A 144,179-nucleotide genomic window follows, 5' to 3' on the forward strand; every position below is an offset into this window, starting at 1 on the left:
CTGAAAAACGGGAACAAATAAGTACCTCCCAACACCAAAAATTGTGACGCACTGCGATTACTCAGACTTCACACGCATATGTGGTCACAATTACATAATTACACTTATTGAGTCCTTTTCACAAACACCTTGTAGGCATTAGGCACTCACAACCCATTCAAAGCAATTTACAACATGAACCCACTACCAAATCTTCCAAAGGTCACAATTCAAGTAAAACAACACTCTACAATTCGCACCACCCACAAATACTACAATAATTATTACCAAATTTACTACTAACAAACAAATAAAAAAAATAACCATAAAAAAGAAAGCACACTTAAACACACAAAAATCTGCAAAATTATGTGAAAACAAACAAAGAAAATTGAAACAAGAGTAACATACATGTAGTGAGAGTGAGGAGTAGAGAAGAGGGTTAAAGGGGAATGTTGTTGGAGACTTAGAGAAACTTGAAAGAGATGAAAATTTTCTGGAATAGGGGAGCTAAAGAAGAAAAGAAATTGAATTGTGAGAGATTGGGGAGGGTTTTTGAAGTTTTTAGGGCGTGTGGTTTGGTGGGGGGAGGGTTTGTTAGATGTGGGTTATTAGATGGGGGGGGGGGAATTTAGACTAAAGAAAAAGAGGAAATTTAATCATAAAAAAAATTAGAACAAGTGAAAAATCATCAGTTATAAGGGCTTAAATAGCGCGTTCGTAGTGCGGCCAAATGCGCGATTGCGCTAGTCTAGCACGGCCAAAGCAGAAAGTTTTGCCAAATTAGCGCGGCCACTAGCACGATCTTGCTAGTAGCGCGGTCCATGCAGAATGTTTTGCCAAATTAGCGCGTTCAAGAGCGGGATCGCGCTAGTAGCGCGGCTAGTAGCGCGTTCATGAGCGCGGCCGCACTACTGGGCTTCGAATTCGTTTTTATACTTTTCACCTAATTTTTCCATTTTCGATTGCCTTATCACCCGCCCATTGTCACCTGCATTGGTTAACATTTTCAAAAACTCACAATTAACCACTACTACTACCGTCGGGTTGCCTCCCGACCAGCGCCTTAGTTAACGTCATGGCACGACGTAGATCAAGCGTATTTAAGGCTCGATCGACCTTTGTGGTTCAATGAGAAGTATAACAGACAACTCTTTCGTTTTATCCATCCCCACATACAATTTGAGTCATTGTCCATTAACCTTGAAGGTGTTAGTGCTATCTTTACTGGTTATCTCCACAGCCCCAGACGGGAACACTTCGGTCACCCTGAATGGCCCAGACCATCGGGACTTAAGCTTACCAGGAAACAATATCAACCTTGAATTGTACAATAATACCTTGTCTCCGGGTTTGAAATTTCTGTCCACAATGTGTTTGTCATGCAGCCTCTTCATTCTTTCCTTGTAGAGTCTCGTGCTTTCAAAGGCATGATATCTGAATTCCTCCAACTCATGCAACTTTGTCAGTCGATTTTCTCCAGCCTCATCAGGGTTCATGTTCAATTGCTTTAGTGCCCACCAAGCTCAATGTTCTATCTCCACAGGTAGGTGACAGGCCTACGGTGACATACCAATAGGTGTTTTGAATGCAGTCCTATAGGCCCAGAGTGCATCGTCAAGCTTTTTCGCCCAATCAGTTCTTGTGGAGTTTACAGTTTTAGTAAGCACACTCTTGATCTCATGTTTGAGACCTCTACCTTCCCGCTTGTTTGAGGGTGATACAGGGTCGCCACCTTGTGGTGCATGTCATATTTAGCCAGCAACTTCTCAAAGACACGATTGCAAAAGTGTGTTCCCCCGTCACTAATGATGGCTCTCGGAATCCCAAATCGGGTGAATATATTCTTCTTCAAGAACCCCACCACCACTCTCGAATCATTGGTGGGGAATGCTGCAGCTTCCACACATTTGGATACATAATCTACCGCAACAAGTATGTACTTATTGTCGTAAGAACTGACGAAGGGACCTAGGAAATCAATTCCCCAGACATCTAATACCTCAACTTGCTGAATTGGATTCATTGGCATCTCATGTCTACGGGATATGTTGCCCGTTCTTTGGCATTCGTTGCAACCCATTACCCATTGGTGAGCATCCTTAAAGATTGTTGGCTAGTAGAACCCGACCTCTAACACCTTCGCTGCTATCCGAACTCCTCCAAAATGTCCTTCATAAGGTGACGCGTGACAAGCCTACAAAACAAAACATTGTTCTATCTCGGGGATGCATCTCTGGATCATGTTATCAATGCAAATTCTAAACAAATGCGGTTCATCCTAGTAGTAGTTTTGGCAGTTACGATAAAATCATTTCTTTTGAACATAGGAGAGTTCATATGGTTCAATGCCACATGCCAAATAGTTTGCAATATCAGCATACCATGGCACATCTTCCATACTTGTGGCTAGCAGCTGCTCGTCTAGAAAGGTTTCCAGAATATCCTCAGACTCAGTTGCATTTTCAGCACCTTCAAGGCGTGACAAATGATCAGCGACTTGGTTCTCCATGCCCTTATGGTCACGAATCTCCAAGTCAAACTCTTCCAGAAGCAGCACCCAATGAATTAGGTGCGGCTTGGACTCTTTTTTATCAACTAAATACTGAATGGTTGCGTGATCTGTGTACACGATAACCTTCGACCCGATCAAGTAAGACCTGAACTTATCAAAGGCGAACACAACAGCCAACATTTCTTTTTCAGTTATCGTGTAATTCTGCTGAGCACCACTCAACGTCCTACTTGCATAGTAAATAGGGTGCATTACCTTATCCTTGCACTGTCCTAACACGGCTCCCACAGCGTAGTCACTAGCATCACACATGAGTTCAAACGGTTACTCCCAGTCGGGAGCAACTATAATCGGTGCTGTGACTAACCGCTTCTTTAGTTCCTCAAAATCCACCCTACAATCATCATAAACCATAAATAGGTTATATTTTTCGAGCAGCTTACAGAGGGGATTGGCGATCTTGGAAAAGTCCTTGATGAATCGCCGGTAGAATCCAACGTGTCCCAGGAAGCTATGAATAGCCTTGACTGATGTGGAAGGTGGAAGTTTTTCTATCACGTCGACTTTGGCTCTGTCCACCTCAATCCATTTACGCGACACTAAGTGCCCCAAGACGATTCCTTCTTGTACCATGAAATGGCACTTCTCCCAATTCAACACTAGATTCGTCTCGATGCACCTCTTCAGTACACAGGTTAAATTTGCTAGGCATTCATCGAACGAATTTCCCACCACTGAGAAGTCGTCCATGAAGACCTCCATAATGTCTTATACCATGTCTGTGAAAATGGCCATCATGCACCGTTGGAATGTTGTAGGCGCATTACAAAGTCCAAATGGCATTATCCTGAAGGCAAACACTCAGTAAGGGCAAGTAAATGAAGTCTTTTCCCTATCCTCCGGGGCAATAGAAATCTGGTTGTACCCTGAGTATCCATCTAGAAAATAGAAGTGTGGCATCCCTGTCAATCTATCTAACATCTGATCAATGAAAGGTTGTGGGAAGTGGTCCTTCCAGGTGGCTAGATTTAGCTTTCTATAATCCATGCAAATTCTCCAGCCTGTGACAGTTCTTGTAGAGATCAATTCGTTGTTATCATTCTTAACTACCATTATGCCACCCTTTTTAGGTACACATTGAACTGGGCTAACCCACCTACTGTCAGAAATTGGGAAAATGATTCCCGCATCTAACCACTTGATCACTTCTTTATTCACTACTTCCTTCATATTGGGGTTCAACCTTCTTTGGTGTTCCCCAGAAGGTTTGTGTCCCTCTTCCAGTAGAATTTTATGCATACAGTATGCGGGGTTGATCCCTTTTATGTTTGCCATGGTCCATCCAATGGCAGTTTTACACTCCTTGAGTACCTGTAGAAGTTGTTGAGCCTGCATATCTAACAAACTAGATGAGATAATAACAGGTAATGTGGAGTCAGGTCCAAAAAACTCATACTTGAGATGGGTTGGCAATGACTTTAACTCCAGCTTTGGTGGTTCTTCGATTGATGGCTTGGCTGGAGGAGTTTCTCTGTTTTCCAAGTGCAAGGGCTCAAATTCAAGATTTCTATCCCAGAACCCTCTACCCTTTAATGCCATCACCCATCCAGCCAGTTCTTCTCCCTTTACCTCATCTAAATTCATTATACACGCGGCGAGGGGGTCTTCAATAGTCAGCCGTTCATCATCGGTCTCTACGATTACATCCACGACATCAATAAGAGAGCAATTGGAGAATTCACTTGGTCACCTCATAGATTTCTGCACGTTGAATGTTATCTCTTCATTGTTCAACCTCATCTTTAACTCCCTAGTTTCACAATCAATTAAAGCTCTACCCGTGGACATGAATGGGTCTTCCCAAAAATATGAGAATCTCGTCATCCACTTTACAGTCTAAGATTTCAAAATCTACAGGGAACACAAATTTCCCTACCTGAATCAACACATCATCCAGAATACTAGAGAGTCGCTTTACCGTCCTGTCAGCCAGCGACAACAACATAGAGGTGGGTCTAGCTCTTCCAATATATAGCCTCTTATAAATTTCCATGGGCATAAGATTAATGCTGGCCCCTAGATCACACAATACTTTAGCAAAGGCAAAATCACCAATAGTGCATGAGATTGTAAAGCTCCCTGGGTCAGACAACTTTTTCGCAATTGGTCTAGTCACCACTGCACTACAGGTTTGAGTAAGAGTAACTGTGGCCAAATCTTGGAAATCAAATTTTCGGGACATTAAGTCCTTCATCATTTTTGCATACCCAGGCATCTCTTTCAAAGCATCAATTAAAGGAATATTTACCTGGATTTGTTTTAGCATCTCCAAGAACTTCTTGTATTGCTCCTCTTTTTGGTACTTAGCTAGCCTCTGAGGGAAGGGTGTAGGAGGTCTCTTCTTCCCAATCATTTGGGATCGATCTTTATCAGCTGCCACATCAACCACTGGTTCCTGTGCTATCTCAACTTCTTTCTCGGTCTCCATTTGAATGCTACTTTCTTCCTAGGTAGGCTGGACTGTCACATCTGTCAGTTTCGTTGATTCATCCAACTCAATGGGCACTGATATGAGTGTCTCAGCCTCTCTGGATTCTCGAGACCTTTCTTGCTCGACATCCAAATCTCTGCCATTACGTAGGCTCACCACCATCAGCTGCTTCGGGACTTGATCTTTTGGATTTACCTGGGTATCTGCAGGTAGTGTTCCATGAGGGCGATTGTTTAGAGACATCGAAATTTGGCCCATCTGCATTTCAATATTCTTGATCGCTGAATCATGTGCATCTACTCTCTCACTAATCTTTGCATTAGACCCAATAACCTGTTACATCATTGCTTCAAGTCTAGCAAACCCATCTTCTTGCCTTCCACTATACTGCTGCTGAGGAGGGTGATACCCCTGCTGTTGATTCTTATTATTGTATCCCTGTGGCCTTGGGTAAGGTGATATATTGTTGGGGGGTCTCATACCTCCCATATTCCCACTGTTGAATTGTGATGGGGATGGCCTGTACTACTGATTCTACTGACCCCAACTCTGACCACCCTGTCTCTAACCTCCATAATTAGACACATAATTCATATCTTCAGGGTAGTGCTGATAATCGTGTTCTGCATTCCACTGGTTACCAATTGGCTGACTAATGCAAGATGTGCACACGCCCCCATTAGTAGTATCTACAATATGTACCTGCTGTTTTTTCCCTGACTCTTCCACCTTTTTGGTGAGTATGCTCATCTGTGTCAATAAGATGGCCATATTTTCAGCCATTGAATTGGATGGATCTAGAGACACTGAGTGCACCACTAGAGTGATAGGTGCATTTCTGTTTATCCATCCCAAATTCTGCGCCATCTTGTCAAGCAGACCTTGACCTTCTCTCTATGTTTTACTCAAAAATGCTCCACCAGCTAAAGCATCAACAATGTTCTTCACGCTATCTGACAATCCTATGTAGAACCGCTGTCCCAACACCAAATCTGGAATGCCATGGTGCGGACATATGACCAGCATCCCTTTAAAACGCTCTCATGTTTCATGCAATATTTTCGTTGGTCTCTGTTTAAAACTCAAAATGTCATCAATCTGTTGCGCGGTTTTGTTGGGGGGTGGAACTTGTTCACGAATTGCCTGACTAACTCCTCCCAAGTTGTTATGGAATTTATGGAGAGTGAGTTTAACCATGTCTGAGCAGCTCCTATCACTGAAAATAGGAATAATAGCAATTTGATTGCTTCTAGAGTTACATTAGGCCGCCTTTGGGTTTTGCAGATTGACATAAAAAATTTCAAGTGTTGTTGAGGATCTTCGGCTTGTGTCCCCGAAAATAGTCCCTTGTTTTGCAACAAATGCAACATGTTATTCGTGATTTGGAATGATCCAGCTTGTATTTGCGGGACTAAAATTGAGGTGGCCAGATTTTCAGTTGTGGGTTGTGCCCAGTCATAGTGAGCCGCCTCGGGCACAACAGGTGCCATTGGAGCTATTGGTACAGCTGGGTGTTCTTCGTGATCTCCCATTGTTGTTTCTAATGGGTCATTTATTTGTTGTTGTCTGTTTTTTCGGTTGGCTCAGTTCAAGGCCTTGAAAACTTTCTCGGGATCTGATAATACTTCACCAGTTCTTGATGCGTTTCTAGGCATGCACCTGTGCAACCAAGTCGACAAACGTTAAAAATTTCGATGTAAAAATTGGGTATAGAGAAAACTAACTACATTAAGAATTTTTGTACTTCTTTCAATCGTAATTGATGATACTGTTAATTCCCTGGCAACGACGCCAAAATTTGATCACGCTCAACTGTGTCTATTAAAAGACAAAGCGGGCGTTGCAAATATAATCCGGGGTATTATGCCCCATGTCGAATCCCACAAGGAATTAACGTATCAAGAGAAGCCTTTAAAGTACTAAATTCTTATTAGTCAACCTTCTCAAACTTTGTGAATAACAAGCGGTGTTATGGTCACTACTACAACTAACAGAATTAATAAACGAAGATTAACTAACACGCAGTTATAGACAATTGGAATAAAAGTCTAAGGTAATGGTTTCCCCCATTGTTGAATTCCTTAGTTGTATGTTTCTTATAGCTTAAAAGTCTATCGATCGTGAATTCTCCATCTATCATAACACTCTCTCAAGTAATTATGATAATTTACTAAACGCACTCTCTCAAGCTACGCTAGCTAGATTCGCATTACAGCTCACTTAGATCGTACCCGAGGTATCGTTATCTCTACTCCAACCTCTAAACCCTCGGTTATGACTCTCGCCTATACTCCGGGAGTGATGTTGTTCAAACAATTACCTAAATATGCACTCTCTCTCAATCATATACATAATAAATAGGAACGGCTAATTAAGGATCCTTTTAACTAACCAAAATCAAAACGTAGTTGAACAAATAGAGATTAACAACCAACTCAAAACTATATTAATATAACAACAAGTTCATCCACAACGGGTTCACCCAAAACCTTAGATTAAAAGAGTTAGCTACTCATAACAATGATGTTCATCACAATAATCAAATTCATTACAAATCATAAAAACAAAAGGAAGAAGAGAAGAACTTGATGTAGAATACTCCTCCTTTCCTCTTGCCTTTCCTTTTCTTGCTCTCAGCTATCAAAAGCTGCACACACCCCCTTTGGGCAAGCTTGACCTTCTATAGGATAAGTGAATTTGCCCCCAGACTTCCAAATTTACCCCTGAGAATTATTTTCTGGAACTGGGTTAGCGCGACCGCGCACGTGGGCGCGCTAATGGCCGCGCTAGTAGCCTACCATTCTGCCTTGACCATCTGGGCTAGCGCGGTTGCGCTAGTGGGCGCGCTAGTCCAGTCCTTCATTTGGTCGATTCTTTTTCTCGTCTTCTCGCTTACTCAGCTCCTAGGGGTCTTTCTTGCTTCAATGTAGCTCCAATCACAGCTTTAAGGCCTCATACAAGCTCCTCATTCCTGCAACATAATTTAGAGCTCATTTTTCATCATTTAATTATATTAGAGCATTGAAACATAATCAAGTTTAGGCAAAACAATCGTCAAATGACATAAATCTAGCCTAATATCAAAGGGCCATTGCCAAAATGAAGAGTTCGACCTCGTTCGAACTATGACGGGTTAACATTTCGACCAGCTTTGTTAGTTTGTTTGATTTCACCAAACAGTAGAGTACCTGGTCCTCTATGAGATTATACTGAGAATTCTAGTAAAACTGTAAGTAGATAAGACACATGATTTTTATGTGAAAAAATCCTAACTCAAGGGGACAAAAACCATGACCTACACCTGTAGGCTTTCAACTTCACTAACTTGTAAACACCTATTACAAGCCACTTTGTAATAACTCTATTAAAAAGGATTCAACTCAACTAACTTATGGTACTCTCACCACAAGTTACTTTGTCACTCTCTAGTTACCAAGACTTTGACTAACTTGTGATACTCTCACCACAATCCACTTTGTCACTCTCTAGTAACAAAGACTTTAACTTATGACTAATCCTAGTCACAACATAAACTCAGAGAGTTTACTGATTTTACAAGAGTGTTCCTTATCTACGCTTTTGGCTAAGCAGTTTAGGAGATACAATAAGAACAATCACAAAGTTACAACTCAACTAAGGAAAACAAAATACTAACTTTAGGAACTGGTCCGTAGTAGCATTTAACTTTGTTCTTCAAGCTCGTGAGAATTGATTTCTCTTTTTTGCAAAATGCTTTAATGAGAACCAGAAATGTTCAAGTGATGTTTTGATATAAACTCATTGTTGGTACACCTTGATGACATCACTTGAAATGATGTAAGCACTTTAGTTGGTCAAGGAATAAGTGGACACTGGAAATAGTGCAGTGCAAGCAGTCACATCTTCCAGCTGTGTCCCATTGACCTCGTACTGTTATGAGGGAACAACAAGGGTATCAGGTCCTTATTTGGTTCTCTATCCCCTGGAGCTTTAGCAGTTCACATTGAGCTTGAATCTATTAACTTGCAGTGCAACCCAAGTACGTCAGGTTCCCTATTTGGTTCTTGACAATGTTTGTTAGATCATCAAAATACAAATCAAAGATATTGAAAACCTTATCAATTTCCCCCTTTTTGATGATGACAAACTTAAATAGATAACGTTGTTATTTAGGGTAAGATGAACCAGATTAAGTAACAAGGGAACACAAGTTCCACAAGTTCCCCCTGACTTTATGCCTTTCTTATTTCTCATTAGTTTCTCCTGATTTTATGAATTATTTATTCCCTTTTTTGGCATCATTAAAAATGCCCAAACAGATAAACAACATAAAGAAGTCTAGTCGAGCTAACTCATGCCACATATGTGCACACAACATGATAGAGAAGAGAAACATAGAATTTAAGCAATGAGATAATAAAAGGGGATATATTTAAAATTAATAAAACTTAATATGCCTTGGCTTAAAAAGCAAAGGCAACATTGGACTGTTAAAATGGAAGCAGTACTGTTTTATCCCAACCACATCAAAAAGAAAACAAAACATCTGCCAAGACAAACAAAAGAAAAACTTAAAGGATATTTCTAGAAACTGGTCACTGAAGGGGTACTTAGGGGGAACTAGGAGTAGAGGGCTTGGAAGCTGCAGCAAGTATTTGGAGAACAAGGTCTATTCGGGCATTGACCGACTTTTGCTTATTGAGCAGTTCTGCTTTCAGGTTCTCTACTTACGCCCTGAGATCAATATTCTCTTTTGTCAAATGAGCTACTTCATCATTTGACACCGGAACCCCTTGGGCTTTCTGACCTTCCAGGATAATATTCCTGGCCTTCAACCAACGAATCTCCTCTGCTGCATTATTCTGAGCATTAATAAGCTGTGAGACGGTTGATGTACTTCCTACCCCCTCCCCCATTCTTCTCTATGTACTCGCATTCTTCCAATGTTGTCTGTGAGAAAGTCTGCTTCTTAGTCCCCAACTTGCTTTACCCCAGTGGCATCTCAAAGAACTTAAACACTCGCGTAAGCAAAAACCCATAGGGAAGCCCATGATTACCATCTTTGAAGCTGGCTACCTTTTGCATGTGTTTAATCATAATAGCAGGCAGGCTTACAGGAGTAAAGCTATCCAGTTGCTCCATCAAAAAACAAGTCAGACTTAGAAGTCACGGACCTCCTCTCAGCACGAGGCAATAGAACTTTGTTTACCAATTCGAAAAGCAGCTGATACACAAGGAGTAACGCCTTCTTATGGATCTAGTCCCCCTTTTGGTTTGAATTACTTTTATCACGGCATTTCTGAAGTTAAACGGACACACATCCTTTACACTAGACACACCAACTGTAGGAACTTTAAGAATTTCTTCAAGCAACTTTACATCGAACACTATATCTACTCCATTCACCAAAGCACAAATGTGATCAGTCTCAATGGGAAAGAGGCTAGCAAAGAAGATTTGTGCCTCATCCTCATATGCTTTGGGTGCATCTATTTGGAATAGATGCCCCCATCGTTGAAACTCGACCATTTCAAGAATTTGGCGTATACCAACCATCTTAGAGATTGCTAGGTCAAACGTGCGACCTAGTAGAACCTTTTGGTGCCTCAGGTGTTCTGAGCCAAGGCTGACTTCACTTCGCATCCTCTTCACAAAACCAGTCTCCTGAACATTTTCAGACTTTCATTTGCCAGACTTCCCACCACTTGATTTCTCTTTGCTCTTGGATTTAACTAACACATCCTCATCAGACATCGAAAACTCACTCACAATATCCTTCAACTTGGAACTAGAGGTTGAGGCCTTCTCTATTGAAGCAGGCTGCTTCTTTTTCTGAGACTGTCTAACCAGTGAACCAGGTTCATCTGGTGTTTCCTCATCCACCTCCACCATAGGGATCGCCTTATCACTTACAGGCACATTATCTTTCACCAGTTTCCTCCTTTGATTCTTACTGCTTTTTTTGCTCTTTTGAAGGGTAGAGTCGTAGGCCACCTTAGCTTACAGCCTGGTAGTAGGTCATTTGGTGGAAGACTCAGGAGTGGACACAACCCTCCGCTTAGCGATGAACGCATCGAGAGCCAGGTTATCTAGATCCTCCTCATCACTTGACCTCATCTCAGGAGCTTGAATTTCCAGAGGCACAACATCAAATGCAGGAGTAGAACTGTCCTGGGAATGAGAGCCCTGACCTAGGTCCTCCTGAGAGGGATCAGTTTCCTTATGTGAGAGCCCAATAGCTTCTGCTAGTGCAGCGTCCTCAGCTGGCACTATAGCTCCTTTTCCCCTATACCCTGTACCGCATATTTTTGAGTGATTATCTCCTGAAGAACACCGTCAGCAAACACTACAAAGATGGTTAAAACATTGTCTTTCTCAATCACCACTAGTGCCACCACGGAATCTGTAGTAACAATGGCGGAACCCTCTATGACCTCATGCCTTTGACTTTGTTCTTCATTTGTTCGTTGATTAGTGGGTATCTGAGAATATAGAGAGGACGAATCAGTATTTTTAGGGTTTTCTGAAATAGAAGGAGGTAGAGAATTAGGGTGAGGTGTGATTTAGCAGGGAGAGTAGGGGTGGTTATAAAAGACTCTGAAGAGATGGAGGACTCCATAGGTTTTTCAGTAATAGGTATGACTGAGGCATGGAGGTCGAAGTTTGTGTCAGCCATGGAAAGATGGAGTGAAGGTGCTTTGGGAAGTTCTAATGGAGGACTTATGGTTTTTGGGAGAACAGAGGTTTTTTTTATTAAGAATGGATAATTATGAAGAGAGAGATAGGGACCGGTTCTGAAACGATAGTTAGACGTGGAGAAATGCAACGTTTCAAAGGGAGATGGAACAATTTGAAGTGAAGAGACGTGACAACAGATTCTAAAAAGTTGGATGACATGGCCGTTGTGTTTTGTACCCTTTTTAAGACGTGTATTAAAGAATGCACAAAACTACTAACCTTTTGTACAAGAACAAGGTTCTTGACTTGTTATTTGAAAGTATCAAATCCTCTTTTATCATCCATGCACTGCATCTACAGCTTTTATACTCATCATGTGTGTTTACCTGCAATGGTATTGAAGTGAGTTAGACATGGCCAGAAAACACTTTTATCTAGTTTTTCCTGAAGGTGATTTTTCATAGCCAAATAATGAGGAATCAGGTTCTTAATTGGGCTTTAAAAGCCCCAACTTCACTTTATTTCTTTCAAAGTGTTCCCTACTTAATGCCTTGGTAAAGATGTCTGCAATTTGGTCTTCTGTGCTACAAAAATTCATACATATCAACCCTTTCTCCACATTGTCCCTCAGAAAGTGATGTCTCACATCAATATTCTTGGTCCTTTTATGTTGAACTGGATTCTTGGCCATGTTGAGTGCACTGGTGTTATCACATAGAAGGGGCACACTCTCAGTGAGTACCCCAAAGTCCTCCAGTTGCTTCTTAATCCATAAAAGTTGAGCACAGCAGGATGTTGCGACTATATATTCTGCTTCAGCTGTTGAAAGAGACACTGAGTTTTGCTTCCTTGTTCTCCAAGAGATGAGACATGAACCTAGTAAGTGAGCCATTCTATAAGTCTTTTCCTATCCACAAGATATCCTGCATAGTATGCATCAGCATATCCAATGAGATTAAAACTGTCACTTGAGGGATAAAAAAGAACCATGTCCTGTGTTTCTTTAAGATATCTCAGAATTCTTTTGGCCGCTTCAAATGAGATTCCTTGGGATTTGATTGAAACCTTGCACATAGCCCCACACTGAAGACAATATCAGGTTTACTGGCAGTAAGATAGAGAAGAGACCCAATAATGCCTTTATACATGGTTTGATTCACAGGAGTCCCAGTTTCATCCATGTTAGTCGAGTGGCCGTAGCAAAGGGAAAGTCTATCACCTTTGATGCTTCTATGTCAAACCTCTTCAAGAGCTCCCTGATGTATTTTTGCTGACAAATAAATGTACCCTTTGGAGACTGTTTTACTTGAAGACCCAAGAAGAAGTTCAGTTCCCCCATCATACTCATTTCAAACTCACTTCCCATGGGTTTTGCAAAGTCATCACACAGAGAATCAGTTGTTGCCCTAAAAATGATATCATCAACATAGACCTGAACAATGAGTAAGTTCCTTCGCCATTTCTTTAGGAACATGGTGTTGTCAATCTTCCCTTTTTTAAAGCCATTTTCCAAGAGGAATTTTAACAGTCTTTCATACCAAGCTCGAGGAGCCGGCTTCAGCCCACATAATGCTTTGTCCAGTTTAAACACATATTCAGGGTGTTCATGACATTCAAACCCTTGAGGTTGCTTCACATAGACTTCTTCCTTTAGAAGTCCATTCAGAAATGCACTTTTGACATCCATTTGGAACAAGGTGAATTCCATATGAGATGCAAAAGTGATTAGAATTTTAATAGCTTCCATGCGAGCGACTGGAGCAAATGTTTCATCATAGTCAATCCCTTCCTCCTGAATGTAGCCTTAAACCACTAGTCTGGCCTTGTTCCTTGTGTTATTTCCATATTCATCAAGCTTGTACCTGAATATCCACCTGGTTCCTATAATGGTTTGATTTGAGGGTCTGGGTACTAGGTGCCAGACATTGTTCCTTTCAAACTGATGTAACTCATCTTGCATGGCCGTAATCCAATTCTCATCTGTCAAGGCTTCCTTGATATTCTTGGGTTCTATTTAGGAGAGAAATGCTGAAAAGGCAAGTGAATTTTTTGCTTTTGACCTGGTTTGTACTTCGGAATTTAGAGGGGTAATTATGTTGTCAAGAGAATGTGAGCTTTTGTGTCTCCAGTTAGAAGTCGGGGGTTCATTTATAGAGAGTGTGGGTACATTTGACTGGTTTTCCTGTGTTCTTCTATCAGGTGCTAGTGGAGTACCCTGAACTACATCAACCATTCTTTCTTCAGCTTCAGTGGTTGCAATTGAATTACCTGGTTCCATTGAAGATGAGTCATCATTGTCTTCACTCAGTTCTTTTACTTGGCTCATCATATTTGCCTTTCCATTTATCATGTCAATGACTTCACCAGGGACTAGTAAGGGTTCTCCATCTTGATCTTCGTCAGCACTCTTCTCACAGGATGGATAAGACTCATCAAAAATAACATAAACACTTTCCTCAACACATTGAGTCCGCTTATTGTATATTTTGTAAGCCTTGCTTTTAGAAGAGTAGCCCAGAAATATTCCTTCATCATTCTTGGCATCAAATTTACCAAGTTGATCCTTTCTATTATTGAGAACATAGCATTTGCATCCAGATGTTCTTAGGTGAGTCAGCTCGGGTTTCCTTCCGTTCAGCAGCTCATATGGGGTTTTGTTCAAGAGTGATCTGATCATGCACCTATTCACCAAGTAGCAGGCAGTGTTGACCGCTTCAGCCCAGAAGTTCTTTACAATTCCACTATCGATCAACATTGTTCTTGCCATCTCTTCCAAAGTTCTGTTCTTCCTTTCTACTACTTCATTTTGCTGGGGAGTTTTGGGAGTTGAAAAGTTGTGAGTGATGTCATTTTCATTGCAGAACTAATCAAACTTGACATTGTCAAATTCTGTTCCATGATCTGATCTAATGCACGCTACTCTAGACTCCATCTTCACCTGGATTTTCTTCACAAAGGCCATAAACACCTCAAAGGTTTCATCTTTAGTTCTAAGAAACAGAATCCATGTGAATCTGGAGTAGTCATCCACTATCACAAAAATGTATCTTTTTCCTCCCCAGCTTTGCACTCTCATAGGACCACATAGGTCCATATGCAGAAGCTCAAGTGGCTTTGAGGTGCTCATATCCTTCTTAGACTTAAAGAAGACTTTATGTGTTTTCCTCTAGCACAGGCATCACAAACCTTTTGCACCTTGAACTTTGACATGGGCAGACCATGGACCAGGTCCTTCTGAATTAGTTTGTTCAGAAGAGAAAAGCATGTGTGCCCTAGTCTTCTGTACCATAGTTCAGCATCATCATCAACAGCTTTCAGACAACTCAGATCACCACTTTGTAAGGACTCAAAATCAGCAACATAGATGTTCTTGTATCTCTTGGCCACAAGTACCACTTCACCAGTTACTTGATTCGTAACTGTACATATCTTGGACAAGAATTCCACCTTGTTTCCTTTATCACAGATCTGAGAGACGCTCAAGAGACTGTACTTAAGGCCATTGACATAGTACATATTTTCAATAGACTGAGTGAGTGACTTCCCGACTCTTCCAACTCCAAGAATGTACCCCTTTTTCCCATTGCCAAAGGATACACTCCCTCCCTGCAGGGCTTTTAGTGAAAGAAAGTCCATAATGTTCCCAGTCATGTGTTTTGAACACCCACTATCCATGAACTATTGTTGACCACTTTTTTTTACTGTTCCCTGCACAAGAAGATCAAGAGTTAGTTTTAGGAACTCAAGAAAGTTTGGGTCCCTTGTAGTAGACAAGAGGATGAATAAGAGCTCTCTTAGTCCATGCAGATAATGTGTGCTTTTTGTGAGTGGAACCTGGTCCCTCTTTTGTAGTCATTTTTTTAGCAAACACTTTGTTTTCTGAACAGATTGAACCCTAGCCTGGAAATTTTCTTTGAAGTGCCCATTGTCCCCACAGTGGGTACAAAGCCAGTTATCAGAAATAGTGATGTACCTGCTGTGAGAGTTGTAGGGAGTTTTCTCCCTTTGGGACTCTATTCCCTGCCTGTTAACACCATTATTAGTGTACATGGCAGTGATAGCTTTTGAGGACCAGGTCCACTTTAGGGACTTATCAAGATCATTTTTTACTCTTTCTAGATCAGTTAGGATGTGCTTGTTATTCGCAGTTTCAACACACATCCTAGTTCTCATAGCTTTCAACTCATTTTCAAGCCTAATGTGTTCCTCACTGGCTATCTCTTTTCCTTTTCTAGACTTTCCAGGTTTGGACTTAGTCCTTGGTCTCTCTATTGTTTCCCTTAGGTCTGTAATTTCTGCCAAGAGATCATTTCTTTCTTCTCTGAAGTTTTTAATGGTTTCCTTATGGTCAATAACTTCAGCCACTGAGTCATGTTTAGTTTGTTTAGTTTCTCCTAGTTCTAAGGTCAAGGAATCCCTATCCTCAACAAGACTATGATAGGCATCAATCAATATGCTAGCTAAATACACAAATTTCTTAGGAGGGTAGGATTTTAGATTTCTCTGAACATTCCTAAAATTTACCTCTTTGTTGTCCTCATATTCATCATCATCTGATTGGGCCATCAAAGCAAAAGTTGAGTCCTATTCATTTTCCTTGCCTTCAACCGCCATCATAGAGCTATCACCAACATCAGTTTCATCTTCAGACTCACTAGAGGAGTTTCCCCATGCTGCAAGATCCTATTTCACAACATTGTCAGCAGATCTCTTTCTTTTGAAGTCCTTAAAGGGAACCAAGTTCCCCGTTGTTGCTTTTCCAAGGTTGTTCTAGGACAAATCTTGCTTCAAGAGAGGACAGTCTTTGATGAAGTGTCCAGGCTTTCCACACTTATGATAGAGATCGTGGTTTTTTGGTTTGTTAGAGCTGCCCCTTTTTAGCATTTCTCTATTTCTTATGACCATATTCTAAAATATTTTGGTCAAGTAGGCCATGTCACTGTCTTCCTCACTTGAGGCATTACTATCAGTTTTGAGTACCAGGTTCTTTTCTTTCTTTGGTTCTCTTCTTTGACTGTCTATCTTCCTCTTCATCTCGTAGGTCTTAAGATTTCCAACCAGCTCTTCTATGGTCAGCTCCTACAAGTCCTTTGATTCAGTAATGGCATTCACCTTGCTTTCCCAAGGGCTAGGCATAATATTGAGGATTTTCCTCACTAGCTTGTTTGTAGGAATGGTTTCACCAAGTGAGTGTAACTCATTTATGATGGAAGTGAATCTTGTGTGCATATCTTGAATTGATTCATCGTCCTTCATCCTGAAGAGTTCATACTCAGTGGTGAACATATCAATCTTAGACTGTTTTACTTGGGTGGTTCCCTCATGAGCTGTTTGCAAAGATTCCCATATCTCCTTAGCAGTGTCGCAAGCGGAAATTATATTATATTCTTCAGGTCCTATTCCACATACCAGAATCTTCTTGGCATGAAAGTTTTTCTTCATAACTTTTTTGTCTGCGTCAGTGTAATCTTTATTGGTTTTTGGCATTGAAAATGGATGTTCCTCCAGTACCTTTGTTGGAACATAAGGATCGTCACATATGACATCCCATAACTCAGAATCCTCAGCCATGATAAAATCATGCATTCTTATTTTTCACCACCCATAGTATTGTCCATTGAACCTGGGTGGTCGGTATGTAGATTGACTTTCTTCAAAATTTGGTGGAGCAGCCATAAGGATCCTTCCTAGGTGTTAGCCTGATAGGAGAAACCTACTCTGATAATAATTGTTAGTTTGTATGAGTCCACCAAACAGTAGAGTACCTAGTCCTCGATGAGGTTATACTGAGAATTCTAGTAAAACTGTAAGTAGATGAGACACAGAATTTTTACGTGGAAAAATCTCAACTCAAGGGGACAAAAACCACGACCTACACCTGTAGCTTCACTAACTTGTAAACACCTATTACAAGCCACTTTGTAATAACTCTATTACAAAGGATTCAATTCAACTAACTTATGGTACTCTCACCGTAAGCCACTTTGTCATCTCTACTTACAAAGACTTTGACTAATTTGTGATACTCTCACCACAAGCCACTTTGTCACTATCTAGTAACAAAAACTTTAACTTATGACTAAACCTAGTCACAACATAAACTCAGAGAGTTTACAGATTTTACAAGATGGTTCTTAATCTACGCTTCTAGATAAGCAGTTTAGGAGATACAATAAGAACAATCACAAAGTTACAACTCAACTAAGGACAACAAAATACTAACTTTAGGAACTGGTCCGTAGTAGCATTTAACTTTGTTCTTCAAGCTCGTTAGAATTGATTTCTTTGTTTTTGCAAAATACTGAATGAGAACCAGAAATGTTCAAGTGATGTTTTGATATAAACTCATTGTTGGTACACCTTGATGACATCACTTGAAATGATGTAAGCACTTTAGTTGGTCAAGGAATAAGTGGACAGTGGAAACGATGCAGTGCAGGCAGTCACGTCTTCCAGTTGTGTCCCATTGACGTCGTACTACTATGAGGGAACAACAAGGGTATCAAGTCCTTGTTTAGTTCTCTATCCCCTGAAGCTTTAGCAGTTCACATTGAGCTTGAATCTATTAACTTGCAGTGCAGCCCTAGTACGTTAGGTTCCCAATTTATTTCTTGACAAAGTTTGTTAGATCATTAAAACATAAATCAAAGATATTGAAAACCCTATAGAGCTTGAAATAACACCCCTACGGCCAAGGGACATCGCTAAAATGATGAGTTCGACCTCGTTCGAACTATGACGGGTTAACATTTCGACTAACTCGAAATAATACACCTACGGTCAAGGGTTATCACCAAATGAAGAGTTCGACCTCGTTCAAACTATGATGGGTTAACATTTAACACCCCTACGGCTAAGGGTCATCGCCAAAATAAAGAGTTCGACCTCGTTCAAACTATGACGGGTTAACATTTCCACTATCTCGAAATAATACCCCTACGGCCAAGGGCCATTTTGACGAGTTAATATTTCGACTAGCTCAAAATAACACCCTTACGGCCAATGGCCATCGCCAAAATGAAGAGTTCAACCTCTTTTGAACTATGACGGGTTAACATTTCGACCAGCTCAAAATAACACCCCTACGGCCAAGGGCCATCGCCAAAATGAAGAGTTCGACCTCCTTTGAACTATGACGGGTTAACATTTTGACCAGCTCGAAATAACACCCCTACTGCCAAGGGCCATCGCCAAAAAGAAAAATAAGTCTGACTTTACTCGAACCACGACGGGATAACATCTCGACATTAGCTCAAAAATAACATCCATATGGCTAAGGCCGTAACTAAAGGAAAAAGTTTGACATAAGTTCGACATCGCTCGAAACACAATGGGGTTAAACATTTCGACAACTCAAATAAGTACGACTACGACAAAGATCATCGTCAAATAAACAAACACAACAAGAAAATGATTCAGAGATACACAATAAAAAATAACTGCTCCATTACAACTGTTATATTACAAAAGTTTTTACAAAGGGCTCAAGAGCGCCCCCACAAAAATGGCAACGCAAAATAAATACAACCAAGTCCTATGCCACATCACCCCCATGGCATACTCCTTATTTTACCAAGAATCGGAGGCGAGCTTGTTCGCATCGTCGAAATCGACATCGTCTCCACCAGGCGTGCTGGGGTCATAACCACATGCCTCTCAAGCGACACGTGCTTTAATACACACCTCTTGGAGTTCTGCCTCAGATACTTTCCTATCAGCATAAAGAGACTTATATACGTCAAGCTAGGCTTCGGCATAGACCCATATCTCATATAACTCTCGAGGTACGACAGGGTCGGCCGAAGCATGGGAAGTAGAGGGATGCGACTATCGTCGTACGTCCTCCGCCTTCAAAGCAGCAACTTGTTCATTTAATACGGACAACTCCGCCTCCAGATCTTGGATACGCCCCTTAAATCTTGCCTCCTTAAGCGCAGATGTCTCCACCTCCTTGTTCCGTTCTGATCTGCATACACGAAGGGCGTCCTCTAGAGCCGCTGCCTCAGAGATGGCCGTCGCCCTCTCCCTTTCAACATGAGCCAATCCATCAACATTCGCACTCAGCTCACCTTAAGGTCGATAACCTCCACCTCCTTCCTATCAAGCTCGGAAACTAAGTTGGCCACCTTCGCTTGGAGGTCAGCATTTTTGCCCATCACCCCCTACTCAGCTCGAGCTCATATTCCTTGGCCTTAAGGTCTGCCTCAAGTTCACTACAACGGGCAATGGCCTTCATCAGGTCCTCATCTCGCTCTCTCAGCTCTTCGACCTTTTGTGCCAATTGTTTCTCCTTTTGCTTAAGACCGTCACAAAACAACTGAAAGTCGTTGTCTTGAGTAAAGAGATCGGCCAACGCATAATGCTTGGTGCGGTATTCCTGATATTTGGTGGTCATCTTCCCATAAATGGTTGTCCTCCGCTTATCCCTACGTTCATGCTCAATCTCCATGATGAGGGTCTAGTATGAAAAGCAAAGTCAAAGCAAAGAATGGGCTAAGGATACAAAACATAACCAAAAACAAAAAGAAAAGAATGTGGCATTTACCCGTAAAGCCATGCCGGAAAGGCTCCATGATAACTCTGCTTCGCTCATCTCTTTAAGTGTCGCATTCTCAGAAGCAACGCAAAAGGGGGAAAACACCAACGCCACTTGCTCACTATTCGACAACAAGTCGTAGTCTCCAAGAATGACAACATGTCGATCAGAACCCTCCATCCTTATCTCTACATGAGTATGATGTTCCATGAACTCTCGTGCATCTTTTAGGTCGACGTCCGAATCCGATTCGTCGCCCTCAGCGTGTATGACGCCTCCAACGGCAGATGATATGCCACCCTTGATAGAGCATGCAAATCCATCTCCTTGGTATACTCTTTCGGTCCGTGGAGACCATCCTGCCAAAATGGCATCCGCCATAAAAACAAGCACCGGTGCCGTCTCCGACGTACCAGTTCTGCTCTTTCCAACATCAATGGAAACTTTCTTCCTGAGTTCTACCCTCCTCCCTTTTCTTGACGAAGATTCGTCCCCATTGGAGGGCTTGTCCACGAGATGATAGACTGGTCGGGAGAAGATCTCATCCTGAACATTCATGTCATGAGAAGAGTCTCTGGCCTATACGGGTTGCGCACGGCCACCTCGGGCAGACTCAACCAAGGTAAATTGCATCCCTGCTGATGCTATTGAATGGAGAAATGCAGGGGATTGGGGTTGTATTCTTGGAAGCCCTACGACCTGTCATCACAAAGAGTTGTATCAATAAATGGTGACTGTAAGCATGTGATTTTTGCTTCACGGAAATACTCCAAAAAGAAAAATAAGAAACTCAAAAATATATGCATAAGTGTTTTGTCATTGAGTGATTTTTATTTAATGTTAAAATTATGTGTTAACTACTATAGGTGATAACCAATATGGTGTAATTGTATTTAATTTTTGCAATTTAGGAGTTTTAGTTTAATCTTGTTAATTAAAGGAAAAAGGGGGATGTGGAAAATCAGATTGGGCCCCAAAATGAGGCCCAAAATCAAAACAGAGATCCAGTCCAAACCAGGCCTGCCCAGGCACGACCCCAAAACGATGTCGTATGAGCCATTTAATCTGAGCCATCCGTCCAGGCCAATCCAACGGCCCAGGATTCCTTTTCAGTAACCCGTTTCTAAACCCGACCCAATAACCAGTTCGAACCGACCCCCCAACCAAGGCCAAATGATGTCGTTCCATATTAAGTGAAAGATCCTGGCCATCAATCTCGATTCATCCAACGGCCAGGATCTAATTACCCGTTACATATATAAGCCTAACCCTTTACCCAGCCCCCCTATACGAACACCCCCCCTTCCGTCTTCCCCAAACACGAACCCAGACCTCCCCTTAGGAACCCTAGCCGCCCCATTTCCCCTCACCACTAATCCCGGCGGCATGGACGCCGGTGACCACCTCCTTAACACCCCTGATGCACCTCAACCCCCTGAATCCAAATCCATCAACAGCTTGGCTCGAATCCTCCTCCACCTTCTCGAATCTTCATTGGAAGATTCGAGACAAAACTCGATCTACACCGATCTACCCCATATTCACACTAGGTACTCCCCTAACATCCCTCGTGACCAAACCATGCTTGGTTTGGTCCGAATCCACCCACAAATCCCAAAAAACCAAATCCGGAAAAGTCAAATCCTAGAACATAAAGATTTCATGGGGTCTGTTTGAATTTAGACAAGTTTGTAGTCTAGTAAACCCTAATCGAAGTGTTCTTGGTCGAGAACACCTCGGTTAGGATTTGTTCGACTTTAAACGAGCAAATCAAGCCCGGGCCTGGGTTCAGTTATGTTTAAAGTTTTTCAGGTTTGTTCATTTGTCCCTTTTATCGTCCATTTTGTTATTCAAATTAATTTGTTAGCATGTTTAGTTGTTTGTCTAGTTATGGGATTTCTGTTATCAGTTTGTCTCCCCATCTATACAAGACCTTTTGTTTAGTTTATTATGTTATGTTAAGTTCATGTGGTAGTGTGTTTATTTCAATTCAGTTGGTATTCGTCAAACCAATAATGTCCGTTTGTTTTCCTGTATCGTTGCAAATTGCCAAGAGCGTTGTTACACTTTGTTTTGTGTTGTTTTGTTGGGGTGATTGCTTGTCATGTATCACAATTAATACAGTCGAGTCGATGTATGTCGTCAATTAGTTTCAGCCATTAAATGGTAACAATTTGATTCATGTTGTTTGTGTTCTGCTGTGATCGTATTTGAATTCATTAGGAACTGGAGTATGTTGCCTATTGATTTTGTTCAATTTGAATCAAAAAACATTTAGGGGTGCGTTATAATGGCAGTTCAGACTTTGGTCTTAAATGGATGGCATGTTTACTTGGTTCAGATTTTGGGCAGCATGTGCTTGGTCAGCTGATTAAGGAATTTAAATAATTGGACAGCATGTGCTGTCAGATTATATTCCTGCTGCCCATGCTTTACTAAATAAATAAGAGATTAGGCCACTTTAACAACCAAATAGAGAGGGGCTGTCAGGGAATCTCGTGGGAGTTTTGTTTATTTTAAATAGCTGAGTGGGAAAAACAGCAGGGAAGGGGAATTCTGAGTTGTCCAACAGACTGTAAAGTGCTGAGGTTAGGCTATAAAAGAGGCAGACCTTCCATTAGAAGGGGGGGATTTTTGAGCTGGAGTGAAGGTTTTCTTAGAAAAGCTGAAAGAAAAAAACAAAAAGAAATCTCAGAACATTGTAACAAAGACTGTCTGAAAACTGCATAAGAGTTTAAGTTGGCCAAGCTGTCTTGGCCAATTGTTGTTGGTTATTTGCCGAACTGTGTGTGATTGTTAAACTGCTGGTGTTGTTACATTCAATATTCTGGGCTTCCTGCTGTTGTTTTTCTACTCTGTTTCTGGGATTTGTCTGTTTGATGCTCAATCACCTGTGGGTTGCATAGTCGTTGCTGGTTGTTGTTGCTGTGTTGTTGCTAGTTGTTGTTGTTGTTAGTTGCCTGCTGCTGATACTCTTTCTCTTCCTCTTCTTATTGTCCTAACATCCAGGTACACATTCTAAATTCACTGATGTAATGATGAGTTTGGAGCTGAATAAGGGCATAAAGAGTTTTGTAGTCTAAACATCAATATGGTTACCTTTATTCTGCTGCTTGTAGTTTAGAATATTTGTGTGTTCAACATGTAAAGACTGGCTTTCAAACTATGTAATAAAACAGTTTTCAGTTCATAAGGAATTTAGTCTGGCAATCTATTGTTGTATATAAATCAGGAAGAAGCTAGTTGGATAGTAACGATTATCGGCCAACAATGGTTTCACATAGAGCCTGTTGAATTGAAATGCATTAAGCACGTTAGCTTCACCTTCACTCATCAATTGGTAATGCACAATTCGAATGCACTAGGCAATCTGGGTTAAAGCAAAAAGGAAAAATCGTGTAATCAAACATGTAGTAATATCACATTAAGTTAGATAGGTTCGTTTCAAATGCCTCGTTTTCAAGTATCAAGCATGTAAGGAGTAATTAACTGAACCTCGTCCATATGCCCGTCAATGAATAAGGTCGAATATGTCTAATCTCTTCGCCTAAAATAATCTGCTTCGATATCATTGTACGCTAATCTCATGTTTCAATTTTTCCTTGAATAAGTAGAATAGAGAACAAAAGCAATAAATATTTGTATGAATCAAGCAATTAGCGTGTCATGTTTTCTTAAATAATAATAATAAAAAAAACGTAATTAATTAGGATTTTCTTTATTCATTTTAGAGACTAATTTTAAATAGCAAAATGTAGTCGCTTTAAGATTTATCCATTTAGGAAAATAAATGAGATGAGCCTCGCTTAATAAAATGTATAGATTGCGGGGCCCTCAATAAATGTACATTTAATTGCTTAGAATTAAGGAGGAGTCGTTTTAGCAAATTTCACGGCCCTACCCCAAAGTAATAAATCGCTAATTGCTTTAGGCGCGATATAATAATAATACATTCTTAAACACGGGTATGCATTTATGCGACCCAAATCCAAATCCCAAAACATTGAATAAAAATACGTTCCGGATCGTGGATGCATTTTATGTGACCCAATCCAAAGACATGTTTTTAAACGATGTTCACATTCTTTAAAAAATATAATAATGAAAGCGGTAAAAAGATAAAACTTGCACATGAGTCCATATTTGTATAAAATCAGATAATCAAGCCAAATATAACAGTTGAGCGACCGTGCTAGAACCACGGAACTCGGGAATGCCTAACACCTTCTCCCGGGTTAACAGAATTCCTTATCCGGATTTCTGGTACGCAGACTGTAATATGGAGTCATCCTTTTCCTTGATTCAGGATTAAAATTAGTGACTTGGGACACCCTAAACCTGCCAAGTGGCGACTCTGAAATAAACAAACAAATCCCGTTTCGATTGTCCTTTAATTGGAAAAAACTCCCTTGTACCCTCGGGTATGTAAAAAGGAGGTGTGACAGCTATGGCGACTCTGCTGGGGACTTATGCAACCCAGAACCACTGGTTCAGGGTTAGAAATTCGAGCTTAAATAAATTGTTATATTCAGCTTTTTCTGATTTTTTACATGATCTATGCTCAATGTGCTAACTGACTGCTTTTACCGCTTTGATATTTTATGAACTGTATATAAATTGTGCCGAAACCCATATCCTCTCTGAGTCTTCTAAATCATGAAGAAGGGTGTACTTCGTACGACTTCTTTTCTGTATAGTGTCAAATCCCAATTTAGAACGAGGTTCGGACAAGTTGCTAAGCCGGTGAAACTTCTGTATTCCCGGTACGCTGCCCCCCTCGGCTCGAGCTGTCCGCTCGGGTAAGCCAGGTCTAGAACAAACACCCAGGTTCTGAACCTAGAATAACTCAACTACATGCCGGGTCCCTAGTAGGAACGCTTATTTGCATCACGTGCATTTTTTACTTAGGGGACTCAACACAGGGGTTGGGTCCGTCTAGGAATAGCAACCTGAAACAGAAAAGGTCATCCTGATGCATCCTGCTCACTGCTTGTGCATTTATTTACTTCGAACATGCATGATGACCGGTTTTGAATGTTGGGAAATTTTACAGAAAAAAAAAATAATAGTAATAATAAAAAAAATGACAAAATTCAAATAGAAGAGAAATGGGTATATTTATTCTTTTTTTTTAATAGTTTGTTTTACTAAAACAGGAAAAGAGAAAAAAACTAGCAAGCTGAGAATGAGGAATGAGTTTTAATAAATAAACTAGTTAGTTTATTGTCCGAACTACGTCGGTTTGATTCTCACCGGATGTGGGATACGTAGGCAACCCTCATCGGGTCCAACTCCCTTTTTTTTTCATTTTTACCAATAATGATACATAATAAAGTATATATATGTATATATATATATATATATATATATATATATATATATAGATATACGTGTATATACACATATATTGTTTTTTTCAAAGATTTTTTGTTTGGAATCAAAATAAAGATTTTTGCTTTCGCCTAAAAAACACCTTAATAAACGTGCAGGATGAGCACAGAGCAAAATGAACCATTCTCTGCCCTCAGCGAGGTCCCTCTACAACTCCACATGTGGTGGAATGACTTGGAAACCGATAGCAAAGGGATAGTGGGAAGAGTATTGGGAGGTTTTGTCAATTTGTTGAGTGTTAGGCCGAGGACAGATATTCTTGAAGCTCTAATACCATTTTGGGACCCAACCCGCAATGTATTCCGCTTTGTTGACTTTGAACTCTCACCAACACTTGAGGAAGTCGCCGGATATGCGGGATTGAACGAGAGGTTAAGAGGGCAATATTTACTTTCGCCGAGGCCAGTATCTCCGCATGCGTTTCTGGATCTACTAAGCATCAGTCGGAAGATACAACATGATGATTTATCGAGAGGATGTTGTGATCTCCATTTCTTGTATCAGCGGTACGGAGCTCCGCAAGGTTTCGAGGAACCAAACCTTGGACTAACTCATGGCGGGAACAGAAACAAATGGGAAGCAAGACGTACTTTGGCTTTCATCACAGCGTTCTTGGGAGTCATGGTCTGTCCTAGGAAGGATAAAAAGATAGAGATAGGCCTTGTAGGGATGGCCGACGTCGCAATCAAAAGAGCCGACAGTACTGTGGTTCCTTTGATTTTGTCCGAAATCTACCGAGCTTTGACTATATGCCGAGAAGGAGGCAAGTTCTTCCAGGGTTGCAATCTGTTACTTCAGTTATGGATCCAAGAACACCTCCATCACCGAGTAGGATACATGAACCACGGGTTGACCGAGAGGAATTGTATCAGCGGTTTCGAGAAGCACATGACAGGCGCCAGATTTCCTAAAGGTGTCGAAGCATGGTTTACACGGTTAAGGTCAACAACAACTGACCAAATTGAATGGGCATTCGGTTGGTTGATTGATACTGAGGTGATCTACATGTCGGCTGAAGAATGTCATGTTCTCTTAATGGGACTTCGCAACATCCAGCCATATGCTCCTCATCGGGTATTACGACAGTTGGGCAGGTTTCAAGTAATCCCTACTGACAAAGATCTGAGCAAGCATGCCTTGGAGCTGAGCCCGGGAGTCATATTTCCCGAGGGGAAGATTAGAAAGCTGTGGCACGAATGTAGATTCTTGGAACCCAAGACCATGGTGCGAGAACTAGCTAAAGGTGAGGTAGACCCAAAGTACGATGCTTGGTTCGAAAGAAGGTTTCAGATTCGGCAAAGACCTGCTAAAAGAGCCCACGTCCAACAATTCACAGATGATTCACAGGAGCAATGGGGATGGTTAAAAAGGGAGGAAGGTTACCGGGTTGAAATCGGGAAGCTAAAGCAACAAATTGAAAGGCTTGTATTTGAGAACAACGTGCAAGTCACCTCGGAGCAGGCTGAACGAAACAAGCTAGCCTAAGAGAACCAAACCCTGAAGGCCCGCCTTCGCCAAGCTAGTAAGAGTAACGTTGACCGATATAAGCGTCGCTCCGATGAAAGATTGATAGCAAGTTTGAGAAATCAGGTCGTCCAAAGCCAAGAAGGATTAGAACAATCAGAAGCTTGCATAGCAAGGATGAAGGTCAGATGGGCAAAATACACAATGGCCCGGAAGCAGCGTCTGCAATAGGTCATAAAGGATTATGAAATGAGCATCGGGATATTAAGTGAAACGAACTCCACTCTACATGATCGGATCGTCAAACAAGCACGAGACGCTCAGACCGACATGAGACATTGTTACGATGCAATGGCCTGCATGGAAAGGCAAATGGAGCTGTTCCAGGATCGACTTGCCAACAATGCTCAAGCACTGGGATTAAAGAACCGGCAAATAGAGCAATTACTCACTGAAAGGGACAACATTCGAGGAAGGATCGATGAGATTGGGCACTACATCTACATGAGATGCCTAGCATGCGAGCAAATGCCTCGGAAAACCCTTCTTGATTCCATCATGGGCTGCGTCCATCGGATCATGAATGAATTGAAAAGCTTGCAAAGAGACCTCACACCTAGAGCCGCGAAAAGGCCGAATGATGCCTCGCGGGCCCTTAAGTTGGAGAATTAATCTTTGGTCAAGTCCTGCTTATTTGGCTTTGTTTTCCCATATGTTGTTTTCTTTTCTTTTAGTCAAATCAAGTTAAAAACTGTGGGGTCTATACTGTTGCTACTTTTGTTTGAAGTAATGTGTAATAGGAAATTTTGATAATGAAATTAAGTGACTCCAGAAGAATTTTTGTGTCTTTACTTTGTGGCAGAACTACGCCTGGTCTGATTCACGCGGGGACGTGATACGTAGGCAATCCCCATAAGATTCGACCGCTTTTAATAAAGAAAGAAAAGAAAATACAAAAATAAAATAAAATAACAGAAAAGGGGACAAATGAGCAAACCGGGATGACGCATGTTGTTTGAAGCGAAGCATGTAGAAACGGTTAACTGCCTAGGAGCATTGCATCATCTATGTGTTGAGATCAAATCTGTTAAACTCTAACGCTAACAAAGTTTGTTGTTGTCTGATCCAGACAGTTAGTTGTTAAAGAATTCTGGCAACACACCCTTACCAAACCAGATCCAAAGGACCGGTAGCAATAAGTATGACTACTTCAGAGAATAGTAACGAGGAAGAAAGGCCGATGAGCCCGTTGTTAAAAGAAGCGATGGAAAAGATTGAAAGGATGGGACTAGAGATGAATGCAATGCAACTAGCTTTAGCCAAAGCACAAAAGAGCCCTGAGCCACTGGGGCGCATGCCGGAATACCCTCATTCCGGCCCTTCCACAAGCCTCCCAAATCCCTGTTATCATTAAGAAAGAAGCCCTCATGATTCCCAAGCTCCACCACCCCATCAACCTCTACCAACACCAAATATTCCCACTTTTGTGGGACCCACATCGGCCACTTTGCAAAGAACGACCAGTGAGCCATTGTTTCAGGCTCACGATACGCAATACTATCCCCCTGAGCCTACATTCCATGCCCCCGAACCACAGGCCTACAATCTGTACTTGGAGGTACCGGCAGAGATTGAAAAGCCAGTTAAAGCCCCTGAACAGGATGAGGTATTGAGAAAGTTCAAAAGCCTGGAGCAGTCCTTTAGGAACCTGCACGGATTGGGCAACCAAGTCAGCGTGGCTTACAAAGATCTATGCCCTTTCCCGGACGTCCAACTCCCGGCTGGGTTCAAGATGCCTAAGTTTGATTCATATGAAGGGCACGGTGATCCCATGGCACATTTGCGGGGATTCTGTAGCAAAATGAGAGGGGCAGGCGGCAAAGATGAGCTGCTAATAGCTTATTTCAGCCAAAGTCTGAGCGGATCTGCACTAGAATGGTATACCAGGCAGGATTCCAGTAGGTGGTACACTTGGGATGATCTGGCGCAGGCTTTCGCAGGTCATTTCCAATACAATCTCGAGATAGTCCCTGACCGTCTCACATTATTGAGAACTGGAAAGAAACCCGGGGAAAGTTTTTGCGAGTTCGGGTTCCGCTGGAGAGAGCAAGCGGCCAGAGTCGATCCTCCCATGAGAGAGAGAGATATGGTGGACTATTTCTTACAAACATTGGATCCAACCTACTTTGGTCACTTGGTGACGACGGTTGGAAAATCCTTCAACGAGGTGGTGAAGATAGGGGTCATGATAGAAGAGGGTCTGAGGTCTGACAAAATCCTGAACTACTCGGCACTCAAGGCCACGACCCAAGCTATTCAGAGCGGCACCGGAGGTGCGTTGGGAAGAAGAAAGAAAGAAGAAATTGCCACGATCGAGGCAGACAGTTGGTCCAGGGCTGGCAAGCCACACTACAACCAACCCAGACCTCACAGGCCAAACTACCCATACAACCCACCACAACATTGCTATCCGCCTCGAGAACCACATTGTTCCGTACACCAGGCCCAGACATGCCATACAGGATCTTATTGACACCAATAAGATCGAGGTCCAGACACCGGAGGCTCCTAACATCAACCAGAACCCACTGCCATCGCACCACGAGACTCACATGATTGAGTTGGTGTATGAGGGAGGAGAGTTGAGAAAACCCTCACAAACAGTGATGATGATCCAAGCCGCCCAGAAGGAAGGATCAACCAGTGGGGGAACGAGGGAACAGTCGCAGAGGGAAGGCGTCAAGCCAGTAGTGATATTGGGAAGGAGCCCGTCTGCCATAACAAGCAAACCCGATCCAAACAAGTTGGTAATATCAGGGACTCCACCCACGCCTGCAGTTGTGTTGAAAGGGGTGTACAGGGAACTGGTCACTATAAAGCCTGTAGTCCAGCTACCGATGATTGATAGCAAGGCTGTGCCTTGGAAATACGAGAGGGCAGTGGTGATGTACAAAGGAAAACAGGTGGAGGAAGTTAGTTGCGAAGTGCAAGGGCTGACTCGATCAGGTCGGTGTTTTGCTCCGGTGGAGTTAAGAAGAACCAACCCAACTGCAATCAAGAAACCTGTATCCAAAGAAGAGGCTGAGGAGTTCCTGAGAAAGATGAAGGTACAGGACTACTCTGTGGTCGAACAACTGAGGAAAACACCGGCCCAGATCTCGCTGCTGTCATTACTGATCCATTCTGAGGAGCATCGTCGGGCCTTGATGAAGATATTGAACGAAGCTCATGTGCCCAACGAGATTTCTGTAAACCACCTGGAAACCATTGCGAACAAGATTTTCGAGGTGAACAGGGTAACATTCTCAGATGATGACCTGCCGATGGAAGGTACAGAGCATAATAAAGCTCTCTACCTAACTGTCAAATGTGAAAACTCGGTAGTTACTCGGGTATTGGTGGATAACGGTTCAAGTGCCAATATCTGCCCATTATCCACTCTGAACCAGTTAAAGATCGACCACGGAAGAATCCACAAGAATAGCATCTGTGTCCGAGGATTTGACGGAAATGGAACAGCCACTGTAGGGGATGTTGTACTTGAATTGACCATCGGTCCAGTCCTGTTTACCATGGAGTTCCAGGTGTTAGATGCCACAGTATCTTATAGCCTTCTGTTAGGACGACCATGGATTCATGCAGCCAAAGCAGTCCCCTCCACCCTACATCAGATGGTAAAGTTCGAGTGGGAAAGACAAGAGGTCGTGCTACACGGCGAGGACACGGCGTGCACCATGGGTGGCGCCATTGTACCTTTCATAGAGACCGTTGATGACAAAGGTCCTTGGGTCTACCAGATTTTCGATACAGCGTCGGCAAACAAAATTTCTGAAGGAGAAATCATCCCGCACCCTAGGGTAGCCGCCGCGACAGTCATGATGGTCTCGGAAATGCTGGGTAATGGATTTGTGCCGGGAAAGGGCCTGGGAGTCGAGCTTCAGGGGATTGTCCAACCTGTCTCCCTGCCTAAAAATCTGGAAACTTTTGGATTGGGGTTCAAACCAACCGCAGCAGATAGGAAGCAAGCGCGAAAAATGAAGAAGAAGGTTTGGTTTATGCCCAAACCGGTACCACGTCTCTCAAGGTCTTTTGTCAGAGCAAGTGCCAAGGGGTCGCCAGTCCCGAAGATCCTAAGACCATTGATTGGTATGGATGGGGACCTGAATCAGAGTTTCGAGAAGCTATTCGCTGATATCAGTATGGTAGAAGCTGGAGAAGGTTCCAGCAGAGCAGAGATACAGTTTGTGGGGCCTGAGGCCAAAACCAACAATTGGACGGTTACTCCTCTTCCTGTCCAAGGGGAGTCTTGGTAGTAGGCTTTGATTTATGTTTTGTTTGTTTTGTTTTGTTAGGATTATTCCAGGGTGTAATCCAAATTTTACTTTTGTTTTGTAAAAGTGTGAACCCTTTTATCCCGCAAGTTTAATAAAGTTCTCTTCTTTTGTCCCATTTTAATTTTTGTTTTGTTTTTTTCTTTCTGAACAGTTCTCTTTTTACTGGTTCTAATGACATGGCATGCACAACGGATCTTCGACCTAGTCTAATAAATCAATCTGAATCCGACTCAATGATGCAAGAGGTCGTTTGTGACGATGAATCTGAATATGACGAAGATAAAGCCTTCGAAGAGATAAACCGAGAACTGTGCCAATTTGAAGAAAAACCCAAACCTAACCTAAATGACACTGAGGCTGTGAATCTAGGAGACGCTGATAATGTCCGAGAAACCAAAATCAGCATCCATATTGAGCCGAATGTCAGGGAAGAATTGATCAAAACCCTCGTGGAATTCAAAGATGTTTTTGCATGGTCATATGATGATATGCCGGGATTAAGCACCAATTTAGTGGTTCACAAATTGCCCACTGACCCGGCATACCCTCCGGTCAAGCAAAAGCTAAGGAAATTTAAAACAGAAATGAGTGTAAAGATCAAAGAAGAGGTGATTAAGCAGTTGCAGGCGAAGGTCATTTGGGTCACCCGATATCCCGAGTGGTTGGCCAATGTGGTACCAGTTCCAAAGAAGGATGGGAAAATCAGGGTGTGTGTCGACTAACGCAATCTCAACAAAGCAAGTCCCAAGGACAATTTTCCATTACCCAACATCCATATCTTGATCGATAATTGCGCTGGGCGCGAGATCGGATCATTTGTGGATTGCTATGCGGGTTATCATCAGATCCTAATGGACGAGGAAGATGCGGAAAAGACAGCATTTATCACGCCATGGGGAACTTACTGCTATCGGGTAATGCCGTTCGGACTGAAGAATGCCGGGGCAACGTACATGCGAGCAATGACTGCTGTGTTTCACGACATGATACACAAAGAAATTGAGGTGTACGTAGATGACGTGATCATAAAGTCTTGGCGTCAGGAGGACCATGTGGCAGACCTAAGGAGATTCTTCCAAAGACTCTGAAGGTATGATATCAAGCTTAACCCGGCCAAATGCGCATTTGGGGTTCCATCAGGAAAGCTGTTAGGATTCATCGTCAGTCGGCGGGGGATTGAGTTTGACCCATCCAAAATCGAATCCATCCGAGATTTGCCACCGCCAAAGAACAAAACATAGGTAATGAGTTTGCTGGGTATACTCAATTACATTAGCAGGTTCATCGCTCAACTGACAGCAACTTGTGAGCCCATATTTCGGCTGCTGAAAAAGGATGCTACGGTAAGTTGGATGGCAGAGTGTCAAGAGGCTTTCGACCAAATCAAAGGGTATCTGTCTAATCCACCCGTATTGGTCCCGCCTAAGCCAGGGAAGCCCTTAATTCTTTATCTGACAGTCCTGGAAAATTCATTTGGTTGTGTACTGGGGCAACATGATGACACAGGAAGGAAGGAGCAGGCCATCTACTATCTTAGCAAGAAATTCACAGTATATGAAGTCAAGTACACTCAACTCGAGAAAACATGTTGCGCCCTAACTTGGGTAGCTCAGAAGTTGAAACACTACCTGTCCTCGTATACTACTTATCTTATATCCCGTTTAGACCCATTGAAGTATATCTTTCAGAAACCTATGCCCACAGGGAGGTTGGCAAAATGGCAAATTCTGCTCACAGAGTTCGATATCATCTATGTGACAAGGACAGCCATGAAAGCCCAGGCGCTGGCCGACCATTTGGCAGAGAATCCCGTTGATGAAAAATACGAGCCTTTAAGGACGTATTTTCCCGACGAAGAGGTAATGAATACAAATGAGCTGGAGTTACCTGAGGAACCGGGTTGGACGATTTTCTTCGATGGAGCTGCAAACGCGAAAGGGGTTGGAATAGGAGCAGTACTCATTTCTGAAACAGGACGCCATTATCATGTTACAGCTCAACTACGCTTCTATTACACCAATAATATGGCCGAGTATGAAGCTTGTATTTTGGGTTTGCGATTGGCTGCGGACATGGATGTCCAAGACGTCTTGGTCTTGGGAGACTCGGACCTCTTGGTACATCAGATTCAGGGTGAATGGGAAACGCGGGATCTGAAACTCATACCATATTGACAATGCTTGCATGATCTGAGCAAGCGATTTCGATCAGTGAAGTTCAAACATATCCCGAGAGTTCATAACGAGGTTGCGGATGCATTGGCCACCTTAGCATCAATGTTGCACCACCCGGACAAAATGTATGTTGATCCTCTGTACATCCAGGTCTGTGATCAGCACGCTTATTGCAACACCGTAGAAAAGGAAGCAGATGGCGAGCCCTGGTTTCATGATATCAAAGAATACCTCAGAATGGGGATATATCCGGAATAGGCCACTGGAGACCAAAAAAGAGCCCTTCGGCGTTTGTCAAATGGTTTCTTCCTCAGTGCAGGAGTTTTGTACAAAAGAACCCCGGATTTGGGATTGTTGAGATGCATAGATGTCGGTCAAGCCACGACGGTTATGGCAGAGGTACATGCTGGAGTTTGCGGACCACATATGAGCGGATATGTATTGGCAAGGAAGACCTTAGGGCAGGGTATTATTGGCTCACCATGGAGCATGACTGTATCTCTTTCGTGAGAAAATGCCATCAGCGTCAGATACATGGAGATCTGATTCATTCTCCACCAACAGAGTTACATACGATGTCAGCACCCTAGCCGTTTGTGGCATGGGGCATGGACGTCATTGGACCTATCGAGCCAGCAGCATCCAACGGTCATAGTTTCATTCTAGTAACCATTGACTACTTTACCAAATGGGTTGAGGCTAAAACCTTCAAGTCAGTAACTAAAAAGGCAGTGGTGGATTTTGTGCACTCCCATATCATCTGCAGATTTGGGATCCCAAAAGTAATCATCACGGATAACGGTGCGAATCTTAACAACAGCCTGATGAGAGAGGTATGCCAACAATTCAAGATTACACACCGCAATTCCACCCCATATCGTCCCAAGGCGAATGGAGCGGTCGAAGCAGCCAATAAGAACATCAAGAAGATACTGCGAAAGATGGTGGAAGGATATAGACAATGGCACGAGAGATTACCCTTTGCTTTGTTGGGTTACCGCACTACCGTCTGGACTTCCGTAGGTGCAACTCCTTATTTGTTGGTATACGGAACTGAGGCCGTAATACCAGCGGAGGTCGAAATTCCGTCCCTCCGGATTGTCGCTGAAGCCGAGATTGATGATAATGAATGGGTCAAAGCTCGATTGGAACAGTTGAGTTTGATAGACGAGAAAAGTTTGGCAGCAGTGTGCCATGGTCAGCTGTATCAGAAGAGAATGGTGAGAACATATAATAAGAAGGTACGCCCCAGGAGGTTTGAAGTATGGCAGCAGGTATTAAAGAAGATCCTCCCGCATCAAGTCGAAGCAAAAGGCAAGTTCGCCCCAAATTGGCAAGGGCCTTATATCGTGACCAGAGTATTGTCCAATGGAGCTTTGTGTTTGACGGATATCGAGGGAAGATGTGTTGACATGGCTATCAATTCGGATGCAGTCAAGAGATATTACGCGTAATTTCTTTTGATTATGGCAATTAGTGGTTTGTTTGTTCGTACTTGGTACTTATTGGATAATGAAATGACGAAGGCAATTCTTTCTTCTATCCAAACACTTTTACCCTTGTTTCCCCCTTTTGAGCCTTAAGTTATTCTTTCATACCTCTCTTTTGGAATCACTAACGGAAAAGATATGAAAAGAGAAAGAAGAAGAAGAAAAATTTTTAAGAGAAAATGAAAAAAAAGAAAAAAAAAAGAAAAAAAAAAGAAAAAAGAGAAAAAGATAAAAATCACCAACTGTGGGAACTACGTTTGACCGGATTCCTCAAAGAGGATACGTAGGCGCCTCACGACTCGGTCATAGTGTGCATCATAGTATACATAGGGTGCATAGTGTACATAAACACACATAATAGGCACAGTGTACATAACGCACATAGCTCAACATAGGGTAAAAATAAAATCCCCTAAGCAAGAAAACTAGGGCAGGGGCTATATTTTAAAATTCCAACAAAGGTTTGATTCCAAAAGTTGTAGCAGATCACCCATCAAAGTTATTTCATTTTTTTGATAAGCCTTTCTTTTAGTTCCACACCAAAACCAACATCGACGTCCAAAAGACCTCCCGATCAATATCCAAGAGGTGCCAAGTCAGGCAAACGAAGCTGAGAATAATACATTGATCCCCATAAGACTGGAAATGAATTGATAGTCCAAAGGAATCTCCAAAGAGAGGGTCATATCAACAACACTCCAATTCCCCGTTGAAGAAATCAAATGAGAGAGTCTTATTGGTGAAAACCTTCACAGGCACCATAAGGCGACGAAAGATGAGAGATATAAAACGAGAGAATCTTATCGGTGAAAACCTTCACAGGCACTATAAGACGCCGGGAGCTGAGAGAAAAGAGAGAGTCTCATTAGTGAAAACCCCTCGAAGGGCACTATGAGGCAGCAAGGCAGATCAGCAAAAGGGTCCGCGTTCGCAAAGAAATGGACACTCATTTATCCCCAGCAAGTAAAACCACCAGGCAAGATGATTGATACAAATAGACTGGGTCGGGAATCTATGGTGCACGTCATGATCATAAGGACCAGTCATGTCATCCAGATAAGTTTGGTTCAGAAAGATTTTTCTCATTTTCTACATTTTTCATTTTTTTCTAAAACATTGGTTTTGAAAAGGATCTTTCAAAGTTTACTACCAGAGACTGAAGGGGTCCAAAAGCAAAATACGAAAAGGATAGGCCAAAAAACCAAGAATAAGACAAAAGGCGTCGAATTACATCGAAAGAAGGGGGACGCAAAAAGAGCGGAAAATGACGGGTGAAGGACTCTGGGACCAAGTTCCGAGAAGGTTTCCCCGCAGAACGTCGATAAATCACGGAACCAAGTCCGAAGTGGTCAAACTCCATAGGAAAGGGAAATTGATCCGATGAAAGATAACAGTCCCAAAGGTTATCCCCAGGCAGTAAAGTTCTATGCCCTGCCGGAGGAAGTAAACTCCTAAGGGAGTGGTTTCGGGAGGGAAGCAGACTCCCACGGTTGGTTCTATAAAGAGAAAAGCAAAAAGGGGGGATAAACGGAAGACCATACCCATCAGACGGGTCACCCCCAGCAAACAACTTAGTCCGCTAACCAGTTGTGCGGGCACAAAGCAAGAAAAGAGAAAGAGAAAAAAAAAATCATCTCCCAGCGGAAAGACGCCACTGCCCACCATGATTAAAACTAACTACATCCTTTTGTCTGCTGCAGGAAAATAAAGGTTGATGATGGCAACAAGACGCGATGCCAAGGAAGTCGCCAAAACGGGGGCAGAAAATTTTCTGCCGTTGTCAAAATTTTCTCGGAAGGACGAGGAAAAAATTCAATACTTTATGTTCTAGGTCGCCCACCAGTAAAATGCGGGAATACTTTATGTTCTAGGTCGCCCACCAGTAAAATGCGGGAATACTTTATGTTCTAGGTCGCCCACCAGTAAAATGCGGGAATACTTTATGTTCTAGGTCGCCCACCAGTAAAATGCGGGAATACTTTATGTTCTAGGTCGCCCACCAGTAAAATGCGGGAATACTTTATGTTCTAGGTCGCCCACCAGTAAAATGCGGGAATACTTTATGTTCTAGGTCGCCCACCAGTAAAATGCGGGAATACTTTATGTTCTAGGTCGCCCACCAGTAAAATGCGGGAATACTTTATGTTCTAGGTCGCCCACCAGTAAAATGCGGGAATACTTTATGTTCTAGGTCGCCCACCAGTAAAATGCGGGAATACTTTATGTTCTAGGTCGCCCACCAGTAAAATGCGGGAATACTTTATGTTCTAGGTCGCCCACCAGTAAAATGCGGGAATACTTTATGTTCTAGGTCGCCCACCAGTATAACGCGGGAATACTTTTTATATCGCAGATGTTGAAATCAGTAACCCCACCAGAAGGCAGAAGGTTACAACAGGAATCCCCAGCAGGAAACAATAAAACCCCTAGCACAGGGAAGCATAAGGTTGCAAACTCAAGTGCAGGCATCAAAAGGAAGAAAGGACGCGTTTTGAAAGAAGCGGCTTGTGAACATTAGACCATGCCCAGCATAACAAGTCTGATGAAGAGAGTCGTACCACCAAAGGAACCATTGAAAAGCTTAATGAAGAAGGCCATGTCCCCAGCGGACCAAGCAAAATGATGAAAACTGGTACTCAGAAGAGCAAAGGGCCAGTGCCATCCCCAAGATTACAGAATGAAAGCATCGGAGGAAAACGCAAGCCAACAAGAAAGCAAGGCGACAAGGACAAGTTGAAAATGGATGAGATCTTGTGATCCATAGTCTAGCCTAGTTTCTTGTTTTTCCTTTTAAGCACAATGTAATGAGGAAGTCGGTAAGCAGCACACAACAACAGCAAACACTACAGTCACACGGTAGTCCCAGCTACCAAAATTTCCCGAACTACATTGACTTGATTCCTGTTCAGCCCAGGATATGTAGGAAACCTCTGAAGCAAAGGTTCGGTCAAATATTTTTCAAAAAATGCTTCACACGGAGCACTCGAACGAGCAAAAATCGCCCGCTTTGTCTTTGCGCGAAAACCCTTCGTGACTTCGGGCAAAGAGGGGCAGCTGTAAGCATGTGATTTTTGCTTCACGGAAATACTCCAAAAAGAAAAGTAAGAAACTCAAAAATATATGCGTAAGTGTTTTGTCATTGAGTGATTTTTATTTAATGTTAAAATTATGTGTTAACTACTATAGGTGATAACCAATATGGTGTAATTGTATTTAATTTTTGCAATTTAGGAGTTTTAGTTTAATCTTGTTAATTAAAGGAAAAAGGGGGATGTGGAAAATCAGATTGGGCCCCAAAATGAGGCCCAAAATCAAAACAGAGATCCAGTCCAAACCAGGCCTGCCCAGGCACGACCCCAAAACGATGTCGTATGAGCCATTTAATCTGAGCCATCCGTCCAGGCCAATCCAACGGCCCAGGATTCCTTTTCAGTAACCCGTTTCTAAACCCGACCCAGTAACCAGTTCGAACCGACCCCCCAACCAAGGCCAAACGATGTCGTTCCGTATTAAGTGAAAGATCCTGGCCATCAATCTCGATTCATCCAACAGCCAGGATCTAATTACCCGTTACATATATAAGCTTAACCCTTTACCCAGCCCCCCTATACGAACACCCCCCCTTCCGTCTTCCCCAAACACGAACCCAGACCTCCCCTTAGGTACCCTAGCCGCCCCATTTCCCCTTACCACTAATCCCGGCGGCATGGATGCCGGTGACTACCCCCTTAACACCCCTGATGCACCTCAACCCCCTGAATTCAAATCCATCAACAGCTTGGCTCGAATCCTCCTCCACCTTCTCGAATCTTCATTGGAAGATTCGAGACAAAACTCGATCTACACCGATCTACCCCAGATTCACACTAGGTACTCCCCTAACATCCCTCGTGACCAAACCATGCTTGGTTTGGTCCGAATCCACCCACAAATCCCAAAAAACCAAATCTGGAAAAGTCAAATCCTAGAACATAAAGATTTCGTGGGGTCTGTTTGAATTTAGACAAGTTTGTAGTCTAGTAAACCCTAATCGAAGTGTTCTTGGTCGAGACACCTCGGTTAGGATTTGTTCGACTTTAAACGAGCAAATCAAGCCCGGGCCTGGGTTCAGCTATGTTTAAAGTTTTTCAGGTTTGTTCATTTGTCCCTTTTATCGTCCATTTTGTTATTCAGATTAATTTGTTAGCATGTTTAGTTGTTTGTCTAGTTCTGGGATTTCTGTTATCAGTTTGTCTCCCCATCTATACAAGACCTTTTGTTTAGTTTATTCTGTTATGTTAAGTTCATGTGGTAGTGTGTTTATTTCAATTCAGTTGGTATTCGTCAAACCAATAATGTCCGTTTGTTTTCCTGTATCGTTGCAAATTGCCAAGAGCGTTGTTACACTTTGTTTTGTGTTGTTTTGTTGGGGTGATTGCTTGTCATGTATCACAATTAATACAGTCGAGTCGATGTATGTCGTCAATTAGTTTCAGCCATTAAATGGTAACAATTTGATTCATGTTGTTTGTGTTCTGCTGTGATCGTATTTGAATTCCATTAGGAACTGAAGTATGTTGCCTATTGATTTTGTTCAATTTGAATCAAAAAACATTTGGGGTGCGTTATAATGGCAGTTCAGACTTTGGTCTTAAATGGATGGCATGTTTACTTGGTTCAGATTTTGGGCAGCATGTGCTTGATCAGCTGATTAAGGAATTTAAATAATTGGACAGCATGTGCTGTCAGATTATATTCCTGCTGCCCATGCTTTACTAAATAAATAAGAGATTAGGCCACTTTAACAACCAAATAGAAAGGGGCTGTCAGGGAATCTCGTGGGAGTTTTGTTTATTTTAAATAGCTGAGTGGGAAAAACAGCAGGGAGGGGGAATTCTGAGTTGTCCAACAGACTGTAAAGTGCTGAGGTTAGGCTATAAAAGAGGCAGACCTTCCATTAGAAGGGGGGATTTTTGAGCTGGAGAGAAGGTTTTCTTAGAAAAGCTGAAAGAAAAAAACAAAAAGAAATCTCAGAACATTGTAACAAAGACTGTCTGAAAACTGCATAAGAGTTTAAGCTGGCCAAGCTGTCTTGGCCAATTGTTGTTGGTTATTTGCCGAACTGTGTGTGATTGTTAAACTGCTGGTGCTGTTACATTCAATATTCTGGGCTTCCTGCTGTTGTTTTTCTACTCTGTTTCTGGGATTTGTCTGTTTGATGCTCAATCACCTGTGGGCTGCATAGTCATTGCTGGTTGTTGTTGCTAGTTGTTGTTGCTGTTAGTTGCCTGCTGCTGATACTCTTTCTCTTCCTTTTCTTATTGTCCTAACATCCAGGTACACATTCTAAATTCACTGATGTAATGATGAGTTTGGAGCTGAATAAAGGCATAAAGAGTTTTGTAGTCTAAACATCAATATGGTTACCTTTATTCTGCTGCTTGTAGTTTAGAATATTTGTGTGTTCAACATGTAAAGACTGGCTTTCAAACTATGTAATAAAACAGTTTTCAGTTCATAAGGAATTTAGTCTGGCAATCTATTGTTGTATATAAATCAGGAAGAAGCTAGTTGGATAGTAACGATTATCGGCCAACAATGGTTTCACATAGGGCCTGTTGAATTGAAATGCATTAAGCACGTTAGCTTCACCTTCACTCATCAATTGGTAATGCACAATTCGAATGCACTAGGCAATCTGGGTTAAAGCAAAAAGGAAAAATCGTGTAATCAAACATGTAGTAATATCACATTAAGTTAGATAGGTTCGTTTCAAATGCCTCGTTTTCAAGTATCAAGCATGTAAGGAGTAATTAACTGAACCTCGTCCATATGCCCGTCAATGAATAAGGCCGAATATGTCTAATCTCTTCGCCTAAAATAATCTGCTTCGATATCATTGTACGCTAATCTCATGTTTCAATTTTTCCTTGAATAAGTAGAATAGAGAACAAAAGCAATATTTCTTTGTACAAACTCCGTTGCGATTTTCCATTTGTATCAACCGTAAACTAACAATTAATAAGCTACGTTTTTCAGCATGTAAATAATTAAGAAAGTTTCTTTTATTTTAGAGACAAACCTAATAGAAGAAATGTAGTCACTGTAGGTTTATCCTTTTAAATAAAATGAGACGAGTCTCGCCAACTAAAATGCACAGATTGCGGGGCCCTCACAAAATGTATTCTTTAATTACTTAGAACTCGGGATCGGCCGTTTAGCAAAGTTCCACGACCTCATCTAGAAATAATAATCGCTAATCACTTTAGACGCGTATTTTAATAATCTTACCTTCTTAAACTCGGGTGTGCATTTCATGCGACCCAAATTCAAATCCTAAAACATTGAATAAAAATATGTTCCAGATCGCGGGTGCATTTCATGTGACGCAATCCAAAGACATGTTTTAAACGATGTTCACTTTCCTTTTAAAAATATGATAAAAGCGGTAAAAAGTTAAAATTTGCACATAAGTACATATTTGTATAAAATCAGATAATCAAGCCAAATATAACAGTTGAGCGACCGTGCTAGAACCACGGAACTTGGGAATGCCTAACACCTTCTCCCGGGTTAACAGAATTCCTTATCCGGATTTCTGGTACGCAGATTGTAATATGGAGTCATCCTTTTCCTTGATTCGGGATTAAAATTGGTGACTTGGGACACCCTAAACCTTCCAAGTGGCGACTCTGAAATAAACAAACAAATCCGGTTTCGATTGTCCTTTAATTGGAAAAAACTCCCTTGTACCCTCGGGTATGTAAAAAGGAGGTGTGACAGTGACAAACAACCAAAGGTCAGAACAGAAAAACATTTACCAGATGGAACCTTCGGCTCAAAGCGTTTCATGAAAGCGGGCCAATCTCGAGTCTCCATTTTGTGAGGTAGCAAACGGGCTACCCAGTCCTCGATACCAACGACGGGACAAGGTGCGCGCCTCGCAGCTGCACGAAAAGGTTACAAATAAGCACAAAATTGGAAAAAATGAAAGTAAACTACGAATACCAACACCTACGGTTGTGATTCCACCATTCTGGGAATCCAGCGGGGTCCGACACCAGATGCTCGGTTCTAACGAAGAAGTATCTATGCCAAAATTTGTGGCTTGCCCGGTCATCTGTCCCGACCACCAGCCCTTTGGTCCCGCAATGCCTTAAGTGTATCATAGTACCCTTGTGAAAATAGGGGAAAACAAGTGTAAAAGGTGATGAAGGCCGACTTTACACCCTGCCAACTCCGCGTATTTCGTCAATAACAAAAATATCTTGTATGTATACGGAGATAGTTGTGCTGAGCAGATTTCATAGAACTGACAAAATTCCTCCGCTAACGGAAGAAGAGGGAAGGAATGGCCGATCACAAAAGGGTACACATAAAAATCACAATACCCCGATCTGTGGACGTCCACGAAGTCCCTCCCAGGTGGAACTAACTCAATATAAGAGGGAACGTTATACGTAGAACGGAGGTCATCTATGTGAGCCTGTTCAGCCTCAGAAACCACCAGAGCAGGAGAAGGGATAAGTTCCTTAAGAAAATTATTCCGAGACATGGGGTTTCTCGGTAATATCTCCTCCATGGTGCGAAGACTGTCCCCTTCTTCTACTGCCATATCATCACCACAAGAGGGAGGTGCCATAGATAGCGGGGTGGCGTCGGAAATCTCTTCGTGTGACCGATGTGCTCTAGGCATCTCGATGAAAGAAGGTATATTGATAAAACACAGAGCAAAGAACGGTGAACAGAAGAAGGCGAGAAGAAAGATCACGAAAATAGAGCTGGAGATACGAAAAGAAATGGCTAAAGAAGACAACACATACACTAGAGAGGAAATGACCAAAAGTTCTTGAAAGAAGTCTATTTATAAGGTGGTGTGGCGCCAGAATCAAAGCAAAAAGCTGCCAGAAGGCGCCAAAACCAAAGCGACAAGCCAATTGGTCTCTGCCTCGGGAAGACACGCAATGATGACGCACGTGGGAGTGACATCATCTCCCGTTAAGCTACACTATCTAGAATACCGTGGAATGCACCACTCTTTCATTAGTAATCAAACCATTACAACCCAACCGCCAAATTTCTCCGCGGGTATGGACGACATCCGCTTATCAAGGACGTACTGGGCTGCGACCTCAACAAGTGGAAGGATTAACTGTATGGGTCCAAATTTGGCAACCATGACCATTACCAAGTAGGACAAGGAACGAGGTTGTCATGATGCACCGTCTGGTGGTCGTCGTGGTGAAAGGCAACGATTGAGGGCGGTTAGTCGACGCATGATATCCATGACAGTGTAAACTTAGTAGGAGACAACAAGAATATACCTTTTGAATATTCTCTATATTGTACTTTCTAGGGTTTTCTGGGAGATTGTCCCTTATAAATAGGAAGGGTGAGTAAAGAAAAAGAGGAGACGAGAAAAAAGATAAAAGAACACTTTGTAAAAGAATCCTCTAAAAGTGAATACAAAAGCAGTCTTATTCATCTGAAAAGAGAAAAGATTCCCCAATCATCTCATATTTATTCCCCATTTAATGCCGATTGTACTGTTCAAGCTTGATTGTGCATTTAAGTCTTCGTATTCGTGAGCATTCATTTGATTCCAATATATTTGTTACATCATTCATCTTGCTTACTCTCTTCATCACTTGATCTAGATTTTATTGTGTTTAACTAAGATTGACCTCATCTTTATCTTTAGTTATTTTAATCATAAAGGTTTTGATATATTTTGGTCAAACACTTACTAAGGAATTATGAATAAATCTAATAATAAATATTAATTGACAATATTATAAAAATGATAAGTAATATGTCATAAATAGGTTAAACTTTCTTGACATGTTAATGTATATAACTTAAATTTGGTCAAAAATATATTTGGGCTGACCCCTTTTCTCTGTAAAAATTGCACGGATCGTCCTATTTGGTCGCCCCTATTTAAGTAAAAATTGTGTGGGGTAGCCACTTTTTAAAGTGATATTTACTTTTTATCCAGCATTTTTAATGCTGAGCAAAAGTAGTCATTAGTCTATTAAAATTAATTTGAAAAAACGGTGTTACCCTTTTTTCTGTCTCTTTTCTGTCCATGTTCTCTTCCTTGCCAGTATACCTCCATGGCTTTGACCCCGCCGCACAGTAGTGAACAAATTTCACCTTCTCAAGTTCCACATTATCTGAGTGACGCCACAACATAGCTAATATCAAGTTGTACTTGTTTGGAATTAGCTTGTATACATCTCTGAAGAACATGTTCAACAAATCCTACAAAATAAATCCAACTCTATAAACATACAAAAAGTATTAAATATTTATACTGAATTCACAGGTAGTCCTGAACTTAGAGTTACAAGTTCAAAAGTTAAGGACAGGTAGTCCTAAACTTAGAGTTACAAGCTCAAAAACTAAGGACAGGTAGTCCTTAACTTAGACTTACAAGCTCATAAATTAAGAACAACTAGTCCTGAACTTACAATAACAAGCTCATAAGTTAAGGACACTTGGTCCTGAACTTAGAGTTGGAAGTTCAAAAATTAAGGACATTTGGTCTTTAAATTTGAGCGAAGTTCTCTGCAATCCGCGTAGGTTTCAGCAAATTATAGCAGAAGGTTATTTTCGTCCAGACGGGTAAAAGTTTATTAAAGCAGTGGCTAAAGACTAAAGACATTTAAACAATGGCTGAAAAGTAAATATATGTCTTATTACTGGCTAACTGTGTACTTCCCCCCCTCCATTTAACCTATACCCATATTCTTAAAATTATTTAACCTATACCCTAATTTTTACAACTTCAGGCGTCTTCTTCTTCCTGCTACTTGTGCGCTCCTTTCTTTTCATCATCATCATCATCATCATCATCATCATCATCTTCTTCTTCTTCTTCTTCTTCTTCTTCTTCTTCTTCTTCTTCTTCTTCTTCTTCTTCTTCTTCTTCTTCTTCTTCTTCTTCTTCTTCTTCTTCTTCTTCTTTCAATCTGAAATTCAGTCAAAACCAAGTCTAATCTTCATTGCTTCCGCACACACTATTAATGTGTGCACAAGGCGAACACCAGTTTCTTGTGAATCTACAAGTACAACTGGCCTTGTTGCATCTGCTGTTAGTGGAACACAAGATCTCTGTCTTTTATTACTCTCTGTTGCAAACACAGCTCCACCTGGAATTGCTCTCAAATTGTCATCGGGAATAATTTTGTTTTGCTCATTGATAGTAATACTACTAGAAGATGCACCACTGGGGATACACATAAATATTTTTCTCCAATACTACCAATCATGTCGAAATTAGAGGGAACTGAAGTGTTGTTGAGCTCAGATAACATGCTTTGTACCCAATCAGAAAGATCAGAAAGATTTTTATGAACTGTATCAATAGAAAGATGAGAAATTCCATCTTCAATACAAGACAAACTTCAGCCCTGAAGTTGCCCTGAAGTTCATCACAAACATAACAAAGTTTCAGCTAGAACATGCTAAAGTTCAGCAAATATAGAACAAAATTTCAGCTAAAACATGATGAAATTCAACAAATAGAGAACAAAACTTCAGCTAGTAGAATTCTTAAGTTAAGCAATTACAAACAAAAACTTCAGCCAACACTTGGTTCAATAATTTTTGCTACTTCAGACCCGTCTACTAGAATGCTGAAGTTTGCGTGATTGCCTTTGCTACTTCAGGCAAAAACCTCAGCTAAAATGCTGAAGAGAACAAAACTTCAGCTAGTAAAATGCTGAAGTTCAACAAATAGAGAACAAAACTTCAGCTAGTAAAATGCTTAAGTTTAGCAATTACAAACTGCTTCAGGCCCGTCTACTAGAATGCTGAAGTTTGTGTGATTGCCTTTGCTACTTCAGGCCTGTATGCCCGAAGTTTACGCGAAAAGTGGGTATGCTTGCAATTTTTTTGCAAAGCGGTTATAAGTTAAAACGTGACCCAAAAAGCGGGTGTAGATGCAAATCCCCACTTTTCTCTCTCACAATGTCCTCCGCCCCAAACAAGAAAGGGGTATTATCACTTTTAGCCCGCGCCAGAAACTATTTACATTCGATAGCCGGAAAAGAGTATCAAATTTGTATAATTTTTGTATATAACATACAGAATGTATATATATACAAAAAATATACAAATATTACACACTTTTTCGGCTATTATTTTGAGAGTGACTATATTTTCCAACCAGGAAAAGTCGTAGTGTGCTGCTTTAATATTAAGGATGCATACCATGCAATTTATTTTAGTTTGGCCATTTAACACTGTTGGATGGCAAAGGAAAAGTCTTCTATAAAGTTGACATTACTGAAATTTTAGCAGGTTTGTTCATTCTCCACTTTTGTGCAAATTGCACCTAGAGAAGAAGATAACAAGTCTCCAAAATGTAGCATCATCTCTCCAGACAAATGTTACACTATATAAGAAGCACTAGATGAGGCATAATTCCTTGCATCACTCACTTCTCTTCTCATCCTCTGCCTCAAACTAAAAGTATCAAAAATGAAACCATTTTTCTTTCAATTTGCAGCTATCCTTCTGTTATTGCTTAATACTATTATGATGATAGAAACTCAAGCAGCTTATGTTAAACCTCAGCGAGTCACGTGCTATAAACGTTACAGCAAATGCTATCTCAAGTACATAACTTGCCCCTCTGAATGCCCAGAAATTCGCCCAAAAGATCCCTATGCTAAAGAATGTTTTCTTGATTGTTACTCTCCAAAATGTGAAGCAGTATGTAGAAGTAAGAATTTTCAACTCATTCTTAAGAATTGTTACTAATGTCAAGCTAAATTTGAGAAGCTTAGCAATTTTTGGCCTTCTTTGGTTGCAGAAGTAGTAATATAATTACATTATAGTATAAGCTAATGAATGTTCATTTGTATTTACAGAACGAAGACCAAATTGTGATGGTCCTGGTGCAGCTTGTTACGATCCTCGTTTCATAGGTGGAGATGGGATTGTTTTCTATTTCCATGGCAAAAAAGATGAGCATTTCAGCCTAATTTCAGATGTCAATCTTCAAATAAATGCTCGTTTCATTGGCCTTCGTCCTGCTGGCAGAACACGAGATTTCACATGGATCCAAGCTTTAGGCCTCATATTTGGCTTCCATAACTTCACTCTAGAAGCCACAAAGGCAGAAAATTGGGATCAAGAAGCTGATCACTTAAAATTCACATATGATGGGATGAGTTTTAATGTTCCAATAGGCTATTCATCGGCATGGAATTCACCTGATGAAAATCTTGAACTTGAAAGGACCTCAGGAACAAATAGTGTAAGAGTTACAATTCAGGAAATAGTGGAAATCTCAGCCAATGTTGTTCCTGTTACAGAAAAAGACGACGCGATACATGGTTATCAAATTCCTAAAAATGATAGCTTTGCTCACTTAGAAGTGCAATTCAGGTTCTTTGGTTTGTCTCCAAATGTTGAAGGCATTCTTGGCAGGACTTACCAGCCAAGTTTCAAGAATCCAGCCAAGCCAGGGGTCGATATGGCGGTTGTTGGTGGTGATGACAAGTACAAGACTAGCTCACTTCTATCAACTGACTGCAACTCTTGTGTTTTCACTCCTGGAAAAATGTTTGCTGAGAGAGATTTGGCATTAATGGACTATGGCTCTCTGGATTGTACTGGTAGAGGTATTGATGGTGGAAAAGGAATTGTGTGCAAGAAATGATCTTTTTCTCTTATTAATCACATAGTAAAAGAAAGGAAGCCAGCCAATATGGCTATCCAATTAGTACAAGTTCAATTCTTATGTTTTATGCTAGTAATAAGTAATGTAACAGTTTGAACTCAGCTATGTTTGATCCCATCAATGCGTTGTTTATATGGTGAGTTACTTGTTTTAACTCAGTTTAATTTAATTGTATAAAAGTCCTCCAAATTTTCACAAACTAAGTAAATTCGAATAAATGTTGAATACTACTCAAAAGATTTAAGGGAGTTTGATAAAATAAAAATTAAAAAAGCATAATAAATTATCTTCGACAAAAGAAAAAAAGTTGTCGCTAAAAAAACAATTATAGAATCATGTTTAGTGTACTTAATCATATTTTCTTTTATATTCCTTTTGACAAGTAATAAAGCTTTGAATTTGATCATCGGTAGAACTTCCTTTTCACGTCTTAGAAAAATTAAAACTTCTTTTTCTTCCATTTAATATACTCCTAGTACTTAACACTAGTGATGAGAGTTCTCAAGAAAGGAAAATAAAAACAATTATAAAGTGTGGGGGCCAGAATGACACGTAGAGAGTATTGCAAAAACTCAATTATTGAATATGCTTTAGACAATTGGACAATCTTATCTTAAACTTGGTTTTCTGAAATTGATTACCCAATCAAATTATCTTACTATTATTTAAATATAAGTTTGAAACTACCGCGTTTCTTAACTCAACTTATTTTGTGAATATAGTACATCACTTAGTTCAACTACTCAGTTCAATACCATTCCTAGGGTTTACTCCACCTTAAAATCGTGTCATTCTTGATTCTTGAAGCTCCAATAACTCTCTCTAGCAACTGGTACTATCTTTTTTTCCTTTTATTTATTTGTTTTGTTCTTTTTAATCCTGTATATGTACTTTAAACTACACAGAAACATTTCCTTTTTTATTTTATTACAGATTGTGCAATTTGATCGGAAGAGATGGGTGGGTTTGAGTTAAGATGGGTTGTAAGAGTAACTGTTGTACTAATGATGGTTCCAAAGATTCTTGGTTGGGGAAAAGAAGGACACTATGTTATCTGCAAAATTGCTGAGGTAACTGAAGTTTTTTTCTTTTTAAACTTTTTTGCTGGCCATTTTTTTCTTTCTGTTATGTACTTTTTGAGCCAATTCTTGAAGAGATTTAGTGTTTGGATAAAAGGGGTGTTTAATTTTTGTTAATTTTTTATGGATTTATTCATAAAGGTTGAATCTTTATGTACTTACTTGCAGGATCTTGTGTTGACTAGTTATTTGATTTTGCATTTGGCATTTGCCTGAACAAGTTGAGTCTTTTGAGGGGTTTTATGGGTGTGCATCCATTGCTGCAGATAATAGTTTGTAAGGAAATGAAAGAGAAGGAAATAGGAAAATAGAGAGAAAAAGATCGTTTTTCATTCGTTCATCAATGCTTTATAATTGTGACTACTACTGAATATGAACAGTGTAGTAGTAATCTGGAACAGCAGAATATTATTGAAATTACCATCTTAACAAACTGAACTAGGGTGCTTAAGAAATAAAAATGGAAATTGGGACTATATTGTTAATGATAGAAACTCTGACGTACTATTTAGGAAGCTCATGGTACTGCTACATAGTTTTTGCTAGAATCATCTGATTTGGAGGTTACTTGATCTGGCAATTATCTAGTGACATAGAATGTAATTTCCCAGGTTACAATCAAATTTTCAACCCAGAAGGATCTTTTCTAATGTAGATCTCTTTTCAACATAATATTCCCATGTATCAGATGTGCTATTTCTAGGAAGTAGTGTCTATATCAGAGAATTCGGGGCTTCCATTTGGTTTTTGCCTTTTCATATTTACCCTCTTTTTAATTCAGTTTTGTTGATGTTCTAAAATAGATAGTCTTTGTGTGCTTCAAGTGATCAGGTACTGGATGAAGGTTCTTGTTAGACATTCATATAAACTTGCTTGGTTGAAGCATATATTATATTGACTTGATTTAATCGAAAATTTGACACTGCACTTCAAATAGAATAAAGTCTTTAGTATTTTTCTTTAAGTTTAGTGTTTAGATTGTCAAGGAAGAAAGCATATGGAAAAGGATCGCCAATTTTTTTTTTTTTTTTTTCCAAAAAGTTTGGTCGAGCAAGCTCTTTTATTGGGAGTTAATGTGAATCTTGGGCCTTTCAGGAATATCTTACAGAAGATGCTTTGGCTGCAGTCAGAGAGTTACTCCCAGATCAAACTGAAGGTGATCTTGCAGCTGTCTGCTCCTGGGCCGATGAGGTTAAGCACCACTACCCGTACTACCGCTGGAGTTCTCCATTACATTATGTAGATACCCCTGATTTCTTGTGCAATTACAAATATTGCCGTAAGTGACACTGCATATAATTGTACTATATAAATATTTGTTAATTTTTTGGTTATGTTTAGCTATTCATCTTTGGTATCAAGACTTTATCCCTAGAAATCAATTGAAAAGAGAGGTACAGTAAAAGTTTTATAAGTCGTGTCTGCATTTCCTATTATTATTTGGTGCACTGAAGTCAATGTACCTCAACTGGATCCAGCGTTTCGTTGTTGACATTTTTTCTGTTATAACGATGAACCCTGATATGACTTATGAAGATAAACTTTTAATGCCGCGCTTTTATATCTTAGCTTTGAGCTGTTAATAACCTTTGGTCTAGCAACTTATCTTTTACCTACTTTCTGATAGGAGACTGCCATGACGGGCATAGACATAAGGACAGGTGTGTTACAGGAGCAATATACAACTATTCAATGCAACTTTCACAGGGATACTATGATTTGAATTCAGAAAAATGTGAGGAAGACCCCCCCCCCCCCCCGCGGGTGTTACTGATGCATTTTGGACTGGAACTAATTGGTTTTTGTGACAGACAACTTGACTGAAGCGCTTATGTTCTTGTCTCATTTTGTTGGTGATGTACATCAGGTCAGCTCACTTTTCCTGGAACCTTGGTGTATGTTACTGTAAATAAACATAAATGTATGAGTCTGCATATAAACGTTTGGAACTACTTAGATAAGTTTCTTTTAGTTTTAAAAACTTGCTAAATGAAAGTTTCGTTTAGTCTTAAATAACAATGTCCATACTGCTATACCTCTGGTGTAGAAATATCCCGCATAACTGATGAAGAAGTTATCCACGGTACATGGAATTGAACCATTAGATATGCCATTATTATTTTTCTTTTCATAAACCAGTTGTTTGTTTACCTCCTATCGTGCTGATGTCTTGATTATGATCGAGAGACAGGATTACTGATTAAAAAGATTATGACCGTGAGGCAAATTTCACCAAATCCTAAGCTTGTACAGCATATATTTGATGTTTCTTTAACTTGCGTCCAAATTTGAGTGGTGATAAAAAAAAGTCCTGAAAGCTAAACTTAGTTTTGTCTTATTATCTTTTCTGTGTGCAGCCTCTACATGTTGGTTTCACTGGAGATGTTGGTGGAAACACTATAATAGTCCGTTGGTACAGGAGGAAGACTAATTTGCATCATGTAGGTCGTGAGTTTCTTTCGAGTATCAATTCATTCTGATCTCATTTTTTTGGGTCACTGAGTAAAATTGTTGAGGTGTAACATCTTCGAGCGGATTTCTTCACTTCGTGTTACTTCCCTTTTGTTTGAAATATATATAGATCGTACCTTCTTTCAACCTCTCGAATTACTTATTCACTTTTCTCTACTCTGAAAACAAAAGGCAAGTTCTGAGCATGTTTGCCTCTTCTTAGATTTTAACTGTCAAATGATACTAGATAAGTAGTATATGCATCTTAATCCGTATGAGCATAAGAGAAGAGGTGTATCTTGAAACTTAAACTATTTATGTGAACCGTGCACAAATTAGATATCTATTTTGAAACAGTCACTGTAACTTCTTGTTTACTTCATTCAGGTATGGGATACCATGATTATTGAATCTGCATTGAAGACATACTACAAATCTGACCTCACGTTAATGATACAAGCTCTTCTGAGAAACATCACTGTAAGTTTTTGTTGAGTCTTCATGCAAAGTATTAAATATCTGTTCGGTAGAGATATGACCATTACATTTCTAAAGGTGAAGTTGGGAATTGTTATATTGTGCATGAATTGTGGGAGGATTTCATCATCCCAGTGCCACAGTGCTCATTGAAAAGAGTCTCACACTCTGTTTTATTCTCTTAAAGAAAATATTACTATCCTTTCAGCATAAACCGAGTCTCTGAAGTCGTAGTCAAAATCTACTTCACATGGATTCCACTTTCTGATCCAGCAATATGTAAGATATTGTGTTCCCTAGCTTATCTGGAAAATCTTTCTGCAATATGTATGTAAATGGAGATAGTTTTCAAGAAATAAGATGAATGTTTACAAAATGGATGTTCAAAAGGTTATAAGGACGTTCAACCACTATCTCTAAGGAGAGTTGCTTCGGTGACTGGAAGTTCCTCAACAGCATGTAATTGAGATCTCTACCATGCCTATTCAAGTTCATGCAATATTCCTTTCGTTTTGAATGTATAGAAAACACTAACTCTCGAACTTGTTAAGCTCAAAATTTAGCAGTTTGAGTATGTCTCTTTTCACTAGCTTCTCAGGACCTGGAGAAGACATTGTGTTCTTGATGCTTGTCAAAAGAAAAGAGACGGTTTAATTTTTGATCCTGTCTTCTATTCTCTTTATTCCCGTCATCACTTGTAATTTATGTATTTGTAACTGGAAATAGGATGAATGGTCCGATGATGTTCCATCTTGGGAAAATTGCAAGAAGATGATCTGTCCTGACCCGTAAGTTTATTCTTTTTCTTTTCCTTTTGGTCCGTTAGAACCTGCATCCCATTCTCCCGCCCTCTTTTCTTTGTGGATTACGGTGTTCTGATCTTTGACTTTGCTCAATATATGGTCAGATCAGAGCTAGATGTTTTTTATTTTTTGCGTGGAGAATCTCATATGCGATGTAAAAGCTGTTAGTTAATGTAAGGCAAACATTATTAAAAAAGTGGCACCAAGTAGGTGTGTTGGTATGTGCATTACAAAAAGCAAAACCTCTAGACCTTACTCATGTAAGGCATTGAAGAATTCTATCAATATATCCACATCAATTACATTTGTCATCTTGCACCAGTATGCTAATGTGGAGATACAATTTTTTGTAAGTATTTATTTATGAGTTCTTGTCTTCAAGGATTATCGAGTCTCGCATTATAGGGGTGTGATCCTTGCATACATACGTACATGCATACATACGTACATGCATACATATATATAAAAACAGCGCACTACTTTGAGGAACATGCTTTTACAGGTATGCTTCTGAGAGTGTCCGTTTGGCCTGCAAATTTGCCTACAGAAATGCAACTCCAGGAAGCACTTTAGGAGGTAAAAACTGATTCTCTGTGGTCTTCTTTCACTTTCCAACGTTTATTTGAATGACATGCTTGACATTCATAAAGATCCAAAATTATATTGGAAAACCCTCTAAATCTTAATCGTCCAAGTAGATCAGTAAAAGGTTAAAGACGAAGTTGCTTTATGAACAAGTTTTGCTTCTTAATCTGACTGTCATCAGAGAAAGCCTTTTCTTTGTGGCTCTGACTATGGGAAAACCCAAGTAATAATTGAGCTCTTGATGCTGTAATGAAATTTAAATTGACAATTATCAACCAATTCTTGAACATGCTGTTACGTGATGTTGGGAAGTCCTTTTTGCCCTGGTTGATAATAATTAGACTGATGTGTATATTTTTAGTAGTTGTCGTACTTATCTCTTCACTATTATTAAATGATCTTGCTTTGCCTGTAGATAGGGCCATTTTCTTGATTCTCTACAAATCAACTACCTATAAATGTATTGATCCATATGTACATGGAATGATGGAAAGCCTAGCTATGTACAGTTACATTCTTTCCGTAACAGTAATTAGCTGACATTGACTATATTCAGTATAATGCCATGTCTGTTAGTTCACTAATCTTCAATTGTCTGTTTGTTGCCTAGACGATTACTTCCTCTCTCGGCTTCCTGTTGTGGAGAAGAGGTTAGCGCAAAGTGGGATCCGCTTGGCCGAAGTTCTCAACCGAATTTTCAGTAAGCAACCATTTGCTGCACAATGAAGATAACAGCGAAGTAATGAAGATAAACTGCAGAAGAAAGTCGCAAGTAGGGGACCACGCAAATGCAACTTCCTTCATAACTTGGAGTTTCCCTCACGTCAAGAAATGAAGCCTACCTAAAATGCCTTATAAGTCAACATTACTTAAAAAACTGTAATAAAATGTACCTTTAAATGTAAAACTAGTCACCACATGTGATAGATGCTGCAGGCAACATTAGAATATGCTCTATGTTGCTTTTATGAATAATCTACTTCTATTTACTTAAGATAGGAGGAACCGTTAGCTTGTACACAATAACAACAACATTTTGTATATATAGAACAAGCTCATCTTAGTGGAACATTTCTGTTTCTGGTACATGTCAAGTTATAAATCCATTTTAACTTCTTTGAGGATGTTGAGGTTAACATCATTATGCAGTATTTTCTTTTTCTGTCTTGCTTTTATCACCCAACCTGGTGTTAAAGCATGGAGCAAAGAGGGTCATATGATGACTTGTCAGATCGCCCAGGTATTCACGTATATAAAATTTCTTGATATTCATTAAGCAAGACAAAAAATTTAATTCTCCTAAGTCTCAAATGTAAATTTAATTCTATTAATGTGAATATTTTTTTTTTGAATAAGAAGAGTTATTTCATGTGAAAATAGGACCTGTTGAATGATGAGGCAGCTCATGCAGTTAAGATGTTGTTGCCGGAATATGTCAACGGCGACTTATCGGCACTCTGCGTGTGGCCGGACCAAGTCCGGCATTGGTATAAGTATAGGTGGTCAAGTCCTCTACACTTCATTGATACCCCTGATAAAGCTTGCAACTTTGACTATGATAGTAAGTTAAATGCTTATATAAAAAATGTGATGTCTTTTTCTCTTTTTTCACATTTTGATCCTGTAATATTATTACTTGGGCAATGAACTCATAGTATTATTTTGTATGGTGAAAAGGGGACTGTCACGATCAACATGGAGTGAAGGATATGTGTGTTGCTGGTGCAATCCAGAATTTTACCACTCAGCTCTCTCATTACCGAGAGGGAACTTCGGATCGCCGACGTAAGAATCAAAATAGTAAATTTTTTATATTGTCAGTAAATAAAACTGAAACTCGAGAGAACTTAAAATTAAATAATTTTACCTATAGAGATTGATGTTCAAGAGCTTGGTGACATTTTCTCGTATTGTATGAGGTGATTCAGTTATGATTCGTTTTAATTAAACTTTTGGGGTTTGATAATTACAGATAATATGACAGAGGCCTTGTTATTCTTGTCACATTTCATGGGAGATATTCATCAAGTATGCACCAACTCTTTTTTGCGTTGGAAGCTTCAATTTGAACATTACATAATTAATAGCAGCTTATGATTTTTTTTTAATTTTTTTTTACAAAAATAAACAAAATAACTTGTTCCCTTGTGGTTTTGGTGATTTCAGCCATTGCATGTTGGCTTTACAAGTGACGCAGGAGGAAATACTATTGATTTACGCTGGTTTAGGCACAAATCAAACTTGCACCACGTAAGTATGTATATGAGTAGAGTCAGATCCATGATTTAAAATTAGCGAGTTCAGGTTGTGGATACGATTTAATTTATACATAAATTTGTACATGTATAGATCTGTACGATCCAAAGTCATTATGTTAAGCTTAAATCCGGCTATGATAAAAGATAAGAAACAAATCTATATACTGTAATTATCAGAAAAAATATTAGTGGCTTGTATTATTTGTATATAAAAAAATAGAAATTGATGGTATAGGTATGGGATAGAGAGATCATTCTAACCGCTGCAAAAGACTACTACGCAAAGGATGTAGACCTCCTTGAAAAAGACATTGAAGGAAACTTCACTGACGTAAGACCTTTGTCAATTTTGTTTAGATTAAAATTGTCACATAGAATAATAATTTTATTTGTAAGATTGATGGGGTTAACGAACATACTCAGGGAATCTGGTCCGATGATCTTGCTTCCTGGAGGGAATGTGGCGATCTCTTTTCCTGTGTCAACAAGTGAGTTCTTCCTCCTTTTTGTTTTTCAGTTTATCGCTCAAATAACTTATTTTCTACTAATGGTAAGTTGTTTCGAATTCCTCCACCTTTAACTAAAGGTTTGAAATTCGTGCCCTAAAATAAGAATGGAAAACCTTTGGCAAGGGATTGATTAACTCTCTTTAGTAGGTTTATCCGTCGCAAATCCAAATTAATCGAGCCAATACGCTTCAGAAACTAGATGATAAACCAAAAAGAAGAAACTTACTTTCTTCTAGCATACCATGTCATTTTGTTTTAATAAAAAGGAGTCACCAAAATCTTGGTGTGATCCAATTTTATTTGGGTCAGTGTCTCAATGTAGTTACTTCATTTTAAGTCGTGCCCATGAGCCCTGATTGAATCTGTATGCTGGCAATCCAAAGGTATAGACAGCGCAGATATGAATCTTTAATTCTTAATTTAAAAATAGAATAATAAAAAGAAGTTTATTTAAAACGTTAAAAGATTTTATAACAATATTATGGTAAAAAAAATGGGGGAGTATTAATAAACACTGAATTTGTCATAGTGTAAATGAATATTTACACGATTAATGCGATTTAATCTAGTGTAGAAGGTTATTCGCTTTATTTTTTCAAGCTGTGATTCCATTTTTTATGGGTAGTACTTTTAATAACCTGATAATATAATATAAAATAAAATAGAAAATTTAGCTCTCGGGGTATAGAATTGAAACCTTATACACTTCACTGGTGGATTGAGATAATAAGAAGAGAGTAAGTTGGGCCATGTCAACTTGAATGGGCTTCTTGAGCTAGTCCACTTCTTATGAAGCCCAACTAGTGCAAGCTTTGTTGGGCTCGGACTTGGTAGGTTGGCCCAACGGGTTTGACATTGGAGCATGCTAAGGTTAGACTTAAGATGCCGTACTCTTGTCTGAACCTTGCCCAAAAAGCAAGACAAGTATGAGTGGTGGAATTTAGTACTATATGTTCTTAGAAATTCTCTCTTTTAAAGTTGAGCATTAAGAAGGTAAATTTCACATTCAAGTTAGGGAAACTTAGTTATAAGCAAATATTAATTTTCAAAACTTACCATTTTTTTGTTTACAAACATTCGGTAATAGAAGCCAGTAAGCTGCTGATTAATCCAAATTTGAGCCGATTAGGCTTATTAAGAGGGATAAATGTTCCTCACTAAAAGATTCTTCCATCTCATCACTCAAGACTTGAGACTTTTGAATTAGGGCGAAAAAATCTCAATCATCCCACCACACCTCTTGACGGTAAAACTTACCACCTCAATAATAACTGTACCTTTTCACTTGTCTTACTGAAGAAGATATTTCAGAAAGAACTTTAAAAAAAAACATGCATCCAGAAAAACTAAGAAAAAGGGAAAATAATATTTGATGTGATTTTCCAGGTTTGCTACGGAAAGCATTAATATAGCTTGCAAGTGGGGATACAAAGGTGTTGAAGCTGGTGAAACTTTATCAGGTATCAAAAAAATTGGAAAATAAATTATAGTAATATATATTAGCACAAAAAAAAAAAAAAAAGAGGCAATTTTATGTGACGTTTTTTGTCCTTTTTTTCTTCTTTCTTTCTTGTACAGATGATTACTTCAATTCAAGACTTCCAATAGTGATGAAACGAATAGCACAAGGTGGAGTGCGATTAGCCATGCTTCTAAACAAGGTTTTTGGAGAATCTCGAGAAGATTCAGTAGCAGCAACTTGATCACCCATCTTAATTGCTATTCTATTGAATAGCAAATAAATTTAATAAGAAAATGGAAAACCACAAAGTAGTTAATTTCTTATTAATACTTGACCGAAGAAATAAACCGATAAGTGCCGTTGTAGTCAATATCTTGTATTCTGATTAAACAGTCTTACAATTCTTTGTTGTATATAATTTCCTGTAATTACAGATGGGGATGTTACTAAAAGTGTAACTACATGTACTTAGCTTGTGTTATGTTATGCAAACAGTATTTAAAAAAGGCGAAATGGCTTCCTGACCACTCAAACTTGTAGGGCTTTTAAAAGCCGATACATAAACTTTTGTCTTTCCCATTTAAACACTCAAACTCCTGAAATTTATAACTAATAAATACAATTTGTCCTTGACCCTAGGCGCGTGTATTACACATTTGCTAACGTGTCCATCCAGTCAGCAAATGACCAATGAGACCGGTACACGTCAATGGCGTGAAATTAAACCCAACCGATTGGGGTCCCCCTCTTTTAATCAGTACACCGAAAAACCCTCCCCCACTTTTTGTCTCTTTTCCTCTCTCTAACCATCCCTCCCCTCTTAAATCTAGGTTAAGCAATGGCTGATTAACCTGGCCATCTCCTTCTAAACTAATCTTAATCACTCCAAAACCAAACGATTGGGATCCCTCCTCTTTTAATGAAAAGCTGATCGAGATTCGTCTGAGCTTTCGATTTCAGTCACGTTAGTCTCTGAAGGTTAATTTGTTTCTTTTGATGTCGTTTTCATCTTTGTCTTCTAATTTCTTGTGAAACAATGTGGGTAATGTTTGATGTGATTCAAATAATGTGAAAGCTATGTATGTCTGCATGCATAATATTTCATTTGATATAGTGGAAGTCATTTCGCATTTTGGGATTTTATATTTGGGGAAACACTCGAATATTCACTTTTTTATGTTTTTTTTTTGTCTTTTTCATGACTGATCTGGCATTTGGGGTTAAAAAATTAGGGCTTTTGTCTGCATGCACAAATTATGGGATTTTATATTAGGGTTTTGGGGAAAACAGTCGTACGTTCACTTTATTTTAGGGGTTTGTCTTTTTCATGAGTGATATGACATTTAGGGTAAAAAAATTAGGTCTTTTTTGAATATCAAAATATTCTTGTCTCCCATTGTGTTAAAGTTTATAGCTTTTTAGGGTTAAAGTGTATCTGACTTGTCCCCCTTTTTTTATAGGTTTCAATGGCTATCAATGTGAAATTACAGTTTCATCATCTAGGGTGGTTAGTGGCTGACCCAATTATGAGGTATGTAAATGGTTAAACTTGGTCAGTTGTTCTTCAAGCTGACATTGATGAATTACATATAATTCAATTTCATGATTGGGCTAAGGATATGGGGTACTTAACAGTAGATAAATATGCATGTAAAATTAACCAAAAAGGAGAATTTAGATTTCTGAAATATGATGCTGATGTGTTAGCTTTCTGTCAAGACCTTAAGGATGGAGATTTTATTGATGTGTATATATGTCACATAATTAATACACCATGTATTGATTTGGACCTAGATGAAATGTTAAGTAGTGGTGGTTTAAATGTGGATCCCACTAACATTCAGTCATTTGGCTTTAATGAAATGCCACATGGGCAAACAAGTGATGTTAATGCTAGGGCAACACACTCACCTAACAATGATATAAATAGGGGTGATAACACTCAAAGGAAGGGTAAAAAGAGGGTTGCTGAAAGTTCTTCTGAAACAGAAGAGTCTAGTGAAAATGAAGGTGACTTCTATACCTTTCATTTAGCAACTGATTTTGAGGGTGATGTTGAGGGTGATGCTGAGGGTGATGAGCTAAATACTAAGAGTGATAAAGAATATGAGGCTATTTCTGCAGATGATGATGATACAGATGAGTCATTATATGGTTCTGATGAGGATATTGTTGGAGAGACAAGTGACCTATAACCTGAAATTGTTGTTGCTAGACAGGCTAAAGTGAATAAGAGTAGTAAATTAAGATCTTCTGAAGTTAATACTGATGAGATACCTAGTGGACCTGTAGGTATAGACCCTAGTTTTGAAGACATGTATAAAGATAGGGGATCCAAATATGATGGAAAGTTGGGAGGGGATGAGCAATATCTGGACAGTTCAGATCCAGGTAGTGAGGATACAAATGATGAAGTAGATGAAGAAGATGGGGTGCATAACCCTCAACCAAGAAGATACAACAGTAGGGTATACTTTGATCCTGCTTGTAAGAAAATTTGTTTCCAGTTGGAAATGGTGTTTGAAAATGTGAAACAGTTCAGATCTGCTTTGCAAGATTATGCTGTACAAAGAAGAGTTCAAATTAAGTTGAGGCCTAATGAACAACATAGGGTTAGGGCAAAATGTGTGAACTCAACAAGATGTAGATGGAATATTTTGGGAAGTTTGGAGGGACACACATGGAATTTCATTGTCAAGAGCTACTATCCTGTTCATAAGTGTTTTAGAGCAACCAGAAACAAGTTGGCTAATACAGCATGGGTAGCTAAACATTTCAAGGACAAGATTATCAACCAACAGGATTTGATTAGGATAAAGTATGGTGTGTATATAGGAAAATCCATATGTTCTAGGGCTAAACATCAGTTCATGGGTCAGTATCTTGGTGATTACAAGAAGGAGTTTGCTAGAATATATGATTATGCTGACATGTTGAGGTCTACAAATCCTGGCAGCACTGTTGTTGTGAAGACCTCCAATGAGACAATATCTGGTAAGGAGGTGTTTGTGGGTATCTATATTTGTCTACATGCTTGCAAAGTTAGTTGGTTGGAAGGGTGTAGAAATGTTATTGGATTTGATGGAATTTTTATGAAGGGTGTGTGTAAGGGTGAGCTACTATCATGCATTGGTAAAGATGGTAACAACCAAATGTACCCTGTTGCCTGGGCAGTGGTGGAAAAGGAGACAAAGCACACATGGTCATGGTTTTTTAGGTGCCTGATGCATGATCTGCAGCTCACTGAATCCCAAGGTGAGGGGCTGACCATCATTTCTGATATGCAGAAGGTATATACTACACCCCTGTTCTTCCTTTAATTACTTGGATACTTTATATATGTTTCTGATATTCTAATTATTATTTTTTTGTTGCTTAAGGGACTTTTTGCATCTGTTTCTGAGTTGTTACCAAATGCTGAGCACAGAATGTGTGCAAGACACATATGGAGCAACTGGAAACAAAAGTGGAAAGGAGAGGAAAGAAGGAAGAAGTTTTGGGCCTATGCAAGGGCTTCATTTGAAGCATATTTGAAGGCTAAGATAGATGAGCTGGCAGAATTAGGTGATAATAAGATCATTGAGGACTTGCTGAGATACCCAAAACAATATTGGTGTAGAGCATTCTTCAAAGATTGGAGTAAATGTGATTCTGTGGAGAACAATATGTGTGAGACCTTTAATAGTTGGATCTTGTCTGCTAGGCACAAGTCTATCATAACCATGTTAGAAGAGATTAGAGTAAAGGTGATGGAGAGGATGACTACCATGAGAGAATTTTCAACAAGGTGGATTTCTGATGTATCTCCTATAGCAATGAGGTACATAGAGGAACAATCTCAATATGTTGTTAAGCATGAAGTTAAATAGAATGGGGATACTGGGTATGAGATACAACATGGGGTTACAAACATATTGTTGACTTCTCCAATAATACATGCACATGTAGATCATGACAGCTCAAGGGAATACCATGCTCCTATGCAATATGTGCAATGTTTTTTAAGAGATTTGAGTCTGCTGACTATGTAACCCACTGGTACAAGAAAGATACATACCTGAAGGCTTTTAGTTGTTACATACAACCAGTAACCAATATGGAGATGTGGCCATCAACATAGAATCTAACTATTGAGCCTCTTGTGATTACCAAGATGCCTGATAGACCTAAGAAAAATAGAAAAAGAGCTCAAGATGAACCTACGAAGAAGTTTGGTAAGAGATCAAGGAAACGGACACCAATGACATGCTCTAATTGTAAGACAATAGGCCATAACAAGAAGGGGTGTCCTATCCTGGTAATGTATTCTATTTGTGTTTGATTGTATCTTGTACTTTGGTTGTTTCTATATCTCATTTTTTATTTTGGAAATTTCAGAAAGGACAAGGATCTGGAACAACAGGAACCAGTAATGATGGTGCTACTCAATCATCACAGGCTGCTCAAACAACAACTCAACAATCAGGTCCTACAAGTGATTCTGGAACTGCCAGGGACAGAAATACTCAACCATCAGTTTTCCAAGTGCATCTGTAAGTATTCATTTTAGTTAATTTAGTTAATCTGTATTAGGACCAAAAATTTTAAATTACAAGAAAGTACTTTATCTTACATTAGGATACTGGAAGTATGAGATCAAGAATTTTTAAGGATATTATAGTTAGTGTTAGAGGAAGGCCAAGAGGTAGTGGACTCCGAGGAAGACCAAGAACTACTGGATTTGGTATATTATTTAGTGATATAGGAACAGTGATAGAAAGGGTAAGATCATTAAGGATTTGAATTTTTATTTATATATTGGTAGTTTGGGTACTAATTTGGCTTCCTATGCAGTGTGGAGAAAGAGATAGGGTACATTCTGCTCCTACAAAAGTAGTGGATGCTGGGAAGACCAATATCGATCTTGGATATAGTGCACCTAGACTAAGGTGGCAAGGAAGAAATGCTATATCACTAAGGCAACTTCAACAACAGTTGAGGAGAAGACAAACTCAAGCAAGCCTTAGCCAACCTCAAGTCCATTCTTCATCTCAGCCAAGCCAGTCTCCATGTCCAAACTTGAGCCAATCTCAGCAAAACATCAACCAATCTCAACTTTGAAGATGACTGAATGTTTGTTTTTGTGGTAATTTAAGTCTGTTAGTTGCAGAACATAATTTGTAGGTTAACTTAAGTCTGTTTAACTATGACTTTTCTTTTGGAACAATGTTTAAACTATTTCTGCTACTAGACAGCAGTTCAGTGCTAATTTTGTCAACTAAGAAGGCTGATCGAACTTGGTTGTTTATATATGTGTGCTTGTTTATGTTAAAATTGTTTTTCATTCCACAAAAAATACATCATTCATTATGTCATTATCATTGTACATAGGGTTATGAAGTTAGTGCTAACTACACTAAGAAGAAAATTACAATTATTAGTGCTACTACAACAACTAAAGTTACAATGATCTTCACCCTCTTCCTACACTGTAGTCGATCTCTCTCTTTAATTCTTGATAACAGCCCTGAAATCACCTGTTTATAGTGATCTGGAAGAGGTGGGTCAAACCACCTAAAAGAATTATAAGAATTGACTCGACCATAGTTTGAGCACCCATAAAACCTCCTTCCTGGATTTGTTGGCTTCCAAGTGATGCAAATATGAGTTTCAACTCCACAATGACAAAATACAGGACTTTGATTCATTATCACAATCTGAAAAAAGAAAAAAAATTATAGAAAGCTTCAGATTTTAAGAAATAGGCGAAATAAAGCTTCAAATGCATATAATAGAGGGATAATATGTATCCAATTGAAAGAATAAGACCCCACTTAAATATGCCCTATTTTTTACCGTTGGGCGTTGAGAAGGGGGTCTCTCACGCTCCTAAAAGTCGTGACATTCACAGAGGGGGTTGACTAGGACTAACTGACGCCACATGGGATGGGTCAACGGTCAATTGTATTTATTAGTTATAGGTTTCAGGAGTTTGAGTGTTTAAATGGGAAAGACAAAAGTTTATGTATCGACTTTTAAAAGCCTTACAAGTTTGAGTGGCTAGGAAACCATTTCGCCGATGTTATGCAAACGGTAAATGTTTTTCCTATAGTTCTGAATTATCGTGTATATATATATTGGAGCCAATTGCAATTCTAACTTGTGACACTATTGTAACATCTTAAACACTGGAGCACTGTACCTTAAGAATAAGTTTAATTATATGTTATAAATTTGGTTAGTCTAAATTAAAAAAAGTCATTTTGGAACATAATCAAACAATTCGTCCCAATCAATTCTCAGTTTTGATGGACATGAAAGTATAGATTGATTTTCTATCAGGTCAAGGCGAAATACATACTTTACCCATCGATTTTGTCTCCAAATTCCTCTTACACACCTGTTAAATAGGGGAATAATATTATACACCAAAACTTTTAAAAGTGTGTCAATTACACACCACTTCGGTGTTTGACCACATCTGCTTAAAAATTTCTGTTACACGCGCCAATCAGCATCCGACACATGTCAATAAATCGAGAGAGAAAAAAAAAAGAAAAACTGGGAGAAAAAAAACCTCTGCTCCCCCCCCCCTCCAACCCCCTCTCCTCATCTTCCCAAAGAAAACATTATAGAAAAGAAAAAACCCCGCCCCCTCCTCATCATCCCAACCCCATCATCTTCTCCACTACCACCAACCCTTCCACCATAAACACCTTCTTCCCTAATTATAGATTCAACTCTTTGCCGATTTTTAACAAGTTTTAACAATATTCATCACAAATCTTTATACAAATTTCAAATTCAAGCTCAAACCCAAAACTTCAAACTTGTTAATTGTGTTTTTTAAATTTTACCAAAATTAATCACCAAATTTTCAGCATATTTTTAGTAAATTTTTACTCAACAATAATCACGAATTCAAACTAATTTTCTAGGTCATGGAACACCAAAATCAAGAAGACCCGATTAAATGTTCAAGCTTTTTCAAAAGTTCAATAATGATGATTTTTACAAGACTCAATAGCTCCTCTTTTCTTCTTCTTTTTCTTTTTCTTCTTAGTCATGGGGGTTGGAGAAGCAAAACATGAGGGGTAGATAAAACAAGGATGGGGGTTGGGGAAAAAATTGGGGGGAAGGGGAGGAATCGCTGGGGTGTGGGTTGGGGAAGAAGACATGGGTTATATTTTTTTCTTTAATTTAAAAAGAAAATAGTTTAAAAAAAAGGGAAAATAGAAGAAAAAACTTAATTTCAAATGAAATTTTTAGTTTTCACGCGCCTATTTTATGTGTAATACACGCGTGTGACACATGGCAAAAAAGGTATTTAATTGACATACTTTTAAAAGTTTTGGTGTGTAATACTATTTCCGTGTTTAACAAGTGTGTAAGATGAATTTAAGTACAAGGTCGATGGATAAAATATGTATTTTCCCATTATAATATTCCATTTTCCAAATTCCAAAACATACTCGAGTAGAGATAGTCCTTTGGTTCTTAAATTAAACTCCTAGTTTGATTTTTCTAATGACTAAAGTAACAGGAAAAAGGGAATTATCCGAAACAACTTTCTTTTGTAAATTTCACCTAAAAATAATAAATTAGCTGGAAAAAATTAAACTCTAGCACAAAATAAATACTAACTATTGGAGTATATTGGATTTGAAAAGTAAACTGGGCAGATATTTATGGTCTGGTTAATGGTTATAGTAGCCAAGTAGACATTAATTATATTACACATTTCACAAGTGATTTAAGCAAGTAGGATTATTTTTTGACCAAGTAGCTCCAACAGTTAGCAAAATATCCTTAGGCTCAGGTAGGCACTTATGTTATGTCCCTATTTGACTATTAGAGATGGCGAGGAGGAAGCTATAAAATGCTTAAGCTTTTGGCAACGAATTATGTAACGAATGGACAAACTACCTACTATTTCAATACGAATTCTAGAGCTCAAATGCAAATTCGGATAACAATTCAACACTCAAACTACTGAAACTGAAACTACTGAAATTACAATGAGAATTGCTGGAATGTAGAAGTAGCTAAGCATAGAGATAAGAAGGAGAGATGAGAAGCTTAGACTCAGAGCAAGGAGATGAGAGGAACATACATTTTCTTCTTCAACATTCGGCATCATCCCTTCTTTCTAACTGATAGTCCTTTTTTAACCAATTGCTAAATGGGCTTGGATCCCAAATAAAACACTATAATATTTTACTCAGCTCAATAATTCCAAAGGCGGAGCTAGGATTTAAAGTGAAAACTTTTACCTCCTATAGCAAAGGTATACACCCTATTTATTATAAACTAAAATTATTTTAAAATATTATTTTCAACAACTACCTTTTATATCATATAGCAAAATAGGTATGTATCGTATATACTACCATTGAGGCGTGAAATACACTATTTATGTTTTTATTCTCTCTTTCTTTCAATTAACTCATGATTCTCTCGCAAAATTTTTCTTCCTTCTCTCTCTCTCTTCGAACAAAATACTTGCTTGTAATCGTGAATTCTCTCGTTGAATCTTCTAGGGTTACTGCAATTGAAAATACTTCTAAAGTGTTGGGAGAAAGAGGGGAAAGACGGACCTTTTCTTCAAAATCATATTCCTCCATAGCAAGGAGGGGTTCGTCGCTCTGAGACTAGGGCCACTACGCGGGGAGCAAAAACGATGTCGGAATAATCCGAGTAGAGCATGGTACTGTAACATGAATGACAAATACTGCAATATTTTCTACGCCGGAGAAGATTGAGAGCCAAGGTTTTTGTTCATCTCTATTTTTAGTTTTAATACAATGTATATAGTATTTTGCTTGGCCGGAAAACGCCATCTCCGACTAACTTTCTTCTCTCCTTTGTTATTTAGTCACATACCATGATACAAATACCATTGTATTTTGTACAAATTCACTCAAACACATTGTATTTTTGTATAAATATATTTTTTGCATGTATTTATGTATTTTGAAGGTTTGTATTTTTTAATACAGTTGAATACACTTGTATTCATGCATACTGTATGTACAGAATATAAACATTAAAATACACTGAATACAAATATTGAAATAGAACAGAACATAAACAGTGAATACACTTAATTTTAAAATACAGTGAAATTCAGTAAAATACACTGAATATAAATAAAACATAGTGAATACAACCAATGAAATATATTGAATACAGCAGCAATAATATGTATTAGGAATAACTAAAATATTGTTAATACAAATATATTTGAATGCACTACATAAAAAATAGTGAATACAGTAAATACAAATATTTAATCTAATGAATGTAACGGTAAAAAACAAATATTGAAACACATTAAATACAATAATTAAATATAACAGTTATATACAACTGATAAATCATTCTAATTAATTGGTTTGATAATGACGCGTGTTAAAATTGATTTTGTTGAGTTAAATTAGGACTGTATCACACTAATTGATCATACTTCCGTTATTAGACAGCTGGACAGACCTATTTTTAAAGTTATTGTCGTTATTGTATTCATGAATACATGGCGCGAATACATATGAATATAATCGCGTACAGCTGTAACCCCTATTTTTAGAGGGCTTTTGCTACTGTATTCATGAATACAATAACGCGAATAGAGCGAATACACTACCGTAACAACTGGATAGTAGATATAGGAAGTAATTATGTATATGGTAGCTATAGGAAGTTAATAGCCACTAAACAATAGTGGTTTCGGTGCTTTCAATGGGATTCGAACCCAAGCATTTTCCCTGGAACCCAAAACCTTTGCCGCTGAATCCAAAAACGTTTGGTTACTGGGTTTGGCGTGCTTTATCTATATACATAGATGATTTTTTTCAACACAAATATAGGGTCCGAGAAAAAGTCACTGGGTTCGTCCGAATCCGCACACTCTACTGTAGCTCCGCCCCTATTATAATCCCTACTGACTCAGTCTCATCCACCATTTCTAGCCGTTGGCCCTTATGGAGTGAGCTTGGTTCATAAAAATTTACTATATAACTTCTTTTCATATGATATACGTCTCTCTCCCTTATCTGACTTCTCCTCCCCCCCCCCCGACTTCTTTTTGTAACCCAACGGTTATCTTTTGACCGGACATTGTACAGCGCCGATGCCGGCGGACACCCAACCCACCAGTTAAGTTTTCGGTCATCTCTCCCCTTCCCTCTCCTTCTTCTACTGCTCCTCTCTGTCCTCTGTCTTCCCTCCTTCCCACCCCAAACCCTAACAGTGGCCGACGGGCAACTGCTGCTCTGCCAAAAAAAATTCTGGCGACTGTTGGCAGCTTCACTCTCCCTCTCTTTCTCTCCTACTTCTCTCATCTGCAAACCCTAAATCCGCCTTTTTATTTCTTTTTCTTGCGGCATATTTGGGGCTGGTCAGCGACTGCCTTCGTCGGTGCCTGCTCCAGCGTCGTAAAAGCGGGCAACCAAGGCTGTCAGACAGTGGGTCACCAAGTGCAGTGGTGATAACAGCCCCTCCCTCCCCGTTTGGTGTTCGTTTTTCTTTTCTAAATTTCAATTGGAAAGTCGCGACGTTTGGACAAGCAGCACGGGTCACCTCCGATTGGCATTAGCAAGGGACGGCGTGAATTTGGAAGTGAGCGCGGTACACTGATCCAGGTTCTGTTCTCTGGAGTTGGTACCTCCAGGTCTCTTGTTTCCCTTCATCTTGTGGTAGCGTGTTGTTGTCTTATTAGTTGATACTAGTCTAGGCACTTTCTTTAGTGGACCTGTAGTACTTCCCGTTTCTTTTGCGTTTGATCGTTGCTTGTTTTGGCTATGGTTTGTGATGGCAAAATAAGGTCATGTCCTCAGGAGGGGCGGGAGCCGAGCATATGATAGGGGGTGGGGCAGGGGGAAAGTGGGGTAAGGAGGCAAGGGTGCGTTTAGGTTGAGAACTGGGTCGTGGAACGTAGGGACGTTAACGGGTAAGTCTATCGAGTTGGCAAAGATTCTCTAGAAGAGGAATGTCAATATAACATGTGTTCAGGAAACTAAGTGGGTAGGATCGAAGGCGAGGAATGTAGGTGGGTTTAAACTGTGGTATTTTGGACGTTCGAAGGGTAAGAACGGAGTGGGTATTCTGGTGGACAGGGATCTTAGGGAGTCGGTGGTTGAGGTTAGGCGGGTGAGTGATAGATTAATGTTTATTAAGTTAGTGGTTGGAGGGCTCACTCTAAATGTCATTAGCGCATACGCGCCCCAAGCGGGTTTGGATGAAGAGGTTAAGAGGTGTTTTTGGGAGGGTTTGGATGAAATGGTGCGTGGTATTCTGCCCACGGAGAAGTTATTTATAGGAGGGGATTTCAACGGGCATATCAGCATGTCTGCCAGTAGTTATGACGAGGTGCATGGCGGTTGTGGCTTTGGGGTTAGGAACGGAGGTGGAACTTCTCTATTAGATTTCGCTAAGGCTTTTGAGTTGGTGATTGCAAACTCTATGTTCCCAAAGAGAGAGGAGCATTTGGTTACTTTTTAGAGTACGTTGGCTAAGACTCAGATTGATTATCTGCTCCTAAGGAAGTTTGATAGAGGGTTGTGCAAGGATTGCAAGGTTATCCCGAGTGAGTCACTCGCAACCCAACATCGGCTCTTGGTGGTGGACGTCAACATCCCGATAAGGAGGAAAAGGAGGGTGGTTCGGGGTAGTCCGAGGATTAGGTGAGGTGCCTTGATAAAGGAGAAAGCTCACGAGCTGGGGAGGAGGCTATTGGCTATGGGGGCCTGGAGAAGTAGTGGGGAAGCTATCGGTATGTGGACGATGACAGCGAACAGTATTAGGAAGGTGGAATAAGAGGCACTAGGGGTCTCAAAGGGTTACTCGGGCAGGCACAAGGGTGACTGGTGGTGGAACACCGAGGTCCAGGGTAAGGTGGAGGAAAAGAAAGCGGCGTATCGACGGTTAGTGGAGATTACGAACAAGGAGGAGAGGCAGAGGAACAGAATAAGTTATAAGGAAGCTAAGAAGGTGGCGAAGTTAGCGGTCATGGAAGCGAAGAGTGCAGCATTTGGTCGCATATACGAAGAATTGGGGGAAAAGGCGGAGATAAGAAGTTGTTTCGGTTGGCCAAGGCGAGGGAGAAGACGACTCAGGATCTAGACCAAGTGAGGTGCATCAAGGACGAGGAAGGCCAAGTGTTAATAAAGGATGCACAAATTAAGCGAAGGTGGCAGACGTACTTCCATAAGCTGCTAAATAATGAAGGGGAAAGAGACATTGTGCTAGGGGAATTGGAGCACTCCGAGTGTCACCAAGATTTTAGCTATTGTAGGCGCATTAGAGTTGAGGAGGTTTGTCGGGGCTATGCATAAGATGAGCAGGGACAGAGCGACATGGCCAGATGAAATTCCAGTAGAATTTTGGAAATATGTGGGTAGAGCAGGATTGGAGTGGCTAACTGGGTTGTTTAATGTTATTTTCAAGACAAAAGAGATGCCAGAGGAATGGAGGTGGAGTACGATGATTCCGCTATACAAGAAAAAAGGCGATATCCAGAACTGTAACAACTATAGGGGCATCAAGCTATTGAGTCATACCATGAAAGTGTGGGAGAGGGTAGTGGAAGCGAGGGTGGGGAGGATGTGGTCGATATCCGAGAATCAATTTGGGTTCATGCCTGGCCGTTCCACTACGGAAACGATCCATCTTATTCGGAGGTTGGTGAAACTGTACAGGGATATGAGGAGGGATTTGCACATGGTGTTTATTGACCTAGAGAAAGCTTATGATAAGGTACCTAGGGAAGTTCTTTGGAGATGTCTGGAGGTGAAAGTGTTCCGGTGGCTTATATTAGGGTGATTAAGGATATGTATGATGGAGCTAAGACTCGGGTTAGGACAGTGGGGGCGACTCAGAGCATTTTCCGGTTGTTATGGGTCTACACCAAGGATCTGCAATCAGCCCGTTCTTATTTGCCCTGACGATGGATACACTGACACACCATATACAAGGGGAGGTGCCATGGTGTATGTTATTCGTTGATGATATAGTACTGATTGATGAGGCGCAAGGTGGTGTTAACGAGAGGTTGGAGGTTTGGATACGGACCCTTGAGTCTAAAGGTTTCAAGCTGAGCAGGACTAAGACTGAATACGTGGAGTTCATGTTTAGCAGCATGCGGGGTGAAGCGGATGTGGACGTGAGGCTTGACTCACAAGTCATCCCCAAGAAAGGGAGCTTCAAGTACCCGGGGTTGATTATACAGGGGGATGGGGATATTGACGAGGATGTCACGCACCGTGTAGGAGTGGGGTGGATGAAATGGAGGCTAGCGTCTGGTGTTCTGTGTGACAGGAAGGTGCCTCCGGAACTTAAAGGAAAGTTCTATAGAACAGTGGTTAGGCCGGCCATATTGTATGGTGCAGAGTGCTGGCCAGTGAAGAATTCTCATATCCAGAAGATGAAAGTTGCAGAGATGAGGATGCTGAGATGGATGTGCGGACACACTAAGCTAGATAAGATTAGGAATGACGATCGGTTGAAGGTGGGCGTGGCTCCCGTGAAAGACAAGATGCAGGAAGCTAGGCTTAGATGGTTCGGGCACGTGAAGATGAGAAGCCTGGATACACCGGTGAGGAGGTGTGAACGGCTGGCCTTGACAGGTATGAGGAGAGGTAGATGGAGGCATAAGAAATATTGGGGAGAGGTGATCAGGCAGGACATGGTGCAGATGTAGATTTCCGAGGACATGGCCCTTGATAGGAAGTTGTGGAGGTCGAGCACTAGGGTTGTAGGTTAGGAGACAGGAGGCTAGTGTGATAGTGTCTTGTTTTAGGCTGTTAGGGGCTCCAGTTGTGTTCTTAATACTTCTTTAAGGTCGAAAGTTAGGCTATAGTATATTTAGCGGCCCTGTATGTACATATTATTCCCTTGTGTATGTAGTATTGTGCCTTTGTTGATACTTAGTGTTAATACTTTGCTCTCTATTTTCTGGTTATTGCGTTGCTAGTGTTATCTGTTAGGATTCCTTTACTGCTACTGATACATTGTCTCTTTCCTTCTTGTGCTGAGGGTCTACCGGAAACAACATCTCTACTCCTCCGGAGTAGGGGTAAGATCTGCGTACACACTATCCTTCCTAGACCCCACACATGGGATCTCACTAGGTTGTAGTTGTTGTTGTAACTTCTTTTCATATAGTGGAATGGCAGTTAAGAGAATAAATCTAAAACTTGACTGATGATTTTAATGCTAGTGGATGCCTTAGATAAAATCAACTTGGTAGATCAAATGAACTCCTTATTCCCGAATCTACTTGCCGTGAAGAAGAACCTGCTGAAAATGAAAGGAGCAAGGGGCTACAGAACTAAGGTCAAAAGGAAGTGTGGCTTTAATTGAAGCAAGGGTAGGCCTCCTCATAAAAAGTTAAGAAGCGAAGTTCTCCAAATTGGATACCATTTGAAAAATCAAAAGGAAAAAAAGGCAAAATTTCTCATAACAAAATTTAGGCCGATGATCGAGGTAGCTAGGGGCAGCCTCAATTCAAGCCCACCCTACAAGTGTTCTTTTTTCCTTCTTTTTTTTCTTTTGGACATAATAGACTAGAAAATCGTCCTACGGAAAGATAAAAGCTAGTAATTATTTGTATATCAAAATCACCGAGAACATCGACTAAAGGTATTGAAAAGTACAGGTTTTGGAAATACTTAAGAAGGGTAAGAAATGCAAAATATTATGTTTGATTAGTACTTTCTTCAAACTAATCCCAAGTTGAAGATACAAGAAAATTATAAGGAAATTTGTATCGGTCAAAATCTTACCACCATCACCAGGTTGCCCACGATCCCCTTATCAGCAATCAGGTAGTGAAAGTCAACAGAGTCCACTCCATTTCTCCTCCGATATACCCGACAAATCGAAAAGAGCAACGCCTAAAGCTACGACCAGAATGCACCATTGACCAAAACACATCAAATCACATTGAGGGTAAAGGGATTTCGACTATATATAGCCAAGGAAGGCTTTCGATAGGGGGATTCCCGGAGAAGGGAAATCAAAAGAAAAGCTCCACTCCTATATCATAAGAGAGAAAAAATTTTGTAATTCACTTTTCTCATTGAGTGATGATAAATTTTAATAAGATTATCGATATTTCCATTGTCACTAATGCAATCATCATTACCAAAGTTTTCAATCTGGAATTAACTAAGTTTGACTTGAATTTACCCCTTCATCTTTGATTGATTTGTTCAAAAAGATTTCAATATCTTTTGAGTCAAATAAAATTGTCATGGATTAAGTCATGGCAAGAATATAAAAGAAACTAAATCGTCCATATTCTTTTACGTCATTACGTGCGAGATACATTTCATTAGCCATAAAGAAGGGAAAATACAAGTCAAAGAGAGGAGTAGCTAGAAGAAAAACGATGGTAAAGTCGGCTCCTAACGTCTTGGGAATGAAGTAAATTAAACGTGAAGAAACATTTGGACCGTTGAGACATTCATATCATGAATGTGGAATTGGTGACAAACCCCTTTGACACGAAAGCGCCAACCAAACAACTAATAACGTACGTCCATACTTCACATGTCACAGTTTTAAATCTTGCTTTGATTTAAGTTCTTCTGTATACAGTATAATAAATTGTTTCAGGTTAACTATACGATAATTTCAAGTAAAATATTGTATTAAGTGCTTATTTGTAATATGATATAAAAATAATAATCAACTTACTATAACATGCTAAATTATGCGATAATAGCATATTTTTTTTTATTATTATTGATAACTCTGTATATGGTGAAATCGGAGTGTCCAACTCCTCGCCATCGAAACACCTCAAAGGATCATCTCGGAGGCTCTAGGCTACAAGGCTACCGTCGAGTTTCCTCTTTCAAAGTTCGTCGACGCTCGACCTGGGGACAATATTGACCACGGCTGTGATAGAAATAGAGAGTTCCCAAGATACACGGCTAGGGCTGACAAAGTCTAGTATGCTACTCTAAACCTGAATCAGGGCGCCATCTAGCTGTCCCATCTCCATATTTGTATAATTAATGCATCTTGTACTATGTTGGAATTCCCCTCATATATAAAGGGGATCCTTATCATTTTAGAGGCTTATGTTGCTTCAATAGCTCCACACGAAATATACAAGAACATTCTCTCTGCTCTCTAACACATTCTTTTGATATTATTGCTTCAATTTATTATCTTCATTATTGTTCATTATTTATTGCTTATCATTAGCCATAAAGAGCCTTCATTGATTTTATTATAACTGTTAATCATACTCTGATCATCTTTGATAGCTCACAGTCGAGCTCAGGAATCGACCTCGAGACCCCCAAATCGACAAGCTCGAGGCCCCAATTGTTAACCTATCGATTTGGTTATCACCTTACTCCTTACTCTTATCTCGTTTCTAAATCTCACACATAGCATCATCTGCTTAACAACTAGCATAAAAATATATCACGAATTTTTAGAGTCCCGTAATCAAATTTAATTGTTATTACCATTTTTACGGTAAACAGTTTGGCGCCCACCGTGGGGCTAAAAATAATAGTGATTATTTTCTTGTTGGTTTTATTACACAACGCAAGTTATCTTTCACACCTATTCTTGTCCAAGATCTTCAAAGTTTAGGTCCAAATGCCTAACTCAGTAAATAGAGATGAAAACAACTACCTCGAGAACCGAGAAAAGAATGGTATGGTTGTTCCAGGTGTTGGTATACCACCACAGAACCCTGTGAATGCACCGGAGTCGACCTCCAAGGGTACGACCTCACGTGACGCCCAATGTGTTAGCACCGCTCCTCACACTCACCAGAAAACTCCTAGCATGGTAGCACCGGGGACAACTCCCCCAGTCGAACATGTACCAGAGAGATCGAGCAATAACAGATCGATAACCGATCCCGTCATCATAAAAATGCTCGAGGACCTCACCAGAAGGATCGAATCAGGCGAGAAAATGATAGAAGCTAATGATAAGAAAGTCGAAACTTACAACTCGAAGGTCGACCAAATTCCAGGAGCGCCCTCGATCATGAAAGGTGTGGACTCGAAGAAGTTCGTACAGAAGTCGTTCCCATAGGAAGCGGCCCCGAAACCCATTCCAAAGAAGTTCAGAATGTCAGATCTCCCGAAATATAACGGTACCTCGGACTCTAATGAGCACGTTACCGCTTACACCTGTATAGTAAAGGGCAACGACCTGAGGGACGACGAGATCGAGTCTGTCCTGCTGAAGAAGTTCGGAGAAACACTTTCTAAAGGGGCAATGATGTAATATCATAACCTGGTGATCGCGACCTACTCCGCACTACTAATTATGTAGCGAGAGAGGGTCGGAGCAGCTTTTACCCGATTTTGGGTCGGGATCGATATCCACAGAGAGCTAGAAATGGAGTCGAGTATCTATCTAGTTTAGGATTGCGTATATGTTCCAAATTACACTTCTAATCATTTTTGGGAGTTTTCTTTATAATTCTACTTTTAGCAAACTACAGATTGTAAATTAAGCTAAGAGTTAAATGCTACGGGTTGTTCAAATAGTTTAAAGGGCACTAGGATAGTGACATCCGCCTAGGTGGTCAATTGACGGGTACTTGAGTCTAAGGCACAATTGACATGATTGGGGAGTATGATATAACTATTGCACTACTTTACCCACTCTACACCCCTCGGTGGTTCAAGTGATTTTGCCCAATTGACTTTTTCAAGACCAACTGGGTATGCAAATTTGCACAAGCAACTTAGGGTTCAAGTCGGGTATTACTCTCTCGAGGTTTAACCCTTTAATTGGGGCTATCAATATCTTGAGTATGACCCAATTCCTTGTTGGATCAATTTCGGAGACTTAGACTCTCTTTCTCAAGAAGAGCCCTAGTCAACTAAACACAAACTAGTGTTTGCAACCACTAATTCAGCAATTAACCATGAAATTGACCCAAATATCAAACACTCATAATCAATTTAGCCATAAAATACAAGACCCATCAATTACTCACACTAGGGTTGAGCCACAACCCTAGCTATGAGGTTTATCTACTCATATTCAAAGAAGAAAAACAAGAAATAGATGAAGATAAACACATATTAATTAATTGCTAAGCTAAATATAGTGATTCAATGATGAAATGTAGTTAAAGTTGCCCAAAATGACCAAGAAAATCGACTCACGAGCGCAGCTATGCTATACCAATATCTGATGACCTAAAAATGGAAAAGGGACTATTTACACTAAGCTGAAAAATCTGGACAAAAATACCCCTACGGGGTTAATGCGGACCGCACAGAATGGAATGCGGCCGCACTAGGACTCTTCTCTCCAAAATCTAGCCCTCTGAACTCAGGCTCCACGGACCGCACAGAATGGAATGCGGCCGCGGTGACTTCTAGTGTGGTCCACACAAAATGGACTGCAGACCGCATTGGCTTCAAAGCTCCAAATTGCAACTTCTCTGAATCTTGGCTCTGCGGACCGCACAGAATGGCAGTGTGGCCGCATGGACTCCAGTGCGGACCGCACTAAATCTAGTGTGGCCGTATTGCCTTTTAGCTTGAATACCTGCTCTCTGAACCTCCTATGCAAACCGCACAAAGTGGTGTGCGGCCGCACTGGACCTATTTTGCCTAAGCTTGTCTTGTCTTTGGTACTTGTGCAAGTTTCACTCCTTTTGAGCTGATCTTTGACATATTGTCACTTTGTTGATCAAATCTGCAATCAAGCACAACTTATGAGCCTTTTAGGACTATTTTGTATGAGTTTCTAATCAAAGCATGAGCAAGAAGGAGTATAAAATGCATCAAAATACTTAGTTATCACCTGGCCCCAAACTTTATAGACTTATTTGTTATGCTAGTGGATTCCTTCATTAAAGCACATGACGGGGCCATCAAGGTGGCCACAAGGAAATCTGGCGTCTTCAAAATCAAGCAAAGTGAGAACGAAATGCTGCGAAAGTTCGTATCTCGCTTCCAAATGGAACTAACACCGGTCTCCGATGACTGGGCAGTGCAGGCCTTCACTCTAGGTCTGAATGAAAGAAGCTCGGTGGCTTCAAAGTAGTTGAAAAGGAATTTGGTTGAGTATCCCGCTCTGACCTAGTCGAACGTTCACAACCAATACCAGTCGAAGATTAGGGTCGAAGACGACCAACTAGCAGCCCCCTCGGGCTCAGTATACCCAAGTAAGCTTTTGGCGAAGGAGCTAAAGCCAAACAAAGAAAGCTATCAGCCATACACCGAAGACAGAAGGAACGCCCCGAGACGCAACCCACCTCACAACGATCGAAGGATAGACCGACGACAGAATCCTCGGGGACTCATCAACAGAGTCGGATTCGATAGGAATGCAGGGCCAACAGAGGTACCTCGCTTATCAGAATACAACTTCAACGTCGATGTATCGGACACCGTGTTCACCTTTAGTAAAATCAGAGACGCCAAGTGGCCCAGGCTTGTACAATCAGATCCTTCACAAAGGAATCATAACTTAGAGTGTAAATTTCACAACAAGCACGGCCACAGGACCGAGGATTGACACCAGCTCCGAAAAGAGGTAGCCCGACTACTTAACAAAGGCACCTCCGGGAATTCCTCAGTGACCAAGCAAAAAATCAGTTCCGAGAAAGAGAGGCGGCCAAGAAGAACGAAACAAATGAGCCACAACATGTCATCCACATGATCTTGGGAGGCATCAATGCCCCACAGGAACCCGTGATGAGATGGACAAAAATATCTATCACTAGAGAAAAGCGAACCCGGGGGTATATACTCGAGGATGCCCTCACATTTAGCGAAGAGGACACCGAGACCTTGTCTCAACCCCACAATGATGCACATGTAATCTCTTTCCTTGTAAATACATTTCAAATAAAATGTGTACTCGTGGATCTAGGTAGCTCGGCCAATATTATCAGGTCAAGGGTAATAGAGCAGTTCGGACTGCTTGACCAAATCATGCCCGCCACTCGAGTCCTCAACGGATTCAACATGGCGAGTGAAACAACAAAAGGAGAAATCACCCTCCCAGTCAACGTGGCCGGCACAACCCAGAATGTCAAATTCCATGTCATCGAAGGAGACATGAGGTACAACGCCTTGTTCGGGAGGACATGAATACACTACATGAGAGCAGTACCATCCACCCTCCACCAAATGATGAAATTCCCGACAAAGGATGGAATTAAAACCGTCTACGGGGAACAACATGCGGCAAGAGAAATGTTTGTGGTGCACGATGTGGCGCCAGCACCAATACCTCCACTCGCAAAGGGGCCAAAGGGTAATCAAACTACATCTTTGGTTAAGCCCTATTAAACAAAGAAGAGGACCGTACCACATCCTCATCACAAGCGAGTAGAACATATCGGACCTCGAAATGTCACCGGCACATCCCACACTAAGTTATAACCTTCTCCCTTTTCATTTTATATTTCACACTAACTCTTATACAGGCGCCTGACCGAAGTAGTCAAAGCGCTAACCCAGCCCGAAGACCTTAAGGTTTTAAATCATCCGTTGCACTCTTTTCCTTCGACCGAGTTTTTGTCCCGAAAAGGGTTCTACCAGCAAGGTTTTTAATGAGGAAACATCTGCATACTACCTAAGGAAGACTCGACAAGTATTCAAGACTTCTTTTGCAAACAACCACGAACACTGATGAGCATCCCCCCGAAAGGTCATCCACTCAGAAAATCCAAGAAACGCCAAATGGGGTTCCAATAGGAAAATGATGTACCGGGCCAAATGGTCGAACGAACCGTGCCCGTATAGCCGGACCCCTGACAGCAAAAACATGTATACTTGTACCAAGTAATCAAAGAATATCTTTTATCAAAGCATCTCACGCTCCAAAAGAAACTCGACATCTTTGCGAAAATGACTTCTTTGACAAAAACATCTCGAGCACTCGGGGACTGGCGTTAACAATTCAACATCTGAACGACCCCCGGGTCGGGACTCCAAACTCATAAGCCCTCAAGTGAGGCAACATGAAAAACACGAAACATCTCCAAGGCTGAAAGTGTCCCGAACAGTCGGGGACTGGCATCAAAATCTCAAAAATCGCACGACCTCGGGGTCGGAATCTCCGAAATCGTAAGCCCTCAATGAGGCAATACCAAGTTTACGAGTAATGACTCGGGGACTATCGCCAATCACCATCCATTAAAAAAACCGAGGCCATAAGACCCCAAGCGGGTAGACTCGGTCTCGTAAGACCTACATAAGGCAGCAACAGTATCTATAAGACCTCAAGCAAGGCATGAACCATACTTGTACCAAGTATCTAAAAATTGTAAGACCTCAAAGGCATGAAAATTTTCTAAGACCTTACTAAAGGCATAAACCTGATCTCATAGTTAAGGCTATATATCGAACTTGTAAGACCCCCAAAAGGCATACCCTTGATATAGATGTTGAAACTACTCCACTCGGGATCAAAAATGGCTCCGGCCAAGCATAAATGACTACGATCATACAGTTGTACCAGCCATACTAACGCGACTCGGGGACGCCCGACCGTCTCTACAAAATCACATGCCTTCAATTACTTCGAAGCTACTTCGAAAAGAACCGGTTAAATAGACTACCCACGATATAGGCAAAAGAGCTTCGACCATGTCAGCTCCAAATCACAAGTTTTGAGATACTCAGCCTCCGAGCCAAACCTCCCGAAGTGCTCGATTATCTCCACATATTGACTTGTAATCAAGGTTTTTATCGAACCGTCGAAGAGTCAGGCAAAAATTATTTCAAAAAGTCCTTAACGAGGAAAAATAAAGCCAATAAAAGGTGGCTTTGACCCAAGGCGTAAGAGCCATTGTCGCCAGCCCGCATAAAAGGCCGCATCGGCCCAAGGCGTAAGAGCCATTGTCGCCAGCCCACACAAATCTGAAAACTTGAGGGTCGAATGAGCTCAAGTCGAAACCCGACTTGGAGACTGAACCCAAAATAGTTAACTAAATATGCCTAAGGGCAAGGCATAAGAGCCCTTGTCGCCAGCCCACACAAATTCGAAAATTTGAGGGTCGAATGAGCTCAAGTCGAAACATGACTTGGAGACTGAACCCAAAATAGTTAACTAAATATGCCTAAGGGCAAGGCATTGTCGCCAGGCCACATAAGAGGTCGATTCGACCCAAGGCGTAAAAGGTCGAATTGGCCAAGTACATAAAAGGCTATGAGCCAGCCCAATGAGCCTCAGGGCCACACGTAAAAGGTCGAATTGGCCAAGTACATAAAAGGCTATGGGCCAGCCTAATGAGCCTCAGGGCCCTATCACAAATCTAAGGATTCCCATCGACCCAAAGACCAGTTCACATGGCCAAATTCAAGACAAAGAGAGATACGAAAGAAGTAAAGCTGCAAGGTTTTCTTTTATACACATATACAAAAGAACAAAATCTCCATCTGCAAACATACTTTGAAAATGATGTATACAGACGGCAAAATCTACGCCCTCTTGGGGGGGTACGGCCTAACAGACTCATCTTCTCTTTCTTCGGTGTCAGACAGAAGTAACCGAGCATCAAGCTCGTTCGACCTCGTTCGCGCCAACTCTTCCGAGAGGACAAAACCCCTAACACGAATCTCCTCGAGAATCTTTCTTCGAGACTTGCAATGAGCATATTCTCTAATCCTCTCTTCGCGATCGAGGATCCTTCTCAGCTCAGCTTGAGCATCGGTAGCGTCCTTTAAATAGATCGCCATATTCTGGTTAGCATTAGTTTGGCTCAGTACGGCTTCAACCCGGGCATCAATGATCTCAGCCCTGACCTTCGAAAGCTCGGACTCAAGCTTCGTAATCATATCTATTTGAACCGAAACGTTATCGCAAGCTAAGCGAAGTTGAGCCTCAAAAGTGGGAACTTTAGCCAGAGCACCCTTCCCCTCTAAAGCCTGAGCCTCCGCCTGAGCTTTTAGCTCATCATGCTCATACTTGGCTCGGCCAGCTTCATCCCGAAGGTGCTCTAGGGCCTCCATCTTTTTCTGCAACTGCAATAAACGAAGCATTAGCCTCAGAAGCTAGAAGGCAGAATGCACGCTCACCCAGGACAGAAAATTACCTGCTCCTTTAAGTAGCTCTCATAATTCAAGCTCTGACTCACCTCATACCGCAAGTGTACCAACTCATCTTCCTTTTCATCGCAAAGGAGCCTAAGGGATCTCACCTCATCTAGAGCTTTCCGCAGCCTAGCTTCGCGACGAAGCAACCCGGACTTAAGCTTGTCGAAGGCCTGCAAAAGAAAACCCAATAATGAAGGGAAGGCGCGAAGCTCGAAAGGCATGTGCAGAAACTAACCACGAAGTGAAGCCATTGGGTTTTCTCGAAGGACGAGCACACATCTTCCAACCTAGCTCCCTCAGCTCTGAAAGGGTCGACTCCGGTCGAGGCACGGTCGCTCGGTGTATGTGACCCCAGGTTTTGAGTATCCCTCAAAGTACTTTCAACGGAAAAAGAAGACGACAACAACAGAAAAACCACCTTTCCAAAGTCAAGAACCACAAGCACGGTAGGCCCCGACAATGATTCCACTCTGAAGCCCCGGTCCGGCTTCGCCTTGCCTCGAGCGCCATCGCCCTGTAGAGGCATCTCTCGCTTATTGTTGTCGTTCTTTAGCCTAGAAGCTAGCAATCCTTCCCCATCTCCAAAGGGGCGCGGCCTCGCCTCGGAATGCTCTTCGTTGCCTAAAACAACAAGATTAATACGTAGAAAGGGAAAAATTGAAGGAAGGGAAAGGAAAAAATAACACAACATGCACCATGATGTTTTGCTTCCCATATGCCCCAGGACAAAGCTCGCCACTTGCGCTCATCACAAGTCGAGTAGGTCGCCAACCTCCGAACCCAATCCGGTAGATCAAGAACCTCGCCCGACGCCCATGAAGCCGCTGCAGAAAAAGAAAAGAAGGCGCAGTTACGAAACCAGCATTCACCATAAACAGAACTGAGAAGGCACAGAATGTACCACTTACGTGTATAGATCCATTCCTCAGGGAATGGCATAAGCTCCATGGGTATAATGTCAGCGGTCCGGATTCGGACGAATCGACTCATCCACTTCCGATCTCCATCTTCCTCATCATCAACAACGAGGGGCGTGGTGGACCGGCATCGCAAGGTTAGCAGACCTCGATGGTGAAAGGGCCGGTACAACCTAATAAGTAGGGGTGTTCATGGTTCGGTTTGGATCGGTTTTTTCCTAAAAAGAAACCAAACCAAGTAAGTCGATTTTTCAAATATTAGAACCAAACCAAACCAATTAAGTCGGTTTTTCTCGATTTGGTTTATGTCAGTTTTTTGGTTTTTTCGGTTATTTGTCAGTTTTTCTTAAATATAAGACATACACTACCAAATACCTATTTCGGCGACCACATTTTTAATGTAACACTATCAAATCAATTGCCCTTTAAGAAATCTATTATTTACCAAAATATATTGATGATAATTGAATCAAATAGTGATGAATAATTTAAGGACTCAATTAAAAATATGTTATTTTTAACACGAAATGGATTCTTACACTAAACAAAAGAAAACTACCAATCAAACTAGAATGTAAAGGTAAAGAACTATATTAAAAGTGCAAACTATTAACATTTACCATAAATTTTTTGAAACTTTTTATAACAATATACATATATATAGGTGTAATAATAAATTTGAAATAGTTATTCCTATAGTCGGTTTGGTTCGGTTTTTTTCTGATTAAAACCAAAACCAAACCAAATTTGATTGGTTTTTAAAATTCAAAACCAAAACCAAACCAAACCAAAAAGTATCGGTTTTTTTGGTCGGTTGGTTCAGTTTTTCGGATTTTTATGAACACCCCTACTAATAAGATGACTGAGTGTCAGTTCAAGCCCCGCTTTCTCCGCAAAAATCTCATCATCAACAATATTCGCCAAAATGATGGGTGGATCTGCACCAGGTAACCCGATACTTTAAACAAAAGTCGAATACAACCCTATCAAGGGGGCCCAGTGTGAAAGGATACGTGTACACATTCAAGAATCCATCGGCACGAGCCGTGATGCCCTCATCCGGGGAAAGTATCTGTAACACTACTTCCTCCCCCCATCTGCAGTCTTTTCTCACCAACCCAAGATGATCTTCTCCTATCAAATAAGTTATCTTCAAGGTATACTCTCGCTGGTCCTAAATTTCGGAGGCAGAGTTCTCCCCTCTCTGCCGGACAGACACCAATGCGGCAATCATGTCTATGGCAAAATTAGAGAACTAAAGTAGGAATTTGTGCAAGTACGTACGTACTAAAGTAATGAAAGGCTTAACGCAGAAAAAGAAGGGTAATTACTTAAAATAGTGGTATCTCTAAAAGAGCAGAAACAACCCTATATATGGAAAAAACGGCGACGATCCGCCTGCCTCAAAAGCTGATTAAAAACACTGACTGATATCACCAAATCGCCTCAATAACTTTGCAGTCATATCGTACATTAGGCGACGCCATGTAATGTATTAGGAAAGGAAATTCCCGTATCACCGCAAGTCCCGAGGTGGTACCCGACCTCGAGGACCTCCATCAAAAGGGAAGTTAGGCTCTAAGAAGCCAACGGTATCACCGCATGTCCCAAGGTGGTACCCGACCTCGAGGACCTGCATCAAAGAGAGGTTGGGCTCCAAGAAGCCAACGACATCATCGCAAGTCCCGAGGTGGTACCCGACCTCGAGGACCTCCAACAAGGAGAAGTTAAGCTCTAAGAAACCAACGGCATCACCACAAGTCCTGAGGTGGTACCCGACCTCGAGGACCTTCATTAGAGAGAGGTTGGGCTCCAAGAAGCCAACGACATCATCGCAAGTCCCAAGGTGGTACCCGACCTCGAAGACCTCCAGCAAGGAGAAGTTAAGCTCTAAGAAGCCAATGGCATCATCGCCAGTCCCGAGGTGGTACCCGACCTCAAAGATCTCCATCAAAAAAAAGTTAGGCTCCAGGAAGCCAATAACATGATTACAAGTCTCGAGGTGGTACCCGACCTCGAGGACCTCCGTTAAAAAGGAGTTAGGCTCCAAAGAAATAAGCATTTAAACTCCACCCAGATGGGCTTGATCACGGGGTACCATCTAAATTCGAGTAAAACCTCGTTCGAGATCTATCTACAACGCCTTAAGGCTATCTACGCTAAGTCCAAAGCAGGTTTCCACGTGGCCTGGGTTTGAACGAACCCTCACTCGGGGACTGCTCTCCAAAGCTTAAAGGTAGTCCTTATCCTCAGACCTCCGAGCAAATCTCCCCTCAAAGATTATCGCTGGATATAAATGGTAAATCCCGATCTCAAGGCTCGAAGCATTACTTTCAGTCAACTCGAAGTAAGGGTCCCGATGACCCAAGTTTATCGGCCCAATCCAGGCTTGGTCCAAGGAATGGCAAAAAGGTTCCACGGGGAGCCGTATTAATCAATCGAAGGTTAGGAAAAATGCTCACACCTGGGCTCGATATTGGCAACAGCCGATAGAATTGTGCATTCAGAGTCTCCGTAAACATAAATAAAAGGGAATATAGCAAGCATCGAAGACAAAATTGAAGAAATATCTTTGTATTCATAAAAATTTGATTACAGAAGCCCATGAGGTCCTTACACAGAAACAAAGAAGAGAAAAGGTATACATATAGTAAAAGCCTAGAGCCTAGCCTACTCTTAAAGGTGTATCCTCGGCAGCAACATCTTCGAGCACCATTTCCTCGGGCATGCATCCTCGGGCGCAATATCTTCTACCGCCACCTCCTCTGGGGTTTCATCTCGGTCCTTTAGAATAATATCTTCGAGAGCGAAGATGAAGAAGAGTAAAGTGGGAAGATGAAGAAGAGGAAAGTGATGCAGAAGAAGCAGAAAAAAGAGACATAGCCTGCCAAAGCCAGAGGTAGAGGATTTGGAGAGCATCAACCCTACATGCACGGCTGCTCCAAGTCCGCCTTATGGGACATTGTACCATGCAAGTTTAGCGGCCAGTTGTGCCATTTTATCCCTTGGAAAACCAAGGGAATGAAGTGCCACACCAGGCCAGGGTAGGAGAGTGAGCAGCGGTATATAGTCTGAACACTCTCCCGAGTAGCGGTGTAGAGTCCAAATGTCCTCCTAAGTTGGAAGAAGTCGGCCCCCTATCTCATTACCTCGAACCATTGATGACAGCAGTAACAACCGTAACAACAACAACAAGACAGTATAATCTCGCTCAGCAAGGGAAAGCCCAGGAAAAAGGCCATAGCGTGGCTGATGAGAATGCCGTCATGTAACCTTAAGGCCATAGACCCCAAATATGGTGGGAAGCAATGGAGGAGGATAGTGAGAAGAAAGGGATGGAAAGATGTTAAAAGGCACTTGGATAAAAAGATAGTACCGGAAGGCCCCCATTTATAGAGGGTGATAGTATGGCCGACAACGCCATCAATGCCTTTGAAAGACGGATCGGCATGCGCAATCAATACGTTATTGAAAACTGAATCGATGGCAATACTGTCGCTTTGAAGAATGGGGATCGGCAGCGCATTGAATAACACTGAAAAGACAAGTCCATGGGATGTCTCGGTTATCGTGAAGGCTTACGTCATAAGTATGATATCATCAATATGACATCATCAGGGGAAGTCCGAAGAGTTGGATGTCAAAATCGTTTCTTATCGCCCCTCTCTAAGAAATGCGGGGATTATCTGTATACGGTGAAATCGGAGGGTCCAATTCCTCGCCATCGAAACACCTTAGAGGATCATCTCGGAGGCTCGAGTCTACAAGGCTACGGTCGAGTTTCCTCTCTCGAGGTTCGTCGATGCTCGACCTGGGGACAATGTTGACCATGACTATGATAGAAATGGGGAGTTCCCAAGGCACACGGCTAGGGCTGACAAAGTCTAGTAAGTTACTCTATACCTGAATCAGGGCGCCATCTAGCTGTCCCATCTCCATATCTGTATAATTAATGCATCTTGTACTATGTTGGGATTCCCCTCATATATAAAGGGGATCCTTATCATTTTAGAGACCTTTGTTGCTTCAATTGCTCCACACGAAATATACAAGAACATTCTCTCTGCTCTCTAACACATTCTCTTGATATTATTGCTTCCATTTATTATCTTCATTATTGTTCATCATTTATTGCTTATCATTGGCCATAAAGAGCCTTCATTGATTTTATTATAATTGTTAGTCATACTCCGATCACCTTCGATAGCTCACAGTCGAGCTCCGGAATCGACCTCGAGACCCTCGAATCGACAAGCTCGAGGCCTCGATTGTTAACCTATCGGTTTGGTTATCACCTTACTTTTTACTAGCTCTTATCTCGTTTCTAAGTCTCACACATAGCTTCATCTACTTAACAACTAGCATAAAAATAGATCACGTATTTTTAGAGTTTCATAATCAAATTTAATTGTTATTACCATTTTCACAGTAAACAAACTCTTAAATTCTTATTATTATATCCTTCACACATTCTCTCCAACTTTTATCTTTGTTTCGTGTGTTCCACATTTCCAGTTTTTCAAGATCCTTGGGAATATTCTGAAATTTTAAGGCCAGATTCATATAGGTGTTCGAACGTGAACTTTTTCTTTCAATTAGATCTAGAAAAAAATACTTCCCACGTCCATAAGTGACTTTTTTATCATTGACATACCCCTTAAGAAAGTAGTAACTCTTAGAGGAAAAAAAGATATATTTACTAAAAAATATTTAATTAAAATTTGCATATTATTCCGTTGACACATTAGAATATATAAATAAGGACAAGTTTTGAAGAAAAAAAATTAATTTCTTTTTAATTAGGTAAAAGAATATTTATTTTGGACAAAAATAAAAAGGCTAAAAGGATTATGTACAGGAGGGAGTAAGAAATATGCATTTAGAATCCCTTGGGAAGAAAAGTTTACCCATTTACATTATCGTTCTCTAGGGTTTAATTTTCTTCTTATTAATTAAATCAATTAATAATATCATATTTTAATACGAGAGGTCCTCCCTATAATTGGTCCTTAAATATAGTAAGCCAATTATTTACATGTATTTCTTTATCTGGCATTATTTACTTATTAGTCATATAAAAAAAGAATATTTTTTTACATTTAAAAATAAATTTAACTTCACTTTTAATTTTACCCTTAATATCCTCCTTTTACGTTACACTTTAAGATCATAATTTTTCTAAAAAAATACTTCTTCTAGCAGGAAGTAGTCTAGAAGCATAATTTGTTATATTTATTTATGGAAAAATGACATTATATATCCGTTGAAAATATATATATATTCTGTATGTTATATGTAAAAATTATATAAATTTTATATACTTTTTCGACTATCAAATATAAATAGTTTCTAGCATGGACTAAAAGTGATAATACCGTTCTAGTTATTAGGAGTGTTTTGGAAAACCAAATAATGAAGGCAAGCGCGGCTGCTTGTTTGACCTAAGACAAAGAAGGAAGCAAAACGTGGTCGTTTTGGTAGAAGTGATGTAAGATGGCCGAATATTCCCATATTGTTACCGAAATGGCTGAGTCAAAGAAACCGCCTCTTTCCTTTTGCCTTCCGCGTATCCAGCATGCTTTATATTATTACTAGAAACTATTACTCCCTTCATATAAATTTGCAGCAGAATTAGAATATTATTTTATAGCAGCAAAACACTTGCTTTTATGATCTCTCAGACCCCATCTTCTTACATTAAAAAAGATTTTGCATGTGGAGGTGTGAGAACTGTGACCAGACTTTCTTGCTGCTCAAGGTTTTGTGTATAAAAATATAGAATAAAAGGGTGGCTCTTTTTATTCTTTGTTTCAAAAGCTTACTGTTAAACTCCAGATATCCTGGACAGCTGCTCAACAAATCTGTGCTTTCTTCTTCATCATTAAACTCCCAAAGGTAATTTTTTTTTTCCCCTTCTTCTGATTTTCAGGTATTTCTCTGTATTTTTATGCTGGATTTTGATTGTATCATGTGTTAGCAGTAGTACTTTCATTAGTTTTGAACCATATGTTGTACCACTCTGAGTTTTCTGAACACATTTAATTAATATTTAGTCCAGTCAGTTATATTATGAAAATGATAGCCACAATAACAAAAATGGGATTTCTTTCCTTTGTTTTCCTTGGTGTCCAGATTTCTTTCCTTTTTCTTCTTCTTTTGGTTTAGTTTGATATTTTGGCTTGTGTATGTACCAAATAGCCCGGCCCCCAATCACCCTCCACCAAAAGAAAGACAAGTGGCGGCAGGGTTTAGGCCTTAGGGTTCATGCTGAGCACAGATCAGGAGATTCTTGATCTATATATAGCTCAAAATGTGCTTTGGCATATGCCATTAGGCCCTTTACTAAGCCAAAATATTTCAGTTTGGTCATGAAGCCAGATTTTTCCAAGGCTATATAAGAAAACAATCAACTCATTTCCTTGTATGATACTTAACTCCCACATGTCCTGCTCGTCCTATACAATTTAAAAAATAAATCTCGAGTCTAACTCAATGTGCTAGTGATTACATTTTCTTCTATTGCTAGACATTTTCTGTCATTCCAAATTCAACTTAAGTATGTAATGTCCAGAAATTTAGTCCAATGGGATTTTGCTGATAGTTTGGAACATTGTGTCAGCAAATAGCTTACTCTGAGGTCTGTCTGTACTAAGGAATTGCAAAACCTTATGGCATTTTTAACGTATACAACATTTATTCTTAATTTATATTTACACACACATACACACACACACACATATATATATATATATATATATATATATATATATATATATATATATATATATATATATATATATAGTGGCGAAGCCAGGAAATTCAATAAGGGTGTTCAAATTTTGAACACCCTTTGCTAGTGGGCTATCCAAGGGCGTTCAAAGTCTGTTTTTAATCAATAACAAGTAATATTTTACCTTATATGTAGGATAATTTTTCGGCGACCCTTCAACCAAAGTAGCTTCGCCCCTGTATATATATATATATTAAATTTTATGCTAAATTATGTGTAGCACCGCCTGATAGGCTGGTGTTGTCAATCTTTCTTTTTTCTGTGATGCAGCCAATCTTTTCTTCAGTCTGATTTTGTCAATCTATGTCTTGAAATTTCTTTTCTTTGTTTGTGTATAATAACTGAAACCATCTTTTCGATGATGCAAGCTATTTTTATGTAGAACTATATATTTTATGGAAAACAAGATTGGACTTAGTATCATATGAGAGATTAATGTTGTTTACCTTACTTTATAGATTCTTGCATTGTTAGTGATTACATTTCTTCCATTGCTAGACATGTTCTGTCATTCCAATTCAAATTAAGTATGTAATATTCAGAAATTTAATCCAATGAGGTTTTGCTGATAGTTTGGAACATTGTGTCAGCAAATAGTTTACTCTGAGGTCTGTACTAAGGAATTGCAAAACCTGTAATGGCATCAGACTTTATACCTGACATCAAGTTGTTTTCTACTTGTAAGTAGCATTAGTTTTGGATTTCACAACACACATTAAGAATGGTGAATTCATATGCAATTTGTTACATGTAAATATAAGTAAAGCTATTGAGAAAATGAAGTTCAAATTGGCAGAGCTGAAAAGTCTGGTTCCACTCTTCATTTTCTTGTCTTTTCCTCCATCTTAAAGCAAGCAGAAGCGACCAGATTCTTGTAAAATATGCTACCAATTTTAGAGTTTGGCACTTACTAACCATGTTTTTCTAGAGAACTGAGATTGTAGTAAATGCCATTAAGAATCATGGCATATTCTATTTGTAGATACAGGTATTTTATATCTGGATTCCTTCTAAGAATTTTACAGAACTGTTCGCATTGAAACTGCCACCAGAAACAAGTGCAATGTTGTCCTGTCTGTTTCTGCTCTGGTAATCCTAAGAATCATATTTCTCTAGCTTTTGTCATGCCCTTGACTGATATTCATAACTTCAAAGTTCATAGTCTTTAATTCTTCACACTTCTGGGGTTTTCTTCTATATAAGTGTCTTCGAGCTTTCAATTGAGAGCTCAAAAAACTCACATATACCTTCTTCCCTTTTCCAGTGTGATTCTTAAAGGTTGCATACCAAAGAATATCAGCTGTGGTAAGTCGTGCACTGGACATGGCATTGGTAAGGGCTGCAAGGAGTAGCTTAAGGCGCTCCGGAGGTGCAGTTGGAATCTATGCTAGTGAAAGAAATAAATTCTGTGAAGGCATTTCATCATTGAATCATCCCGCGCCTATTTCTGAAAATGCTGTAGCAGGTTTCAATTCATCATGCATTCTAAGCATACAGAGGATAAATGAAATAAGGCTTGGGAAAAGAGGAGTGAAGTTTACCCCTCAATATCAGTTTTCACATGCACAAGCTCAAGTGGTTGAGGATTCTGATTCAGAGCATGAAAGCTCAAAGTATCCTAGCCTTGAAGCAACAAAACCGGGCGAAAAGCCTAGAGTAGTTGTTCTTGGTTCTGGTTGGGCTGCTTGCAGGTTCCTTAAAGGGCTAGACACTAAGTTATATGATGTGGTTTGTATATCACCAAGAAATCACATGGTCTTTACCCCTTTGCTTGCATCTACTTGTGTTGGAACATTGGAATTTCGATCAGTTGCTGAACCAGTTAGTCAGATACAGAAAGCATTGGCTAAGGATCCAAATTCATATTTCTTCTTAGCATCCTGCTCTGGTGTTGACACTGATAAACATGAAGTGAGTGACAAGCTCTTCTTTTCCTCACTTCCATGATATAAGTCTCAGTTTTATAATATAAATCCTCCGTTTGCTCCAATCAAATATTATGGGAAAATATAACGGTTTTGTAAATTTTATCAGGTGTACTGTGAGACTGTTGGCGATGAAGGAGTCTCTCATGAGCCTTATCGATTTAAAGTTGCATATGACAAGCTTGTAATTGCTTCTGGAGCTGATCCCTTGACCTTTGGAATAAAGGGGGTAAGGGAAAATGCCTTTTTCCTTCGTGAAGTATATCATGCCCAAGAAATCAGGAAGAAGCTTCTTTTGAACTTGATGCTCTCAGAAAATCCAGGTGATTTGATTCCCCAATGTTCCATATTCGTATACTCTTGCCGTGCCATACTTCTTTGGAAGCTCTCTAGGATAATATATGACATCAAGGTTTGAAGAAAATGCAGTATAATTTTTTACGTGTAAAATTACAGGCATTTCAGAAGAAGAGAAAGAGCGCTTGTTGCACTGTGTTGTTGTTGGAGGTGGCCCTACAGGGGTTGAATTCAGTGGGGAACTAAGTGATTTTATCATGAGAGATGTACGTCAACGTTATGCTCATGTCAAAAACTACATTCGTGTAACCCTCATTGAGGTAAATATATCAATCCAGCTGTGTAGGGTAACCTAAATCGGATAGGAAATGGAATTATGCTGAGTATGGTTTACTAACACCTTTCCTTGGACAGGCTAATGAGATCTTGTCTTCATTTGATGTTGGATTGCGCCAATATGCCACAAAGCATTTGACTAAGGTATTGAATCACTCAATTGCTTTCCTTGAGTCAAGAAATAAGTTACTTCAGTGTATTTCGAATTATGAATGATTGCAAAACTTCATATATATCAGGTTGGTGTCCGCCTTGTTCGAGGTGTTGTCAAAGAAGTACATCCAAATAAAATAGTTCTCAGTGATGGAAGTGATGTCCCATATGGCCTTCTCGTTTGGTCTACTGGAGTTGGTCCTTCTGAATTTGTTAGATCACTAAATGTTCCTAAATCTCCTGGTGGAAGGTAAAGAATCTTAATATTTCTCCAACAACTTGGCAAATTGGTTCCCTTTCGTGTACCCAACCAACTAATCTTAAGACATGTTACAGGGTTGGAGTCGATGAATGGTTGCGGGTTCCTTCTGTAGAAGATGTGTTTGCACTGGGAGATTGTGCTGGTTTTCTTGAACACACTGGAAAGCCGGTGCTTCCGGCCCTTGCTCAGGTCAGTAAAGTTTCCTGATACGTCATTGACTTCTCCGGGCACATTGTTTATGCATCTGCCCGCATTTTTCCTGCCTCATTCCTTTCTCCTATAGCGAATTACATGTTTCTTCCATCTTGGTGCTACTTAAATTTACATGAATGAGTGCAAGAATTAAGTGATCTTGGTAAAGCACTATGTTTTCTTGAACTTTGGCTTTGGAGTATAAAACTTTTCTGAATGCAATAATATTTTATAGGTTGCTGAAAGGCAAGGGAAGTACCTTGTTGGATTGTTCAACAACATTGGGAAACAAAATGGAGGCAAAGCTCTCTCTGCCAAAGAAATCTCTCTAGGAGATCCATTTGTCTACAGGCATCTTGGAAGCATGGCATCCGTGGGGCGTTACAAAGCTCTCGTTGATCTCCGCCAATCTAAGGTACACTTATCATCTCCATTACTCTTCCCTCAAGCCTAAAGTGTATTTGCTGGTAGGTTATGACACATAGTCGTCAGAGGCATCTACGACGAATTCTATGGATTCAACTAAACCCTTTGTACTTATAGCTTGAACTAAATTTCCATATGCCCAAAAAGAAGTTAATGCGTGCATATAAGATATCACTCATTTTGGACTTACTGATAATAAATCCTGGATTTACCTCAATGTCTGTATCAATCAAGAAAGAGCTTGTTTACCTTTGCTTCTTGTAGATTAGACTATATATGTTCTCATCTTCGTTTTTGTTTGTCAGGATGAAAAAGGCATCTCATTAGCAGGCTTTGTGAGCTGGTTTATTTGGCGCTCTGCATATCTGACTCGAGTTATCAGCTGGAGGAACAGGATATATGTGGCTATGAACTGGGCAACAACGTTAGTCTTTGGCAGAGACAATACTAGGATTGGATAAAACTAGCACTTGTTGCAGGATTCATGTTTCCAATCCACTTTTTGAACACTTGATAACCTACCTAAGTGTGTCAAGTGTGAGCATCTTTGAAGCTCCAAAATGCTAAATACAGATAGAAGAGATCAAATACGGGAATAAGAAGCAAGATCGCCTTTGTTTCTTTAATCATTTTGTGTATACACTTTACTGCTGATTCATGGGATATCGAATTACTAATCCTAATGTATACTTTATAAGCATAAGCCCCTTAAGTTTTACTCATTTCCCTTACATTAAGCATAATTAGTACTATGTGATTTTACAAAAGATTAAGTGAACAACATCTCAAGTTACTATTTTATTCCCAAAGTATGAGCTTGTGTGTTGTGCCCGAATAAACACTTCGATGTAGTATTAGTTATCGCCGTCTGATTCATTTACAAGATCCTTTTAGAGGATAAAAAGTTTTTAAAAAAATTATGACGAAGTATCAGCAACTTTATTCTCTCCTTGTAATGATACATTGATCTCGTGAATAGTGGAGGTGGAGAACAAAGGTGGAAGGTGTTATGATAAAAATCAAAATACGGTGGATGTCTACTCTTCCTTCATGATGTTTCTCTCAAATGGTTAATGACATATTCAATGACATATTTTCTATGTTCAATGACATATTTTCTTCATTTTTCATGCTTATATAAAGGCTTTGTAATATATAGGAAAATACACACAATTGAAGAAGAAAATCTCTTCCTTCTCTCTATCTCTATTTCTTGTTCATGTTTTACTAAATTGCTTTTATTTCATAACACGTTATCAGCACGAGTCTCTAACTAATTGTATATATATATCTACAAAAAAATTCTACATCCGGAAAGATTACAATTAGAAGCCATACATATCATCACATGGTTAAATGTAAAGAGAAACTACATATGGTAAGTAACGAAATGTAAGAAGGTATGATTATCTTATACTTGTCATTCCTTTAAAATCTCATATGCACACAACTTCGTACTACACCTGTATTGCATAAGCACATATTAATATTACATCTTTTATATCACATGAATGGAATAAAATTTTCGAAGTTCTATATGTGAAAATCATAGTAGCAGTTAATTGTTGATATGATGCATGTCATGGTAACCAAGGATATTTTATATAAATTGTCCTATGCATATTTATGTGTTAACTATCTTCAATCTGTCCTGCCGCTTTAAACATTTTCTTTTACTTGGATGAATATTTTTTTCCTTTTGGATTTTTACACTTGCATATAGTACCAAAAAAAGGAATAAAAAATAAAATAAAATTGGTCATACTGATTAAAAGCATAAATCATCTTGAAGAAAACAAGAAATACTTCACATCTTTATCTAGGTTGATTAATTACTTCTTTGAAGTTTGGAAAACAAACCAGCTATTGAGAAAGTATACTTCATAATTTATGGTCGTATCATTTGAAAGCAAACAATGATTAGTATGACTACTAGAAGAGGTATTTTTGAGTATCCATGACCTACTTGATGCTTGCTACTGACTTACCATTTTTAAGTATTTTATATGAATGATGCACAAGCTACAACTGGTAAGTTGTTACCTATAATGTCACTTTTCAGGTAATATAAATGCTGAATTTATGTATTAGTACTATATATGTGTTAGGTGTACTTTTGATAAATTTATTCACTAATTGCTTGGTTGAATTGAGTGAAGGAAAGTCATGGCGTTAAATTAAATCCAATAAGTAGGGTATACCCCGAAAACAACAATATTTTTGAGAGAGACTCAATAAATATTATGACAATGATTTTATGATCCTTTTAAACTCTTATAGAATTTAGAAGATATATTCTGATTACAAACGGTTGTATTTCATATAGATGCTACAAATAATTAATAAAGATTTACACTAATTTGAGATTTGTACACTTATTTAAGAAAGCAAATTTGATTTGCTAAGTTGCAAATTAGTTTTGTATAACTTTCTTGGCATGTGATTGAAATTAAGGCTTGAGAATCAATCTCAATATTGTTTAGCCTATTATGCCATTGATTGAGGGTAAGACATGGGGATCAAGTCCTGATGCTCCATAATGATAAGAGTTGGGTTTGAGTCCCAATTTATTATGGCCTAACATGCCTTTATATTGGTAAGACATTGGGTTTGAGTCCCAATGTACCATATTGATGATATAATGATGACTAAAGAAAAATAATATATTTTTCATGAAAAGGCATGAAAATTGTTCCACTTGATTTGTTCCATTCTTGAAGTGAATGTGATAACAATGCATAATAAGTTTCAATGAAGACAATTGGTTGAACAATGAACGTGGGCGTTCCAAATATCAAAATAATAATAATCATCACTATGATTATAAAAGTAGAACAATAAGGGTTCTCAAAATAGTCCTTCAAAATGTGAAGGCGATGTTTACCATCAAATTGGTATGAAAATAATAAAGCACGTCGCTGATTATGATCCATTCCTTGAACAGAATGTGACTTATGATAAGCATTGAGAATGCAAACCCATTCCTAAAGTTGAATGTGGCAATATGTGATAAAAGCAATGAATAAAGACATGCAATTCATGATTATATGAATACCACACAACTCACCTCTAAGGGAGGTTTGAGTAAAATAAAGAGAATAAATATTATTGTGTGGTTACATGAATATGTCATTGGTCGCGTACATGTGATATGCCAAATATTATTTTGTCATGCCTTATAAAAGTTATTAAAGGCAAAATTAAAGCAAGAAATGATTTTGCTTATGATGATTTTGACCATGACAATTTATTATGATATAATATTCTCCGTGAAGGAGACATTTACCATATGAATGGTATGATAAAAGATCTTGTAGTACAAAAGTTGTTAAGAACTCCGGAAAAACTAATTTGTTACTACCCCGGATGAATAAACTTATTCATGACATTGATATTGTAAAGTCTCAAAAGAAACTTTTTGAGTTTCAAATATATAAGTCAAAGTGATTGGCATATTGAGTCTATAAATGAAAGGAAGATTGAATATCTTCATATTTCTATAATCATACCGGGTAAATATGAAAGGTTACCCGATCTTCTTTCTATTTGTACTATACAAATATAAGCATGATGCTGGAATCATATGCTACAAGTAAACTAGAGATTTACTAAAATAAATATTAATTGGCATGACCGATTGACCATATCGGTTCAATTATGATGCGAAAAATTAATTAAGAATTACATTGACACATATTGAAGAATAGAAGATTCTTCAAGAATTCTCTTGTACTGCTTATTCTCATGATATACCAGTTAAAGGTTGGGATTGAATCCTTTGATTTCTTGAAGGAATAAAAGGTGATATATATATATATATATATATATATATATAAAGGTGATATATATATATATATATATATGGGCCCAGTCACCTGCCATGTGGACCGTTTACTATTATATGATTTTAATAGATGCATCTATTTTATGGTCACATGTGCATTTGTTATCAACTTGCAGTTTGGTTTTTGCAAGATTGCTTGCTCAAATTATTAGAGCACAATTCCAGAATATAAATTATGATGATTTATCTTAATAATACTGGTTTAAATCCAAGTTGGTTTAGCAGAAATTGTATGCCTCCAATTATAGCTAAATCATTGGTTATGAGAACAAAACTCCCAAAAATAAAATTTGGTATGAGATTTATTATTTAATATACAGCAGCACTTGTACGCATCTAGCCAAGTTATAAAAATTTCTCCCTATCACAATCGGTTCAGGGTCAGGAACCAAATAATTTCTATATAGAAATATGGATGTGCTATATGATTTAATTATGCCACCAAAATGCACAAAGATGAGTTCCCAAAGATAGTTGGGAAATGTGTTGGTGATCCCAATATTAGGGGGAGAAAATGGACAGCTGAGAAAGTGATACGTGAAATGAATTATTATGAATACATATAGATCCTCGTACAAGAAAATATAAACTTGAAGTTCAAGTGATAATTCATTTACAAATTATTGCCAGATGCATTTGTTGACCCAAAGCTAAATATCATATTTCAGCTGCTAATGCTCCAAATAGAATAAAGTCCATGAGGGACAGAGTCTATGGCACGCATGAAGTGTAACAGACCAATCGGTTCCAAAGATAAAACTCCTTGAAGAAGGAGAGGGGCAAATATTCAAAATGGTCATAATAAGGAGGCAAGTGCCCTAGAAGAGCACCACGACATAACACTTCATAAGACCTCATGGGAGAGGCTCAGGTACCTGAAAATAATGAAATAAAGAGATCTCAATAAGTTATGTCTTTATTGGGTAATAATGGAACCGACATAAAATGATTGTCGACGATATTGTTAATATAATGTAGCGCTCAATATGATTAATATTGACGAGGATCTTGAGATCAAATCTGTCATGAAATTTGGACGGATAAAAGATTGGCCAAATAAAAAATACGCAATGAAATTGACTTCACTTGAAAAATGTGAAGTTGGACGGATAGTCCAACACCTGAAAGTATAAAGTCAATTGAGGTATAAATGTGTTCTTGTGCGAAAGGTTCAAGTCGATAGACATAAAGACGACTTGTGGCACAAGAAAATTAGTAAATATCCTCACATTGATTATATGGAGACATGTTCTCTTATAGTGGATATAGTCACTTCAGGTTTTAATCTGGCAATATATGAAAAACTTGATATGCGTATAGTTGATATCATTGAAAGATTTAAATTGTCTTGGAGCATATTAAGGTTTCCAAGAAATTTATTAAATAAAGCTTCAAAAATCCTTATACGGATTGAAACAATCAGGGCCCATGTGGTATAATCGCCCGAGAGAATACTTGTTGAAAGAAGGGTATAAGAATAATTCAATTTGTCCTTGTGTCCTTATAAAAGGATATGGATTTGAATTTGTTATAATCGCCATGTATGTTGATGATTCAAATATCATTAGAACTCCTGGAGAGCTTCCTAAAGCAGTAGACTGTTTAAAGAATTTGAAATGAAAGATCTTGGAAAGACAAAATTTTGTCTTGGTCTACAAATTGAATATATGAAAGATGGAATTTTTGTCCTTCAATCAGCATACACTAAAAAGATTTTAAAGAGCTTCTATGTGGATAAAACACATCCATTAAGTACCCCGATGGTTGTGAGATTACTCGATATAAATAAAGATCCACTCTGACCTCATGAAAATAATGAAGAGCTTCTTGGTCCTAAAGTACCATATCTTAATGCAATTGGTGCGCTAATATATCTTGCTAACACTACAAGGCATGACATAACTTTTTCAGTTAATGTCTTAGCAAGATATAACTCCGCTCAAGGAGAAATTGGAATGAAATCAAGCACATATTGCGTTATCTAAGGGGGATTACCGGTGTGGGCTTATTTTATGGCAATGATTGCAATACCGATCTTATTGGTTATGTCGATGTGGGGTATTTATCTGACACACACAAGGCTTGATCTCAAACATGTTATGTGTTTACATGTGTGGCACTGTCATATCTTGGCGATCGACTAAGCAATCAATCGTGGCTACTTCTTTTAATCATGCTGAGATAATTGTTATTCATGAAGCAAGTCGAGAATGTGTATGGTTGAGGTCTACTATACATCTTATTCGAGACAAATGTGGTTTGAAGTGTGATAAACTACCCAAAGTTTTGTATGAAGAAAATACAACATGCATAGCTCAATTAAAGGGAGGATTCATAAAGGAGTTAGGACAAAGCACATTTCACCTAAATTATTGTTCACACATGATCTTCAAAAGAATGGTGATATTAATGTGCAACGGATCCGTTCAAGTGATAATATGGCTGATTTGTTCACCAAATATCTACCAGCGTCAACCTTCAAGAAACTAGTGTACAAGATTGGGATACGAAGGCTCAACGATGTGAATTGATATCATCAGGGGGAGTTAATACGCGTTGTACTCTTATTTCCTTACAAGGTTTTGTCCCATTGGGTTTTCCTTGCAAGGTTTTTAACGAGGCAACCAAAAGGCGTATTTCTAAATATGTGTACTCTTTTTCCTTCATTAGGATTTTTTTCTCATAGGGTTTTTTCCTAATAACATTATTTATAGACATCCAAGGGGGGAGTATTATGATAAAAATCAAAATATGGTGGATGTCTACTCTTCCTCCATGATCTTTCTCTCAAATGGTTAATGACATATTCAATGACATATTATCTATGTTCAATGACATATTTTCTTCACTTTTCATGCCTATATAAAGGCCTTGTAATAGATAGGAAAATACACACAATTGAAGAAGAAAATCTCTTCCTTCTCTCTATCTCTATTTCTTGTTCATATTTTACTAAATTGTTTTTATTTCTTGTTCATGTTTTACTAAATTGCTTTTATTTCATAACAGAAGGAACTTTGTTGAGATTTAGAATCACACACTTAAATGTTTAAGTCATATTACTTACTAGTGCTAGTGTCGAACAATTTGAGCAATTCTATTACTTCATTTTATGTGACACTCTTTCTTTTATAATCAATCCCAAACGAAATGATATATTTTTATATTTTAATATTAATTTAACTTTAAAATTTTCATTGTGCCCTTATTGAAATAATTATAGCCACACAAATAATTATAGCTTATTCTAAACCACAAGGTTCAAAGTCTTTAAACTTAATGCCTAATCAAACACTATCAAGACGGAGGGAGTAACTTTTTCTTTTTATCGTTTGAGGAAAAAAAATTGTTTCCTTTCTTGGAGGTATTTTGAAAAATTTAAATAAAGGGGTCATGGGATGTATTACGAAAAAGTTAACAAAGATTTTATCTTATTTAAAAGAATCTTATTGGTTTATTTTATCCCCACTGATGACGTGGAACTACCAATTAAAATGGAACTCCAAAAACGTATGGGCACTACTTGCAGTAATTCCTTCCAAGGTAGTTTTGTTCCCTTTAATTTTATCTCTTGTTATAAGTCCAAAACTCTGCTTGCTATAGAATTCTCATGATTTCTGAAGAAATCAGCCCTATTTATAGTTTAGAGATTCTTGGAAAACCTAAAATGTATTATTCATCTTTTGTTTCATATGGGAGGAGAGACTCAATTCTTTAAGTTATAGGTGAGGCTAATAGCAACTTGGATATGTATTCTTCATCTTTTGTTTTACTGAATTTAAATTCTTCAATGTCAAGTACATATATGCGAAGCATCATCAGTTGCAGAGCTTTTGACTTAGTAAAAACTAAATACCTACTAAAATATACCATGTTTAGGAGAAAAATAAAATAAAATTAAAAATCTCACGTTGATATCATAAAACATCAATTCCTACTAGTGTAGCCAAAGAGGGAAATAATGTGATTTAGATAAGTAATACTAGGGGTGTACAAAGGAAACCGACAAACCGTATCAACCCAATAATTCGAGTCAAATTGAGAAAAAAAATTCGACTATGGTTTAGTTTGATTTGGTTTGGTGTTGGAAAAAAAAACTCAACCATAATTGGGTTGGTTTGGTTTTAACTAAAGAAAGACAAACCGAAACCAAACCAACCCGGCATTATATATATAGAAATTTTGGATATATTTAATATATAAATATATTTATTATGATGTAATTTATAAATATTTCATAAAAAAAATCATAATTTTATCGTTTAAGGTATTATTTTAAGAAAGGTATTACTTTAAAGTTGGACTAAGAACTTTTGACTGTTCCAATAAGTTTTATAAACATTAATATTAGTGAATTAAATAATGCTAACAAAAGCCCAAACCAAAATCAAATCAATACTAATACTATCAAAAGACATTCAATTCAATAGTCAATACTACGAACGAGAATGTATTGAATATCTATTTTTTGTTTTGTAATAATTTAGATAAAAATGCATAACCTATTTTTATCTTTTCTTTAGCGTTTAGTCATGTAATTAATATTCCCTTATTAATCTACTAATTACTTTAGCATGACTTAGTACTTTTAGATTATGTTTATTTTTATTATAGTTTTTTAATTAGCAATATTTATATTACATAATTTTATTGTCTTTATTGTTGAATATTTTAGGATAATGTCATGACACATCTCATATTTTGTATTATTTTCTTGAAAAATAATTTATATTGTTGTATCTTACTAGGATTAAAGAAATATTTTGAGCACAAGTTATATGTTTTGTTCTACGAAGATTTTATCGGAAAAAAACCCGAATAACCCGAAAATCTGAGAAAAACCAAGATTTAAAAATCCTAGTTTTATTGACTTGGTTTGGTCTTTAGATTTAATAACCCGACACAATTGGTTTGGTTTGATAATCATAAAATTCGAACCTCGACCTATGTACCCCTAAGTAACATCTCATTTTAGTGGGTGTTTGGACATAAGAACGGTAAAATTCCGGAAAAAAGTAGAAAAAATGTAAGTGAGAATGTTATTTGGTTATTAGAGTTGTGTTTAGGATATTGAATACAATTTCGAGATTTTTTTAATTTTTTTTTAGTGATTTGAAGCGAAAAATTTTGAAAAATATCTTTTCAGAGTTTTTCAAAAATTCCGAAAAATTCTGAAAGTCATTTCAAAGTGAAATATGAAATTTTCTGGGCAAACACTAATTTCCGAAAAAAAAAAAGTCGACAAAAAGTACCCCTCATTTCAATATATGTACCCCTTTTGAGGAGAAGGCAACTCTTGGTTTTCAGGCAGGTGCTGATTTGTGGTCGTTCAAATGAAGATGATATTTGACTAAACTCTACGACAGAAAAGATGGAATCTGTTCCCACTGTTGGTTGAGATGGTTTGAGTGTTTGATGTTAGTTCAAGCAATTGAAAGACATAAATGTGGTACTTGTCAAGGAGTTGTTGGTAGGTTAGGTTTGTTGTTATTCGTATAGTTTCGCTTTGTAATTCCTTTCTGGTCTCTCTTATGTACAAAATTAGTTGCAAAAAAGTATGCAAAGTTGATGGAATAATGAATCATCAAATCAATGGAGAATGGATTTTAAAACAAAATGAATCTCTGGAAGATGATTGAAAACTTTAACTTCCAAAATTATACTACAAGACAGAACTAGGAAAAATCAGAAAAATATGTACAGAACAAACTAAAGAACAAGCTCAAGATTCTCAAGAAGGACAACTATACCCTCCAACACTCTCTAAATTTACCAAAACTGGGTATTCTCTCTTCACTCGCTCAGGGGAGATGGGTTGTTCTCCGTCAAGACAGAACGGCCACCGACGGAGAAAATAGAAGACAAAGAGTGAGCTAATCCCAACACTATGGTCACCTTCACTTGCCCTCTCTTTGGTATTGGTCGCCCATATTCTACCCTTCTTGACATCATGTTTCCTCCGTTCATCATCATCTCTGTCTTTGCTCCGGCCATAATTGAAATTCTCCGGTGTATTTTTACTGGTAGTGATGTACTGACTACTGGGTCGCCGGCGGTTTTTTCAGGTGATGTTGGCGGCGGAGGGACTGAGTTGCCGGGTGTTGCTTAATAGCTTGTGTTTGCTTTGCTCAGAGGATGTATATGGCCTGTATTTATATAAGTAAGAGGTTAATAATGGCCCTGGTTTTGAAAAGAATTTACACTATATGCCATTGCTTATCTTTATCCTCCATTATTAGAGACATCAAGTACTTTTGACGTTTTCTTGACCATATTGACCTTGTAGTCACGCAGTTTTCACTCTCTTTTGTACTTTATTTTTTTCCCTTCTATTAAAGGAAATGGAAATGATGTAGGGGTAGTTATGTCTTTAAACAAACCTAAATTATTCAAGTGCAAGATGTATATAGTGGAGGGCACAATGCCAATTAAGCATAAAGATTATGTTAAGTGGAAGCAAAAGAAACTAAAAGACGCCACTAAAGTTATCTGAAAAGCAATATTTTTATATAGTCATGTAGCATAAAAATCACGTGGGGATCAATAATATTGGCTCCAATTCCATTTAGCAAAAGCACATATTATTTGTTTAAAAGATCAATTTGGGCCACGACGGCTTTCTTTCATTGTCTTATCTTTTATTTTCATAACCAACACTATGACCTCGTGCATTGAATTCAGATTAGAGATTTTTACATGCTTTCCCTTTTTAACTATTATTTAAATAAATAATAGCATTTCTCGTTTATTCCATAAAAAGCACTTTTTTTTTACATTTGTTGCAAATTACAAAAATTAGTCTTAATATTTAATAAATTAATGGATTGCACTAATCAAGGAAGTACCTTTTTTTCTTACTTTCTCTCTCTCTATTTTTTAGTTCTGTATCTCCATCAACGTATCTCGCTGATGGAGCCTTCATATACTCTCGATATTTCTTCTTCTCCTATTTATCATTCACTAATTCACGCTTCTGATAATTTTCACGCGGATATGCAGGAATTACAATCAATTTTCTTTATGGCGGCGATAATTTTGATATGGAATCGTGCCATAATATCATACAAATTAACTCTGAAATCTCTTATTGATTCATATAAATATTCGATTACTTCTTCGTTTTCTCTATTGCTTATGTAGGTTTTTGAACTTTAAGGTAAGAAAACCCTGGAATCTGTATATTTATTCATTTTTTACATCAGTTTGTCAATAATTTAATCTTAGGCTTTCATTTTTTTTGCAGAATTTGCAACAATGGAGAAGTCAAATCAACCACAAAAAAATATTTTGAACAACTATTTGGGCAGAGGATTGAAATTGGATGTCTCGGCTATCAAGGCTATCAGGAATACCTATTGTGATTCTCCTTCAAGAAGTAGTGAAAATGTTTTACCACTTTCTCGTCCCAGCTTTGAGTTGTTGTATGAAACTCCTGAAAGGTCTGCAAACCAAAGGCGTTTGCAGATGGGTAGTTCAATTAGGGAGATTAGGGAGCAAAGGATCGAGGGTCTGACAATTGTTTCTCAAGTACCTTCACACTCTACTCCCAAAAGTTATAATCAAGTTGCAAAACCAAACATGGATGAATTAGGTATAAGTAACCATAAACCGACAAGAAAGTTAGATGTGAAGAAACTAGCAAAAGGGGTTGGAGATGAATTTCAGGATATACAATTTCAGTTTGTGAAACACAACAAAAGAAGAAAGATTGATGGGGCCAGCGGGCAGATAGCAAATTTGAAGGTATTTTATGTTTGTATTTAAGATTATCGCAACATCAGTTATACTTGTAAATTTTATCAGTTGTAGTTTCTTTTTTAATTTATCCGTATAAGGTATAAATATCGTTGGTATCGGTGAATTTGCGCTTGTTACGGGTCTGAAATGTACTGGTATGGCGTATAAACGTTATGATACTAATCAAAGTTGTAGTCTGATTGATAGGTGTTTTGGAGGAATTAAGAAGCTTAATAGCCAGGCTATAATCGATTGTTTTGAAGGGGAGAGATGATCATCAGATCAAGATGCAGTGAAGATGTTGTGATGTACTTCATTAACATCTTTTTATTTTCATCACTTCCTGATAGTCCTGTCTCAGTTGGTCACTTTAAGCTAGTTGAGTCTGGTGAATTTGAAAATTATCCACGGGGTAAATTGATTTTTAACGAAACATATATCTCATTGAAAAAAGCTTTTCAAGGGAAGAAAGCAAAAAAATATTCCAGGCTATATGGATTTTCATTAGCATTCCAAATTTGGTTTTATGAATGTTGTCCTCGAGCAAAAGATCAACTTGTTGTGTTTGTTGAGCATAGAGTCCCTCGCATACCGTATTGGTCAAAATCTGACCACCACGATCAGGTTGCCCACGACCTCCTTTTCAGCAATTGGGTAGTGAAAGTCAACAGAATCCACTCCATTTCTCCTCAGAAATACCCGATAAATCGAAAAGAGCAATGCCTAAAGCTACGATCAGAATGCACCATTGACCAAAACGCATCAAGTCACATTGAGGAACGGGATTTCGACTATATATAGCCAAGGAAGGCTTTCGATAGGGGGCTGGGGGATTCCCTCAGAAGGGAAATCAAAAGAAAAGCTTCACTCCTATATCCTAAGAGGAAAAAAAACAATTATAATTCTCTCTTCTCATCGAGTGATGTTAAATCTTAATAAGGTTATCGATATTTCCTTCTTCACTTTTGCAATCATCATTATTAAACCTTTCGATCTGGAATTAACTAAGTTTGACTAGGATTTACCCCTTCATCTTTGATTGATTTGTTCAAAAAGATTTTAATATCTTTTGAGTCAAACACATACTTAACTGGAAAGTGATCAGTAATCCTACTGTATTTGTATTATACCGTATTTTTCTCGAAAATTTTGGAAGAACCACTCCCACGATGCATCATTCTCCGAATTAACCATAGCATATGCGAGCGGAAATATTTTACCTGATTGAACATCACAAAAAATAACTTTACTTAAGCTTATATTGTACAACACATTAAATGAAAAAATGAATTTTACGTAAGAGTATAAGGATATTATTAATAATACAAGCTTTATACAATAAATAAAATATACTACATGTAATTTCTATTTACCACATTATATTCAATAATAGTATACTTGAACTAACCTGCCGCATCTTGCGTGCAAGCCGTTAGTAAGGTCCCTCTGTGCGTTGATTTTAAAAAGCTCTCATCAACAACTATATTAGGCATGTAATACTCCCGCTCTTTAATTGATGCGTAGAGTGACACATATACATATAAGAAGCAGCCGTCATCTGACTTTTCCAACCTTGTCACAGATCCAGGATTTGTATGCATTAACATATATAGAAACCTCGGCACCTTATTGTACGAATCGATTGGTTTACCTCTCAGTAGCTCGAAAACTTTTTCCCTAGACCTCCATGCTTTCATATAGTTCAAATCAACTCCATATTCCCTTTTGATGTCACGTTGTATTTCTACCGGTGTATACTCTAGCTTAGGATCATCTAACTTGTTCATTATCAAACTTCCAACGAGATTTGAGGTAGCCTGCCGTTGTAAAAATAATCTGAAATTATTTCCACATATGTGAACTTTTTCAAACTTTCTCACCTTAAATATATTCGAGGTGTTTAGGCTTGATGACTTAAGATTCCATGAGCATTGATCATCCACACATACGAGATAATACCTGCAATATGATTGTGTGATTTTTGCCCTATGAGAACTACTCCCAAAAATTCAAAATAAAATGGTTTTGTGTTGTTTGTGATTTATTTGTATTTTGTCTGTGCATGTTTATTTCTACTCTAATTAAGAAAAATACAAAAATATGTGTTGCATGTGCATTTAGGATTTAATTTTACAATTTAGGAATTAATTAAACAATCAAGTTTGTTTTACAAAATGGAAAAATCACAAAAATATGAATTTTTGGTAGCTTTGTCATTTTATTGTTTAATTGTGTGATTTTTATTTTAATCAATATTTGATCTTGTGCGTTAATTGTTGTTAAGGGTTAATTAATATCTTTTTAAAATAATCTTGGTTTTACAATTTAATTTAGGAATTTTGGGTTTTTAGGAATTAAAGAAAGTAAAAGGGAAAAGAAGAAACAAGAGAAAAAAGGGTAAAAATTCGGACTGGGCCAGTTTAAAAGGGAAAAGTTCAGGCCCAAATATCACCCCCAAGTCAGCCCATACCCGCCCCAAATCCAGTCCACCTGTGACCAGTCCAAAACGACATCGTTTGGGCATTGTGAATCTGGACCGTCAATCTCATACGATCAAACGGTCCAGTCCGTCTCCAGATATATCCAAACGGCGTCGTATCTGGCCAATAAATCCAAGCCATTGATTTGTTTTGATCTAATGGTCCCAGGCTTCCCCCATAACCTGGTCCATTTCAATCTGGATCGACCCCGCCCCAGTACTACTCCAAACGACACCGTTTTCTTTAAATGAATTGATCCAGGCCATTGATCGTGGTTGATCTAACGGCCAGGGTTAAACTACCCCCTTCGTATATAAGCCCAACCACTCACCTCACATCCCCCAAGCCATACCCCTGTTCATCGTCTCCTTCAGAGACAAACCAAACGACCCTCGAAACCCTAGCCGCCCTGAAACCCCTTCGCCTGAAATCCGGCGGCAACAACGTCGATGACCATGAAACCAACACCCCTAGAGCACCTAACCACCCTCTCCACGAATCCCTTACCCGTTTTGCTCGAATCAGACTGTAGCTTCTCGAATCTTCAATCGAAGATTCGAGCAAAACTTGAAACCCACCCCAACCAGTCCCAAACTCACACCAAGGCACCCCCTGACCACCCTCGTTACGGATCTATTAACCGTTTGCCTCAAATCAACCTCCAGTTTCTCGAATCTTCAATCGAAGATTCGAGCAGAACCTAAACCTACCCCAACCAGTCCCAAGCTCATACCAGACATCTCCCTGAACTCCCTCGTCACCAAACTACCGTTGGTTTGGTTCAAATCAGACCAGAACCGTTCGAACCCCAAATCGAACCCCCCAAGAACCGTTCTCGGTTGAGAACACTCGATTAAGGTCCGTTCGACCTCAAAAAAAGGTCCGAGTCAGAGTCCAAGTCAGGATCGTCTAGTGTCCGAGTTCTTGAGGTATTTTTCCTGTTCTGTTGGTTCCATTTTGTATGTGTTTATATCTATTTATTTGTGTAGTTTAGTTTATTGACTTTTCATTTCTTTTGTCGATTGATTCTGTCCTTCTTCAATGACCCTTTATTTGGTTGAACTTTTTCTGGTCATGGTCAATGAATATGATAAAACTATATAATCGATTTGAATGAGTGCCGCCGATTAGTTAAGTTTTATTATGAATCCATGTTTCTATCAATACAATTCGAATCACCTATGTGCCTGTTCGATTCTTATTTGCTATTGATTGTATGTGTTGTAATTCGTGTAGTCGATTGAATAAGTGTCGTCGATTAGTTTTACATGCTTCAATTCTAATTGAATAACCTGCTAATAATTTGATTCGTACTGCTTCAATTCTGATTGAATCATTGTTTGAATTTGATTGTGAATTGGTTATAGATGGAGTACTTTAGTGATCAGTTAAAAATCAGTTATTAGGTTTGTAACTTAGAAAACAGATCGATGAAGCTTAGGGCATGGCAGTAAATCACAGGAGTTTTCAGGGGTATTTTGGGGTTTTAAAAGGCTTGAAATGTTTAGTGTTAGTGGTCTGACCGTAAGGGTACTTAATTGACCATTACACTAATACTTTGTCTAGTAGTAGTGGCTTAGAAAACATAATAGCATGGGGGATTAATTGAATATTATAAGCTGCCCATGCCTTTGGACACAAGACACTTGATAATGGGCTGTAAGAGAATATCATGGGCAAAAGATGGTGGTGGTATTAGTTTAAGTGTTTCAAGAGGGCCGTGAAGGGGGTCAGTTTTTGGTGATATAAATAAAAGCATTGAGGACAGATTATGGAGGTTTTTTTTTCTGGACAGAGTATAGGGGGCTGGTTTTGGGAGCCGAAAATCAGTTCTCTTTAGGCTTTTTGAGTCTAGTCTGGCTGTTTCTTTTGGGCAGACCTTAAGAGGAGAACATTCTGAAAATCTTGAGGGTATTGAACATTCTGAAAAACTAGAAGAGTCTTAAGAGTAAGTCTAGTTTAACTAGTACTATTCCATTGAGACTGAAAAGAGCTTCAGCTTGATTGTGGAGTTGTATTTTCAAGTTTTCTCTTGATTACTGAATTCTAGGGGGTATTTCTGCTTGTGTTTTGACTGATATTTGGTTGTTGTCAAGTTGTTTGGAGTCAGTTACTAGTTGTTTGTGTTGTTGTTGGTATTGCTTGGAATTTTAACTGGTTTTTTCTAAGTCGCTGCTGATTATTTTTTGGTGCATTGCTGTTGTGAACTGCTGTTGTATTGTTGCTAGCATTTCTGCTGCTGCTGATCCTCATCTTCCTCTTCTTGTACTGTCAATACCAGGTACACTTTGAGACTTTGATGTAGCATCTCTTATCGGATGTGAAATAGAAATGAAGTAAGTTCCCTGCTGCGGAATTATAGTGAAAAACTTCTGTTACATATATGGATAATTTGCTTATGATGCGTGTAAATGTCCATTGTAGTTAAGTATGCTGAACTCCAATGGACTGTGATGGACTGTTTGTTTTAACCCGTGGACTGTGTTGAACTGTTATAATAGATTCTAGAATTTAGAACATCAATGTGATTTAGTTAAACCAATTAGATGTGTATTCCTAGAAGCATAAGAGTTCTATAGCTAACAATCTGATTTAACTTGTGCTGATTAATGGAATCTCAGTTTGCTTTCATATATATTCCACTAATGTTTTTCTAGGACATAGTTGATTTTGAAATCAGTATGACGGCCACTTTAAGTTTGATGGCCCGGAATTCATTGTTATAGTATAAGTGTTGGTAATTCTGGATTAATAGTTCATAGCAGTAGTTAATCGAATTGAACATGCCTTATTAATAAGACTGCTTTGAATCCGTTCGTGGATGTTAGTAAAATCAAATAATTGAGTTGTTTAGTCCAAAACTTGATCCCTCATTAGGAATCACCATTAGTTAAACAGGTGGAGTAAGCTGAATTTTAATATGAGATTCAAATGATCAATTGTTCCTTAGTTTGAGTAGATAAACGTGATTCTCCCTTCTCATGATTTGTTGAGTGCACGTTAAATAACTTGAAGTTGTTCCAGTGATTCTGCGTTCAACTAGAATTGAAGCTGAGGTCAGTGGTCCACTTTGGAAATTTTGGGCTTCAGTACTGTCACAAACGGCCCAGGTCCAGCTCTGACTGCATGTTCATTTGGACCTGGGCCCGATCTATAGTTGATTTGCTCTTTGTACACACTTAGATAAGGGTCTATTTATACGGACTGCATTCAGAACCTAAAGTGAATAAAATTTGGTTTCGCATGAGTTCAACAGACCCAGGTCTTCTAATTCTTAAATAATGCAAAACTAATTAGGATCTTCTTCTTTGTTTTAGAGGCAAATAAAATAGAAAATTATAGATTGCCTTAGGATTGAGCCTTTAAATAAAAATGATGAGACGAGCCTCGCCGAGTAAAAAATGCAAGTTGCGGGGCCCTCAATGAATGGTTAAAATAAAACATTTAGAATTTGGGACGGGCTATTTAGCGAATTTCATGGCCTTCCCCAAAATAAAAACGCGTTAGTCTCTTTAGGCGCGTATTTTAATAACAATACCTCCCTAAACTCGGGTGCACATTTATGTGACCCAAATCCAAATCTCAACGAAAGTCGAAACGTGTCGCTGATCACGGGTACATTGATTGTGACGTGATTCGAGATGCATTACCACGACGTTGCAAATTCCTTAAAAAATAATGAATGAGACGAGCCTCGACAAACCAAAAATACAAGCTGTGGGGCCCTCCATACGTGTTGGTAAAATTACTTAGACTTCGGGATGGGTCGTTTAGCAAAATTTCACAGCCTTATCCAAAATAATGATACGCTAGTCGCTTTAGGTGCGCCTTTAATAATTTACTTTCTTAAACTCGGGTGCACATTTATGTGACCCAGATCCAAATCTCAATGGAGTCGAAATGTGTCGATAACCACGGGTACATTGATGTGACGTGGTTCGAGATACGTTTTCACAATGTTGCAATTCTCTGTTAAAATAATAATGATAATAATAAAAGCGGTTAAAAGTTAAAATTTGAACATAGGTTCATAATTGTATAAAATCAGATAATTAAGCCGAATATGACAGTTGAGCGACCGTGCTAGAATCACGGAACTCGGGAATGCCTAACACCTTCTCCTGAGTTAACAGAATTCATTACTCGGATTTCTGATTCGCGAACTGTAATACAGAGTCAATCTTTTCCTCGATTCGGGATTCAACCGGTGACTTGGGACACCATAAATCTCCTAAGTGGCGACTCCGAATTAAATAATAAATTCCGTTTCGATTGTCCTTTAATTGAAAAAACTCCCTCCTGCGCCCCTGCGGGCGCGGGTGAAAAGAGAAGTGTGACAATGATTATGCTACATATGTTAATAACTGTTTTGATTTCAATTATAAAATAACAATGTAACTTAGCTAAAAACTAGTTTGAAACCTACTGATATAGATGTACAACAACCATAATTCCAAGTATAATTCGTGCATATACAAACCGAAAACACCAACATTACTGTTAGTCTCTCAATGATACTAGCTGAAAAATATACATGTGTAATTTAAGTTTATTTCAGATAATACGTTGCATATTTTTAGCCCTTCTGCATCCTTTTATGAAACTGTTATATATTAAATTTTATATAACATGATATTAATTTCATGTTTACCTGGTCTTATTTGAACGCTCAACCTTAAACTGGAACTTCTCTCGGATTGCAAGATGTTTCATAACATTTTACAGTACATCCTTGTTTTTGTATAACTGGCCTTCAATAACCTCTGGATGTTTACTGTTGTCAATAATATCATATTCATCGATCTGCATAACATCATAGTCCTCCTCATTTTTAGAACTAAAAAATTTAGTGGTTTCCAGATTGTCAACCATTGTCAAATTCGGAAAAACATTGAAGTTCGATTCGTTTACAACCGAATTCGAGCATGTACCATCATTAACCAACTCCTTCTTACTTATACACAAAGGATAATTAGTGAATGACCAATTTTTTCTTTTCAACTCCATGTACAAGCCCAAACTCCTGTCGTCGTATATTTTTATTGGTGAAAAATTCTCTTTCACAGAAAATTCAATATCCGTCGTATCACTGTTTGCATCAACTCTAAGGATCTTTGATATTTCCGAACGAAAAGATTTAAAAGCCCAATCTATATTGATCAACAACCCATCAACGCTAAAAATTTTAAACATGTGTTGCATATCCCATTCCCCGCTATGTTGAACCAAAATAGTGATTCTGTTATCCATGGCAGAACAAATAAACCAAATATTTAGTCGTTTTCTTTCTGCTAGCTTGCTTCTCGTATAATATATGCAATATATAGAATGGGAGAGATTATTGCCGTTACGTATAACCCAATTGTCAGACTCTAACTTAGGAATCATATTAATTGTGGAGCAGAATCCAAGTGAAACTGAAACTATAAAGGAAACGAAAGATTTTGATGCTTGATTTTAGGGGTATCTTTTTAAGATTTCTTGCTAGAAATATAAATATTTAGTGGTCTAATGTGTAAAATACATTCAGCTGCTACCCAAGTGGAATATTTCCTGAAATTTTGCCTACTTATATTTTTTGCTAAATGTTCTTCGTATCAGATGCTATGTCTCTTATAACTATCAATTTATCTCCTTTTTTTAAATGTAAAATGCCTTAGGGTCTCAGTTATTATTTTAATTCACACTATGTATAACTTGTTGAAGGGGAAAGCGTTTCCTATCAAAAATTCTGTGTTCCTAGAACTCAAATTTGAGATATCTGATTAAAGGCATATGCTTTTTTTTTTCATTATTGCATATTTTAATCTTTCATTCTCAGTTATCTTCTTCAAATTTACACATATTTCATTTTCACTTGACTAATAAGTGGCGATCTGGAATGCTAATAATAACATGTAATTTACTTAATTTCTTATAAGGTAACCTTAAGCAGATACAGTGGGCCCATAATAGCTAAAGTGCAAAAATATAACAAAACAAGTAATACTACTTTATAAATTTCAGTATAATGAAGTTGTTGTTTTTGTATGTGGGTTTCAGTCTGTTTATTGTACTAAGAATCTGCAGAAATTTGGAGCATTAGCATGACTAGATCTTGACTTGCTAAGCTTTCACACGTCTATTTTCGTTTGAAAAAGTTGTGTCCACACCTAGACCATTTCTATTATTTAAACGTTGCGTTAAAAGAGGAAGGGGCAATAAGAATTGAGGCACACGTGAGAATCTTTTTACTGATACTCCTATACTTTAGTAAATTCTTATTGTATCTCGCCTGTTAATTTATTTACACACGCGTATTTGGATTCCATGGCACATGCTGCACGTGCTCTAAATGGACCGAGAAAAAGTTAGTATCTCTCTTTTATGAAATAGTACAGGCTAGACCTCCGTTAAAAGTTGGTCTCTATTCTGCTCTTGCCGTCAACAAATGGGCTCATATATGCCCTTCATCACTAATGGGAGACTTATAAAGCCATGTGGAATATATGTGAGGGCAAGTTAGACCTAGTTCGAATTGTACATGGGCATATATGAGTCAGTTATAATAGCCATTTCTCAAACACTTCACAACTCCATATCAGTTTACTTAGACACCTATTTGACAAAACCAAACTAATTATCATAGCAAATAAACTCAGTTATAGATACAACTGTAGACAATAAATTTGTGTCGAGAAAATAAAATCAAGACCGAAAAATATCGCAACAATCGTAGTGTTTTATTTCGAATATTTGAGTGTACAATCTCTATGAATCCTTTGATTCTTCCTTTCAATGGTAAATAAATTCAAGGGCCTTTGAGCTTGATCTTGAATCTATGTTTGTTGCCACCACGAACGATGATCTTGTTCTTGAGCTTTAGCTTGATTGCTTGAACTTGACCTTGATTCGTTCTTCGTTCTTGAGCTTGAACTTGATTTGTTCTTCCTCCTTGAGCTTGAACTTGATTACCTGAATCTTGAAACTTGTGGAGGAATTTGCAGTGTTTGATTCACGAGCTGTTTCTTGGTTCTTTTTGTAACTTCTGGTCCCTTTTCTGGATTATGAAGACCCCTATTTATAGTTGTGGAAGGGATGAGTTGTGATAAGAACAACCTCTTTCCGACCAATCAAATTGAAGTGTGACATGGCTGCATTTGATTGGTCAAAACATGTCACTTGCATACGTGGCGCGATTTCATTGGCATTTTAATGTGACTTGGCATGCCTTGTCATTTTGACACGTGGCATGATCCTATTGGCTCTTCTGTTTGACTTGGCGCGCCACGTCATTTGACATGTGGTACCAAACTGGGCTTCTAGGAAGATGACATTTTGGGCCTAATGAAGTGGGCTCGTCACTTTAGTCCAATTAAATACGCTAGCCTAATGGATTAAGACTTATTTATTTAATCCATATATGTTGGACCTATATAATTAATTCATTTATATATTAGCCCATAATATTTGTTTGGACCAATATATCTTGAATTTTAAAATATAGTCCAAATTATTTTATGGATTTAATTTAAGTAAAATTTATATGCCTAACAACAAATGAACGACAATGCCTTATTAAATCCTTGTACAAAAATATAAAGCTTCATTACATAGTAAAAGACAATAATTAAGCCACAATAACACTAACATTACATATTATTTCCCACTTATCCAAAGAAAATAACAAAACATCCCAATATCACAAATATGAAAATCCATATCTTCTTCCGAAATTTAGCATCAAGCACAACTGAGTACTCTAAATCGGTCAATTTCTTCATTAGAACATTTCTTTCCAATTTCAAGACTTCTATTCCTCCATGATTGACGAGCATCATAACATTCTCAAGATCAAATTTCCTTTGGAGAGTATTTCTTTCACGGATTAGAACTTCATTTTCCTTCTTTAAACTGCATATGAGATTTGAAACTCTAGGAGGAAGCTCTTCATCTTGCCATTCCCAATAGGAATATTTTTGATCCTAAAAACTAAAAATAATAAAACAAATTAACAAGCAAATCAGAATAATTAAAAGAACCCATCAAAAAATTTACTTACCTCATGCTTCGGGCACTTGAAAAACCTTCTTCTGGTATTTAAAGGTGTCCATGCCAGGAAATAATTGGCAGTAAGTCCGCAATGACACCTCTTATTCGACCCTTTTGAGCTACTAGAACATTCTGACATTATTTTTTGTTGTCTTTTGTTATGATTCGACCCCTTTGAGCTACTAGGATTTAATGAAGTCATTGTCGTTCATTTGAATATTTGTGTCTATGACTTAGTTTATTTGCTGTGACAATTAATTGGGTGTTGCCAAAGATGTGTGTAAGTAAATTGATATGGAGTTGTGAAGTGTTTAAGAAATGACTATTATAACTGACTCATATATGCCCTTGTACAATTCGAATTAGGTCTAACTTGCTCTCGCATATATTCCATGTGGCTTTACGAGTCTCCCGTTAGTGATGGAGGGCATACACGAGCCCATTTGTTGACGGCAAAGACAAAATAGAGACCAACTTTTAACGGAGGGCTAGCCTATCCTATTTCATATAGCAAAGGGGCATTTTAGGCCCTTTTCTATAAATGGTTACTGAAATATATATTGGCTAGTCTTTCCTCTTTAATTTTTCGACACACTTTGTATATATAGAATTTAAACGGCAGAAGTTCCAAAAACATGGTTGTTGTAGCTGATGGAGACCACAGCCCATTATCCTTTTATTCTCAACTAGAGCTGTATTACATATAACTTCGGCAGCAAAAATCATGTCACTAAGGGGTGACATAGGAAATTTGGTCTTGTCAAATTAATGGCATATATGGGAAGACTGTGGCAGAAGTTTGATTATCCGACAAATACATGGCTTATTATTGGTGCGAGGATTGGAATTATTAAAAGAAGGAACGTACTCCATAGGCTGACTGAAAATGGTGACTCAATCGTATTGAGCAGCAAGAAAAGGCCTTGAAACAGGGCAAGTTATACTTCAATTTTAGTTTAAGGTATTTATTTATTCCAAATGTATGTGTAACTTTAGTTATACTGCAACTTGACATAGTAACACATTACTCATAATGTCTTTCGTAAGCGTAACATTTCTATACTCATTTATCCATACATAGCTCTGGCTTTTAATATTGTCGAAACCTGGTGATACTAATTGTCCAGGCGGTAATGATAGTATCTTGTACCTGAACCGGTGGCTCACTTTTTCTAAGTAATGGGGAAGAGAACCGAAACGTGCCACTGAAAGACTCTACTGAGACAAAGATGGGCTGTCAAGAACGTAGAGGAGGTAGGATGGGCAGTTGGTCAGATCTAGTATGGATCGTACATGGACGGTAGTTGGAGTCGGCGGCTCTCCCAGGGTTCCCTCATCTGAGATCTCTGGGGAAGAGGATCAAGTTGGCCCTTGCGAACAGCTTGATGCACTATCTCCCTTCAACCCTTTGAGCGAAATGCGGCAAAAGAAAAGGAAGGAAAATCCATGGACCGACCCCATCATCTCCACCCCGTAGGAACTACGAGATCACCCCAAGGACGCCTTCGGCATCCAGGGGTCACGGACCGACCATAGAACCCTGTTCAATAAGTGGAACGCATTAGCTGTCCGCTCTCAGGTTGGGCAGTCAGGGTCGGAGAAGGGCAATGACTCATTCTTAGTTAGAATGGGATTCCAACTCAGCACCTTTTGAGTGAGATTTTGAGAAGAGTTGCTCTTTGGAGAGCACAGTACGATGAAAGTTGTAAGCTGTGTTCGGGGGGGAGTTATTGTCTATCGTTGGCCTCTATGGTAGAATCAGTCGGGGGACCTGAGAGGCGGTGGTTTACCCTGCGGCGGATGTCAGCGGTTCGAGTCCGCTTATCTCCAACTCGTGAACTTAGCCGAGGCCATTCAAGGATGTAAAATATCACAGTGTGATAAAAAAATCAATTAAAAAAGATCCCCTAATTCCAATTAGGAATTCATTGGGCCCTTTAGGAACATCCCTTCCAATTGAGAATTTTTATTCATCTTACCATTTAATAACTCATAATCAGATCTTAGTAACTAACTATTTGCAACTTGACAATTTAAAACAGACTTTTCAAGTGATTAAATTTAAATATTATTTAATGGATTTCAAAAAGAATGACTCATTTCTAAATTTAGAAACAATTTAGCTTAAAACTTCCAATTTCACCCTCTATGAGAAGCTTTTATAACCACACAAATATTTTGAATTCATTTTTAACTTGTTTAAGACCACAAATTCTAAAAGTGTTCATTTTTTTTAAAATTTGTTTCAGTCAAATAAGTTCACATAAATTGGAACGGAGGAAATATACCAGTGGCTATTAGGGGTTTATGACAAAAATGCTTACAGATGTAAAACTGCCTGCAGTGCGGCAACAAAGTAAGTTTTGTCAGATTACTAATTATGTAAAACTGCCTTCATATATCATCTAATTCAGCTAGTCGAAAATGATCAAGTCGGTGAATTAATGCGTCCGATTACTTGGAGAAATCTTATTGTGTGCGTCACACAATTGACATTAGTTGTGTAATACTCTTTTTTGTCTCATAAATTAATAGACCCCAATCTTATACTTCTGGGTCTACAAAACTGTGAAACAAAAAAGATCCTCATTAGTTTTATGAGACACAAAATAAAATTTTCCAATTACTTGTACAATTTTTAATATTGCTAGTAAAAATAAAATCATCTTTGTTGAGTTAGTTTGCGCACAATTCAACTAGTTCACGAGTATCTGCTACTTATAAATTCTTTGGGAACAATTTTGGTTTGGTAATGACTCATAACGGGTGGGTTTAAACGTACTGAGTCAGAATTTATTTTATAAGTTTTATGATTTGATGATACAAAAATAAAATAAGTGAATTTACTAAAGAATTTTACTAAGTTAGAGTAACGGATATGAGGAATTTGCTCAATTTTTGGGGAATTGGCGTCTTTGAGAAGTTTCGATATTTCAGAAATTCAATACTGGCAATTGGGAAATCAGTGAGAACAGAAATTAGCATAGTTTAGCGCAGGAAGAGGATTGAAAATTAACTTCCAATTTCCAGAACTATATGTACAAAATACAGAAAAGACAACGCTCAAGATCCTAATGAAGAAAGGACAATAATACCCTCCAACACTCTCTAAATTTACCAAAACTGGGTATTCTCTCTTCACTCGCTCAGGGGAGATGGGTTGTTCTCCGGCTAAGAACGGCCACCGGTGGAGAAAATAGAAGACAAAGAGTGAGCTAATCCCAACACTATGGTCACCTTCACTTGCCCTCTCTTTGGTATTGGTCTCCCATATTCTACCCTTCTTGACATCATGTTTCCTCCGTTCATCATTATCTCTTTTCTTGCTCCGGCCATCTTGGAAATTTCCGGTGTGTTTTTACTGGTATTGATCACTGGATCGCCGGCGGTTTCTCTGGCAGCGTTGGCGTTAACTGACTACTGCAGTTGCTAGGCACTCTTTGTTTGCTTTTGATTGTTGGGACTTGGGAGTGAAACGATCGAATGGTCCCGTGAGTATATATAGTTGAATGATTGGTAATGGCCCCTAGTTTTTGAGAAATTTACCATGTTATGCCATTGCTTACCTTTATCTCCATTATTAGAGTTACTGTATGAAGTACTGTTAGACATATTCGTTGTGATATCGACCTTATTGTGTTCACATTGTCTTTTTACTTACATTTTTGTTTAAACCCAAAAGAAAAGATTTTTCTTGGTAGATAGAAATATTTAAATATTGTTGGGCCCCTTTATCGAAAATAGTCCATTTTGGCAAGAGTACGGATAAAATTGTATACATCCTAATCTTCCCATATCCCATTTATAGAATTATACTAGTTGCTGTTGTGCCTAAATGATGTTTTAATGCAGCTATTCTTAATCTTCATGAATGGAACAAATAACCAAACATAGGACCAATACCACAAAATAATGGAATGCTCAAACTAGCAGGTGTTTGGATTAACTTATTTTAAGTGCTTATTGATTTTTAAATATTTTTTAAATTTTTGGGATGTTTGACAATAAAAGTAAGTGTTTAAAACACTTACTTTTAGATATAAAAAGTACAAAAATAAGGGAAAAGTTGAATATTACTCAACTTACGACTGACTTACCCGTTTTTTAAAAGTCAGTCACCCTCTAGACTTGAGATTTATGCGATGTCACTTCAAGTGACAAATAGTAGCAACTGTGACATCCTATTAGTTCTGTCACTTTCTTTATTTCTTTTTCTTTGTTTTTCCATCCATATAAAAGAGAGGTAGGGTAAGTTATGTTATGTTTCGGAACGATAATGATTATAACAATTTTTAATCGCAAGTTGATAAGTGGTGGGCACATTTGCCAATTAAGCATGTACCGATATGTTTGGTGGAAGCAAAAGAAAAAGCCATTACAATAATCTGAAAGCAATATTTTAGTTCCCATGTTGCATAAACATCACGTGGGAATTTATATTATTGATACCAAATCCATTTAGCTCAAGTAAAGTTATCACTGAAAAGGAAAACTGGGCCAGATGGCTTTCTGTCATTTTCTTATCTTTAATTTGTTTTCAACACCAAAATTATTATGGACTCGTGCATTGAATTAAGACTCGCTTTTCGTTTAATTATCCCGATTAATTTGTTCATATATCAGATGCTTTGCCAATAATGACTATCAATTTTGATATTGTTATAAAATAAATATTATAATTATAAACTAAAGCACCAAAAGAGAAAAGACAAGAATAGATAAGAAATGTAGAGAGGAGAGAATTATTCTTCTTATTTCAAGTATATAATTCATGAGCCAAAAGTGCTCTATTTATAGTTACAAAGGTCTCCTCAAGTTACAATAATTAATGGGTTCATTGATGTGGTACATAAATTACTAAAGAAGTTACTGAAGGACATCCACATTCACTGGATTTATACAAATATTTCGTTTTTTAATTAAATGTTCCTTTAGGGTCTCTGTCATTCTTCGTCATCATATTAATTACATCGAAACTGACATGGTTTTTAATCTATAGACTATGTTTAGGATTGGTGAAAGATTGAATCGATCTAAGTTTCCAACTGTTGCAATTCAAGTTAACTTACTAATTGACTCAGATTTATATTCTCTTTGGATTTGATAAGGATTTTGACAATATTAGCAGTACATGTTTGACTCTTTGATCCACACACATTAATACATTAGTAGTTATCCTTTCCTTTGAAGCTATGATAGAATATTATTTTAATTTCAATTTAAAATACTCCATTATTTTTGGCGATCTGGAATGCTAATCATAAAAAATGTAAATCTGTGTGTTTCATATATAAAAAAAAAGCTCAAGTACATTCTACCGATGGCCATCATTCTTATGTATAACCTGCATAAATTTGGACTGTTAGCTTTGACTAAATCTTGACTTGTCGGTTTCACATGTATGTTTCCCTTGGACTTTGAAAAAGATGCGTCCACACTCCGCCCCGATGCCATATATTATATTTTTAAATATTAAGTTTTCACTGACGATCAACTGTTACACGACTTGCTGTGTACAACGTTCAAACGTCAAACTTGACCTTATTTGTTTTCGCCCCATAAAATATAAAAACTAAATTAAAAGAAAATGGCATATGGAAGTTTGTATTGCGTAAATCTAGGTTTGCATAAGTAGTATACATACGTATTTTTATTTAAAAAAACTATTATTTCTTCATTAGTTTGTTCCCTTTCCGATGATGTGTTCTTTGTAACATTCGCTTGCTTAGTTGCTTTTGAAACTACTGATATAAGTTTTTCTGTTCCTTGTTAAAAATAATTACAGAAAATGGTCAAAACTGTTCTTATACTATTCGATATTGAACAACTATATCCTTCAATGGTATCAAAACTACCCATGTCGGGAGCAATTTGGCTAACTTATACCCTTTTTGACTAACAGACTTAATTTTTGGACTTTAAATTTTTAGAACTTTTTTACCCTAATAAAATGTCACATGTCTCAATTAATAACCTGTCCCCTCTCTTTTTTCAATAGATCCCCTCCCCTCCCTTATTGTTACACTCGACCCCTAGCCCCTAATTTAAATTTTACATTTTCTTGACTAGTACAAGAACAGTTTTAACTGGTCTACATCTTGACTTGGCTGGTTTCACATTTTTATTTTTATTTGAATTAAGGTTTCTCCACATCGATGTGTCAAATACTCATAATCCTTCACTTGCAAAACTAGAAAGTATCTTTTTCTATTTTCGTATATAAATTTCTAGGAGGCAAATATGACCTAGAGAAAGTTCCACTGCCCAGAAGCTTCCAAACACATGTCTTGTCAAACTAAAAAAGGTAGAGGTATTTTAATCAAGCATTTTTTTAAAATGTCAATTAAAATATAGCAGACAAACCAGATTTGATATCTTGGAACTTCTACTTGTTGTTGTCTTTTTATTACTACATTATGTTTTTTTCCCCTTCTAAAATAGACAAATTTGACTAAAATAAGTTACAAAGAATGGCAGACAAGATTCGATTCCTGCATCATTGTAGTAGTAACAGCTTATTTAGGAAGTTCAATGAATAAAGACTTTGTTGCAATCATTTTTTTTTCTTTTTATTAAAGAAAATAATAGTTTGTATTGGATGAGGCTTCCATGAAAAAGACTGTTTCCTTTTAATTTATTTCATCTTGGACCCACAGTGTAGTGGAATTAGATTGTGATCTAGCTAGGTACTTTAATTTATAGTTCCTTTGTATACGTATTTTGGACAAAATTTATCATGAAGATTGAACAAATGCATTTTTGAGTCAATTATAGCGTTTACTTATAAGTAGGGTGACAAAGGTACGGGTCGGGTTGGTCCAGGTCGGATATGGACGGGTTAAAAATTGGGTAATGCAAAAAAAGATAAATTATTTGATTTGACTTATATTTAATACGGATAAAAAATAAATTAACCGACGGATAATATAAAGAATTTCCATGCCTATTATATGGTGGGAATCTCAATTCTATGTAATGAGTGTGTAAAGTATATTTACCTAATCAGGTGGTCACAACTTATAAGGTATTACAGGAAAATCTTAATGATAAGTATCTATTTGATCTGCTTTTGCAAGTTAACTTTTTTAAATGTCCTGAGCTTTTGTGTTTTGTGAAAATTCTGTAAAATTGAGGAAAGTGGAACGAAACATTAACTCCCTTTAAGATATCGTATTGGTGAGTGAATTAAGATTGTACTAGTTATATATGGGGCAAGGCTCAAGAAGAAATCTCAAATTTGGCTGATTTTCACTATTGATTTTTTAACCTCGCTTATTTATGGACAGAACTTGAAGTTTAACAAGTGTTGCCCTTCGCTTTCTCCATGAGAAACACTTATGAATTTTAACCTTAAAGATTTGCCTAATGAGACTAGCGAGAGTTAAAAAATCAAGATCATTTCGTTGTAATTTTCCTTTCTAAATTTGGGCAGCTAAAGCCCATATTAGTTGTCAGAGGACTGGGCTTTAGGTGATTACTGCTGGGCTGTCAAATGTGTGCGGGCTGCTTCATACAATTTGTTCCGCCAAGATGCATCTTTTTCCCGTAAAAATTGCATCTATATTCACTTTTAAAAAAAGTTATAACTTATACTCACTTTTAAAAAACTTCAGGCCTCCTTCTCCTCCTTCGTTTTCTAAATGCTGAAGTTTGAGATATTGTTATGCGTTGCCTGATGATTCATATACATCTGTTTGTCCCATTATGTTCAGTTTGGTCTTATTCACAATAATTTAACCTCTTAGATATTTTAGCTTTACAAGCACATTGGTTTTTGGTTCTAATTTATCTGTAGTAACTTGTTTTCATGTTGAAAATAACTTTTATTCTTTAATCTTTGAAATGAACAGCATCAACCGTTGTTAATCATGATCTATTAAATTCATTGTTGTTTAGAACTTCAGCTCTAAGAGTGCTGAAGTTCAGCAAATATAAACAAAAACTTCAGCTCCTAAAGTCCAACAAGTACAAAACAAACTTCAGCCCTAGAATGCTGAAGTTCAGCAATTACAAAACAAACTTCAGCTCTTAGAATGCTGAAGTTCAACAATTACAAAACAAACTTCAGCTCCTGGAATGCTGAAGTTCAGCAATTACAAAATAAAAATTTCAGCCAAAACATGTTGTAGTTTTATTGAACTGATGTTTTCCATTGCACTATGAACTGAAGTTTGGGTGATTGCCTTTGCAAGTCAGGCCAAACTTCAGGCAAAAATATCTGAAGTTTTGCTATTCTTCAGGCAAAACATTTTGAAATTCAAACTTCAAACATAAATTTTTACTACTTAAGGCCCGTATGTCTGAAGTTACGTGAAAAGTGGGTACGCTTATAATTTTTTTTTGCAAAGCGGGTATAGGCTAAAAGGTGACCCAGAAACTGGGTATAGATGCAAATGCGCTTGCAATTTTTTTTGCAAGCGGGTATAGGTTAAAAGGTGACCCAGAAACTGGGTATAGATGCAAATGCCCCCTACTTCATTTTTCTTTAGGGATTTTTTCCTTCCTATACAATATTTGAAACTTATTTACTAAAATTATCCTAATTTTGTATATTACTCGCCCTAAACAAGGATTACTTACAAATTATATACAATCTATTATTGCCTTAGGGGATTTAGTTACACTGTCACGATCCGGATTTTCCACCCTCGGGAGTCGTGATGGCGCCTACTAATGTGAGTTAGGCAAGCCAATTATTGAACGAATAACCTTTTTACCCTTTTATACCCTTTAACGATTATAAAGCAATAATGTGTAAACAACGAAAATTTTAAAATAAGCGGAAGAAAAGCAATAAAATATCTGAACATGTATCTAATGCAACCGTTTAAGCCTTAACTACCTAGAACTGATGTCACAGTACCACAGACGATCTAAGATTTACTACATACAAAGTTCAAAAAAAAATAAACGATACACTGTTTCTGAATTAAGGAAATGAAACAGGGATAAAAGGATAGATGGAAGGTGACGCCAAGGCCCGCAGACGCCAAAGAGTACAGAGTGTGGTATCAGCACAACTGACCCCATGTGCTGGTAAGTGTCTAGCCTAACCTCGGCGAAGTAGTAACGGGGCTAGGACCAGACTACCAAATAAACCTGTGCAGTTATATCATAAATAACAAAAATAGAAGCAGATAATTACAATTAAAATTGGGCATGGGAAACATGCTTCGGGGAATAACAGATAACAACAAAATATCAAGAGAATATAAAGACACCAAAATCCAATTACTAACACCGATAGGGTAAACAAATGCAAAGTTCACTTTCATTTCACATTTCGTTGCAGGCGTGCAACCCGATCCCATTTCATAAATCTCGTTGCAGGCGTGCAACCTGATCCCATTTCATATATCTCGTTGCAGGCGTGCAACCCGATCCCATTTCACATATCTCATCCCATTTCATATATCTCGTTGCAGACGTGCAACCCGATCCCATTTCACATATCTCGTTGCAGGCGTGCAACCCGCTCCCATTTCACATATCTCATTGCAGGCGTGCAACCCGCTTCCATTTTATATATCTCGTTGCAGGCGCGCAACCCGCTCCCATTTCATAAATTTCCGTGGCGGCGTGTCACCCGATCCCATTTACAAATCAACAACAATCACAAAAGAATTTCGGTAAGGGAACAATTATATTTCAACAACATTCCGGCAAGGGAACAATAATATCAAGACAACATCCCGACAAGAGAACAATATTGATAATAACATCCCGGCAAGGGAACAATAATGATAATAACATGTAAAGCGCAATAAACCACAACGGGGTCATAACAACTACAATACAAGACTCACGGGCATGCTTGACACCAACGTATAGATACTCGTCACCATGCCTATACGTTGTACTCCACAATTAACACGTAGCAAATGAGATACAACTCCTAATCCCTCAAGATAAGGTTAAACCAAATACTTACCTCGATGCCACGGACAAAATTCAAGTCTCTACTATCGCTTTACCTCGTGATTCCACCACCAATTCGCTCGTATCTAGCCACAAGTTACTTAATTACATCAATAAATGCTAAATAAATCAATCCTATTGCATGAAAATGAGTTTTCTAAAGTTTTTCCCAAAAGGTCAAAAATTGCCCCCGGGCCCACATGGTCAAAACCCGAGGTTCGAACCAAAACTAGATTACTCATTCCCCCACGAACCCGAATATATAATTTATTTTGAAATCATACCTCAAATCGAGGTCCAAATCCCCATTTTTTGAAAAACCTAGGTTCTACCCAAAACACCCAATTTCCCCCATGAAAATCATGTTAAAAGATGTTAATGATTGAAGAAAACGAGTTAAAATTGACTTACAATCGATTTAGAAGAAGAGTTATCTTTAAAAAATCGCCCAAGGATGTTTTGGTTTTGAAAGAGTGTGAAAAATGGGAGATTTTCTGCTAAGTATAAAATTTGCAGGTCGCAGATATGGGAATTGCGAACAGGGTTCACAGCTATGTTGGGAATTGCGAACAACCCCTCGCATTTGCGAGGATCGCGTCGCATTTGCAATTACTGGCTAGGAGGGGAGGCATCGCATTTGCGAACCATTGCATCATATTAAGCCCAAAGCTCTTTCAGCTTTGTGAAATAAACAGAGACTGAGCTAGTAGCTTATGATAGAGTAGCAATTTGGCGGTGAACTTGAAAAATCCTCATGCGATTAACTTTGTCAAAGCGCTCCTTCAGATCCTTTCACACAGTGTGAGAATCTGATGCATAAACGATTCCACTAAGGAGATCTTCCGACACTGTATTTATCATCCATGAGAGATTTGTGGCATTGCATGTGTCCCATTTTTCATGCAATTCAGTCTCATAGGACTCCCTCTTACAAGTTCCCAACACAAACCCTAGCTTCCTCTTCGCTTGCATAGCGATACGCATTGACCGGCTCCATAAGCCGTAATTCTCAGATCCAGTAAATTTGACTGGAATCAGCACAGCTCCAGGAGTATTGGAGGGATTCATGAACAAAGGATGAGTATATGTGAGCTTATCTGCCGCCATAGCTTGTAATTGATGAATTTGTAGAAACAGAACTTCATACCACAAATTGAGATCGAAATGTTACACAGAGATTATGATTTCTCACAGAGAATTGAAAACATATAAAATTGCGTTTGTATCCAGACTCGAACGCTCTGATGCCATGCTAAAATATGGGGGAAGCCAGGGAGGGTTTGAGCTTCAGCTCTTCGAGAACCTTCTATGTGAGAGAGAAGAGGAGTTTGAAATGAAAGGTTCAACTGTTTCATTAACTGATGGTCCCTATATACACATACACTGTTTTGGACTCTAACTAACTCACTAATCCACAACTAACAGCTATTAACTTATGCCAGCTGTCACTATCCTGGCTACAACTTTACACGTGTACTACTCCACCTACAACTACTATATTCAGCTTCTCATTATATATATATATATATATATATATATATATATATATATATTAGAAAAAATAATAATTGAAAATGAAATTGAATAAGGTTTGAGGCGTGAGAACGACTTTTCTTAAAGAACATATTGCCCGTATACAAATTGGAGAAATACAAACAATCTTCTTCAGAATACAACAAGCCAAGAATATATTTGAATTTTTTTTTCTCTCCACTTTGTTGGAAGAACTTCTATTTATAGAGCAACCGCTGAACCTTTTCAAAAAGATATGTTCTTTCACAAACATACACATTTATTTATTCAAATATATTTAAAATTTAAATTTCAAATAAAACAGATTTTAATTGTAAAAATATATGTGTTTTAAATTAAACATATAAAAGGACAAGGACTTGAAAGACACCAAAAGTGGCCTTTCACCACCGAACTTTCCAACTTGTATAACAAACTATCCTTCAATATATATACACACAATGACGAAAAGGTTCGAAATGTGTATATACAAAAATCCTCCATTACTAATATCGACCATTTAAAGGAGTTATGTCGAACCCTACAAAAAGACAGCCACCTCGAGCTTTCTAAATTAGGAGTAGTGAGCTCGGACAAAGCACTAGGACTTAATTAAGCTTGTACCTTCCAATGATCTATATCATCAACTTTTGAATCTTTAGTGATATACTCTTATTGATCTTTTGATATAAAGCGCTTAAGTTATATACATTGATGGAGTAATTTTTTTTGTGTAACTACGTCACTTATTAGGTATTTACAAAAAAAAAATTCTATAACTTTTTCTGGAACCATGTAATTCACTACTAGAAATTTGGCAAAAACCGACCAAGAAAACCGACCAACTTTGGTCAGTTTTTCAAAATATTTTAATTTTTAATTTTTTTTACGAAACCGACCAACTTTGGTCGGTTTTTGCAATTAAAATAAATAAATATTAATATTAAAAAAACCGACCAACATTGATCGGTAAATTCGGCCGATCATTTTAAAAAACCGACCAACTTTGGTTGATAATTTTATTTTTTAATAAAATCGACCAACTTTGGTCGGTTATTTTCGCGCGATATACAATTAAAGAGTATAAATAAATAAAAAAAAGACAATCTTAAAACAAAATGCACCAATGGTCTAGTGGTAGAATAGTATCCTGCCACAGTACACACCCCGGTTTGATTCCCAGATGGTGAATCTATCTTTTGATTACATAATTAAAATACTGACCAACTTTGGTCGGTTTTTTTTGCAAATTTTTTTTTTGAATTTAATTGACCGACCAATGTTGGTCGGTAATTTCCGACCAATTTTGGTCGATATATTAAAACAACCATCAAAATACCGTCCAAGCGTATTTGGCCGTGTTTTGATCGGTAATTGGCCATAATCGACCAAAGTTGATCGGTATTTACCGTATTTCTAGTAGTGTAAGGCTCTGCAACATTTGAGCACATCATCCTGAGCTAATTTACAAGTCATATTCCTTTCTTATATGTTCGATCTTGAGATCAGAAGCCAGCCAGCCACATTTTTCTATGTTAGATTGGTCTCAGCCGTCTCTGAGTCTGACCCACTTAACCAGATCACTTTTTTTCTTTCTTTTTTGAATGGTTAAGAACAAATGGTTAGAATGACGCTATGTTTAACAAAGCAATGTATCATGCAGCATTTTTACTAGTTACTTTCTCATATAATTAGAGTAACTTTGGACAATTATGTGCACAATCATCTATATTTATGCTCCAGGACAAAAGCTGATAATCAATATTCAAAAAACGGAAAGGTCATTGGATAAGTGCAAAGATATTATTCCATATGTTTATGATTAATGTTTGGATCGGATTTACTCCTAGCAACAGTTAACCTATTTATGGAAAAACGATATTTGGATTTGAAATAACTGAGGAAATTAGGTAATACTGACCACAACTTCCAGAATAAAGCCTTTTAGAATTTTAAGAAATTACTCCCTCCATTTTATTTTTAATATTACTTTAAAACATTAATTAAGTGAGTATTTTACTGAAAGATTCTTTATCTCTCCTTAAAATTCGTTCAACCATTTACTATACAAGGGTAATTGTGGAAAAAATTTAATACTTTGTTAATTTCTTAAAAAATTATTTATTTTTAGAACATGTTAAAAAGGTTATAAATAATTTAAAATGAATGTAGGAAGTACGTGATAACTCTTAAATTTAATTAGATAACATTCAGAAGAATGAAGGAGCATAAATATAAGTGATAGACCAAATTATAAGCTCATGAATTCTTCACCTTCGAGCAGCAATGTGTCATTTTGAAATCAGCAATAAGTCATTTCCTATGTACATAAATTTTAACGTTACTCTCAATGTGCAAGGGGTTACGTTAAAACGAATAAGGATCAAGATATTGGTGAATTCTTGAGGTTGAATTAATTTTCATTGTTATCCTGAATAGGGTAAGGATTATACTCCAGCTTCCTTATTAGTAGCCCGTGTCTCTCCTTTAGCTTTCATAAACAATATAATTGAATCAATCATTATATTGGTTCTCCTAGTAGATAAACCACTCCATCATATCAATATATTTGTCTACTTCTTATCATCTCCTTTCCCCCACGCACACACTCTTGTTTAGGTCGTTGGTTTGGTATGCGCCTAATTATAGTGAAAAAGACGTCCATGATCTCATAGTTAATATGACCTTAGCATCCTTATATAACAATCATTTACTATAAAAGTCAAATTATTTTTAAAATCAATTTTTAAGTTATATTTTACTTTTATAATAGCTTTTTATCTATAACGGCAACATTCATATTTATAGCAGAAAGAACATTTTTTGTAAACTTATCCTTGTATAACATCTATATAGAATCTTTAAGATTACTAATAATAATTCTAAAAATATGCACACAATCTTTTTCATTGAATAAAGCTTCTATCTTGCATAAAACATACTATTTGAAGATATGCACATGATATATGTTCCATTGAATATCTTTTTACTAAAAATTTAGACACGAATCTTCGCTAATTCAAGTGTTATATCGGTAGTAAGAAAATAAAATCTATGAAACAACTACAATTATAAAGTTATTCCACCAATCTTCAAAGGATATATTTTTCTAATAGTTTTAAAATATGTGCCTTAGCGTTTAAATATGTGTATATTTAGTTATGAATTTATTAATAATGTATTAACTTTCTTCAATATATACCTAGTGAAATATGCATATCTTCTGAGATTTTAAATTTGAAGATTTTTTTTTATCTTTTATGCGTAACATTAAAAAAAGAAAAATAATTGATTTTTGAATAAGTTTTATATATAACAGCCAAAAAATATTTAAACATCAAATGTTGTTATAGGTGTATAACAAACATTCACTATAAAAATTAAAATATATCGGAACAAATGAAGCTATTATACAGATGTTTGATTATAAAAAAAATTGAGTATCCAACTCCAAATTAGCGGCCGGATATTTTCTAGAAATGAAAAAAAGAAGATATTCTGATTTAAAATAAGAATATTTAACACCGTGTTTCTTCTCAAAATCCAAAATATTGGTTCCAGAGGGAAAAAATTAAACTCAATTCAATTCAAACGGCATAATGTTTGGAATTCAAGATCCAGTTTTTAGTTCCAAGAGACAATACTAAACTAGAATGGTTATTTGGAGCAATGGAGAGTACACGAGTCTACAATAAATAATCATAATATCAGACAAGACATCACTTTGTTTCTATAAGCTAAGTCGTAAAAATTCAGGCTAACCGAAATACTTTCCAATTTAAGAATGTTTTGTTTTTAACATTGAGATTTGTTAGTACTGTGATGTAACGTATTGTTAGTAATCTGTATTCGAAAATATATTCAAAAACCAGTAGCAATGTAAAAATAAAAAATGTAGAAGAACATAAATTAATTTGAGTCCACTGAATTCACAGTGTTTCCTTAAAGAACTTAATTCCCTCCTAGTACCCGAGGTTTAGGATTATGTTCTCCCATAATAGAATGGATTACCCTCACTGGTGCAACGGTACTTCAAACTCCAGTGACCAACGAACTCAAAGATCGATAGCAAATCACACTCTATTAAAACAACGCAGAAGGAAGGAGGAGAAATCAGAATTTTCGCAAGGAAAATCTGAGGGAAAAATCATGTATTTATAGCCAAAACATTGGATAATACTAACGAGTTGCAACTATTCAAGTAAGGCTGCAACTCAAAATGATTGTTTTATTTAAGACATCCCGCCAAATTTAAATTCTAACGGGAAATTCTAAACTTTGGAAAAGCAATTTACTGTTACAAAAAAGGCAATTTGAATTAAATTAATATTACGTTAATCTTAATATTAACAAATAAATAACCGAAGCCGAGCCGACAGAGCGACGACGACGACGACGACGACGACGACGCTAGGCTTGCCTTCTTCCCAACTCTTTAAGAGCTAGAAGAAGTGCAATTGTATATATACCCATCAAAACTCTTTTCCTCCTCCAATATGGGAGTCACTTTGTCAAAGAGAGGAAATTTAAATTTTCATTTTCCCTTTCCCATTCACTCTATTTTAAGCTCTAACAAACTTAAACCCAACAATCCCCACATGAATGGGGAATGGTTATATCACTGAAATATGCATGTAAAACTATGTGATTTACAAACGAGGATTAATCGCAGCTGGACAAGTAGATTTCGCTTTGAACTTGTTGGGTTTTAAGCTTGGTAGAGCTTAAAAATAGAATGAATGGGAAATGGAAGGAAACATGAAAATTTTAAATTTTCCTCTTTGACAAAGGGACATTGTCCCATATTAGAGGAGGAAAAGAGTTTTAATGGGTATATATACAATTGCACTTCTTCTAGCTCTTAAAGAGCTGAGAAGAAGGCAAGCATCGCGTCGTCGTCATCGTCGCTCGTTTCGGCTTGGGCTTGATTTGGATTTGGTCAAATGATTTGATTTATTTATTTTTTGGACCAAATTTATTTGTTAATATTAACATAATATTATTTAATCCAAATTAGACCGTTTCTGCAACGGTAATTTAATTTTTTCTCCATTTTTATTTTTCCCGTTATAATTTGAATTTGGCGGTTTGCATAAATAGCTTTTTTATAAAAAAAAAATCATTTTGAGTTGCAGCCTTACATGAAGAGTTGCAACTCAAAATGTATTACCCAACGTACTCTCCCTCAGATTTTCCTTACGAAAATTCTGATTTCTCCTTCTTCCATCTGTATTTTTGTTAACAGAAAGAAAGCAGTAAATGTGATTTACTACTGTTCTTTGAGTTCTTTGGTCACTGGGGTTTGAAGTACCGCTACACTAGTGAAGGTAACCCATTCTATCATAGGAGGAAATAATCCTAAACCTCGAGTACTAGGAAGGGATTAAGTTTCTTAAGAAAACATTGTGAATTCAGTGGGCTCAGATTAATTCTGTTCTTCTACATTTCTAATTTTTTCATTGCTACTGATTTTTGAATATATTTTTGAAATACAGAATACTAACAGAACTTTCCGCAGTGAACTTATGTCGGATATACTCGATTAATCAGTAGATTTGATACAATCGAACTTTGGTGTATATCTAGACAACCATAAGTCACACAATAAACCCTTAACCGTATTTGGTTCTCATTGTTGTGTTCTTTTCAGCCATGAACATCGCCTGGTTTCATAAGTGCATAGAAAACTGCCTTGCAATATTCTCCTTGAAGCGGCTAATACTTCACACTTATATAGGTTATTCCTAAACGTGTCATCCCATAGATACACTACTTGATATACCACAATATCGAATTTAGAAACTATTAAAAAACTTTAATGATATATCCTTGATACTAAACATTGTCTCATCGTGAGAAATGGACCAAAATTTTAGTTGACTATGTTTAACTGTCATTAATGACTTTGTTTGATTTCCTTGAACCTAGATCTTGGATCTCCAGTCTTCTAGGTAGAGTTACCGCCACAATGACTTGTCCTCGGCCATAATCCCATTCCCCTTGATGATCTTTTAACTACCTCTCTAGTTAGGCCTTTTGTGAGCAGATCCAACACATTATTGCTTGACTTTACATAGTTAATTGTGATAATCCTCCTATAGAGTAGCTGCCTAACGGTTTTATGTCTTCGTCATATATGACGAGATTAACTGTGATATATAACGCTCCCAGCCCTTTCAATTGCATCTTGACTATCGCAATGTATGTATATTGGTGCCAACGATTTGGGCCAAAATGGAATATCTTCCAAGAAATTTCGGAGTTGTTCAGCTTCTTCACCGGCTTTATCTAAGGCTGTGAACTCAGCCTCCATTGTAGAGCGAGTAATACATGTTTGTTTGGATGACTTCCAAGATACCACTCCTCCACCAATAATAAATACATATCCACTTGTGGATTTAGAATTCGTTGAACCGGTGATCCAATTCGCATCGCAATATCCCTCAATCACCACAGGATAATTACTATAGTACAAAGTAAAGTCTTAGGTATGTTTTAAATATCCCAAAACTCGTTTCATTGCCATCCAATGAGATTGACCTGGATTACACGTGTATCGATTCAATTTACGTATAGAATAAACAATATCTGGTCAAGTACAATTCATGATATACATTAAATATCCCAACACACGAGCATAATCCAATTGTGATATGCTTTGGCCTTTAGTCTTTGCAAATGCAAGATTCACGTCAATTGGAGTCGTTGCAACTTTAAAATCTAAGTTCTTGAATTTATCAAGTACTTTTTTAATGTAGTGAGATTGCGATAATGCCAGACAGTGAGGAGTTTTATGGATCTTAATACCCAGAATTAAACCGGCAACTCCCAAGTCTTTCATATCAAACTTGCTAGTTAACATACGTTTAGTCTCATTTATGTTGGCAATGTCATTATTTATTATCAACATATCATCCACATATAAGCAAAATGACTATGTGATTTGAAACATCTTTAATGTACACATATTTATGACATTCATTTATCTTAAAACTATTTGACAACATTGTTTGGTCAAATTTAGCATGCCATTATTTAGGTGCTTGTTTTGGTTCGTAAAGCGACTTAATAAGTCTACATACCTACTTTTCTTTACCTGGAACCACAAACCCTTCATGTTATTCCACATAAATTTATTCCTCTAAATCTTCATTTAAGAAGGCCGTTTTAATGTCCATTTGATGATTTTCAAGACTGTATATCACAGCTAATGTTACTAACGTTCGTATGGACGTAGTTTCTTGTAACTGGAGAGTATTATCATAATAGTCAAGACCTTCTCGTTGTCTATACTTTTTGACCACAAATCTTGCCTTATATTTGTCAGTAGTACTATTATTTTTCGTTTTCTCTTAAAATCCATTAAGAACCCAATGGTTTATTGCCTAGAGAAAGAACAACCAATTCTCATGTATGATTGTTCAGTGTGGATTTATTTTCACTATTGACTGCTTTTTTCAAAATAATGACTCGTAAGAAGACATATATTCTTTAAATGTTCAAGGCTCATTTTTTAATAAGAAAGTCACAAAATCTACTCCCAATGAAGTCTACGTTCTTTGACTTTAACTACGTCTTAGATTCTCCTGATTATACGTACTTTATTTTGTTTCTTCATGAGGTCGTTTAGATCCTTCACCAATCGACTCACATTCTTTTTTATACGGATATATATTTTCGAAGCATTCACCATTATCTGATTTTAACTGTATTATTATGACTGTTAGTATTTTCTCATTTATGAACCAGAAATCGATATGCTTTACTATTGGTTGCATATCCTATGAAAACACAATCAACAGTTTTTGGTCCTATCTTTGCCCTTTTGGGTTTAGGAACTTCCACTTTTACCAAACACCCCCACACTTAAAATAATTTAAGTTGGGTTTTCTTCCTTTCCATTTTTTATATGGAATGGATTGCGTTTTTCTATAGGGTACTCGGTTTAGTATCCGGTTAGCAGTAAGAATGGCCTCCCCCCACAAGTTCTGTGGCAAACCAGAACTTATCAACAAAAGGGTCATCATCTCCTTTAATGATCGATTCTTTCTTTCTGCAATCCCATTAAATTCGGGCGTATAAAGGGTCGGTGTTTGATGAATAATTCCATATTCTAAACATATTTATTAAAAAGGAGATTCGTATTCACCACCACCTATCACTTCTTATCATTTTGATTTTCTTGTTAAGTTGCGTTTTAACTTCATTTTTGTATTGCTTGAATGAATGATTGCTTCTTCTTTACTATTAAGTACGTAAACATAGCAATATCGAGTACTATTGTCAATAAAATTTATGAAATACTTCTTTCCACCGAAAGATAGTATTGACTTCATGTCATAAATATCTGTGTGAATTAAATCTAAAGGATTTGAATTCTTTTCAACTGACTTATAAGGATGTTTAAAATACTTAAATTCCACACATATTTGAAATTTTGATTTGTAGCATTCAAACTTAGCCAATACTTCCAAATTAATCATTTTTCGCAATGTTTTATAATTGACATGTCCCAAACGTAAATGCCATAAATCAGTTGACTCAAGTAAGTAAGAAGAAGCTGAAATTTTATTATTGTCAACAACCATTACACTCAATTTGAAAAGGCCCTCGATACGGTAACATTTTCCAAGTACATCTTGTTCTTACTTATTACAACTTTGTTTGAAACAAAAACACACTTAAACCCATTTTTGACGAGAAGTGAAAAAGAAACTAAATTCTTCCTTATTTCAGGAACATGACAAACAGAGGCGGATCTAAAATTTTTATAACATGGGTGCACCACTAAAAAAAGGAAAAAAAAGAAGTATGAAGTGGAATTTGATCTCTGCTCCTCTAGGTAAATAACTCAAAATTCAACAAAGTGTACCATTTAGTTTCTTTGATGGGTGCTAGCAGATAATATATACTAGTTTTAAAAAATATATACATAAAATACGTAATTTGATGGAGAGACCATGAGTTCACGTGCCCCATAAATTTACCTATAAATCCGCCCCTGATGACAAACGTTATTCAGAGTCACCACATTGCTAGTGGTCATCTTTAGAAATATCTTTCTATAACCTTCAATTTTGGCTGTTGTAGAATTTCCCATAAAAGTGGTCTCGTCGGGTCCAGCGGGAGCATATGAAGCAAATATTTCTTTAACAACACAAACATGGCTGGTGGCTCCAGATCAATCCACCACTCCTTAGGATTTTCTACTAAGTTGCATTCATACAACATAGCGCACAAGTCATCAACATCATTATATGTTTCGACCATATTTGCTTGACCCTTTTTCTTCTCTTTTTTTGGAACACGACATTCTGCAGCTTTGCGTCCAAGTTTTCCACAGTTGTGGCAGTTTCCCTTGAATTTCTTCTTGCTGTGATAGTTCTTTGGTCTAGAAGACTTCCTTCTCTTTTTCGGATTAGTTGGAGCAGTCTCAACAATATTTGCTCACATAATTATTGAGTTTCCACGTGTCTTCTTTTCTGCAGCTTTATTCCTCTTCGATCCTCAATCGAACGATGAGATTTTCGAGTTTCATCTCCTTGCGCTTATGTTTCAACTAGTTCTTAAAGTCCCTCCATAAATGAAACAACTTCGCTGTCACACCTCTTTTTTCGCCAACACCGCCCGTGGCGCAAAGGGGCGCGGAAGGGAGTTTTTTCCAATTAAAGGACAATCGAAACGGGATTTGTTTATTTATTTCAGAGTCGCCACTTGGGAGATTTATGGTGTCCCAAGTCACCGGTTGAATGCCGAATCGAGAAAAAGAATGACTCTGTTTAACAGTCCGCAAATCAGAAATCCGGATAAGGAATTCTGTTAACCCGGGAGAAGGTGTTAGGCATTCCCAAATTCCGTGGTTCTAGCACGGTCGCTCAACTATTATATTTGGCTTATTTATCTGATTTTTTTCTTAACAATTAAGGACTTATATGCAAATTTGACTTTGACCCGCTTTTATCATTATTATTATTATTATTATTATTATTTTATACAAGAATTGCAACGTCGTGAAAACGCATCTCGAACCACGTCATAACCAGTGTACATGTGATTTGTTGACGCATTTTGACTCCGCCAAGATTGGGATTTGGGTTACATAAATGCACACTCATGTTTAAGAAAATACCCTTATTAAATACGCGCCTAAAGACTATGCGTTGTTATACTTTTTGGTAGGACCGTGAAATTTACTAAACGACTCATCCCAGAATCTAAGTATTTTAAAAAAATAAATATGATTGGAGGACCCTGCAATTTTTTTTGTATTGTTTATATTATTTATTTTTTAGCAAAATCCTCCCTTATTTTATGAATATCCTAAAATGACTACATTTTTTTTATTTTTGTCTATAAATATAAAATCAATCTTTATATACTTAAAAATAACATATTAAATACTAGTTTAAAATAAATATTAGTGGAAAGAAATATTACTGAAATTGTAATTATAAATACAATATGAAATTGTCAAATAATTTTTTAAAAGAAACTAATTATCCCATAACCGGATTAAAATCATATTGTTAGATGACTTGAGCTATTGAAATTAATTATTTACACTACTGAAAATTAGAAACAATCTTGATTACTAATGCGTATTTCTAAAATTTAATTAATTTAACCTTAACTAACATTGTTTTAATTCAAATCATGTCCTAATACTTGATTCGCAAAATTAATTTAAATTCATGCTTTAACTAAATTTAGCTACATGATTTCGATTAACTTAATGCTGGCGATACTAAAACCCTTATAAATAGTGAACTTAATCAATTTTGCCAAACTGATTTAATAAAGTCATTTTTTCGTTATTTTCTTCTCATTCTAATTATTAGACAGTTTAATCAGTAATGAACATGCTTAAATATATACTACTTAATAATCAGGTTAAAGCAAAGCATTATTTAATACATCGCTACAATATGTCTAATTATGCAAAACGACGGCGATTTACAGAATAATAATACATGAAATAACCTAAATACAATTAATAAAAAAAAGAAAAAGCTAAATTAAAAATTTAAAATTCCATTCTTCATTTCAGCTTACAAAATGCCAAAATTACAGTTGTGTACCTTGTATTGCCAATATAAGAAGAAGAAAGTCAGCAACGTAGTACGTAACACAACAACAACAATAATAACCAGCAATCAAGTCAACAGATATCCTAGTGACAAATTTGAAAATCAAGATAAATCCAGAAACACCGACAACAAACAACGGACAGAAGCCAAGGGCATCTTTTCAGATTTGAAAGACTAATTAATGTTTAACCCTTAATTTCTAAACCCGTATATCAGAATATTTATCAGGTGTATACTACTCTCTCTTTTAATTTCCAGCTCTTTTTTTTTATTTGTATTTTTTTCTTTTTCTTTTTTGAAAGTTTTAATATTTTTCGAAATTTTTCTTTCTCTCTCTTCAATCTTCAGCCCTTTTTTTTCTCTCTATCTCTCTCCCTCTAAAAATCTGATCAAGTCTATCTTATTTATCTCCCATCCCCAAACCCTTTAATCAACTAATCAAATAATAAAAATAACCACTTTCTCTTACCAAACCCACTACTACATAAAAAATACAATTATTATTTATTTAATCAACTTTTCTTGAGCCCCGCAATCCCACTATGTCTTGTTCCCCATGCTTACATTAAACAAATACATTATCCCCCCATTATGTCTTGTCCCCCATGCTTGATTATTTTAATCCTAATTGAATCAAAAAAATTAAAAACCAATACATAACTGCACATTAAATTACTGGAAAAAAACGAACTTCAAACAAAATGAACACGAATTAAATCTATTTTAAACAACAAACAACGAATTCAAGCGATTTAAACTAACACTCTTCTATATTAAAATTAAATCCTTTTAAATTAATAAAATAAACTAAAAAATAATTAATTGAATTTTCAACTTAAATCTAGCAACATTAAAATTAAGCTAATCAATTTCTACCTAAAAATAAACAAGAAAAAATGAATGAAAACAAACTGAAAAATAAAAAAACAATGAACATGAAATTAATATCAAACATATTTGATTTCAAATCCGAAAAATATCAAACAAATTACGGACGGGAACGAAACTTAAACCAACTAACCGGATCGGAACGATGATGAACTCGAACGAAAACAAATCTGCCCGAAAACAAATATCGCACCAAAACCATTTGACGCCGAAGACGATCACGAACGGACAAACGAAGAACTTGAATGTTTGGTGTCATTTGAAGACGAAGCAGTGGCGGTGAGGATGAGGCGAAGCAGTAGCAGCTGCTACTGCTGAACATGGAGCTCGACGAGGCAGCTGGAGGTCGACTGGGCAGTGTCGACGATGGGTCGTTCGACTGAAGGAGACGACGACGAAGTAGCAGAAGGACAGTAAACGCAGCAGTGGCGTAGCAGCATCATCGACGGGCAGCAGCAGACTCAGCAGTGGCGGAGCAGCAGCAGCGATGGGCAGCAGCAGACGCAGCAGCCATGGCGACTGTGTGTGGCTGCGTTGCTTGGCGTAGATGGTGGTGGTTTGGTGTAGAAGTGAAGAAGAATATGAAGACGAGGCAGCCATGGGAGCTTGACAAGCTCGTCAATGGCGGATAGGGGCGGATGTTGTTGGACGAAGAAGAAGGAGCAGCCAGGGTGGTCGACGAGCAGCTCTGCGTGTGTGAGTGTGTGTGTGTCGACAAGGAAAAGCCATGGACGAGCTTGAGGGGGCAGCCATGGATGAGCTTGGAGAAAATGGAGAGGAAGAAAGAGGGGGGCGGGTAGCTTTAGGTGTTAGGGTTTTTGGAGTGAAAAATGAAAAAAATGGGAAGATAGGGGTGGGGTCATTGGGCTATGGGGCAGACCGGGTCGACCCGGGTTGAAATAGACCGGGTCATGGGGAAACTCTTTGGGCTTGTGGTTTAAAATTGAAGAAAAGGCTCAATCCGGTCTTCTTCTTTTTTTGTTCTCTTTTCTTTCACTTATTGATAAAACTAAAATGTATGAAATTAAATTATAAAAGCCAAAATTATCTTAAAATACTAAATAACTTCTAATAATAATTATCACCCGAAATTAAACATCAATAAAATAAAATCACACAATTTGGATATTAAATGCTAAAAATGCAAAAGATGCCTATTTTTGTAATTTTCATTCTTGTAAAACAAACTCAATTACTTATAATTGTGAACTTAAATCCTAAACACAAATGCGACGTATTTTTGTATTTTTTTTAAAAATTAATTTAGCAAATAAACATGCACAGACAAAAATGCAAACAATACAAGAAAAATAACACAAAATTCACAACAATTGCAAACAATTAAAAATTGTTTTATTTTTTGGAATTTTTTGGGAGTAATTCTCATATAGGGCAAAAATCACGTGCTTACAGCTGCCTCTCTTTGCCCGAAGACACGAAGGGTTTTCGTGCAAAGATAAAGTGAGCGATTTTTACCCTTCCGAGTACTCCGTGTGAAGCATTTTTTTTTAAAGCTTTAACCGAACCTTTGCTTCAGAGGTTTCCTACATATCCTGGGCTAAACAGGAATCAGGTCAATGTAGTTCGGGAAGTTTTGGTAGCTGGGACTACCATGGTACTGCAATGTTACTGCTGTTGCATGCTACTTTTACTTGTTTGCTGACCTCCTTATTACACCATGCTTAAAATAAAAATCAAGAAGTTAGGCTAGACTACGGATTACAAGATCCCACCTATCTTCCATTTGTTCTTGATGCCTTGCTTTCTTGTCGGTTTGCGTCGATTCCGGTGCTTCTTTCTGTAAGCACGTGATTTTTGCCCTATATGAGAATTAATCCCAAAAAATTCAAAATCAATTGATATTCCTTGGTGTGCAATTTTGTGATATTTTCGGATTATTTGTAGTTGTCTGTGTTTGCTTATTTGTTAAATTAATAAAAAATACAAAAATATGTCGCATTTTGCATGTAGAATTTAATTCTACAATTGTTAGTAATTAAATTAGTTTTACAAAAATTAAAAAATTACAAAAATAGGCATCTTTTGCATTTTTAGCATTTAATGTCCAAATGAACAATTTTATGCTTAATTATTACTTAATTGTGCGTTAATTATTATTGGGAGTTAATTTGCGCTTCTATAACTTAATTTAGTTCTTAATAATAATTTAAGTATTTTTATAATTTAGTTTTAGAAAATAAAAGAAGAAAAGAGAACAAAAATACAAAGAAAAATCGGATTGAGCCACTTCTTCAATTTTCAAACCATATGCCCAAATAATTGCCCAATCTTCCCCATGACCCAGTCCACTTCAGACCGGGTCAACCCGCTCCGCCCCATTAACCCATTAACCCAACACCCACTCTTCATTTTTGGCCTAACACAAAGCAAAACACAAAACAAAAACCCTAAAAAGACCTAAGCCTACCCGCCCCCCTCCATCTTCTTCCTCTCCAAACCTTCAAACTCTAAGCTCCCAACCATGGCTGCCCGTTCCCCCGTCATCGAACCTCCATAGCTACACCAAACGACCCCTCCTTAGCTACACCAAACGGCCCCTCACGCCTTCATCTTCTTCCTCACCTCCAAATGACCTCTCCAATCGCCGGAAAAACCAACTTCCCCCTCGCGTCTGCCGTTGATGAGCAACCTGCTACTGCTTCTGCGTCGTCAACCACGAACCACTCTAAAGCCATCGCCATTCTTCTCCACTATTGGCACGCGTAACATTTCGTCGCAAGCACAAGAAGGAGTTGATAAGCCAACGTGCAAAGCTGGGAATGCGAGGAACCACTGGTGAATCCTGTGGTGGTAGTAACCACCAACATATCAGTCATACCAGCGCTGTCCGCCGTGAGGCACCACCGGGACGGAGGGTTGGTTTTATCGCTGCAAGGAGAGTTGGTCGCTTCCATGGCCAAGCTGCTGCCGCTCTGCGTCGTCACTGTAGCAGCTGCTGCGTCCAGCCATAAATCGCCATCGCAGTTGCTGTATCTTCCTCGCACTGCTGCCACCATTTCGAGGGTGTCCCATCGCCTTCGCAATCGCCATCGCCAGCACTGTTTTGTCGAGTTTTAGTCGAGTTCGTCGAGTGTCGTTTTGAGTTCGTCAAGTTTAAAAGGGAGTTGAGCTCGTCGTTGAGTTCGTCGTTGAGTCCGGACAGATTCATTCCCATTCGAGGTTCGTCAAAACAGTCCGTACATATTTCTTTCGATCCGGTTAGTAGATTTTGAGTTTTATGTTTGTCCGTATTTCGTTTTGATATTTCTCGAATCTAAAATCGGTAGATATTTGATTTTTGGTTATGTTCATGTTCATATGTTTTGTTAAATTAATTTTCAGATTTCAAAATGGAAGTTTAATTAGTTGTTTTTCATGTTTATTTCATGTTTGTATTATTGTTTAAGTGAATATTTGTTAGTTTAATGCTTGTTAGATTCAAATTGAAATTTAATTAATTATTTCTTCAATTTGTTTCATGTTGTTATGTATTTTCCAGAAATTATTAATGTTGTTTGAATCGTTTGAATCCGTCATGTTTGTTGTTTAAAAATAGATTTAGTTTATGTTCATCTTTGTTTGAAGTTCATGTTGAATCCAGTGATTTAATGTGAGTTTATGTTTGTTTTTGATTTGTTGATTTAGTTTGAATCATGTATTTTGTTGTTTCTTTGTTCATTCATTTTTTGGTCTAAGTTAACCAGGATTGGTTCCCGATATGGTTAATTTACTTCCATTAATTTTGAGTTGTGTTGTTCATCATGTTCGTGTAATTTGTTGTTGAAGATTGTTGAGAAATTGGTCATCTTGACTATATTTTGGTTAAGTTATGATTAATTGATTGTTTAGAGCTGATGGGGTAGTTTGGTAAATTGCAATCCGTTCAGGGGTAGAATGGTAATTGCAATAAGGTCGGAGGGGTATTTTGGTAATTGAACATTATTATAATTGTTTATGTAGGCATGAGAGACAAAATATAATGGGGTGGTATTTGATATAATTGTTTAACATAATAGGACAAAACATAATGTAGTGGAGGGGAATATTGTATTTGTTTATGTTAGGCATGTGGGACAAATTGTAATGAGTTGGGGATGATGTATTTATTTAATGTAGGCATGGGGGACAAATTATAATGAGTTGGGGTTGATGTATTTATTTAATGTAGGCATGAGGGACAAGGTTTAAAATAAAGAAAACATTAAGTAGTGGGGACAAAGCATGCCATTGGGGGAATAATTTGAGGTTGGGAATTGAAGACTTGTCTTGCTATATATATATATATATAGAGTCATTTGACACAAAAAACTTAGACTTGAACATTGAGAGAAAAAGGGTGGAGATTGTTGAGAGATTTTTACACTTGAGAGCGGACAGACTTGAAACATTTTGAGAGTAAAAGAGAAATGCAATTTGAACTTTCACTCGAATAAATTCCGTTTGCTTTTCTTCGAGTGTTATTCAAAAATCAGAAACTACTGCATCTTGTATCTTTTCTCTCCTCTGCTTTGATTGTGATTGCACTTTGGTATTGCTGAGTTTTCAGTCTGTTACTGGGTTATTCTACTGGTTGTTACTGGTTTGCGGTGTTGTTGAATCTGCTGTTGCTGTGGTATTATTGCTGCTGACTTCTCCTTCTTTTGTTCTTGTACTGCTGTTTTCAGGTACACATTTGTACACTCTCGGCTTGAAGCGAAATGAAATATTAATCAGGCGTTGTTCCTGTTGAATCCGAACTGTTTAGATTTGTTGTTTGAATATAATTTTCCTTTCTTTGTATAAAAATGTAGTCGATTTATTAATAAGTAATGGGGTTGAATATGTATAACTTCTTCATCTAATAATGTTAGTTGAATTAATCTGTTTTTGATATTATTGTATATCTATCTCATGTTCTAGCATTAGTAAATAATAGAATGTAGAATTAAAGCAGCTTTTCCTTGTACAAACGCGATCGCAATTTTTCGTTCACATTAGTCGTAACTTAATAACTGATAAGTTACGTTTTTCAGCATGTAATTAATTAAGAAATTTTCTTTTGCTTTTAGAGACAAACTTAATAGAAGAAATGTAGTCACTGTAGGTTTATCCTTAAAATAAAATGAGACGAGCCTCGCCAAATAAATCACACATCGCTGGGGCCCTCAATAAATACATAACCATTGACTAGACTTTGGATTTGGCCGTTTAATGAACGTTCACGGCCTCTTCCTAAAATAACAATACGTTAGTCTCTTTAGGACGCGCCTTAATAAATCTTACCTTCTTAAACTCGGGTGCACATTTATGTGACCCAAATCCAAATCTCAACGGAGTCGAAATGTGTTTCTAATCACGGGTACATTGATTGTGACATGGTTCGAGATGCGTGTCCATGACGTTGCAAATTCCTTTTAAAAATAAGAATGAGATGAGCCTCGCCGAATAAAAATACAAAATTGCGGGGCCCTCAGCAAATATTTGCTTTAAAATTGCTTAGACTTCGGGATGGACTGTTTAGCAAAATTCCACGGCCCTACCCAAAGTAAATGATACGCTAGTCGCTTTAGGCGCGCCTTTAATAATTTAATTTCCTTAAACTCGGGTGCACATTCATGTGACCCAAATCCAAATCTCAAAAGAGTTGAAATACGCCAACAACCACGGGTGCATTTATGTGACGTGGTTCGAAATGTGTTTCCACGATGTTGCAATTCTTGATAAAAATAACAGTAGATGATGAAAGCGGTAAAAAGTTAAAATTTGCACATAAGTTCGTATTTTTATAAAATCAGATTAATCAAGCCGAATATAACAATTGAGCGACCGTGCTAGAACCACGGAACTCGGGAATGCCTAACACCTTCTCTCGGGTTAACAGAATTCCTTATCCGGATTTCTAGTACGCTGACTGTAATATAGAGTCATTCTTTTCCTCGATTCGGGATTAAAATTGGTGACTTGGGACACCCTAAATCTCCTAAGTGGCGACTCTGAAATAAATAAACAAATCCCGTTTCGATTGTCCTTTAATTGGAAAAAACTCCCTTCACCCCTCGCAGGACGGAAAAAGGAGGTGTGACAGCTCTGGCGACTCTGCTGGGGACTAAACCCAGAACCACTGGTTTAGGGTTAGAAATTCGAGCTTAGATAAATTGTTATATTTGGTTTTATCTGATTTTTACATGTTTGAGCCTAATGTGCTAAATGCTGCTTTTACCGCTTTGATATTATTTGAACTGTACATATAAACTGTGCCGAAACCCTTCTCTTCTTACCTCCGGGGAGAAGCTCGCTGGTCGAGACTCCCTATTCTGTTAGTGTCAATACCTAAAATAAGAAAGAGGCCGGATAAGTTACAAAGCCGGACGACCCCGCGGGTCCCCGGTACGTAGCCCCCTCCTCGACTCGAGTTGTCCGCTCGGGTACACAGTCTAGAACAAATACCCAGGTTATGAACCTAGAATAACTCAGCTTCATGCCGGATCCCTAGTAGGAACGTTTGTTTGCATCACGTGCATTTGACTTTGGAGGCTCAACATAGGGGTTGGGTCTGTCTAGGACAGGTGTACCAAAAAATGAAAATGACCATCCTGATGCATCTTACTTGCTACTACTTGCGTATTTATTTGATTCGGACTTGTGTGTTGACTGACTTGTGAATATCAGGAATAATATTTTGAAATTGGAAAAAAAGAAATAGCGGTTAGGGAATTGATTGTTTATTTTTGAAAAAAAAACCAATATCCAAATACTGTCAAAACACTGCCGAAATTTTGAGAAAATGAAAAAAAAGGTCTTATTAGTTTGTTTTATTAAAAGCAAAGGAAAAATAGGAAAAAAAGTCGTTGTTCTGTTTTGTTTTTCAAAAAAAAAAATAGAAAAAATATATAGTTTGTCTTGCCATGAAAATGAAAATGAAAAAGAGTTTTAATTATTTATTTGCTTATGAAAATGCAAAAAATTAAAAAATAAAAATAAAAAAGAGTCGTTCATTATTTATCGCAAATATAAATATATATATATATATATATATATATATATATCCAAAAA

At 38.1% G+C, this 144,179-nt stretch overlaps 9 protein-coding genes, 1 long non-coding RNA gene and 1 other non-coding gene across 12 annotated transcripts; 8 read left to right on the forward strand and 3 right to left on the reverse strand.

The window, feature by feature from the left end:
• Positions 1–4,328: 4,328 nt before the first annotated feature.
• LOC138884049 (uncharacterized) lies at positions 4,329–4,982 on the reverse strand. Its single transcript, XM_070164789.1, has 2 exons — positions 4,762–4,982; positions 4,329–4,677 (listed from the first exon to the last, which is right to left on the reverse strand). Exons 1-2 carry the CDS (start codon positions 4,980–4,982, stop codon positions 4,329–4,331), a joined length of 570 nt encoding a protein of 189 aa, XP_070020890.1.
• Positions 4,983–5,982: 1,000 nt separating this feature from the next.
• Positions 5,983–6,089, forward strand: LOC138886580 (small nucleolar RNA R71). Its single transcript, XR_011405630.1, has one exon. It is a non-coding gene; the product is annotated as a small nucleolar RNA R71 (small nucleolar RNA).
• A 6,429-nt stretch (positions 6,090–12,518) lies between these two features.
• LOC138884054 (uncharacterized) lies at positions 12,519–15,158 on the reverse strand. Its single transcript, XM_070164795.1, has 4 exons — positions 14,829–15,158; positions 13,810–14,505; positions 12,862–13,197; positions 12,519–12,725 (listed from the first exon to the last, which is right to left on the reverse strand). The coding sequence occupies exons 1-4, from the start codon at positions 15,156–15,158 to the stop codon at positions 12,519–12,521; spliced, it is 1,569 nt and encodes a 522-aa protein (XP_070020896.1).
• A 1,563-nt stretch (positions 15,159–16,721) lies between these two features.
• LOC138884060 (uncharacterized) lies at positions 16,722–17,213 on the reverse strand. Its single transcript, XM_070164800.1, has one exon. The coding sequence runs from the start codon at positions 17,211–17,213 to the stop codon at positions 16,722–16,724; it is 492 nt and encodes a 163-aa protein (XP_070020901.1).
• A 29,251-nt stretch (positions 17,214–46,464) lies between these two features.
• LOC104222636 (uncharacterized) lies at positions 46,465–47,836 on the forward strand. Its single transcript, XM_009773881.2, has 2 exons — positions 46,465–46,741; positions 46,890–47,836. Exons 1-2 carry the CDS (start codon positions 46,498–46,500, stop codon positions 47,681–47,683), a joined length of 1,038 nt encoding a protein of 345 aa, XP_009772183.1. The 5' UTR covers positions 46,465–46,497; the 3' UTR covers positions 47,684–47,836.
• A 564-nt stretch (positions 47,837–48,400) lies between these two features.
• LOC104222634 (endonuclease 4-like) lies at positions 48,401–54,215 on the forward strand. 2 transcript variants are annotated; one of them, XM_009773877.2, is made up of 10 exons: positions 48,401–48,536; positions 48,638–48,774; positions 49,879–50,062; positions 50,411–50,518; positions 50,595–50,650; positions 51,141–51,224; positions 51,622–51,714; positions 52,438–52,499; positions 53,017–53,090; positions 53,710–54,215. In XM_009773877.2, the coding sequence occupies exons 2-10, from the start codon at positions 48,661–48,663 to the stop codon at positions 53,823–53,825; spliced, it is 891 nt and encodes a 296-aa protein (XP_009772179.1). In that variant the 5' UTR covers positions 48,401–48,536; positions 48,638–48,660; the 3' UTR covers positions 53,826–54,215. The 2 variants fall into 2 exon arrangements, with proteins under 2 accessions (XP_009772179.1, XP_009772181.1); XM_009773879.2 differs by having other exon boundaries at positions 49,879–49,974; positions 50,411–50,444.
• On the forward strand, positions 54,187–57,841 carry LOC104222635 (endonuclease 1). The gene is made up of 9 exons (XM_009773880.2): positions 54,187–54,339; positions 54,480–54,660; positions 54,777–54,884; positions 55,072–55,127; positions 55,266–55,349; positions 55,593–55,688; positions 55,781–55,845; positions 57,253–57,326; positions 57,445–57,841. Exons 1-9 carry the CDS (start codon positions 54,187–54,189, stop codon positions 57,567–57,569), a joined length of 942 nt encoding a protein of 313 aa, XP_009772182.1. The 3' UTR covers positions 57,570–57,841.
• A 967-nt stretch (positions 57,842–58,808) lies between these two features.
• On the forward strand, positions 58,809–62,447 carry LOC104222633 (uncharacterized). Its single transcript, XR_011404974.1, has 3 exons — positions 58,809–58,859; positions 61,706–61,860; positions 62,162–62,447. It is a non-coding gene; the product is annotated as an uncharacterized lncRNA (long non-coding RNA).
• A 7,803-nt stretch (positions 62,448–70,250) lies between these two features.
• LOC104222637 (uncharacterized) lies at positions 70,251–71,003 on the forward strand. Its single transcript, XM_070164811.1, has one exon. It carries the CDS (start codon positions 70,251–70,253, stop codon positions 71,001–71,003), a length of 753 nt encoding a protein of 250 aa, XP_070020912.1.
• Positions 71,004–86,821: 15,818 nt separating this feature from the next.
• On the forward strand, positions 86,822–92,459 carry LOC104222631 (internal alternative NAD(P)H-ubiquinone oxidoreductase A2, mitochondrial-like). Its single transcript, XM_009773873.2, has 9 exons — positions 86,822–87,164; positions 89,324–89,970; positions 90,094–90,307; positions 90,441–90,601; positions 90,696–90,761; positions 90,857–91,020; positions 91,107–91,221; positions 91,460–91,639; positions 91,956–92,459. The coding sequence occupies exons 2-9, from the start codon at positions 89,383–89,385 to the stop codon at positions 92,109–92,111; spliced, it is 1,644 nt and encodes a 547-aa protein (XP_009772175.1). The 5' UTR covers positions 86,822–87,164; positions 89,324–89,382; the 3' UTR covers positions 92,112–92,459.
• Positions 92,460–102,391: 9,932 nt separating this feature from the next.
• Positions 102,392–103,521, forward strand: LOC104249332 (uncharacterized). The gene is made up of 3 exons (XM_009805736.2): positions 102,392–102,650; positions 102,738–103,237; positions 103,439–103,521. Exons 2-3 carry the CDS (start codon positions 102,749–102,751, stop codon positions 103,454–103,456), a joined length of 507 nt encoding a protein of 168 aa, XP_009804038.1. The 5' UTR covers positions 102,392–102,650; positions 102,738–102,748; the 3' UTR covers positions 103,457–103,521.
• Positions 103,522–144,179: the final 40,658 nt, after the last annotated feature.

This window comes from Nicotiana sylvestris, chromosome 2, assembly GCF_000393655.2.
Source record: "Nicotiana sylvestris chromosome 2, ASM39365v2, whole genome shotgun sequence".
NCBI lineage: Eukaryota > Viridiplantae > Streptophyta > Magnoliopsida > Solanales > Solanaceae > Nicotiana > Nicotiana sylvestris.

Excerpts from the sequence above, each read along its gene's own strand:
- LOC138884054 (XM_070164795.1), bottom strand. The coding sequence starts at position 15,158 with ATGTACTATGTCAATGGCCTTAAGTACAGTCTCTTGAGCGTCTCTCAG. Across the intron at positions 14,506-14,828 it reads CAAAGTTCAAGGTGCAAAAG|TTCTGCAATGAAAATGACAT; the intron begins GTTTGTGATGCC and ends AAGTTTGATTAG. Across the intron at positions 12,726-12,861 it reads TTGACATAGAAGCATCAAAG|TGTGGGGCTATGTGCAAGGT; the intron begins GTGATAGACTTT and ends TATTGTCTTCAG.
- LOC104249332 (XM_009805736.2), top strand. The coding sequence starts at position 102,749 with ATGGAGAAGTCAAATCAACCACAAAAAAATATTTTGAACAACTATTTG.
- LOC104222631 (XM_009773873.2), top strand. The coding sequence starts at position 89,383 with ATGGCATTGGTAAGGGCTGCAAGGAGTAGCTTAAGGCGCTCCGGAGGT. Across the intron at positions 90,602-90,695 it reads TTCGTGTAACCCTCATTGAG|GCTAATGAGATCTTGTCTTC; the intron begins GTAAATATATCA and ends TTCCTTGGACAG. Across the intron at positions 90,762-90,856 it reads CCACAAAGCATTTGACTAAG|GTTGGTGTCCGCCTTGTTCG; the intron begins GTATTGAATCAC and ends CATATATATCAG.
- LOC138884049 (XM_070164789.1), bottom strand. The coding sequence starts at position 4,982 with ATGGAGACCGAGAAAGAAGTTGAGATAGCACAGGAACCAGTGGTTGAT. Across the intron at positions 4,678-4,761 it reads GCTTTGAAAGAGATGCCTGG|TGCAGTGGTGACTAGACCAA; the intron begins GTATGCAAAAAT and ends TCAAACCTGTAG.
- LOC104222636 (XM_009773881.2), top strand. The coding sequence starts at position 46,498 with ATGAAACCATTTTTCTTTCAATTTGCAGCTATCCTTCTGTTATTGCTT. Across the intron at positions 46,742-46,889 it reads ATGTGAAGCAGTATGTAGAA|AACGAAGACCAAATTGTGAT; the intron begins GTAAGAATTTTC and ends TTGTATTTACAG.
- LOC104222634 (XM_009773877.2), top strand. The coding sequence starts at position 48,661 with ATGGGTGGGTTTGAGTTAAGATGGGTTGTAAGAGTAACTGTTGTACTA. Across the intron at positions 50,063-50,410 it reads GTGCAATTACAAATATTGCC|GAGACTGCCATGACGGGCAT; the intron begins GTAAGTGACACT and ends ACTTTCTGATAG. Across the intron at positions 51,715-52,437 it reads CTCTTCTGAGAAACATCACT|GATGAATGGTCCGATGATGT; the intron begins GTAAGTTTTTGT and ends AACTGGAAATAG.
- LOC104222635 (XM_009773880.2), top strand. The coding sequence starts at position 54,187 with ATGTCAAGTTATAAATCCATTTTAACTTCTTTGAGGATGTTGAGGTTA. Across the intron at positions 54,661-54,776 it reads TTGCAACTTTGACTATGATA|GGGACTGTCACGATCAACAT; the intron begins GTAAGTTAAATG and ends TATGGTGAAAAG. Across the intron at positions 54,885-55,071 it reads GGGAACTTCGGATCGCCGAC|ATAATATGACAGAGGCCTTG; the intron begins GTAAGAATCAAA and ends TGATAATTACAG.
- LOC104222637 (XM_070164811.1), top strand. The coding sequence starts at position 70,251 with ATGGATACACTGACACACCATATACAAGGGGAGGTGCCATGGTGTATG.
- LOC138884060 (XM_070164800.1), bottom strand. The coding sequence starts at position 17,213 with ATGGCTGAGGATTCTGAGTTATGGGATGTCATATGTGACGATCCTTAT.